Source organism: Tachysurus fulvidraco, chromosome 8 (genome assembly GCF_022655615.1).
Source record: "Tachysurus fulvidraco isolate hzauxx_2018 chromosome 8, HZAU_PFXX_2.0, whole genome shotgun sequence".
Lineage (NCBI taxonomy): Eukaryota > Metazoa > Chordata > Actinopteri > Siluriformes > Bagridae > Tachysurus > Tachysurus fulvidraco.
Window position 1 is genome coordinate 13,926,354 of NC_062525.1, and position 112,547 is coordinate 14,038,900.

Consider the following 112,547-nt stretch of genomic DNA (forward strand, 5'->3'; position numbering starts at 1 on the left):
CTTTTTACTGGATGAAGCGCCTCTTATGCCTACCGAAAATCACAGAAATTTTACTTTTTACTTTTACTGCAAATACTTAAGTACATTAAATATCAGAAAATTACTTTTGATACTTAAGTACAGTATATATCAGATACTTTAAGACTTTTACTTGAGTAATATTCTAAAAGGTAACTTTCACTTCTACCAAAGTCTTTTTCTAGTACGATACTTGTACTTTTACTCAAGTATTGCTTTCTAATACTTTATACAGCACTGATGGTATTGTATGGTATGGTAAGGTATTGTATAGTAATATATAGGTAGGTATTGTATGTTGGTAAATGAAGGTACTTACTGTACTTGTAATTGTATACAATGCAATCAAAATTAGTGTTTCAACATTGTATGTAAGTGTAATGACTTGAATATTAAAATGTATATGTATATCTTGCATACAGGAATGTATTTATTGCCCACAGTATAAAAGAGACATATTGACATCACATTTTCCACTCATTCTGATGTTTTTGTAGTGAACATTATCTGAGGCTTTTGATCTGCATGAGTTTATGCATTGTGCTGCAGCCATGTGATTGGCTGATTGGATCATTTTTACATCCAGGAATGCTCCTTTTAAAGCCTCATTCTGGCTGAATGTTTCATATAGTTCTGAGCGAAACACAATGTCCTGCACACCCACCTGTTAGGATATCATTCTGCTGTATATTTTTACAGTTACTAGCAAAATGAACTCTAATTACCATTATGGATGAAGGAACAACAGAGTTGAAAATAGATATATTCCACACATCCATGTGGACTGCACTGCTTTGTGAAAATAAATGTTCCAAAAAAAGCTGAAAACATATCAGAAAAGTATCTTAGGGGGAGGGAGAAATAAAAATGAGCGAATGTTATGACTGAATATGCGTCTGTAGGCTTGTGCGATATGTAACATATGGTTGCATGTGTTTTCAAAACGTCCTGACAGAAAACGGAGAATAAAAGAGCTGCTTTTCTTTTCGGCTTTCTCCCGGGTGTCTAAACATCATCTAGTCGTGACTTTAATATGTCAACGGAATATGAAGTGTATACGTGTCGTGCCAATACAAACACTGAGCTGTAATGCTAAATCTCGAGGGACATCTTTACACAGCGCTGCTTACAAAAGTGTATTTGTGATTTGTCTTCGGAGTGTTCTGAGGACTTAACTCCTGTACTTTCATACTCAATCTAGACAATACAGAACAATAATAAATAGCATTCCAAAAACACTCATCTTGATGGCTTGCGATCTTGCCAAATCTGTGGGTTTTTGGATTTTCTTTTTTTTTTTCTTTGTGGCCTGAACTACAAGAGCTGTTTACATTCTTCAGTTTGTCTTTTAACTCGCCATTTGGGGGAATGTGCTGTAATAAATTTAGTCAGCGTCGTCTCTGATATTATCATGAAGCAGTAAGCAGTGAGGGAGAGCAGAACTTTGCCCTGTGTAGGAATCTGAAGGTGACCGAATGAGAAGGTGGAAATAGGATCACACTCGATAAACGTCTTTCAGTAAGAAACATCTGACATGGAAATACTTCATTGTTTTTGGAAGCAAGACCACCAAGCAGGAAGATAGTTAAAAAAAATGCTTTCAGGTCAGTAGTTTAATGGCTGAGTTGTGGATGAGAGTAGAAGTGGTGTAACTAAATCATCTACGACTGGTTCATCATATTGCACTAAACTAAGAGTAGTCTAGGAAACTTAAATCGTTCTATAAACATATGCACCAATCTTTATCAACTTGATTTCATTTGTTATTTCACCTTTACATAAACAATTTAGTAAAATGAATCTGTATTTTAAATTGTTTAAATTCTAAGTTGAACTTGTTTATCATCTCCACAACCTTTAATCAGGTATTATAATTATTTATGTATGGGTGAGTCCACAATTTGGAAGCCATTGTAATTCTTAGAAATGATTATTTTTAAATTATTTTCCAGCATTGAATCCCGGAAAGCATACATTTATCTCCCTGTATTAATCCATCACATGCAACAGTCCCAGGAAATCAAATCAAATCAAAATGATTTGAGAATGAATTAAGACATTTTAACGCTTGAAATGTGTAAAAATGTTGAGATTGGTTTAATAATCTTATAACTGGTTTATTTTAAGCTTTTAATAAGGACATTTTAGATACATTTGACAATATTCAAGATAATTGTCACTTTTTTTAGAGTCTTTTATGACAGGAGCTTCAAGGATTTGAGAACTTCATTTTCTTCTTCTCATGATCTTCAGGAATTTTGGATAATGCAACTTCCTGATGAACGTGTGACTTGTGGAATATTCCTCTATTTCATAAGTATGTATTCAGGTAACAGTGTTGAGTGAATGGTTTTTTATTTATAACGTACACTTTCATTAACCTAAAATAGATGACTCATGGAAAACAATGCATGTATTTGTTTGTGTATTTGTAAATGCAGTATCAGTGAAACACAAATGGTGCTTAAGTCATGCAATTTCCTTTACACTTCTAGCTGTTCTATAATTATCTATAAGTAGCTCCAGGAGGAACAGAAAGCAATTCATTTCATTCAAGCGCCTTTATTTAGACACTCAACTCTTTCCATTAACATGGGTGTGAAAATGTGCAAGTGTGAAAAGGCAGACAACGGATCTGCTATAAGGTGAGGAAGTTTCTCACTGATACTCTCACTCTCTGTATCTCTCGTCACTGTCTCCTTTTCACAGCAACGCCTGTGGTGAGTGAGTGTGTGTGGAGTGTGACTTCGGTAGGAGAAACGCTGAAGGAAATGATCAATCACTGGGCGTAAGCTGTAAACAGGCGAATGACACGTGGCAATATAAAATGGAAAATTCAAATAAACAAGAGCAAGCCTGTTTAGAGGCAGGAGCGTTACAATAGCCCTGCAACGGGGCATCTAAGTAATCATTAAGAGCCATAACTCAGCGCCAGAGAACTTTAAATAAACAGTATACTTCTACAGGCATATACACTCGGCCCGAATTTACTTTACCCAAGTCACTGAGAAACTGGAGGGTAAAGGCCATGGACCAACTTAGAACAGTTGGTATCTCACCATCGAGGAATCCTTTAGCGGTGCTGTGTAGTGTTGTGTAGTGGTAAGACAGCTGATCTTACACACAGCATACTCTAGGAATGAATTATGCACTTTTGTACCTCGGCTTGGGGGTTCGATTCTCAACTTCACCCTGTGGGTAGAGATTTCATGTTCTCCCTGTGCTTCAAGTGTTTCCTCTGGGTAAATCAATTTCCAGTCCAAAGACATGTTTGTAGGTTGATTGGCATGTCTAATTTGTCCATAGTGTGTGAGTGTGTGCGATATTGCCTAGTGTGTGTGATTCCTAGTGACCCTATGCACTATACGTACTACAGACAACGGAAGTGGAATCAGATCTGGTAAAAATGTAAGATTTAAGAATAAAATATAAAATAATGTATAACACTACATCCATATCCATAATAAATATCACCATAATCCAGGCCTTTATGTGGGTTTGTCTATGTAAATCTATGTATTTCTTTTTCCATTTAATACGCATTAGTTAACAGCAGTAGTGAGTCTCTTGAGAAAGTGACTCATATCCATTCAGCTCATAGCTGTGGTCATCATTTCCAAACACTGTGGTTGGGTTACACTTTGTCAAATTGTCGGTGTCTTTCCTAACGCCATGTACGCACTGAGCTGGCATTATTTCACAGGATGTCATGCTGCTTTCTGGCAACATTACATACAAAAACTGAGTCATATCAGAAACTAAACAAAGAAAGAAAGAAAGAACATTTAATATTAAGGTGTTTTTCTGAAATATAAAATAAATAAAAAAAATCACATCTGTTGCAAATGATTTGTCAATACATTGTACATTAGATTAGAGAGTTTGTATTTTTATTCTATCCATATAGTGACAGGCCTGATATCCAACAACGATGAGATGGCCTACCTACAGGAGACTAAAAACCTGGAGAGATGGTGCCAGCAGAACAATCTTCTCCTGAACGTCAGCAAGACTAAGAAGTTGATAGTGGACTTCAGCATGAAGCAGGAGCGGTCATACCAACCGCTAACCATCAACGGGACCCCAGTGGAGAGAGTGTTCACATCACACAGGACCTGTCTTGGTCCTGTCACATCAACACCCTGGTGAAGAAGGCCCGGCAGTGTCTGTACAACCTGAGACGCTTAAGGGACTTCAAACTACCCTCTCAGGTGCTAAAGACTTTCTACACCTGCACCATTGAGAGCGTCCTGATGGGTAGCATCACTTCCTGGTTCGGGAACAGCACCATGCAGGACAGGCGAGCCCTCCAGAGGGTGGTGCGATCAGCTGAACCTACCATCCACACCGAGCTCTCCTGCAGGACATCTACAGCACGTGGTGCCGGACCAGGGACAAGAAGATTTTAAAGGACCTCAGCCATCCCAACAATGGACTCTTTTCTTTTTTGCGTTCAGAGAAATGCTTCTGATCCTTGAAAGCAAGCACAGAGAGAATGCGGAGAAGCTTCTTCCTGCAGGCCATTCGGAGTTTAAACCAGGAAACACCCAGGATCTGGATCTAGTACTGGACCTCTCCCTCCATCTTCACTTTTTTCTGCACAATTTTTTTGCACTACGACACTTTAACTCTGGACTATCACTTTAACTCTGGACTTGCACAGCACAGTGCCACTTTATACACACCATACTGCACATGGACAATAAATCCATACGCATTAATGTATATACATATATTTTTCACATATATTTTCATATTTTATATAGTTTTTATATAGTTTATACTTTATTTATCTACCTCCTTTGGTTTTATTTTTATCTCTAGTTCCATTCCTTTTTATGCTTGAATATCGGACAGACATAAAAAGCATTTCACTGTATGTCGTACTCTGTATGTATGTGTATGTGACAAACAAAATTTGATTTGATTTGAAATGATACATCAACAGCACTCTCTTAGGTCTTGTTGTGACATTATAGAAGTCATAGATAGTAGTGAACATGCTCGACAACACCTAGTGCACAACTATGTACAGCTATTAGTACACTATGCATTATCCGATACGTATAGTTATAAGTCTTTCACTGAGCCTTGCCCAGTACAAGCTGAGATTGCTGTTATAGATTCAGTATTCATTTCGGAAACCTTAAACTGGGACGGTTCCAGGAACATTTTCTGTGCTGACCTCATGGGCAAATTCCTTCCTTTAATTGAGCTCTAATTGAGGCTGATTACATGGCAGTAAGGGGGAGGTCAGGAAGTAAAAACATCAGGCTCATTGTTTCAAGTCCTCTTGATGGGTTAGGTAATACCGACATCAGTTACTCTCATCTATCACAGGTAAGGTGTCATGGCGAGTCGAAACCTGGCGGGACTGAAACTGGAGTCCACTTAAAGGTCTTCCAGAATTGAACCTCAGCATTCCCGGTGCTCCTTGACAAGAGGGTTGAGAGTTTCCTCACTTTGATATATTTCAGGATGCTTTACTTATTGGTTTTGGTGGCATTGATTTATGTACTTCCGTTTATTTCTAGAATATTTTTCACTTCAAAGGAGTTTTTCACTGTATTAATGTTCTTTTCATCATGTCTGATGTAAGGAATGAGGGCCTGAATAAAACCCTCTAGGTTAAATGTTTGCGTGTTTATGCGATGCACTAATGCTGAAAGTTTCGTACCGGTTGTCCGTACAGACACCGCAGACGCATTACTGGCCTCCGACTTAATCGAAAGAAATGAAATTGATTAAAATGTTAGTGATTGCCAAGATTGTTCATGTACTGTAAGTGCCAGCATCTTGTAAAACATTTCCTTACTGCCAGTTGGCACAAGCTGGCTATTCGTTCATAACAGGACTGGTGCTCGTTTAGAATCAAATAAAGTTCCTACAATGTTTTCTGCATTGACATAACGCTGAGGGAATTTGAAACATGGCTTGGTTCATTGTTACATATTCATTTCTAAAGGTTAATTGGTAAGATCGTGGTATCTCTGGTATCTTGAACTCCATGCTGTGACATTAAGATCTTAATCGCCTTTCCATGTTGTGCGTGTGCGCCACCGACTCTGACTGTTACTTCATGTCTTATATTTCAGACATAACTAGCCCAGGTGGAGCGCTGACCTCACCTTTGTAAACTATTAGTTTTTATATGTATTCATTCTTAGGCCTGCTGGTAAAATTCATTCTCTGCATTTATACTGATTAACAGGGCATTTACTGGAGTATTTTTCTAAATGTTATATGATGGCTGATGGAAAAAAAAGCTGAGCTTCATCCCTACAATCTATAATGCAGTATTTCCTTCAAGTTACATACTGAAAGAGAAACAGGGAAATCGATTTAAGAATCAAGAGGATTATAATTAGTGAAATGGATTTTAGTGTGAGTTAAATCTGTAAAGGCTTCCAATGGATCAGCAAATGTGTAAAGCAAATCTGTTATTCATGTCATATTGAGGGTCCCTAGACAGCCATTACTAACCCAATATCCTGTTTGAGAGTAAGCCCCCGCTCCAGCATGTTGGTCTTGGCCATTCACCAAAGCGTGAAAGTATGAAAATTGTCCAGTCATGGCCTGTAGCGCTCGAAAACCACCAATGTTCTGTGGCCTTGCACATGTGTTTCAAAGAGGCCTGTTAAGATAGCAGGCCACAACACTCGCAAATATTTGCCATGCTACATTTTTCGTCGGCCCAAGCAGCCATGCCAGGGTGCAGATAAACAGCCCTGACTTCCTCCAGGCATTTTATCAGCCGTTTCTTTTCTTTCCTTTTTTTAATCCAAACGTGTTGAGCCCCTGTGGGGGACGGCTAGGCCTGAAATAGCCCTGACATGTTGCAGCGCGGACGTGAACACAAAAGCCATGACGGCAGCTCTCACTCAGCAGGGGCCTGCGACGGGTCCAATATGTCCTCCGCTGAGAGAGACTTCCAGCCACACATTCTGACATCACAGCAAATAGTTCAACAAAAACAATGGCCAGAGTTCCCGTCTTTTTGTTCCTTTTTGAGCAGAAATCGAACACTTCTATTAGAGTTTAATTTACATCCTAATACATTTATACAGCAATTTTTATATCCAATACACAAGTCTAATAGCTAGGAGTTAGACATTACTTCACAAAATATTCTACACTCATTTAGAGTAACATAGGAAGAATTAAAATTGAGAGTTTGCTGTTTAAATAATAGTAATTGAAAAGATAATAACAGCATAAAGATATATGCAGATTTTAACAGGAACTGTTAAATAAATCATGTTCTTGATTACACGTGCCCTATGAAATTAGGTGATTTGACTTCAGCTTGGGTTAATTATACATGGCAAAAGTGTGTGTGTGTATGTGTGTGTTATTTATGCCTTGATTAAAGGTGAAAGTGTAAAGCAATGCCATTTAAACAGTGTACTAATGTACAAAACAATCGCTAGAGATTGTGTTCAATCAGTAAAATCATATTCATTTAATAGAATAAAAAGGTTAGTTCTTGCTTGAAGTGGGTGTTATGCTCACCAATATCAGCAATCACACTTGAACACTATGCTTCTCTGGTATAACATAACTTCTTCTTCATTAGTAGAGAGATCATAAAAGTAGAAAGTTTTATAAATGGGAAATGTGAATAGGATCAAATTCTTCCAAATTGCTAAATAACTGCATAAATGCATACACATCCAAGACTTGTATTCTTCAGCTATATAATTACTGTTGCTTTAGCTCCCTCCGTTGATTGTAGCTGGTAAATGGTCCTGGTCCTATTCCTACTGTTGTTCATGTGCAGTTTCTCCATTTTTCTCATTAAGTGGACGAGGCAGGTTATGTTCGGAATCAGATTTATTCAGCCACTTGCTTTAAAGCATCTGAGGGACTCATTCATACCATCGGACATCAGATTCCACAATGGTACTGTCTCTAGTATCTTCTACTCCACTCCCATAGCATTTGGCAGATGCCCTTATCCAGAAAGACTATCTATCTATCTATCTATCTATCTATCTATCTATCTATCTATCTATCTATCTATCTATCTATCTATCTATCTATCTATCTATCTATCTATCTATCTATCTATCTATCTATCTATCTATCATTTCCCCTACAGAAGATAAATAAAAGTACATCTCATCATCATTCCTGAAGCACAAATTGCTTAAAGGATAAATACCACACTGCATCGAATAACGAAACGACTTACAACTGTACACGGACAAAACAAATCTGGATTTAATTACTGTACAGCAACAGATGAATATGTATGTCGACATCTCATGATGTCAAGATGAAAACAAATATTATTATAATATTAGTGTGTCATGTATGCCAGTGGGTGCCTTTAATTTGTATTCAAAATATATTAGCCACATTCACGATCATACACAGTGCAGTGAAACGCTTTTTACGTATTATAAACATAGTCAAATGGAGTAAAAATAGACAGGAACAGAACAGGAAAAAAATGGCATTAAAACAAAAATCATATGGAATTTCAAAGAAAAATAATTAGCTGTACACAACAGTGGGAAAAAACATGCAGCATTTGAATACAACACAATGACTGATAATATGTATATTGTTCAAATCTAGTAAACGTGGTTGGATAATTCCTCAATGTCTTCAGTAAGTAATCTGGTGCAATTATATTTTGCACTGAGGTGGCACGGTGTTGTCTCCTCACAGCTTCATAACTCATAACCGGTTCAATATCATGGGCTCTGGCTACTGTCTGTGTATTCTGAGGAGTTCTGTGAACTTTCCTCATGTCTGTGTGGGTTACCAAACATATTCCCCAGTTTCCTCGCACCTCCCAAAAACATGCAGGTGGACTGTGTGTGTGTGTGTGTGTGTGTGTGTGTGTGTGTGTGTGTGTGTGTGTGTGTGTGTGTGTGTGTGTGTGTGTGTGTGTGTGTGTGTGTGTGACCCCAGAATTTTCCAATCAATATTCCCAGCTCCACGTCAACCTTGACCAGCCAGGAGAAACACTTACTGAAGATGAGTGAATGGAAATTCAATTAGTACAAAGGTTTGTCAAAATGAGACATTGTGAAGTCTACAGTGTAAACACCACCAGCTATAACATTAAAACCACCTGCCTAATATTGTTTAGGTCTCCACTGTGCCACAAACACAGCTCTGACCTGTCAAGGCATGTACTACACAAGATCTCTGAAGGTGTACTGTGGCATCTGGCTTTAAGATGATCTTTTAGGGTCTTGTGAGGTGTGAAGTGTGTCCTCGGGGGACCTGACTTATTTGTCCATCACATCCCACAGATGCTCGGTCTGATTGAGATATTAGAAATATGGAGGCCAAGTCAACACCTAGAACTCGTTGTCATGTTCCTCAAACCATTCCTGAACTATTTTTGCAGTTTTAGAAATGCTTTGATCTAGTCATCTAGACATCACGATCCGACAGTTGTCTATTCTTTCCTGCTTCCAACACATCAACTTTGAGGACCGACTGTTTACATGCTGCCTAATACATACGTGTATATCACACTCTTTGACAGGTGCCATTTTTAACAATAACAATATTTTATCCAATATTATTTACTTCACCTGCCATTGGGTTTGGCTTATCAGTGACCATTCCATTGTATTAGATTAGAAATGTCCTAAAATAATCAGTTTCTATTACATTGCAAAATAACAACCCAAAACTCTACAAGAAGTCACAATAAAAGCCTGCAAATCATCACACCACACAATGAAGATGATTCGAGGACATCCGGCCTCTTGCCTAGAGTGGAGCATTTCCGTTAATTTAAATGCTAATACACTATTGTTTCTTGTCATTTCCATTGAAGGTATGGAGCGTTGCAGTACAATAGAACAGAGGAGCAGATGTTTGGAGTGAGAGTAGAGTTCAGGGCTACAGCTGCCGACAAAAAAAAAAACAGAAGCGAGGTAGAACATGATGTTTGTAAAGCTGTGATCGAGCCCTGAGGAGCTGTCATATAGTAGGAAATGCATATAATGTTTTATGGAGGAACAAAATAACAAACACAATATCTTTCACCCTGCAGACTGCAATGCAGCAAGCAAGATCATCTTAATGACTGCTTTTGTTCTGTCATGTTATCTTCAAAGACTTCTCGGTTTGACTCTTATTCGTGGTGCTATCTGAGCTGGAACAAAAAAACAACAACAAAGAAACAGAAAGCATTTTGCGTTAGGCAACTGGGAATTTGATTTGTAAGCCAATTAAATGAACATGACACGTTTTCTTCTGCTGAATGTCTTATAAATGTTGCTCAGTGAAATGAAACGTGCTTTACATCGGCTTGAAGTTCTGCTGACAAGCGGGAAGTCAGAAAGTGAGGTAAAATCAGGAAGAAAATTAATGCAAATGTAAATTTTGTCTGTAACTTTATCAAAGTGCTGAGAAAAATGCTGTATGCACTTAGTGCCATCCACTGCCAGAACATAGCTACTACAGATGACATTGGCACTTTGTGTATTTATGTGTGTGTGAGGTTTTCACCAGTTTCTTCAAACCTCTCAAAACCATGCCACTGAGCATATATAACTATCAGGCCTGGTTTGAAGATGGATTGACCACCAAATTGTTCTCATATGAGTGTCTATGATTGCTACTGTCTGATTTGTCTTGAATTGACACTGCATTTGGATAGTTTTTTTTCTTTTGAAACATGCAGCTATTATTTACAGTTGGGGTTAGGTTTAGGTGTAACGTATCATTAATTTCCTGAATTAATAATTGTATCTGAAGGCTGTGAATCTGCCAAGCTGGCACTGCTGGAGCCACTGAGCAAGGCATTTAACCCTCAGTTGTATAGAAAAAAGTACTTCACAGGGACAATAAGACAAATGTTGATGTGTGAATGAATGCGTTTGAATGGGCTGGCAGGTCAACCAGAGAGCACAGGTCTTCACTATTAATCAGGATCATATTCCAGCATAACAATGACCAAGGTAAAGTACATTAATAAAGGTGCAGTATTTGATTTATTTATTTATTTTATTTCTTGCTTGTATAAACAACCTGAAGGTCCCTGGAGGATTACGGTGGATGGTGGTTAGGCTTCAATACTCTCACTACAGCAGCCTAGGATTGATTGCTAGCAGTGTAACTGACCCCAGCCTCTGGGGTTGTACAAGACAGTACACTCCTAGCGCTAATCCCAAGCCCGAATAAACTGGGCAGTGGAGGGTTGGGTTGTCAAATGAAATCTGCAGATTATTGACCCACTCTGGCAGCTGCAAGAATAACCTGCATAAATAAACTGGACGATATGTAGAATGCTCATTTTTGCTTGGATGAGACTGCTGTCAGTCACTGTATACAAATTATATAATCCATCTAAGATCCTGATGGTGTAGCCTCGTGAACATGGGCAGGAACTTGAATGTGGAACCCTACACCTGGTACATGCTGTAAAAATGCACTTAAAAAACCCTTCACAGTGGCTCTTGTGCTCCTTACATAATTCTTCCCACTGTACACCAATCAGTGAGTAATAAAGCCAAAAGACCACGAGATGGCTGAATAATTGCAGACAATAAAAAGGCTGGATTATTATTCAGGAACAAAAAAAGACTGTAAAACGGTAGAATAAATTGAATCTAATCAAAAGCCACAGACAAGTCATTCTTCACATTCTTTTAAAAGGTCCGGAGCTTCAGGCAATTTCATGTAGAGTTATAATTTTATTTTTATTGCAGCTGGATGTTTCTGGATGCTTAATCGACAACTGCAGTGCCAAATAAGAAAAGCATATTAACTTATACTTATAACAAAATTACTTCCTTATCTGTATGTCAGGGGCCCAATTTCTTAAAAGGCCTGTTTATTCAGCTTGCACACTGATGGAATAAACACAACGAATGGACACTTCAGCTGAGGAATGATGGTTTGTATAAAATATATGCGACCCTTTGCACCCCCTGTGGTTTCTGAATGCAAAAAAAATATTTTTAGGGTACATTTTTTTTAATGCCATTTAACTACAAATAAAAAAAATGCCATCCATACTTTTTCTGTAGTGCTTATCCTACAAAGGGACCTCAGGGCATGAGGAAACCAACCCATCACTGGGCATAATGGTAAATATACACACATTCAAACATTCCTTCAAAAACGGACAATTTGGAAATGCCATTCGGCTTACATCACATACCATTAGAGTGGGAATAAAGCCAAAATACCCAGAGGGAACCCCCAAAGCATGGGGAGAACATACTGTATAAACACCGCTGACAAAGGAGGGTTTCAGAGAAACCCCCAACCCCAGAGGTGCAAAGCAAACATGTTAAACTCTGACACCATGCCCACATGTTTTGCCTGACTATCTTGACTTTGCGTCTGAAGAAGTTGGAGTATTATATTTGGCAGAAATATCTGCATACTATACATACATGGTATACTATATAAACACAATAGAAAAGACTAAAGAGTTTCACTGAGTAGCAATTATAAAGGCAAAGAGCAGGACTAGAGTTGATCAGAAAACATGCATATCTTATTGAGAAAGTGAAAGGCAGACCTTTAAACTAATATTTACACTTTTATTTTTTACCTTTGCACTTATTTCTTAATAATTAGCTATTATTTAATCTTACTATTAATGCCACATATGCTGCTTGGCTGATGTTGGCTGATAATGTATGAGGCAACATCAATTCAATTTTATTTGAATAGCACTTTTAACAATGGCCAGAGCAGATTTACAGAACATAAGAAATATAATACAAAAAATGTAACATTATTCAAAGATTAATATTATACAAAAGTTCAAGATTAATATTAGACTTGTGTTTGGTTTTTTCCCTAATGAGCAAGTCTGAGGTGACTGTGGTGAAGAAAAACTCCCTGAGATGGAAGAGGAAGAAACCTTGAGAGGAACCAGACTAAAAAGTGAACCTCATCCTCATTTGGGTGGCACTGAAGGGTGTGATTATAAACTGTTATAAACACCGGAAAGTGATATTATGAATAATGTCCTTTCTACAGTCTGACAATTGTGTATTGATGAGTTTGTCCTCAGAAACCACATGGAGTTAGCATCTCCTCTTAGAATGTCTGAACACTTCATGAAGCAGAGTCTACTAGATGCCTCAGGATCCTCCCAGGGTTGGCGTCATCTCATTGAAGGGCCGAAATCTTCATGATATTAGAGCTGGATACTAGAACTAGAGACAAAACTAGAGCTGGTACATGATATACTGTATATTAGGATTATGATTTAGTTTTTTGAAAGCGGTTTAAACTTTAAGGTAGATACACTTCATCAGATCTGCTCAGGAATCAAATTTGGGACAGAGCCAGAGTTTTTAAACTCTGATCCGAGTTAAAATGTGACAAGAAGGTCAGTGAGTGAGCCCAGAGAGCAACACAGAGAGTAACTAAGTGATGTGTGCATCCACCTGTGAGAAGAATGAGCAGAAAGACTGGAGTGTCCCTGAGCAACAGGCTCATTAATGCAAACACTGGGTTACTATGGAGCCAAAAGGGGGCACAATGAGTTTGCATGGACTTCACACTATAATCACTGATCAGTGCAACAGCAAACATGGACGAGTCACCAGCTGCAGAGAAAAGATTCGAGTTTATAGAGGAATATGTGCTAAAAACACTAAAACTAAAAAAGGACCGCTGGCACAAATGCCTGGCTGTAGAGGAACACAAACAAGTCATCCAGGACTTCTTGGATAAACCAGACCACACGACGCTTGTTGTGTATCAGAATGTCACAGGACAACTTGTACCTACTAATGAATTTACAGGCACTTCGAAGACTAAAGCTGTTTATTTCTTTAAACACAGCCAAACTGCCGTGTCCTCTGACACGATAAAGGCGGACTTGATATACGGAGACATGTCCTTCTCGCCCCTGGAGCAGTTATCAGCCTTCGCAGAAGAGGTGAGGAAAGTTTTGAAGTGCGTACGTAGCGTCGCTGATACGCTTTGTACGTAATGTACGTAAGGTTAGGTGTGCTTCGTAGGGTATAAAAAAAGCATGATTTCACATGCTGTGCAGTGCACTTTGTATCCTGTCGTGTGGGATTGGGATTTAGCCATGTCGTATTAACGTTGTTGGAGCGACTTGCCTCTGAGAGAGAGTTTATTAAAATGTATGGCAACTTATGATCTGGTCATTTACTTTAAAGACACTTTGTTTGTTTCATATTTGTAATGTGTTATTTAATTAGTGCAACCTAATTAGTCCGGACTAGCTGATTACGGTTAAGACAAATAAAATAAAGTGTAATAAACAAACTAAAATTAAATTAAATTAAATACAATTTTGCTTAATATTTCTTTCTTTCTTTTTTTTATTTTTGCTGAATAATATTTCATTCATCTCTTGCAAGTTTCATTTCAGCTGAGATATTTGCAGGGCTCTCAAGTTTTGAAGACAGGCAAGCGTGACATTTTTCATTGGTTGTTGCGTTAAATCTTACCCAGATAGTGCTATTTTCTGATTGGCTATTGTGTAGAGGTTTTTTGATTGGCTGATAAGTGTCATTCCTGCCCGGTTCCATAGAGACAGCGGTGCGGACAGATACATTTTGGGCGCTCCGGCATATTAAATATTTGATAAATAGTCAAATATTTGTGAGAAAAGACCGAAATGAGTGACTGTCACTCTTAATGCGTGACACTTGACAGCCCAATATTTGATTAACAATCGTAATAGTAATTTAATAATGTCTAACATAATCTGTAGGTTTTGAACCTTGTTTATGAGGATGAGAATAAGCAGGTGAAATCAAACCGTAATCACGTGGTACGTTGTGTGACGTCAGTATTGTTTTAGTACAAATGCAAAGTATATTTTTGAGGTATTGTATAAGGTATGCAATTTACACTGGGGCGATAAAGCACTAATGATTATGTTTAAAAGAAGAAAAAAACACACTACTTTGTGTATTGGTATTAATATTTACTGCTTGAATCAATTAAATTGAATTTCCTATCTCTGTGAATGAGTTAAAGTTCTTTCGCTGCATATTTTTGTCTATTTTCACCTTTGTTTATCTATTAAGGTTGTGGTTCCAGTGTTGCTCAACAACGACAACCACTACCAGTGGCCTCAGGTCATGTCTCAGGACCTCATGCGTCATGTCCATGCTCTGAAATCCAGTGTGTTTGTGATGTCTGGACATATCAAAGGCAAAACTCTCCTTCCTCTTCCTGCAGGATCAGGGAGAATTGAACAAGCAGCGTTTGAAAGAGAAATGAGGTGCAAACTAAAGTATTTTTCTAAATATTCCAGAATTGCCACAGTTTTGACCTAACAGCTCAGTGTAGTATCATTGTGAAGTTTTTAATTAGTTTCCTTATGGTCATTCCTGCAGTGCATTGTTAATGGTTCACCTGTGGCCACTGACATTTCTTTATACACACCTTAGTGCAACATGACAGCAAGAAGCATCAAATATGACAGATCTTGGCTCAGCGAGAAACTCCCTTGAGGGCTAGCTGTGTACAATCATCAAGAAACAATCTTTCTTTTTGTTTTGCTCAGTGACTTCAGTATGGCTTGTACTGTTTGCACGGAAACTTTAAGAATGTCTGCTCAATTGAAGATGTCGTATCACGTAACGGCTATGGAAAGTAAAACTCCATTGTGCCTGTATTAAAAGTGCAATCGTTATCCGCCTTGAACGCTTTCTCGCTTGAGATACTTTCATTCTTTACCTGACTGAATACATAAAGTGAATGTCAATGTATAACGGCACTCGTATGCTGTACTGAAAGATCTTCGGTCTTGAGACGAAACACAAACAGTCCTCTTTTCTTTTCAATGCCTCAGGGGAGATCTGGTGGATAAGAGTATCATCCACTCCATTGAATCCGTAGTGATTGAGTGGAGTCATCAGATTCATGAGGTTCTCAAGAGAGACTCGTCTGAGCCCTTGCTGGAGGGTAAAAATCCGACGCCACATGTAGAGATGAACTTTTGGAAGAATCGGTCAGTACAGTTTGTCGTTATTACTTGAATCCAATATCTTCTAATCATCACAATCAAATTTTATATTTGTATTCTTTCTTTCAATTTGTCAATAGATACGCTGACCTCGAGGGTATCCACAATCAATTTAAGTCAACCAAAGTGACCAAAATGGCAGAGCTCTTGGATGCAATGGAGAGTAGTTACTATCCTGCATTTATGAACATGCTACAGCTTGTAAATGGAGGTAAAATTTAAATCATGGGTTTATATACTGTAATTGTCTAAAATTAAAAAAAAAATGCTCAATTTGTTTGTTAACAGCACAAATCATATAAATGTTTCTGCATTGTGTTTCTGTTTTAAAGCTTTGGAGGAAGCAAGGGACATCAATATCTTCCTCAAGCCTTTACAGCGACTTACAGAAGATATAGAGAACACAGATTTCAGCGAGGTGAAAGGACGACTTGCTCCCCTCATGCACACCGTGTGTTTAGTGTGGGCTAACTCCAAGTACTACAATACTCCAGCCAGAGTGATTGTGCTCCTTCAAGAGGTCTGCAACCTGCTCATGCAGCAGGTGTGTAATTAAATCTCCGAGTTGGTCAGTTGGACTAAAAACATTAAGTGTATGCTGTGATTTTTTCAAGAGGGTTCATTCCTGCTGTTAAACCTCTTTCCACTAGATGTTAGACTGTTATAATTTGCTGAACTGTACTTTTAATCTCTAATCTCTTGAGGTTCATAGATTTGATATATATGATACCTATTACGAGTTAGCATTTTATTAAGAACACCTAGCTTGCACTAAGATGATTTAAATGGGCATTTATGGGCTCTTTGGGCTCTGGGTGTTTTTCAAACATTTTGGGCTTTAGTGTTTGAAATTTTGTAACAGTGAAGCCTAGTGTAAGAATTTATTTTGGGTAATGCTTGTGTTGCTTTTCCATTTGCATATGTGTACTATATTTATGAATACAATATTTCATAAACACTAAGCTACCTGGTAGGCAGCAGTGCAGTCTAATTATGTTTAACTATCATAGAATAGCGGAAAACTATTAATTCACACACACACACACACACACACACACACACACACACACACACACACACACACACACACACACACACACACACCATGCGCGCACACACACACACACACATACACACACACGCACACACACGTGCACACACACACACACACACACACACACACACACACACACACACACACACACACACACACACACACTTCAACTCATGTAGCTGATAAAGTTTGTTGTTGAGAACCTCAAAAAAAATCATGGAATCATTGTTGTGTCCTTCTCTTTCCTGTCTTGTCACATTTGGCCTCCACTTTTATGTATTTATCTTTAAGTAATAAACTGCCAGGTTATTAAATAACAAATAAGGTACTTGTTTGTTTATGTTTTTAAATTTTATCAGGTTATCCAGTATGTACACCTGTCATATAGATGCAATCTTTAGGTATACAGTTACTGACTGGACCTAATACCTAATAAAATGGCCAATCAATATAAGAAGGGGGTACTGTAAATGGCAAGACACTCAATGTATTTTAGTCACTGTGCAGATTATGTAAGATAAATCTTCTTTTCTACTTCTTGGCACCTCGTGTGAAGGCTCGGAGCCATGTCAATCCAGAGGACATTCTGAAAAGTGATGTGGTAGAGAGTCTTTCACGTGTGGAAAGTACTCTGGATGTGCTTACACACTTCAAGGAAATCTTTAATGACAGAAGAAAGAACTTGAATCAGTACCAGAGAAACGGGATGGAAGTAAAGCCCTGGGATTTCACACCTGCTATGGTGTTCGCTGGACTGGATCGTTTCATAGAGAGATTAAATTTGATTGAGGTGAGTGAAGGGTTATTTACGAAGAGCCGTGCAATACGGACGAAATGGCGTTCCTTGAAGTTTTACTGCTTTTACTGCTTTTCTCCTTCCCATTATTAATTCTTTCCCAGAATTTACTGCTGACTGTGATCGATATGATGAAACTGGAGAAGGTGGAATTCGGAGGCGTTCGTGGACGAGCTCTTAGTCAGCTTGTTGTTCAGCTACACGAGGAGTTTTTAGAGAGATACAAAATGTTCACAGAGAAGTCTTATGACTGCCTCGATGTTTACAATATGGTATGTAGGCCAGATACAGTATATTACACTAAAACAGACTCAGATATTTGCTGGGAGCATGACTTACTAAACGAAGGTCTTTTCCAGGAGTTTGAGGCGGAATTAGCCGAGTTTGAATGTAAAGTGAAAGACACAGATCGACGTCTCGGTGCAATTTTATGTCAGGCGTTTGATGATGCTTCAGGTCTTGAGCATGCATTCAAGGTGAGTGTTGAGTACATGGCAGTTTTTGTAGCTCATATTACACACTAATTCTGTCTCCATTAGATTTTGGTGACTTTTATGAATTTTACATATCTACTTAATGAAACTGTAAGGAATTCAGCCTGAATGTCCTGTGTGATCGGTGAGAATGCAAAGCGATTTTTAGATGAAGCATCACGAGTTAATCAGTATCTGCTGCATGTCATGCATGTCTCTACTATGCAGGTCTTAGACATGTTTGGCAGTCTACTCGAACGTCCCCTTATTGCAGCTGATGCTCAGAAGAGATACCCTGTGCTGGTAAAAATGTTTGACAAGGAGCTCGACCGCTGCAATGAACTCTACATTAAACACACACAGGCTGAGGAGCAGCAGGGTGAGATGAAAGCAAAACAATTTATTTCCAGAACCAGATTATATATGATGTTAAATATTGAACTGTTGGTAAAAGCTTCTATGCATCCTGTATTCATAACACAGTTATAACACATTTCTGTATATTATATAGCATTAATAGTATGGTCAAGTGAATTTATATTTATCTTTTAACTTTTGGGTTATGTTCATTCTTTGGACCCTTTAGTACAATCTGGACATTATTGAGGTTTAAAAGTGCTAAAGAAATAAATAAAAAAATGCACAAGTCCTTTACACATATTGTGTTTATCTCAGTGAGTAGGTCTGCTAAGTCTTCTGAACAATGCATGATGTAATCTGATATTGTGAATTCATGCCCTTTTATAAGGTTGCTCGTGTAATTTTATTTCCTCATGATCTGTTAAATACAGCGTTCAGAGTGGATTAACGTGAAGTTTCGTACAGTATATGTTATTGTTTTGCCATGTTTGTAGGCCCCAATGCAGGATGGGAAATGGAGTGTGAAATGTAGGCAGACCTGACACTCAATATGTATTGTAGGGTACATCACAGTCAATAGGAACATGCCAGTGGTAGCAGGTGGATTGAAATGGTCCCAGCAATTACAGGAACGCATCCAGATCCTATATAACAACTTCTGGTTCATCAGCTATCCGTGAGTGTGTTTTGGATGTTTTGATGTTTTCCAGCTTGGTTTCCTGTCAGTCATCTATGATGCATTCAATACTTCTTACTGATGACATCATTGTTGTGCCTTATTACCTGAATTATACCTCACTTTTTAATGTAACCAGATGTTTGGAATCAGCGTATGGAGAAAAAGTGATGCGGAAATATGAAGAAATGATGCTGTTGCTTAAACGGTGAGTCAATAACATCCTTTGGACCAACATGAAAGGTCATTACGATGCAGCTTGCCTTGTCTGCTTATGTCTCAGGTTTTTCCCCCTTTTTTTTGCTTGACTTATCATTACTTACTGGATTTCCCCATCCCCCACCTCACCTTAATGTTTTGTCTGTTAATATTTTGTTTTGTCTACGTTTGAGGTAGACAACTCTTCTTTATTTTTTTATCCCTCACGTCCCAGTTTGCTGTGGCGGCTTCATGTTAGTAAGGTGGCCTTTACAGTTACAGTACATTTACAGAAAATGAACTCAAGGTAAACATGTGTTGTTTTGTAAAGGCCTGTAGCATATGTGCAACAATAAAAATACAGAGGAACCAGAGGCATTCGGTCCCTAGCGTGATTTATTTGCTCATTTGGAAAGCCAGTATTTACAGGTTATTACACAGCAGTCTCATTTTCTCATGCTCTCTCCATTCTCTCAGTCGTGCTGAAAGAACAATAGTTCTGTCAAGCGTTTTTAACAAATGTGTCTGGGTAGCACATAGCTGTTGTAGAGCTGTAGCACCAACATGTATGCGCTTTAGTATATACATTTGTTTTCATGCAGTGTGTGTGAGCATGTGTGTGTGAGGGTATCATCGCATGGATTAAAACCAAATGATGAATTACCCCACGGCACAGACCTGATGGTAATCGCAAGCATTACGCAAGCAATCTAGTTAGAGCTATTATGGGCATCTCTAGTTATTACTTCTTGACACAGCAGCTTATGATTTATGTGTAGCATGGAGCTATTTGATTTCTCGGGACTCTGTGCTGCAACCGCAATAAGACAATTAAGCCACCATGCACTGTGCAGAATTCCAATGAAGCCTAGAGTGCAAAGGCTCTCACAATAAGCTTATAAAAAGATTACTTTAGCAGTTCCTCTTTAGCAGCTCTGGTTTTTCCTCTTTCTTAGTCGTGATAAATGGATCTTGTTTTATGCTGCCTTTTTGTATTTTAACCACCCGAATCATTTTCGTAGCACTTAAATGTTTGTCAAGTGCTGAGCTGCTCATAGGGGAAGTGAAGTTCTTCAAGAGGATCTCTGAGGATATAATAAATGCAGCACGTGGGAATTTCACATTATTATTTTTTTGACTTGTTAAAATAAAATAGTAACACTTTCTATAAAGAACATATGCATAATGACCTATGAATTCATGAACAGCATAAAATATTTAGAATGTTAGAATTACTTCATACATTATAAATTGTTAACAGAATGCATTTTTATGTAGTGTTTGTAACACATTATTTAATACCAAAGAGCTAATAACAATGTCCCACGCTAATACCAAAGAGCCAGTATGAATTGCCATGATCTTTTTTTTGAGATGTATCTGAATGTATGTATTTTCATATATGAGTGTATGTTACCGACAGCTCAGGTTGGCTGTTTTGGGGACAATGACAGAAAGGCTAGACTGAGATGGTTTGGACATGTACAGAGGAGGGAGATGGTTATATTGGTAGACAGATGTTGGAGATGAAGCTGCCAGGTAAGAGGTCAAGAGGAAGGACAAAGAGGAGATATATAGATGTGTTAAATGAGGGCATGAAGGTAACTGGTGCGAGAGTAGAAGATGCAGAGGATAGAGTTAGGTGGAAACAGACAATTCGCTGTGGGTACCCCTAACGGTAAAAGCCGAAAGAAGAAGAAGAAGAAGTTTAGGTTACTGACAGACACTTGACTATATTGTATCTAAGTTGTATTTTTTGAGCTGCAAGTTTTCTAGTAACCTCTCTGGTATTATAAAGGAAAAAGGAGCAATGCTGGTCTATGTTGTCTCATATAATATGTTACAAACACTGCTTATAATGCTCCTTGTTATAGCCATATTTGGCTTATGGCGGTGTTATGTGGCAGTTGTAAATGTCTTTATAGTTCATAATAGATTATAGCCAACACAGACAGTAGATAAAGCACAATGCAGTTTTAACCAATACTGATAATAAAGGTTTAAGTATCAGCAAATCACGATGCACATCAAGTAATTTGTTTTCAATCAATCAAGCAATCAATAAAAGAAATAAAATAATACCTAAAATACATGGGTAGAAAAAAAAACAGCTTTTTTTTTATTCAGTTAACTTTTATGCGAAAATCATGATCGAAATAATGATCGAAATAATAATAATAATAATAATAATAATAATAATAATAATTCCTAAAAGATTTAAGTCTTTATTATTATTATTATTATTATTATTATTATTATTATTATTATTATTATTATTATTATTAAATAGTTAAACATTCGGCACAATGGCACAATGAACTGGTGTCATTGTGAATAAAATATGAACTAAAATAGTATTAATGAAATGCACCTTGTAGCAGTATCCACAATCTCCTCCGTTTTCCATGAGCTGTTCTCTTCATCTATGTATTTGCTTTTAGGTATTCCTCTAAGCTTTATAACAGATGGACTGAATCGGTGGCTGAAAAATCTCAATATAATCTCAACCAGCCCTTGATCTCCAGAGACCCAGCCTCTAAACTCATCACTGTCAACTTCAACCCACAGGTAATGCCTTGTGATAGTCATGTCTACATGCAGGATTTCAGAGCTGTACATTGAATACCAGAACTAATATACTGTTAAATAAATATGATAAAAATTTAGTTCACAGTTGTAGGAGCCAGCATTATAGGTGCCATCTAATAAACCCATACAGCATCGCCAAATACTTAGTATAGCCAATCCTTCAGCTGTTTGCTGGATACGAATATTTGCCTAATCGCTAATCACTACTTAAGGAAAATCCATATTAGGGATAATCCAGGTGTAGTACATCACTGTGCTCTGGCTTGAAATGGAATATCAGGAACAAGAGTAGTATAACCCCCCCTTTCCTTTTAGTTCATGTTCAGTCATCCACAACATAATACGCTGTTCTTACATCAACCTGTCGTACTGTTTTCCGTAGTTTTTTTTTTCCTTCTTTTTTCTCCTCTGGTCTTTCACAGTATAAAAAAGTTGTTGCTTTGCTTGCAGAATTTATTAGGCTATTTCATTGTAATACCAGAACGTGCCTATCATGACTTTTAACATTGGTTATAATACCAATTAAAGAAGTAAAAAAAAGGTAGACATGCAATGCATTTATTATCTTGTTATTATTATTATCTAATTATTATGTTATTATCTATTTGAGTCCAAAAATCGCAGTTACTAGGCTGAATGAAACATGGTAGAAGTTTAATGAATGTGCAATTTTTTTTGTTCAGTGAGTTTCATATCTGGCTTTTTCTTTAAATCTGTATGCTTGCTTACGCCCACAAACTTCATATATGTCTGCTTGCTTGCACCCACATGAAAGTGAAAATGCCCACGCCTGCTTGACTTTTCTGTCATATTGCACAGGATCCTGTTCCCTATCCCAACCTCTAGACTCCTCCAGATGCCATGTGAACCGTTCTGGCAAAAAAAGCAAAAAAAAAAACACATGCCTCCTAATTCTATCTAATTATGTATTTGTATCTGTTTAGAACTCAGTATTCGTTCAGGAACATTCTTCAGTACCGGAATTTGTGGCATATGATCATGTGACATACAAACCTTCTTTCTTTTTGCTTTGCATATATTATTCTGTAATGATGGTTTGTAAGTTTGACCAATAATGCCACTCTTTAACAAATCCACCTTTATCCTTAAACACGGACATTTTTATTTTATCCTGTAATGAAAGTTAAGATGTTTAGGACTCAATGGTTTATTACAACATTGTTATAGAATCAGTGCAGTGGTGGCTCAAGTTGTTAAGGAACATTTGGATTGTTGATCCACTGCTAAGCTGCCACTGTTTGGCCCATAAGCAAGTCCCTTAACTCTCTCTGCTCCAGGTATGCTGTACCATGGCCGGACCTGTGCTCTGACCTCAACCTAAGTTGGGATATGTGTAGAAAGACTTTCTGTCTGTAATGTATATGTGACAAATAAAGGCTTTTCTTCTTACTTGTCAATCTCTAGTTGGTGTCAGTGCTACGAGAGGTAAAGTATCTGGAGGCCATGCAAGACCAGGATATTCCAGATCTCGCTGCTGATATTTATTCCAAAAAGGAGCTGCTCTGGCAGTATATAGCTAACTTGGAACTCATGACCAGCTGGTACAACAAAGTGATGAGGACGGTGCTGGAGGTGGAATTCCCTCTGATCCAGAACCAGCTAAAAAACATTGACATTAAACTGAAGGATGCTGAAGACACCATTAACTGGACAAGCAAAGGTATAGAATATTAACCAATTTTAGGCTGATTGTCATCTGTAATTTGTCTGTAGCTTTTGAATAAGTGTGAGTGTGATTGTGCCCTTTGATTAGACTGGTATTCCGTCCAGGGTGTGCCCTGCTTTGTGCCCTTGGACGCAAACTTGGATAGGCTCTAGAGCTCATAATCATAAAGATTCTAAGAATGATCTCAGACACCTCCCAATTTAGCTTAAAACTAGGAATATTATCTTAAGAGTGATTCAGGACCAATCTAAGAGCAACTCTGAGCAAAGCAAAATACAAAAGCTTTTATCTTAGAGAGGAGATGGGGCTTAACCCTGTTACTAGGTATGACACATTCTTTTGAAGACTGTGATTGGTTGTTCACTAATAAAAAATGTAGTGCTTTTAAAATGTGGTCTATTATAAGCCCTACACGATCTAATCTGTATCATCATATTAACTCACTATCATTATTAAATATTGTATACAACACATTTCTTCTTCCTCTTCACCTTTTAGCTATTTTCTCCTCTGCTAAAAAAAACTCTTGAGCCTCTTAAAATCCTCCTCTCTAGTCCTAAGACTTTTTGACCTTATGAGCACTTTTAATGGTTAAGATGCTTAAAGAATATGACTTTTATCTTTATTACGATCTTCTCTTTAATTCTAAGGCAAACACCCACATTACTAAGAATTTTCTTAGAATTACGTCACTAGCAGCAAGTCTTTGCACTAGGCTGCACGATTTAGGGAAAATGTCATATTGCGATTATTGAGGTCAATATTGCAATTGTGATATGCGATTGCGATATAATAAACAAATGGTATCATGAGTCAATTTTTTTTTTTGAGCGGCGTGTGGACGAATTTTTTCTATGCACACACTATTTTATTTCTTGATAACAGACCGATGCTAACTATAACACACCGTTGCCATGAAAAACAGAGCGTTGGAATGGACACACAGGATTCTTACCATAGAGACGGAGCGCACTTTGTTCTTTAGCGGAAGCAATGCAATTGTTCAGCAGTTTCGTGTTGTAGCCACAGGCGTATGAGACCTGTAACGAGCAACAGCGCGAAGCCGCAAACTCGTTCTGAATATTTTAAAGGCATAACAGCTGATGAAAAAGCAGAGACAATTGTAGACGAAAATGAAGAGAGATTTTATCTTAGTTTTTATTTTATACAAAACATTTTCATCTCGTCTTTTTACGTCAACAATAATGCATGTTAATTTATCTTAGTCAGCGTTTTTGGACAGTGGTGCAGTCTTATCGTCTTGTCTTAGTCATGAAAAAAAAGGTTGTTGACGAACCTATTTCGTCTATTCTCGTCTGACGAAATTACCACTACATATAACAGAGGTAGCATTTTTTCTGGCCACCAGTTCAGTGTCCATCTTCACCCGTTCCACGCTGCACACCGGAAAAAGTCACATGACCATACACGCCACACGTGCCACTGCCTAAACTGAAACTCACTGGTCTTTTTTTTTAGCAGCTTTCAGAGAGAATGGGTTGTCATGTCCACACATGCATTTATTTATTATTTGTTTATTTCATGAAATCGCAGCATTTTGCGTCATATAATCGCACAGGCTTGATATCGCGATTGCGATTGCGATATGATTAATCGTGCAGCACAACTTTGCACTAAGAATATTCGGGGAATACGGCCCCGGTTTCCTGCCACCTAGTAGGATAAGCAGTATAAGGAATAGACAGATGAATGGATGGAGGTTTTCAAAGCAGCTCAGTCCTTGAAAATTCACAAGATCTATTAACTACTTTAACCTAAAATTCATAAGCAGGATATATTGTAACATAATAGCCCACAGTGCCATTGACTCTTTCTCATTCTTACGATGCAGCAATTAGTTATGTGCTTTAAAAATGACTTCAATTTGTGTACCCTGTGTCAATTTACACAACCGACCAAAAGTCATTAAAAGCCTAAAAGCTTAATCTGTTATATTAATAACTTCAGTCATGACCATAGCTCATGTGTTACTGCTAGAAATCTGGGCGTACATCCAAGATGTGCGTGAGGCAGTTCACGATCTTGAAATGCGACTTCAGAGGACAAAAGACAACGTGGAAGAGATCCAGAGCATCATGAAAAATTGGACTCATCCCATATTTGAGAGGAAGGACGGAAAGAAAGACACCCTGCTCAACTTGGACGACAAGCATGAGCGCTTGGAAAGAACCTATGGCCAGATCCGTAACTCTGGGTTGAAGCTCCATTTCTTACTGAAGGTCAGTGATGAAGTAATTTTAAAAGATAAGATAGGATGGTGAGTGTGTAGAATTTATAGATTTTTTTTTATTTAGGAGAACTTGAAACTGTTCCAAGTGGATCCATCATCAGCTGAATGGAGGTCTTATGTGGAATACATTGATGAAATGGTTATCGATGGCTTCTTCAACAGCATTGAAAGCTCCCTCCGATTCTTTTTGGATAACACTGGTATGAATTGTTTTTTTATGAGAATTTATACAATAATATGGTAAGCTTGCTTCTAGTGTTTGGCTCATAGACTGTAGAGTGGGAATCTCTTCTGCGGACGGTAATATGCTTCATTACTCCATCAGGTGAGACACTTGGCTTAGCTCCACTTTTTGAAGTCCATCTAAATCTTGAGGTTCCTGATATAGTTTTCCATCCATCCCTCGAGTTCGGGGCTGCCGACGGTTTCTATGAACTAGTGGAGGGTCTCATCAATGATGTTTACAGGATCTCCTCTCTGGTACCACGGTTGGCTGAGTGTAACAGTTTTCCTCATTACCAGGTACTGCCTTTCCTCTAATAATTCACTTCCACTGTCCTGTCGTACATTTTGTGGTAAGGAAGTGGGATAGAGAAGGTGTGACCGTACAGTCCGTACAGATGTACAGATGTGGAGCCATAAATACTTTTCAGCAGATCGAAATGAGCAGTCTAGAATTATAAGAAATAAAGAATCTATCAGCAGATAGAAAGCCATAGTTGCTGCTCAGCCATGTTTTCTAGACGTAGACCATCATGACATCTGTTAAAGCTAATTACATGCTTTTATGTAAATTATTTAGAGAAAAGCAGGAAAATTCTCTCGGGTCTACTTAGTGACATGATGACATGGTTCAACAATGAATGTTTTACAGAAGAGTATGTGTTTACACGCTGCTTCAAGTTTAAATAGATGTCATAGCTTTTCATAATGCTAGTCACATGAATCGGCATTATGCTAACATGCAGGGTGAAACGAAACATAAAAAGCTTAATCCTTTTTACCAGAGGCCAAAAAAATATATTTTTATTCAGCTTTGAATATCTCTGTCATGTCACACTCCACAGTGGTGGTTAATGACTCATATGAAAGCAGACACTTAGGGCTTTAAGGCCCATGAGCTAATCATGGAGGGATGTGGTAGCCTAGAGGTTAAGGTGTTGGACTTCTGATTGAAAGGTTGTGAGTTTGAATCTCATGTCCAATAAGCTGCTGCTGCTGGACCTCTGAGCAAGACCCTTGACCCTCAATTGTTTAGTTGTAAAAAATGAGATAAAAGTGTAATTCCCTCTGCTTAAGAGCATCTGCCAAATGCCATAAATGTCATTACATATGGTGAAAGAATTTTGTCTAGCTGGATCTTTGCAAATTTTAGTTGAATCTGCCCCAGCTATAGATCTAATCCAGGTTCTCAGTAATTCACTAGATTGTCTCTCTAAAACATGGACAATCATTTCTACAGGCTGATATGGAGGAGATGGCAGATCTTACAGACATGCGTCAGCTTCTGATGGACCGAGTGCAGAGGGTCATGGGAAAATGTTGTGAGCACCGAAATGCGTTTGAACGCTACGGTTACCTCTACATTGATGACCGGAAGGAGTTCATGCGTCAGTTCCTGCTCTACGGCCACGTCCTCACAAACGAGGAGATCGAGGCACACGCCGAGGACGGTGTCCCCGAAAACCCACCCACTCTGGAGCGCTTCCGTGAGCAAGTGAATTCCTATGAGGGTGTGTATGAAGAAGTGCAGAAGCTCGAGCCTGTGTGCGTGTTCGAAGGCTGGATGAAAGTGGATGCACGGGCCTTCAAAAGCGCTCTGCTCAATATTATCAAAAAGTGGAGCCTTATGTTCAAACAGCATCTTATCGACCATGTGACACAGAGGTAGCTTACTGTTTCTGAAAGAAACCTTTAAATAATTAAGATATAAACTGATGTAGGAGTAAATGTGCTAAAATGCCTGAAGGGGAAAAAAAGTGTTGTAATGATTGAATAACTTTTATTTCACTTTGGTGGCTTTTTTCTTCCCCTTTGCAGTTTGTCAGATCTGCAGGGGTTTATTAAGGTAACGGAGACTGGCTTTAACACGGAGGTGGAAGAAGGAGACTATGGCGGTCTGGTGGAGATTATGGGTCACTTAATGGCAGTGAAAGAGAGACAGAGTTCTACGGACGAAATGTTTGAACCTCTGCAGCACACCATTGATCTGCTGAAGACATATGATCAGGAACTTCCTGAAGTGGTGTATAAACAGCTCAAGGTAATTGTCTTCAAAATAGAGCCAAACGGTCAATACCACCACAATGGGCAGAAAGCTGTTACGGCTTTGGCGTTTCACTTTAGAGATATAGAGATAGTAAACTGTAAAATCTCCCATAAGCAGACACTTGCAGCTACACACCATAAAACACTACAGAACTTGATGAAGTACACCCGTGTTAAATGTGTTGATATGTCATAGGATCTGCCAGAGAAGTGGACTAACATAAAGAAGAAAGCTGTAGTGATGAAGCAACATGTGGCTCCACTGCAGGCTAATGAGGTGGCTAACCTGCGGCGAAAGTGCGCTACATTCGATGTAGAGCAATACATGTTCAGGGAGCAGTTCCGCACCAAAGGACCTTTCAGGTATAGCTTGCCAGGCTTAAATATTATCCTCTTATACAGCCATCAATTTCTGTAGTGCTGACCGAGTCAAACGTACTGCTGCCGAATGACGATCTTTCTGTCGTTGATGAAATCAAATGTGACTACCCTGTTTTTATATACTATTAGGTTTGACAGCTCAAACCCCTACCCCCTGCTAAACCTAGCACACAAACAGATTCAGGAGAAAGAATCAGTCATGACTGAACTCATCGAGTCAGCCAGCCTCTTTGAAGTCAACTTTCCTGACTACAAACAACTCAAGCAATGTCGCAAAGAAGTGTCCATCCTTAAAGAGCTGTGGGACATGATAATGGTCATGAGGTTCAGTCTTGACTACTGGCGCACCACACCATGGAAGGACATCAACGTGGATGACATGGAGATGGAGTGCAAACGCGTTTCCAAAGAGCTACGGGCTCTGGATAAGGAGGCACGAGCATGGGATGCTTTCGCTGGTCTGGAGGGCGTCGTGAGGAATACACTGACGTCTCTACAAGCCGTAGCCGAGCTACAGAACCCAGCCATCCGTCCCAGACACTGGGAACAGCTAATGATAGCCACGGGTGTGCAATTCACCATGGACCGCGACACCACACTGGCTGACCTGCTGAACCTAAATTTGCACTGCTTTGAGGATGAGGTGAGGGCCATCGTGGACCGGGCGGTGAAGGAAATGGGCATGGAGAAGGTCCTGAGTGAGCTGGATGCCACTTGGACGGCAATGGAATTTGGGTATGAGTCCCACTCTCGCACCAGTATCCCTCTTCTCAAGGCAGACGAGGAGCTGGTTGAAACACTGGAAGACAACCAGGTGCAGCTGCAGAACCTTATGACTTCCAAGTACATTGCTTTCTTTTTGGACGAGGTGTCATCTTGGCAGCGCCGGCTCTCGGCGGCCGACTCTGTGATCTCCATCTGGTTTGAAGTGCAGAGGACTTGGTCACACCTGGAGAGCATTTTCATCGGCTCAGAGGACATCCGCTCACAGTTACCTGAGGTTCGGGATGCAATTGTTATATATATTAATATATTTCTGCATGGTGTTGGTCACGATATGAGAATTATTAATTACGAACACGATTAATACACATATAATCACACCCCACAAATAAATACCATCAGTCCAAAAAGACAGTATGAATGTACCACAGAAAGTTATCTGTTATCAATGAGTGCACCAGATGCCTGTAATGAGGACTTGGCCTAGCTTAATGAGGTCATTACTGACTGGAGAATCATCTTGTCCTACCCACTGGCAGTGCATTCATTGATTTGGATCAGAGATAAAAATGTTTATCTTTGGAAAGCCATGCTTTTGGCTGAATATGTCTAGATAATTATCCTGGTATTCTAATAACCAGGAACACAGATGTTTGCTGGTAATGTTGGTTATTATTTTACCGCAGCAGTTTTCATGAATATCTTGCAGGATTCCAAGCGCTTTGAAGGCATTGATACAGATTTCAAAGAGCTGGCTTATGATGCTCATAAAACGCCCAACGTTGTGGAGGCCACCAATAAACGCGGGCTTTACAACAGGCTGGAGGACATTCAGAGCAGGTTCATCACTTGTTTTTATTTTGTTTTTGTTTTTTTTGTAGACTGTCTCACAATTTCACAGAAGTGCAGTATGGGAGGGACTGTAGCCTGACCATATCATCTATAACCCTCAGGCTGTATTTCAGTTGTCTATGAAAGTACAAGATACAAACACACCTTATCGGCATGGTCTTTCTTCCTGCAGGCTGGCACTCTGTGAAAAGGCTCTGGCTGAATATCTGGATACCAAGCGGCTGGCTTTCCCCAGGTTCTACTTCATCTCATCTGCTGATCTGCTGGACATTCTGTCAAATGGCACCAACCCTCAGCAGGTAGCACACACACACACACACACACACACACACACACACACACACACACACACACACACACACACACACACACACACACACACACACACACACACACACACACACACACACACACACACAGCTTTGTATACAGGTGTTTTTATGCTCATTGATTTCTGCGTGCTTATTTAACCTAGACTTATTCACAGACTTTGCTTGCAGCACCCAATATCACACTCTAGATGGCAGTGTTGATCACTGCTCATTCGCTTGCTTGACTTGAAGCACAGTCTGTTATGTTGTGATAGATGATGATGTAAACATTTCTAAGCAAACAGCATGCTTTTTAGTTGAGCTTTTTGTTCTCTGCCCTCAGGTTCAAAGGCATCTGCCAAAGTTGTTTGACAACATGGCAAAGATTAGGTTTGAAAATGATGCCGATGGCAACCCTGGAAAGTCAGGGTTGGGCATGTACAGCAAGGAGGATGAGTATGTTGCTTTCAGTGAGCCTTGTGACTGCAATGGCCAGGTATATACACCTAATAAATCCTTCTGTGCCCTGATCGTAATGACTGTTCCTTTATATAATATTATTCGGTTGGATTATTCATAGTTTTTTGTCTGTCCATCTTCTGCTCGTTTACGCATGGGTTTCATCTGGGTTCTACGGTTTTATCTTATCTCCTAAAAACATGCCAATAGAAAGACTGGTTTTGATAAATGCATGCAATGTGTGTGTGAATGTGTGTGTGATGGACTGCCATCCAATCCAAGGGGTGTCCTATCACATGCCAAGCGTTCCCCGGGTGTATGGTCCAGATCGAGAACACCACATTACACGCCTTGAAGCATTTAATCCTTAATGATTCTGACTTGTAGTAATAACGCTCAGGTGAAGTCCAGTACATTCTGCTTTGCAGGTTGAATTATGGCTGAATAGAGTTCTAGATACGATGCGTGCTACTGTACGACACGAAATGGCAGAGGCTGTTGTAGCGTATGAGGACAAACCGAGAGAACAGTGGCTGTTGGACTATCCTGCTCAGGTATACACCAGCATCCTTAAACAGAACCTTAAACATTCTCAAAGAAGAACAGTTTGTGAATGACAAGGAAATATATAGTGGAATTAATTGGAAAAAACCTGAATAAAAAAAGATTGAAACTATCTGTTTGCTTTTTTCTGAATCACACATTGTAATAAAAAATTTCATTCGGGGAATTCAAACATATTGGCAGCAGGGTTTCTATCTATTCTTTCTATCTCTTTGATTATATCGATAGATAGATACAGTAGATAGATAGATAGATAGATAGACAGACAGACAGACAGACAGACAGACAGATAGACAGACAGACAGACAGACAGACAGACAGACAGACAGACAGACAGACAGACAGACAGATAGATAGATAGATAGATAGATAGATAGATAGATAGATAGATAGACAGACAGACAGACAGACAGATAGACAGACAGACAGATAGCCCAACATGCTTTTTGCAACAAGATGTCCCAGACAAAATGTTTTAAAAATAATCATAGAACAAATCGATTTTAATGTCATTTTTTGGAAAGAATTCTACAGGCAGAAAAACACATATTTTTAACCAAGCTGCTGTGTAATACACGATTTTTTGATTGTGTGTTAGGTTGCGCTCACCTGCACTCAGATCTGGTGGACCACTGAAGTCGGTATGGCCTTCGCCCGGCTCGAGGAGGGCTCTGAGAATGCTATGAAGGAATATTATAAGAAACAAGTGAGCCAGTTGAACACGCTCATCACCATGCTGATTGGGAAGCTCAGCCCTGGAGACAGACAGAAGATCATGACCATCTGCACTATAGATGTCCATGCCAGAGACGTAGTGGCAAAGATCATTGCCCAGAAGGTACTGTACCACCATCAACCTTAACGTCACCCGTTACCTTATATATATATAGTGGGACGTCTGGAGACTCTGCAGAATCATTGAGTATTCTGTCACGCTCAGCACCCAGGGTGAAATTACAGAGAATTTACACACTGCATTAGCAGCGTTCAGAAAGGAAGCTTGGAGTACATATTTATTAAGAAATGTGCATACGAAATTATTTGGTGTGTAATTATATTATTATTCCGTATGATTATTTTAGCGCATGGCCTTACTTTTTGCTCCCTTAGGATTTCTCATTTTTTGGATTTACTTGAGTAATGACTGCTAAGTCAAACAGAAATCCTAATGAAAGCAAAGTGAAGAGAGTGGCTTAGCCTCTGGATAATTTCTCTTCACCGCTCAGGTGTTACATTCTCTCGTCTTTAATCCTCCGTAATCACCGTCCTTGCATGGTGCAGAGTATTAGCCGAGCACGGTCTGGCGCTCGCAAATTGGTTCTTACAGGCTAACGTGTATGAAAAGTTAAAAAATTGTTAGCTTTTCATGTATAAAAGACTTTCTACAACTTCTGTACGAGAACGGGGTTGTAGTCTGCGTCTGTGCTCCTTCCCTCTCAGGTGGAGAACTCGCAGGCGTTCATATGGCTGTCCCAACTGCGCCACCGTTGGGATGAGAGGGACAGACACTGCTTTGCTAACATCTGTGATGCCCAGTTTCTATACTCCTATGAGTACCTGGGCAACACGCCACGTCTCGTCATCACGCCGCTCACAGACAGGTGAGTCCAACAGAGGCTCTCGCCAGCTTGATGCGAATCTTTATGGAAATTTCAAGTTGAGAGTCTAAAGTTTAAAGTTATTGATAACTGTGTGAAGTGCTTCCTAATCAGAGCTGCACTTGAGCGGAGATAAAGTGCAAGGCAGCAATCGATCTGGCTCTATAACATCCACTAATTAGAATATTAACCCTTTTTTACCAGTACACTGGTGTTTCATTCCTCAGTATAAACAAACAAATTATTTCATTTGTCACCGCAAACCTGATATAAAGCGAGTCATTACACTGTTGGCTTTTTTGGATGTTTTCCCTCTGTTGAGATTTACACAAAACTTTAGAAGAACACATTTCCTTAGAGAGAAGAAGTGGGTTTTATATTAACATTTACTTTCAAGATAGAAACGAATCGTTTTTCTTTTTTAGTAATATCTTGCCCTTCATTGGTTAGATAAAACAGAAATACGCGCAATACCCGTGTATACTAGAAATGATCAGGTAAAATGATTCTACCTGTTAAAAATGATTCAGTAAAATGATTCCACCTGCTAAAAATGATTCAGTAAAATGATTCACAATAGGAAATGACTGTGATTATGAGTGTGAGGAACCTAAAGAAGTTTTGTGTTTTGTGAGGTGATTTAAAGGGTATAAAAAAAAATAAAATAAAATAAAAAAAAAAGAGTTCACCAAAACTTCTTACACTGTCACAGTAGATAGTGCTGCTGGGATTTCTGTCAGTATGGAATTTTGTATGTCCTGTTAAGGTTCCTTCCTGATTCAATTCTCCAGGTTCCTCCTACACCGAAATCCATGCCGGTAGTCAGTTTGAATATGTTTAGTGTGAATTTGTGTGTGCATCCTCGCCATGTCATGGACTCATATGTTATCCAAAGTGTATCATATTCCTACTTAACTCTCGGTGTTCCGGGAAGAAGCTCGGGTTCCATAATGATGCTGATCAGATAAAGATGAAATAATAAATAAATAATGAACTGCTTGACATGGAGATTCGGTTAAACCAATCAATTCAACAGCATAAAGACATTAAACACATTAAATGTCTCACCCTCTCCTTGGATATGCTTCAAACTTTTAAACATTCCCCCATACAATTCCTGTCTGTCTAATAACACGATACATTTGCATATTGCTTCACAATAACTACTTACAGTGCATGATGCAATATCATTTTCCTGTTGCAATATTTTCTCACAGCCTCCCACAGCAAAATCTTGCAATGACAGTTTTTTCTCTCTTTTTATTTTGACCAGTCTGCTCACTCAAACGAATTCCCATCCAAAAGTATTTGAAAAAGAAAAGAAAAAATTCATAATAAAATTCAATTCAATTTCATTCGTATAGCGCTTTTAACAATAGACAGCAATTGCCCCAACTCGGCTTTACACAAATCCTGATATAGATCTAGATCCATAATGAGCAAGTCAGAAGTGACAATGGTGAGGAAAATGTCAGTGAGATGACATGAGGAAGAAACGAGTGGTACCGCATTCAAAAAAGGAACCAGACCCTTGTGGGTGACACCAGATAGCGGGATTATGAATCATTACAGTATACAGGTGTAGAAGAGTAAAGGATAAACAGACTATGTGTGTTGAAAGGGTATTCAGCGTGAGCATATTGTGAATAAGAATCCTGGGATAAGCGCAGAACGGCATTTTTGATTACAGTTCTTACGTAGAAATCTACTGTCTCCAGGTACGTTTATCGTCTAAAGCAAGGGCGAGACTTGGGAATGAAAGTGTTTTCAGGAAGTGAGATTTCTAAACTTTATGCAAACTAAAGTTAAGTGTGACTTTACAGTTTAGGCAAATGCGTCATCTAGTGTGTGTACAGCAAGCAGATGTGGACAGGAAGACAGCACTTGAAACTTCCTTTTCAGGCTTGGTGATTTGAGTCTTCCCAACACACACATACAGTACATACTGTAGACACACACACACACACACACACACACACACACACACACACACACACACACACACACACACACAGGGAGAGAGCTCATCACAGTTGTAGCACAAGCTTCAGAGCCCAATAAAGAAAGAGAAAGAAAGTGTCCCATTAAAGACTTTCCTGTTAAAAGCAGATAGCAAGTTGCTGAAGCTCTTCAGCAAGCTGTTTATACTAAAAATGCCCCAAATGGATTCTGGATGTCTTTGAAACAACAACAAAGCGGAAAAGCGCGTCTTTGATGGAGAAATCAATGGTGCTGCGTCTTACCAAGCATATGGTAGTGGGGGTTGCGGTGCAGATGGCTCCATTATGCACTGGGCCTCTAAAGGTGTAAGAAAGGTGATTGCTTCCTATAATCATAAACTTGTCATTAGGGAAAATGTGTCTGGGAACTAATGGGCAGCATCTCCAGGCATTTACTTTGAGATGTAACTAAACTGTGTACGCTCTTGTTAATTAGAGTAGACAAAGGTAGGCTTCATTTTCCAAGAAGTATCTTCATTTCTGATTGTAATTTTGTCCGGATATGCTTGTGTGTGACTATCACAGATGCTACATTACACTGACCCAGTCCCTCCACCTGACCATGAGCGGAGCCCCGGCCGGTCCGGCAGGCACAGGGAAAACCGAGACCACCAAGGATCTGGGAAGAGCACTTGGCATCATGGTGTATGTCTTCAACTGCTCCGAGCAGATGGACTACAAGGTGAAAACCTCTGCCATGTGCCTGTATATCTGTTTTATACTTTTCTTCAACTTTTTTTCAAGCTGTTGAGGCTCTGAGTTGTTGATCAGAGGATCCACCGCCAAGCCACCACTGTTGGGCCCTTGACCAAGGCCCATAACCCTCTTTACTCCAGGGTGCTGTATCATGGCTGACCATGCGCTCAACCTGTATAGTTGGAATGTGCGAAGAAGAATTTCACTCTTCTGTAATAAAGGCTTCTTCTTCTTCTTCTTCTTCTTCTTCTTCTTCTTTCTGGCACTTCATTTTGCATTTGCATCTGCATTCACCTCCAGCACAACTCTTGGTGTGTTGTTTTAATTACGAGGAAATTAGGGTCGGAGAGTTCTCTCCAGGTTTGCTGAAGCGTGTGTTTTTCTTACGAACGCTTCTTCTACCCAGCACCACATGTCCCTCTTTCTCCTTTCTCTCTCTTTCTCTTTTCTCTCTCTTTCCCCTTTCTTACTTGTCTATCATCTCCTGAGCTGTGTATTAAAGCGAAGCAAAGCTGTCCTCTGCCAACATGGAGGCCAGCAGATTAGTAAAGCTCTGATGCCTAGGCTTATTTACCTCCTAAGCCATGTCACCTATCTCCTCAATATTCCGTCCTCGTTGCTGCTTGTTGCCGTATTCACTAGGCAGGAGAAAAAGCCATATAATATGACAGTCAATAGAGACGAAGCACTAATCTCTTTATCCACCTTGTACCTGACGAGGCTGCTGCATTACTGACCCTGGTTGTGCACTGCAGTATGATACTGGTCAAAGAGCAAGAATGAAATTATATACCGAGAGCTTCATAAGAAAAACAGAAAGGGGTGGGGCTTGAGGAACGCACATACCCACAATCAATCAACACTTATTTGATATTTAATAATACTGTGTCCACTGCACATAAAAAAAGCCCTGCTGCTCTGCTTAGGGTTATTGCACGATGCTTTTTGAATATGAATGAAACGCAAGCTTATTAGCAAACACTAGGGCACTGACGCGCATTTGCCGTGGACGGAGTGCAAATTATGCAGGCCTCTCATGACTCAGACCATAAAAAGGGAACGCCGAATCGTAGCTATGATTCGGTCATCGTACGCATCTGTTCACTATCAGCTGTTCTGAAGTGATTCAGCCGTAACTCACACCGTCGCCTTTTTTCTATCTTGTCTTTCTCATCCCATAGTCCTGTGGAAACATCTACAAAGGCCTGGCGCAGACAGGTGCCTGGGGCTGCTTTGACGAGTTTAACAGGATCTCCGTGGAGGTGCTGTCTGTGGTCGCGGTGCAGGTGAGATCTCACCTCACGTTAGCATCACGCTAGCCCTGGAAAAGAGTTAAACCATTTCAGCATTAATAGGAACATTCATAGGGACAGGTGTGATGATAATAAGAATAATAATAATAATAATAATAATAATAATAATAATAATAATAATAATAGCTGCACAGTCGGGACTGTTTAGTGGTATCAGCAATAGTGGAAACTAATTTTTAAGGTGATTCTGCAGGATTTTTGTAGGTGATTCCTTTCAGTATAATCCTTTTACAAGTCCAAAAATTATTTGAATGAGGTTTTTTTTTCCTTCACAAAGTGCAAAATGTAAGATTTAGTCTAGGTCAAACTGCTGAATATATTCAACTGATGTCAGCTATATATTTGTTTTCTATATGTATTACCTTTGACATGAAGCAAGAGTGCTGTATGAGTGCAGTCAAGAGCATGTGAGATGCTTCAAGACACCTGGGAAATCATTTCAAAGGAATCATTCTTTATCTCCTGTTTTATTGGCAAGAAAAAAGGCTTTTTTTGAGGATACTTGTATGACAGCTTGTACTAACGTATTTACTCCGATGTTAAATTCTACGTCGCCTATACAAAATCTGTAAAGGTGCGCAGGTTTTATAATACAATATAATCTAAGTAAATGTCACAGGATATTGTGCAGTGTAAAATTATGTTGAGATGATTAAATTCTTATAGCACAGAAGCGTATAATACTACAGGATATAAATCGGTAGCCCTGGTACTACGCTGACGGCAGTATTAGGTGGTTTTCACTCTGCACACGTTTTCTGTGGTGCGATTGTTCCAACAAGCGTTGGACTTGTTGGTTGGATGCAGTTCATCTTCCGTCATCACAAGCTCACATAACTCAACATCTTTTGGTGCTGTTATGTGCAGCAAGGCTCTATGTGATTTTTGTCACATATACAGTACATTACAGCACAGTGAACATGACAGCTCTCACATTACCAATTTTTCATGCAAAACAAAGCTCTGTTTCAGATTAAACTGCTTGTGTTAAAGCCTTTTTATTTTGGGCAACTGGTTCCTTTCTTGCTTTTCTCTTCACAATTTCACCTACTACATCATCATCATTCTCAGCAGCAGCATATCCAGTCTCAATTATTTCAATTTAGTTTAGTTCATTTTTAATCTGAGCTCTGGTTTATATTTATCTATATATACATACATGGCTGAAAATAAAGGCCAGCCATTCTAATTATTCAGTGTAAATCTGTGTTAGCGAGTAGAGCCGCAAAACTCAGAATCTGCCGAATGCTGGAAGAAAACCCATAAAGAACCAGCGTGTTAAATTTCCTTTAAACCTCTTTTAATTATCAGCTACAAAAGCCATTTTGCGTTACATTTGCTTTTAGGACCCGGCCCGGCAGGCTCATATGTGGCATATTCTTGAGAAATTACACGACAAGGTAAATCTTAATTACCCGTGCACAAATACCTGCCTGTAGACATCATCTACCCCTGAAGGTCTATCGTTTTTATAAATGTGTGAGTGACCCTGGTAGAGTGGCGCATTTTTCCAAGAAATGTGCTTCTCTAAACCAGAACCCGTTTAACGGCACATTTCAGGGGCTGGTGACTCAGAGATAGCTGAGAATAAAAGCAGCTCTGGACTTTCTTTAAGCGTCACTGCCACTGTCTGAATTCTTAAAATGTCAGAGAAATGAATGAGGGGTTTTTTTTGGCACTGTGATGAATAATGAATCCGTGTTTTGGTATTTATTTGGTGAAACAGTGACAAGTTTTGGAACATCAGAGTAGCTGCGTCGGGGGCGTTAACGTTCCCCGTCTTGTTCTTGTGTCTTCAGAACACATGAGCGGCTGTTTGAAAGAGAAGGACGATCGTTTGGTAATCCATTTTTATTTAAGCCCAACTGCAGACGTGAGAGAATACACAGAGTTTTGTACATGAGAACTGTCACATGGGTTAAAAAAAAAAAGCAAACAGAAGGAGGCCAGCAGACGCATCAGTATTGAGACAAATTAGTCCAGCTCAGCTTTTCACTATGGGAGGCACAGCACTGGTGGTAAATGGCCTCCTTAATATGGAACACTTTATTTTCCTCCTAAATGCTACAAGTCGAAAAGATGTGCCAGTTTAACTCCCCAAACTGGCTGTGATTTTTCACGGAAATTCAATTTCCTTTGAAGCAAAGCTTACTTTGATTTTTCTGCATTGTTCATTTGAGACTCACCTCTAAGATATAACGTCAATGTCATCGATGGAGACTTGTAGACTTGTAGATCCCACTCGAGGACACCAGAGCTATGATTAGGCTACATGACACTGGCATTATAACGGTCTACTGCCACTGTTTATCTGCTTCTGAAATACATCATCGAGTGCTGCGAGGGCGTTTAGTCGGAATCATTTGCATTTAGCAAACACCAAACTGCTTCCAGTAATCTGCTGCACAGGTGGAATATATTACAATATGATTTTCTGATGTGGGAAGCAATTGCTGGCATCCCCATTGAATATTTATCTGATGTACAGCGGAATTTGCTCCCTCTTGGCAATCAGACAGGATGAACCGGATGAGAGATATAGAATGAATAGGTAGTGAATATGGCTGTGTGATGTCTGCCTTGTATGTTAGGCATAACCGCACAACCTTGAGTTACACTCGAAGCAAAGCAAAATGCTGTGATTTCCCTCCATGATGAAAAGCATTCCAATCTTTGTGCTGCTTTAAGCACGACTTCTTGACTTGAAGTAGCTCTGCGCATGAATGGATACATCTAGGTCACCGATATCATTGCCGTCTAGGATGAGCATTACGACCTCCACAAATACTTCTGTAGAGAATTTTATTTATTTGATTTTAAGTCATTTCATCACGATTTTAGTAAAAATGGAAAATACGTCGGCGATAAAAGAGCCGCTAGAAAGGATGAAAACGATCCTTCCATCCTTAGCATCAGGTGTCTGTTATTATCAGGTGAAATGTATCCAAGATGCCATTCGGGACAAGAAGAAACGCTTTAACTTCATGGGCGAGGAAGTGAACCTGGTGCCCACTGTGGGGATCTTTATCACGATGAATCCAGGCTATGCCGGCAGGACGGAGCTGCCAGAGAATTTGAAAGCTCTCTTTCGGTAAGTGTGAGATATAAACTAAAAAAAATCTTTGCTGTTCAAGCTGTTAAAAAAAAGTTGTGTAAATTTAATATATGCATGATAGTGGTGCACTATTTTCTGTGTAAATACAATGCAGGTCTTGTAGAGCTTTTCTCTACAAGAGAGTATTATGTATTTTCACGGCTCTCCTGCAGACCCTGCGCTATGGTAGTACCGGACTTCGAGCTCATCTGTGAGATCATGCTGGTAGCAGAAGGCTTTATCGAGGCCAGGCTGTTGGCACGCAAGTTCATCACTCTCTACCAGCTCTGCAAGGAGCTTCTGTCCAAACAGGTAAAGAACATTCTAGCATTGACATGGTTTAAATACCTAGTCCAGAACATTTTCTTTGTATAAGGAGTAGGGCTGGGCGATATGGCTGAAAACTGTATCACGATATCAGTGTTTCATATCGTTCGATATCGATAATGATTGATATTTTTTATGACCCATTTAAAATAAGGACCAGGGGAAAAATATATTACATTTAAACATTTTTATTTTAAACTTGACCTTCCTCTGATCATAATCCCCTCAGTTATTAAGACAGAAATGTCAAGAAACAGGAAAACTCAAATAATTAAAATGTAAACATAAGTCTAAAGTCACAATGAACACTTAACAATTATCTCTTAACATTTAAGGTGCAAAATGAAAGAAAATGTAAGAAATGCTTAATAAAGTGTAATAAAATAGTGCAAAGTGTTAAATATAAACATAGAGAAACCTGAGAATTTAGTGCAAGTTTAGTGCTTGGAAGTTCACTAGCTGTTCACCTTCTGGTGACTACGGTCAGACTTATAAAATATAAAAAAACTGCCATACTGGCGAGCTGACTTTTCCTCTTTTATTTACAATTTCCTCGCTCGCTGCGGCTCATTTTCTGCTTATCTGTTGCTGGTTACTGAAGAGGAATCCAGCAGACAAGCACGAGACAAAGATATAGTGCAACCAAACATGATACTGTTGCATTGGCTGTTAGCGTGTCACTACGTTGCTAGGTTACCAGAGAGTGAGTGCCTGTGTGAGTTTTCCTCCGGCGAAGAATAAAAAATATCGAACGTTTTATCGAACATATTTTTTATTGATGTCGATCACCTGTCTATCGCGATACATCTCATTATCACTTTATTGCCCAGCCCTAATAAGGAGTTTCCCAGTCGGCTTTTCAGACTGCCTGTAATCCTGGATTATCGTCATTCCAAACCCCACTTTTTATCTAGTGGGTAGAGGAACAAGTTACAATTTCACACTTCAAATTTAGAAGTAGGATTATAATTTTTTGGGAGGTTTTATTTGGGCAAACTCTTTTTGCATTGTTGGTCACGGACCGGTGCAAAAAAAAATGTAGAAAGCTGTGAAAGATCCTGAAGACATGTTTTGTTCTTTTATTCTCACTGATGCTAAATAATGGGACAAGCCCTTATTTAAGCGGTCTATGATTTATTTATTCAGTCCTGGTTGGTGATAGCGAAAATATAGACAGGGTTTAAGAATGTACAGTGTGAAATGTCAGATTATAAAGATTATTTTGGGAGTCAAAAGCTCTTCTGTCTACTGTGTCAGTAGTGTGATTAAAGATGATTATTATAGATACGTTTGGCATGTGAAGCCAGACAAACTGCTGCTCAAAGGGAAACGTACCACACACGGAGTAAAGAACTTTCTACCCTCTTACGCATAGACAACCTCGCAGATGGCCGTGATTGGCCGGTGACACTGTGATATGATGTGACAGGAGAGAGAGAGAGAGAGAGAGAGAGAGAGAGAGAGAGAGAGAGAGAGAGAGAGCGTATGCTCCCTATTTCACCCAGTCAGCATGGCTCATTTTGCTTCCTTGGCTCTCAGCTACAGATGGCTGCAGCAGTGTCAGGCTCTGACCTAAGAAAGACAGGACAGTTTCCAGAGGGAATCATTTAGAGGTTAAGTGTTGCTACAACTAAACTCAACAGTGGCTCAGTTTCTCATTTTCTTAGGAAAATAACCAGAATTATTTTTACTATAATGGATGCATATGAAAATGAGAATAAGACATTCTCGAATTCAAACAACTTTATTTTTATTTAAAACATTTTCTTAACAAAATGTCTTCGGGTCTTTATTGTCAGATTGTTTCAAGTCAGTGGCTTTTATTGTTTTAAGCATGATTGCCATCTCATGTAGATGCCAATATATTTTTAAGAAAGCGCTGTTCCATCTAATTCTATTTCTCTCCATTTTCTATAAAGGCCACATTTTGACAGTTGCAGTTGCAGAACCATTTGACCTGGCAATTATAACCTACTGTGTTTGACTTCGGTATTTTAAAATGTCCAAATATTTTCCAGGCAAAAAGGTCACTACTTCTATATAGCAGGATAAATTGCTTTAATGATATTGTATAGGGAATAACAAAAAAGTTCTTCTTACTTTGTTAAGTCCAGTGGATTTAGTGCGGTGGTTTTGTCAATGCTTTCTTGTTGGTAGACTAAAACATAGAGCTGATCTGAGAATACATTCTACATAAATAGATGTACATAATTGATGTTTAGAATAAAATACACAAAACTGTACATGTTCCTGTAAAAGGTTCAATTGTATATTTTTGTAAATGGATTTATGGCAATTTTAACTTGGAGAGCATGGTATTCCTTGCACCTTTGGGGTTAGATTTTTATTCCCACCCCTGATCTGTGTGTTCCTTCAGGTACTCCAGTTTCATCCTCCAGTCCAAACACATGCATGCTAGGCTCCACAAGATCCTCTGAGGGATAGGTGGTTCAGAAAATGGACGGTTGGATGGATGGATGGATGGATGGATGGATGAATGGGAGGATGAAAGGGCAGATGAATGAATGGATGGATTGTTGGATGAATGGATGGATCGACAGATGGATGGGTGGATGGATGGATGGATGAATGGGCAGATGGATGCATGGATGGATTGTTGGATAAATGGATGGATAGACAGATGGATAGGTGGATGGGTGGATGGATGGATGGATGGATGGATGGATGAATGGGCAGATGAATAAATGGATGGATTGTTGGATGAATGGGCAGATGAATGGATTGTTGGATGAATGGGTGGATCAACAGATGGATGGGTGGATGGATAGGTGGATGGATGGATGTACGAATGGATGAATGGGCAGATGGATGGATGGATGAATGAATGGATTGTTGGATGAATGGATGTATTGACAGATGGATGGATGCATGGATGGGCAGATGAATGGATGGATGAATGGATGGATTGTTGGATAAATGGATGGATGGATTGTTGGATAAATGGATGGATAGACAGATGGATAGGTGGATGGATGTATGGATGGATGGATGAATGGGCAGATGATGGATGGATGAATGGATGGTTGGATGAATGGATGGATAGATGGATAGGTGGATGGATGAAGGGACTGATAGATAGACAGATAAGTGGATGGATGGATGGATGGATTGATAGATGAATAAAACTTTAACTTCAGTTCTTTTCCTTGTCATTGGCAACCATGCAGTCTGAGCAAAGAATATTAAAAATTCATATGTATTCCTATAATGATTGAATATTACCTTTCTCTCAAACCCGGCATTGTCCATATTTCCATGATGACTGAAACTTTTTGCTCTGTTTGCCTTGTTCTTCAAGCAAGTGGAAAAACAACATTAAAGATATTTAAATATTTAGTGTGCTACAAGCAAATCATTTTCAGAGAAAATAAATAATGTATTGATACAGTGTGGCTTTGTATCACGTATCATAAATTTTGTGTCCTCTGTCTCACTGGTGTATCACAGGACCACTACGACTGGGGACTGCGTGCCATCAAGTCTGTGCTGGTGGTGGCCGGCTCTCTGAAGAGAGGAGATCCAGAGCGACCCGAAGACCAAGTGCTAATGAGGGCTCTGAGAGACTTTAACGTGCCCAAGATAGTGACAGATGATATGCCCGTCTTTATGGGTCTCATTGGAGACCTGTTCCCCGCTCTGGATGTCCCCCGTAAAAGGGACCTGGACTTTGAGAAGTTTGTCAAACAGTCTGTACTGGACCTCAAGCTGCAGGCTGAAGACAACTTTGTGCTTAAGGTGAGTTAGATTTTTGTTTTTTCAATTAGCTGCGTTGTAGATAACACAGATTTCTATCAATAATATTGGTGTTAGAAATTGAGCTTGATCTCAGGTAACTGTCTGCGTGGACCTTCACATGTTCTCACTGTGCATGCGTAGGGTTTTTACCAGGTTCTTTACTTTCCTCCCACATCCCAAAATCATGCTATTAGAGAATGCCTACACTGAATTTCCCCATGGTGAGAATGTGTGTGTGCGTGTGTGTGCGTGTGTGTGTGTGTGTGTGTGTGTGTGTGTGTGTGTGTGTGTGTGTGTGATTGATTAGCATCCAGTCCAGTGTGTATCCAGTCCACCTTCTATCCAGGCTCTGTATTCTCTGTGACCCTGACCAAATAAAAAAGCTTTATAGAATTCACAAAAACAAGCTTTAGAACGTTGCCGTCTTTTTTATGAATACTTTATTAAGCTTTTTTTTTATTTGCTCATAAAATGAAATTAGGAGTTTAAAACAGGGTGAGTGGGTAGCAAGGTTTCACGATTCTTTCTGTCTGTCAAATGTTGTTTTTTTTTGTAGTGTTAATGTAAACACACAGACATTGACAGGTCTCTCACGTTTTGAAGACATTTCCAAGTGACATTTCCAACTGCCCAACACCCCCCCCCCCCAAAAAAAAGAAGAAAAAAAACCAACAAAAAACGTGTTTCACCAGGATCACTGACCGCATTTTAACCAAATACAAAGTATTTGTTCAATTTCCATTGTGTGTGTGTGTGAGAGAGAGAGGGAGAGAGAGAGAGAGAGAGAGAGAGAGAGAGAGAGAGAGAGAGAGAGAGAGAGAGAGATTATGACTGGTGGTGTTTAAGTAAGTGTTTGTTGCCTTTTTGGTTTTGCTCCCATTTAAAACAGTTCGGCTCAAGCCCAGCCATTTTTAGGGTCATGATTGAGGACAATGTCCCTTTCAGAGACAAGCTGTCTCATGTTGAGGTTTTGTTCAAAACGACCATCGAAAATACCCTCACTAATGAATGTTTTTTTTCATTGGTTGTTGCATTAAATCTTACCCATATACAATAGTGCTATTTTCTGGTTAGCCAATCTTTTTATGGTTGGCTGATAAGTGTCAGGCTCGACTAAGAACTCCAGGGGAGACGCGCCGGTTCCATAGAGACAGCGGTGCATACAGATACATTGTTGGGTGCTGTGGCATATGAAATATATGATAAATAGTCAAAAAGTTTTTCTTTTGAAATACGATGTGTGGCGGGAGAGCGTGAGAAAAGACCGAAATGCGTGACTGTCACTCTCAATGCGTGACGCTTGACAGTCCTGCATTAAATACAGTTCTCCTACATTCACAACTGGTGCTTGACCATTGGCCCACTGCCACAAGCTGTTACTGAATATGAATGAATGAATCAGTGAACCAATAAATCAGTGACTCAATAGCTTTAGATTAGATCCTAAAGGTAGATCTATCCCGGAACTTCATTATTCTCGAGCTGCTTGAGACACCAGTCTTGTTTAGAGGCACATGACAAGGACAGGCGTCAATACCAATTTCTTTCTGTCTGTCTGTCTGTCTGTCTCTCTCTCTCTCTCTCTCTCTCTCTCTCTCTCTCTCTCTCTCTCTCTCTCTCTCTCTATTACACTATTATCTTAGTCTCCTCCTCCCAGATATTCTCCACTGTCTCTCTTGCTCTCATTTACCTACTCTCAATCTTTCAGCAAGGTCATATATGGATGATATACTGTGTATACTAAATTACACCATTTCAGACTGACATGCACTTTTTCCAACAGTCAGACATTATATTTAACTAATTAAAAGAAGCAAATGATTCTTGGTGCTGTTACTCCGGCTTGGTGCAGCATAATAGGCTTCTAAATGAACCCATTACTCCTCAAAGAGCTGTCATTTCATATCAGCCAACAACTGACAGGTGTTACAGAGCATATCTCTGTAGTGAGAGGTTGGAGAAGAGCTCAAAATGTCAAGATGTCATCAGCAGAGAGCTAGGGAATCACCCAATCACTCTTTTTTTTCTTTTCTCCTTGCCAGCTCTGCTTTTTTTGCACCTTGCCTTCGGTTAAGAGCCATAAACCCGCCGGTATGTTTGTGCCAAATAGACATTAGCGTCAAAGGACTCTGAAACTGGATATATTGGTCAAATATAAGAAAACAGGAATTACAGTGTAATAGTGCCTCAGGTGCTGGAGCTGAGTTCTAATTTCCAGCATTAGGCCGAGTCTCCGGATATCAGCGGCGCCGGTCTCGCCAGAGCCAGGGGAAATAAGTGCAATCTTGAACAGGTCAAAGAGCCACCCAAACAGGATAACAGCACTCCATCAGTGGAGGCTGAGCTCAGAGTGAGGTGTTTAACCCCTGCCGTGGTGCAAGTGAAGATGCTCAGGTATCTGACTCGAGCTCAGCTCTGCCGTGGACTTTGATATACCTCTTGCTCTGTGATTTGCACAAGAAAGGGAGAGCGAAGACAAGGAGGGGGGCACAGAGTTAAGATTTTTTTCCCCAACCCTTAGCTTCTGTCCCTGACGAACCAGCCCACAGACATTGCTTCAAAGATGCAATCATTTATTCCTTTGAACCACAGAAACAGCTCTTAGGAGCCCAACAGGATACAACGTCAATGCCATTGATTAAACACGCCATCTCTCAATCACATTCCCTCTGTTTCTCTATGTCTATCTCATTGCTTGCTCTTTCTCTCTGTAGTCTTCATCTCTTTCTTGCTTTCTTGCTGTCTGTCTCTTTTCCACTCATCTCACACCCTGTCTCCCACTCACTCCTCTCTGAGGACTTCTCTCGTTTAATGCTTTTTGTTCTTATCACACTTCAGAAATGTCCCAATCGTTCAGCATTCAGCCAGATGGGTCTAGCTGAGCAGCCTGATCTTCATCAGAGATGTCATGTGTGAGCGACAAGCCCTGCCAGCACAATCCTACACCAGCTGATCCCGATTGTCAGGGCTCGCCTGCTTCTATTCCACCGCGATGTTGGATTCGGGAATGAATCTGTGCACCTAAAGCTTCTTGTGCTATACCTAAAAGTGAAATATGTCCTCTGCAGGTGGTTCAGTTAGAGGAGCTCTTGGCGGTTCGACACTCCGTGTTCGTGGTCGGCAACGCTGGAACGGGCAAATCACAAGTACTCAAGTCTCTCCATAAGACCTACCAGAACATGAAGCGCAAACCTGTATGGGCTGACCTTAACCCCAAAGCTGTCACGAATGATGAGCTTTTCGGCATCATAAACCCAGCCACAAGAGAGTGGAAAGACGGTGAGGGCTGGCTCTGTGTTTCCTGCCTTTCATTCGAAAAGACTTTCTTTTTTAATGATCCTGCCTGTTCCCCTGATTGCCTGTTGTTTTGTAGCATGACACTGAGAATAGGATTTCATTTCAGGGCTGTTTTCTAATATCATGCGTGAGTTGGCCAACATCAACCACGCCGGGCCCAAGTGGATTGTGCTGGACGGTGATATCGATCCGATGTGGATTGAGTCTTTGAACACAGTAATGGACGATAACAAGGTACAGCTCCGAGCTTTCACGTTTCGGCTCAGTGAACGCCGTTTCGACAGCTTGGCTTGCATCCTTGGCAATGCCTAAACATTTAAATGTATGTAATTAGTCAGCTATTTAGGTTCATGTGAGCAACACATGATGTTGCTGTGTATGTTTTAAACTGAATTGTGTGTATGTGTTGATGTGGAACTCTGTAGGTCCTGACGCTGGCCAGTAACGAGCGGATTCCTCTGAACCCTACGATGAGGCTGGTGTTCGAGATTAGCCATCTCCTCACTGCTACCCCTGCTACTGTCTCCAGAGCTGGTCCGAGTGCCTTCGATCACACTTTGCCTCTCAGTTCCAACATAGACACAATAATAAGCTTGATGGAAATTTAATAGATATTGTACTGATGTTGCTGTAGAACCAAATGCTTAATAGAGCTTGAATAGGGTCTGGTGAGTAAAAGAAAGAAAGCATGAAATTTTGGGTTTTCTTGCAGGTATATTGTACATCAATCCAGCAGATTTAGGATGGAATCCACCAGTGACCAGCTGGATTGACAGGAGAGAAATTCAGTCTGAGAAAGCCAATCTGACCATTTTGTTTGACAAGTACCTCCCAGCATGCCTCGATACACTCAGGACGAGGTAACATATTGTACTGTCAGATTCACTTCATCTTTTTTCTTCCAGATAAAAAAGCCTAGGATGAGGGCTAGATTTAGAATTACATCAGCAGTGTATGTTCTAAAGATTTATGCATAAATATTTGCAGGGAATCTTTTTATCATGATATTTTATCAGAATTGGTGTTCTATTATTCATGCATCGGGGTTTAACAGGTTTATTTTCAGGCGTGCTTTTAGGGTAGAAGGTTTTCAATCGCAGGTAGACCACTTTTAAGCAGGTAATAGAAAAAAAAATGGAAAGTGGCAATTGCAAAGCAATAAAACAAAAGTAATTAAAACCAAGAAGGTAAAGCTTTTAATCTAGTAGTAATGCACAGTCCTAGTGCTGCTTATCAGAAGAATTTGTGATTTCTTGGTTGAACAAAATGGGTTTTAATTTATGGCATTTGGTAGCAGTCTTTAGGGTTAAGGGGCCTTGCTTAAGGGCACAAGAGTGGCAGATTGCCCACAGAGTGCTGGGGCTTGAACCCCGATCCTCCAGTCAACCACCACAAGCCTTAACCACTTGAGCCTCCACTACTCTGATCATGCCATTACATTTTATCTCATTTTTTTTATACAACTGAGAAATTGAGGGATGGGGGTTGCCCAGGGGCCCGGTGGTGGTACCTTGGCAGGCTTGGGATTGGGGCTTGGGAACATCTTAGCCACTAGGCTACAACATCCCCCATATTTTTTAATATGCTGAAGTCAGGGATAACTTTTATTCAGGTCTGTTTTCAATTATTGCCAGTGTAGTAAATTCTGCATACGAATGAATTAATATGGCATTGTGATGCAAAATCACAGTTATGTGTGCAAATGCTTTGCTTTCTTCATACTCATCAGAGTCAATTTTCTAAAAAAAAAAAAAAAAAAAGAACAGAAAATAAGCCTAGAGTTAAGTGAATAAGCTGACGGAGCTTTTTTGGCATCAGGACTATCTCATAACTTATAATAATGAATTTCAAATGAGGTCCTTGAGAGAAGTCCTGTCTCTGATTGCATCTCTTTTGAGTGCCTGTATAAACTTGTACTCATAAAAATCTTTTCATGACCCCTTCAGGGCTTTGAAGTTTACTTATAACTCCATCAGTGGAGGCTGAGCTATATAAACAAATATATAATCTATACTGTCATATTTATGTGTTTAATACCACCCTGAAAAGGAATTGTATCTTTTAACTCGATTTAAAGTAAAGAGTACAATTAGTCATAATGTAATCTCCTGTAATTGTAAAAGTTTACTCACTGCCATCATATTCACGATGGTCATGTTGTCACAGCTGCCAGTGTTTTCCCTCCAGATTTAAAACAATCATCCCCATCCCAGAGCAGAGTATGGTCCAGATGCTGTGCCACCTCTTAGAATGTCTGCTGACCCCGGAGCACACCCCTCCAGACTGCCATAAAGAACTCTACGAGCTCTATTTTGTCTTCGCCGCCATCTGGGCTTTCGGTGGAGCTCTTTTTCAAGATCAGGTACATGAACGCTTTCGTACTGTTCACCAACTCGCTGCAAAAAATTGTGCAAGCTATTAAAGACAGTGCCACAGATGGTATTTAATTTCACTAATTTGTTTATTTTTCCATGCTGGCAGCTAAAGTATGACTGATATTCTAAGTGTGTGTGTGTGTGTGTGTGTGTGTGTGTGTGTGTGTGTGTGTGTGTGTTTTAATTATTAAGCATTTATCATTCAGTCGTATAAAATTAAGGGCAGCAATTTGAGATTTGTATGTGTCTCCACAGCTGGTTGATTACAGAGTGGAGTTCAGTAAGTGGTGGGTCTCTGAGTTCAAAACGATCAAGTTCCCGTCTCAAGGCACCGTGTTCGACTACTACATCGACCCGGAGACGAAGAAGTTCGAGCCGTGGTCAAAGATGGTGCCTAAGTTTAAAATGGACCCAGACATACCGCTACAAGTATTTTTTTTTAATTACTTCATTTCATTTACCTGTTTTTTTAAATGTTCCCCTTGAGGAAGTACAATAGTGAGTTTATGGAGTACGTGTCCTTGTGTTTAATGGCCTTTTCCTCTGTGTAGGCATGTCTTGTTCACACCACAGAGACCATTCGGGTGAGCTACTTTACAGATCGTCTTCTGGAAAGGAGACGGCCTGTCATGCTTGTAGGAAATGCCGGCACTGGAAAGTCTGTCCTCGTAGGCGACAAACTCGCCTCTTTAGACCCTGAAAAATACACCATAAAAAATGTCCCCTTTAACTACTACACCACATCAGCCATGCTGCAAGGTATGAGTATGGGAACAGAATTGTCCATCCATTTTATTAAAATTGCATTCATTTCTGGACTTTTTTTTTAACCAGAGATCTGGATTTTGGTGTCTATATTTTTTAGCATTGAATATCTCTTTCACGTCACACACTACAGTGACAACTAACATAAAACACATAAAACAAACAGGGAAAAGGTGCTAGTTGAAGTGTTTCAGAAAGAGGAAGGTCTTCACCTGTTGTCTGAAGACAGCCAGTGACTCAGCTGTTCAAACATCATGGGGAAGTTTATTCCACCACCTCGGTGCCAGAACAGAAAAGAGTCTTGCTGTATACCTACCATATCTTATACAGTACCTATACATATCTTACCCTGGGAGATGGTAGGACCAGTTGTGCAGTGATGGTGCATGGCAGTAGGAATTTGTACTATTTTCAATAACCATTGCTTTTAACAATGGACATTATCTCAAAGCAGCTTTACGGAATTTCAAGAATAATATTAGACTTATATTTAAATGTGTTTGCATTTATCCCTAATAAGCAAGCCTATTTAATTTTAGCCTTTTTAAACTAGCCTACTAGGGGCAATATATTCAGAGAAAAGTTCCAAAAAATCTCAAAACAGTTGAATGTATATGTTGATATCAAACCCATCTCTGCTCTCTGAGATGCTCCAAGCACTTGTTCATAAGCAGATACAATGTGAAGGCATTATCTTCAACAGCTAAAATTCTATCTAAGGTTCTCCCAAACAAACATTTCACACTGAAAGCCAACAGAGTCCTGACTCATTTTATGACTTGCAGCCATGAAAAAATACATTTGTTTATATCGAATAAATAAACTCGATTTGAACCAGCAGTCTACTGGTAAAAAAGAGTTAAACAGCGGCAAGGCGATTTCTCTGAGCGTCATCTGCTTCTTTTTTTTTTTTTGCGCACTTGTCCTCCCCTGCCTCTTCAATCTGCTGGGTTTGATATTCATCACTGCGTGGTGTGTGCAGCCATGTGTCCCTTCAGCTTCCAGCTTCCAGCTTCTTCAGCGCATCTCATCCACACCAGAGCTCACAAACCATGTTTTACTCTTCAAAAATAACAGACCTTCGTAAAAAAAAAGGCTAAAGGCACATGCGTCTGAAATGAATGATCTGATTTGCTTGTGTGGTAATCCTTTTATATTAATATTTTTCTGCTGCAATCTCATACTCACAAGAGAGCAGTCTGACGGTTCATTAGCTGTGTTGGTCTGGATTGCACAGGCTATAACACATAAAAAAATGTTCTGACTTAAAAAAATGCAATGCTGTATTTAGATGAAAAACAAGGCTGGATTAATTGTTACCTTTCACTACACTAGCCGTCTTGGAGAAACCTTTAGAGAAGAAAGCAGGAAGGAATTACGGCCCTCCAGGAAGCAAGAGACTCGTCTACTTTATCGACGACATGAACATGCCAGAGGTGGACACCTACGGCACGGTGCAACCTCACACGATAATCCGCCAACACATGGACTACAATCACTGGTACTCCAAACTTATCCACCTTTGCTTATTTAGCATTATCAAGATTAACAGGCTTAGGTCTGGATTGCCTTCATAAGCAGGGGATCTGAATTATTAACCAATGTGCTGGAGCTTAATTATAGACGCTCAAATAAACAAATTTGTGATTCAGTGCTGCTAAGAATATCTTTGCCCCAGAGCCTTGCCCGTGGGTGCGGATGTCAATTAGCGGGTAATTGCTATGATATACGCAATCAGGACGATATTCTGGCTGAGATAGTTAGAGTATGTGGTATTTGCTGAGTAAATTGTATTAGATTGAGCAAATGGTGACAAATATGGCAGATTTTATTAGCAGGAAAGGGTAAAGAGAGTGCAAGTTTGGTTTTGCAGTATGTCTGAGGTGTGTTAGATTTAAAATTGTGAGAAATAGCTGAGGTCAGTAAATATTCCAGTGGATCTGGGCAAAGGCAAGCTTTGCATGCTGAGCGAGTGTGTGTGTGTGTGTGTGTGTGTGTGTGTGTGTGTGTGTGTGTGTGTGTGTGTGTGTGTGTGTGTGTGTGTGTGTGTGTGTGTGTTTCCTCAGGTACGATAGAAGCAAGCTGCAGCTGAAGGAGATCCACAATGTGCAGTACGTGTCCTGCATGAACCCCACAGCGGGAAGCTTCACTATAAATCCACGTCTTCAGGTTGCAAGTTCACACACACATACACACATACACACAAACACCCCCCCCCCCCCACACACACACACACACTTACAGTAACTGGTTCTGCTGCTTGCAGCATTGCTTCTTGTATTCAATTAGTCATGTAATTTGTCCCGATCACTAATAATGTAGGTATTACTTTTGGATAACATCTTTGTCATGTTTCTTAGAAATGATTTGTATAATTTGATATCATTCAATCAAAAGAAACAAAAGTGAAGAGATGTTCAGGTAATATCTTTAGTGCGATATCATTATCAGCTTACATAAGTACAATACCTCTGGTTTTGTGCCTGAGGGTGAAATCTGCTCTAGTGTTGGGATCTGAGTCTGGTCCCAGGTCCTGTCTATACTGCACTGGCTCATTCTATACTGCCCCAAGATCTGTCTATACTGCCCTGACTCTGTCCATACTGGCTCAGGCTCTGTCCATCCTGCCCCCGACTCTGTTCAGACTCTGTCAATACTGTTCCAGGTTCTGTCTATACTGCCTCAGGCTCTGTCCATACTGTCCCAGGCTTCATCCATCCTGCCCCCAACTCTGTTCAGACTCTGTCAATATTGTTCCAGGTTCTGCCTCAAGTTCTGTCCATACTGTCCCAGGCTCCATCCATCCTGCCCCCGACTCTGTCCTGACTCTGTCAATACTGTTCCAGGTCCTGTCTATACTGTCTCAGGCTTTGTCCATAATGCCCCAGGTTCTGTCTAAACTGCCCTGACTTTGTCCATTCTGTCCCAGGCTTCGTCCATCCTGCCCCCGACTCTGTCCATACTTTCGCATACTCTGTCTCGACTATGTCCATACTACCTCAGGCTCTGTACATACTGTCTCATACTCTGTCTGGACTATGTCCCTACTACCTCAGGCTCTGTACATACTGTCTCATACTCTGTCCAGACTCTGTCCATACTACCTCAGGCTCTGTCCATACTGTCTTATACTCTGTCCAGACTCTGTTCATACTGCCTCAGGCTCTGTCCATACTGTCTTATACTCTGTCCAGACTCTGTTCATACTGCCTCAGGCTCTGTCCATACTGTCTTATACTCTGTCCAGACTCTGTTCATACTGCCTCAGGCTCTGTCCATACTGTCTTATACTCTGTCCAGACTCTGTTCATACTGCCTTGCAGGTAGATGATATAAACTACATATAGATATAGGACTAGTTGAGACTAAATCTACTTCTGGCTATCCTAGTGGCAATATTACATTTAGGTAAATAAAAAACCTTCTGGTTGAGGCCACACTTACACCGGATTCCAGTCCGAACACAGATGTTTGTATGTATACATGATAGATACAGACACAGATACAGATAGTGGCTTTGGAGAAAACTGTAGATCTTGCCCAAACTTCTTACACACTCATTCTCTAAACACTCCTACTGTCCACATTGTATACTACAATGATTGCTTTTTGCCCAGCACTGATAAATTAGTCAAGGCATACAAGCCACGGGGAATAAATAAATCCCACTAAACTGAGAGAAAATAGTTAAAAATTTATGCCAGTGACGAAATCCAAAATATGCATCTGTTTAGAAAAATGAACTGATTCTAGCATTCAAGCTTTACAGACTGGAACTTAATTTAATATCTGCTTATGTAATCCACTTCCTCAATTTCTTATTTAATTAGTGCACACATACCCAAACACACACACACACACACACACACACACACACACACACACACACACACACACACACACACACACACACACACACATGTGTGTGCATACATTTGAATATGTATGTATATATACATGTATGTATAATATAGGGGGTACAGACAGTATATATACATATATGTAATTATGTGCACACACACACACACACACACACACACACACACACACACACACACACACACACTCACGTATATATGTATATATTCTGTCTGTTCCTTTCTCTTTGGTGCAATGAAATGAAATTGTCTCATAATATTGACTTACCCCCAGACCCCAAGCACTCATGTCTGTGCTATTACGGAACAAACGAGCCAATTCACTGCACATTCAATTAGTCCAGTTTAGAAACTTGTTTTGTATTGTTTATCGGAAGTTCTTGACCCGTTCCTTCGCAGCGCCACTTCTCTGTGTTTGCGCTCTCATTCCCTGGAGTGGACGCTCTCAACACCATCTACTGCAGCATTCTGAGCCAGCACCTGAGTGGTGAGGGATTCAGTGCTGTGCTTCAAAAAAGCTGTTCCCAGCTCGTCCAGCTGGCTCTGGCATTTCATCAGCGAGTGAGTGCCACCTTCCTGCCCACCGCCATCAAATTCCACTACATCTTCAACCTGCGTGACCTCTCCAACATATTCCAGGTATATATTTATATATATGTATATATATTCAGACCTGGCTTGTCTCTACAGAGCTTGAATTATTCAGTGTCAGCCAACGCCGCCTCCCGGATGCCCTTGCCAGCCCTAAAGGTTACTCCAGAGTGTGTTTAAGATGTATTTAAAGTTCATTGAGCTTGATTATGACCAGGATTAGATTGATGGCATTGCTTTTATGAGCCTTTCATCTTTGAGAAGTAATTTCTCTTTTAAATGGCTATTGATTTAAAGCCAGAATTAATCAGAGAGAAGAGTTAAAGAAAAGGGTAATAGATCACATCTCACAGGTATTACGCTTTTAATGTATTTAAATGAACCAACTCAAATAAAAGATTTGGCTGAGGGTGATCCCTTGGCAAATATCTCTGTCACTGCTTTTTGACTTAAATAAATAATTAATTTTCATAATCCAATGAAAATTGTTTCATTTCAGACAAAAAAAAAACAAACAAGAAAATTGGCACTTTTGTTCTACAATGAAAAGACGTCTGAAGTCTCTCTCAGCGGTTCCTTGGGTCAACCCTTGGTTCCGTTTTCTTTTGTAGTCCGTGTTCTTGTACTTCCAAAATGCTTGTGTACTTTCAACAAAGAATAAGCGTAGCCTACTGGAAGCTCTGTGCCATTAACGACAGCTTAATGTATAAAGAAATAAGCGTCCCTTCCTATTAAGTGTGATTTTTTTCCTTCGACTTTTGCTATTGGGGCTGCTTTCAACAAGCCGGAACTGATGTGTAGTATTTAAAAAAACACGGGGATCTATTGGGCCTTATCCTTAGCATAGAGAAGATAAAAAAAGGAGTCTGGCCTCTTAAACCCCTGCACATTGTTTTCCCTGCAGTCAGAATAATGAAGCAGAATGAGAGAGTTGCAGAAGAGAGAGAGAGCACAGATGAGAGAGTTGCAGAAGAGAGAGAGAGCACAGATGAGAGAGTTGCAGAAGAGAGAGAGAGCACAGATGAGAGAGTTGCAGAAGAGAGAGAGAGCACAGATGAGAGAGGTGCAGAAGAGAGAGTCAGCTTTTACTAATTCAAGTGTTGTGTCCAAATAAACATTTAAATTTACTCTAGGATTCAAATTTACTGTTAACACACTAATACACACACATATTAACACACTAATAACATGATTATTATCTCCACATTAGCACAAAATGAAACACACGACTAACTTATTAACACGTGTTAGCGTACGATCACACTGTTAATATAAATTATGGTCAGCATATTAACACACCGTTAACATATTAACACACTATTAACATATTTATTGTCAAGGCATTAACACACTGTTGACCTATTTTGTCTCACTACATTAGCACACTGTTAACATAACACAGTATAATCATATTTTATCACTATTAACTTATTAACACTAACATTTTTACTGTCAAAATATGAACACACTATTAACATTTTAGCACACTTCAAGCATATTTACTGTCACCATTTTAACAGGCTATTAACTTATTACCACACTTTTAACAGATGTAGTTCCACCACATTAGCACACTTTTAACCTAACACACTATTAACTGTCTTTTTTCGTCAACACATTACCACGTTATTAATTACCATTTGCACATCATTAACATATTAGCACACCATTTAACATATTTGCTGTAACAACCTACTGTATTTCATCAGCACACCGATAGCTTTACCAGTTATTATTCACATATCAGCCCTTATAATATATTTGCTATTAACACTAACATGTTCATGCATGAACTGGTTCACTGTTGACATTAACAAATGAACACATTAACATATTTACTGTTATTATTAACGACACTTGTCTGCTGTTGAGAATCAGAGCTTAAATCAAGAATGGTACCAAGGTAAGAAAAATACCTCTGGAAAACGATCCGGTTACTTTTAACACACAAAAAAGAATCCTCATCCAAATAGTGCCACAAGGTTGGGTTTGTATTTGGACTTCTTAGACAGAACAAAAGTAATTCATTTATAGCCTGTGAATGTGGATGCTCAGATAATTAGGCTCCATTGAGTGCAAAAATCCATCAGCGACGATTGTGTAGGCTCTGCTGCGAGCTGACAACCTCATGTTTTTTGTAGGGTCTGCCATAACAGGGAGGCAGAGCTCTAGGCAATTTGCTGTGTGTCTGCGTGCGTGCATGTCATCTTAACCGACTTCTCTGAGCACGTTCTTGCCAAGGGAAAGCCGGGGACTGTGGAGCTCATCCAGATTGAACGGGCAATCAGTTTGATTTATTTGTTTATCAAACAAGGGCGCTTTACGAAACGTTGTCATGCCCCCTTTTCAAATTTTGATAGGCTTCTTTTCGGCATTTAGGACTATATTGTATCTGTACAGAGCAAAAATCCAGGTGAATTTGAAACATTTTTGCACAGATGGTGCTACGTGTGTCAGCAGTTGTAGTTTTTATTACCACTCTGTCTCAGTCCAGACTTGTAAACAGTGCAACGTCCTCTATTTACATCGTGTGCTCACTTCAGTTCACGCCGGACATAAAGGACAATTGTCGCTAACAGCAGCATGAATGTGATTGCTGATTCCATGCAGCAGTATGCAGGTACAGTACGTGATAGCAATGTACAACAAAAACTGCCAACCCGACTATGGTGGATATTCTACACTGTCAGAAATATGATTCATTGCCTTTTAATCGATCAATTAACAGATGGAAAGATCGGTTAAAACACAATATGGTGGATAAGTTAGTTTAAAGACTGCTAGATCATTACAATGTGCACAATTTAGTTACATTTGACAGCTTGTTGTGAATGTAAGCATCATTTAATAACCATCAATTAGGAGGTAATGGAGCTTAGTGCAAGTAGTGAAAACAACTAAAAGCTCTCGTAATGATCGAAGAGTCAGAATTCTGAGGGTCTGAAAATTGAAGGTAGGTTAAAATATGTAGCAGTTTATGTTTCTTGTGAGTAATCAGTGTCATGTTGAAACGCTGAAACAAGGCCAGCACTATGACACTATACAACTATACACTAAGGACTTCTTGATGCTGAATTTGAATTTCCAAAAGGCTAAGATTATTTTCAAAGATACATTTTACTCAAATGAAATTTTATTATTGTTGTTAATTGTCATTGGTGGTGTCATTTTTGTTGTTTCTGTTGTTGCTGCTGGTGTTGTTGTTGTGGTGGTACTTTATGTTCATGGTGTTGTTGTTTTTGGTGTAGTTGGTGCTGTTTTTGTATGTTTAATAATTTTATTGATTACAACGCAAGATCAAGAACAGTTAAACAAAAATATATAATGGTGGTGTTTTTGATGATGTTTTTGCTGGTGGTGCTGTTGTTGGTTGTTTTGGTTGTGGTGGTGTTGTTGGTGTTGTTGCTATTGGTGGTGGTTTGTTTGCTGTTGCTATTGGTGGTGGTTTTGTTTCTTTGGTGTTGTTTCTGTTGGTGGTGGTTTTGGTTGTGGTAATGTTTTTGGTGTTGTTGCTGTTAGTGGTGGTTTTGGTTGTGGTAATGTTTTTGGTGTTGTTTCTGTTGGTGGTGGTTTTGGTTGTGGTAATGTTTTTGGTGTAGTTGCTGTTGGTGGTGGTTTTGGTTGTGGTAATGTTTATGGTGTTGTTGCTCTTAGTGGTGGTTTTGATTGTGGTGGTGTTTTTGGTTGTGCTGTTGTCTTGATGGTGATGTTTTTTGTTGTTGTTATTGTTGCCAGTGATTATTTACTAAGATTCATTGTTATCGGGAAATGCACAGGTCATTCACAATACATTTTGGTTTCCATTGTCTACATTTTGTGCCTTAAAGAAAAGATAAAGTCAATCTCCTCATGTAATTAAGACAATGTGCACCATGGCATTTAATAATTTGTCTGTTATAATAAATTCCAGAAGCGTATTTAATCTTTTTGGAAGTCAGTTCTTTTATGAACTTGTTTTGACATGCAGTAAATGGTTTATTCCTGTCTCTGTTCAACCTGTCAGGCCCTCGTAAGCATGATGGTTTTTGTTCTCTCTGCATTTGGCCTGAATACAGAACGACTGTCCTCCAGGATGGTGCAGCTTTTCATTATGAACTCTTCATTACGCCTTTTGTACTTTTTCTCCACCGCATCTAATGAACAAATGAGAACTGAAAGACTTGTCCTCAGGGTTGTGCACAATGACTTTGCATATTTTCTCCATTTCAGGGCATTCTCTTCTGTAAAAGTCAGTGCATCAAGACACCACAGGACTTGGTGAAGATTTACCTCCACGAGTCCAATCGAGTTTATCGGGACAAGATGGTAGAAGACAAGGACTTTAACACTTTTGATAAGCTGCAGTCTGAAATAGTGGGAAAGTTTTATGAGGTGAGAGGCTCCGCTTTCGGTTTGACAGAGCGGCTCGTGGTCATTAGGGCATGAGTGTACGGTTTAGTGAGGCTGCTCTCATCTGGTCAGTCAGTACCGCCTCAGACAGACTAAGTTAATCAGAGCTAAAGGCCGTCAGCCTGCGCTGCCATCAGTCCAGCAAATTAGAGGAAAATTCGGAGGATAAAATAAATGATGTAATGGATGTTCTTTCCACTGCCCACTGACTCCCTCAGTTTATCACAGAGTGGTTATTCTAGTAGAAAGAAAGAAAAAACTGACAAGCCCTTCCTGCTATTCTTCTGTAAGGCAGCATTCTGTCACTTCATGACACACACACACACAGATACACGCTCACACACAAACACACACATTCTTAACTCTCCCCAGTCAAATCTGCCTAGTCCTGCTGCGCCAGTCTATCATGTCAGCCAAGAAAGGAAGCTGCCCAGTTCCAGTGTAGGCAGGAGCTCTGTGAAATAAGTAATTATGGATTGTGTTAATAGCATGATTTAAAACAAAAGAAAGGAATATTTTAGATGAATATTTTTCTCAGCGATTTGACAGATTTGGTCTACCCCCTCTCAAGACAGCAGCATGTTAGTGTGTGTATTCAATGTTTAATATTTGATAGTATGCTAAAGTGAGTTCATTTTCCCATCAGGACATGCAGGAGGCTCTGGCAGAGGCCAAGTTGATGAATATGTACTGCCATTTTGCCTCAGGCATTGGTGAGCCAAAATACATGCCTGTGCAGTCCTGGGAAAGCCTGAACAAAACCCTTCTGGAGGCTCTCGACAGCTACAACGAGGTCAACGCTGCACTCAATCTCGTTCTTTTCGAGGATGCCATGTGTCATATGTAAGCCCAAGATGAGTCCTGAACTCAATCAATATCAATGGATCATACAGTAGTATACCAGCGTATGAGGGAAAGTAATATAAAAGAGTTAGCCTGTTTATGATGGTGTTTGCAGTGCTGAGGAGAAGGAGGAAAGTGATGACAGTGATGATGATGATGATGATAATGCTGATAACAAACTGACAGCGACAAGTTCCGCAATAACAACTCTAATTCCCTTCCTCTTGCATTTTCACCCTTCTCATCTGCTTCAGCTGTCGCATCAACCGCATCCTGGAGTCTCCCAGGGGAAACGCCTTGCTGGTCGGGGTGGGCGGGAGCGGAAAGCAGAGCCTGACGAGACTGGCAGCCTTCATCAGCTCCCTTGAGGTCTTCCAAATTACTCTGAAGAAAGGATACAGCATTACAGATCTCAAGGTGCAACCTCTTGTAACGCAGACACGTATAACACAACTTCCTGAGCACTTTATTTAGGTTCTAAGTGACACGCTGATGAGATGAGATGAGATGTCATACTTTTTTTGTTTACTTTCTTGGAGTGCATATCAATCCTATACACTATATGAATAAAGCTTGTCCCTGCAAAAGCCAACATTTCCAATTTTTCAATATTTACCCAAGGGCCTTTTCAGCACTCTGTTTAGCATTATGCAGAATTGCAAAATCGCAATCTGACAGGAGTGTGTGTGTGTGTGTGTGTGTGTGTGTGTGTGTGTGTGTGTGTGTGTGTGTGTGTGTGTGTGTGTGTGTGTGTGTGTGTTTAGAGCGATTTAGCCACACTGTACATCAAAGCCGGCGTGAAGAATGTTGGCACGGTGTTCCTTATGACAGATGCCCAGGTTGCAGATGAGAAGTTCCTTGTGTTAGTCAATGATCTTTTGGCATCAGGTAAGCACTGACACGTATTAACTCACGGCTGGCTTTGAAGTCGGCTTTATTTCTCTGCCAGCAACGAAGGGCGGGTTAAAATACCATTCTGGTATCATTAGTGGTCTATTCATACAGTCCAATATTATTTTAAAGTAACACTATGGCAAGATAGCTTTAGTCATTTCATTTCGTCTATGCACTCGCTCTTGGCTGAGATAGTAAAAATGAAACAAGAACGTGGTGTGCTGCCGTTAACGTTTCTTAAATATTAAATCCTAATATTTACCAGACCTGACAGAATAATACTTCACAAGCCTAGAGTCGCTTAGCTGTCATCACCCTCAGCTTCTCACTGTCTGTATATTTGTTTCTCTTGCACACAGGTGAGATCCCGGACCTGTTCCCTGACGACGAGGTGGAGAACATCATTAACGCTGTGAGGAACGAGGTGCGTGGTCTGGGACTCCTGGACACCAGGGAGAACTGCTGGAAATTCTTCATCGACCGTGTCCGTCGGCAGCTCAAGGTGTGTGAGGATGAGTGATGAGTGGGAAAACCACATTGTTAGCAGCATTGCACAGTATATAATGTTGTAGAGTTCTTTCAGATGGGCTGAAATATGTTCTTACAATATTGTATGATAAATGATAGTCGCTACTGTAAGTCACTAATTTTTAACACTTTTTCCCAGAGACCAAAAAAATGGAACCTGTGTCCTTGTTCAGCATTGAATAACTTTGTTATGCCACACTTCACAGTGGTGGTTAATGGCTCATATAAAATTAGACCCTTAGTTCGTTAAGAAATTGTAGGGGCAATACATTAATAAAGATCATAAAAAATAATAATAATGTATTTGTTTAAACCACTAAAATTCTGGGTAAAGTTATTCCAACAGAGATAACAAACTATACTGATTGAAAATGGCCCATAAGATGACTCCCATTCTGCTGGTGGACTGGAGCACCAGTGTACTGGTAAAAAGGGTTGCAGTACTGTGTGTAAATAGGAAGGTCTCTGTAATGTGTTGATATATTCAGTCAGTTTGCGTTATGGTCGAGATGACAAATAATTCCTGTCCAATAGTTGAGGAATAGTAATAATATAATAATAATAATAAACAAATATAAAAAACAGAGAGTGCTCTGATCATCCATAACATCATCAATAACAAGGCGGTGTGATATTGTGGTTATTTCAAATGTGAACGACACACAGCAAGTCTTAACTAGTCTTAACTAGTCTTGGGGTATCCAATATTTGCAGGTGGCACTGTGCTTCTCCCCAGTGGGTAACAAGCTGAGGGTGCGCAGCAGGAAGTTCCCAGCTGTGGTGAATTGCACTGCTATCGACTGGTTCCACGAGTGGCCTCAGGAGGCGCTGGAGTCAGTCAGCATGAGGTTCCTCCAGGAAGTCGAGCACATTGAGGTACTGTAATAGAAACGCTCACAGTGTTGGGTCAGGGGTCAAACATCTCGTTACTCTGGGCTGTGAAGGGTTTCACAGAAAACAGGTGATATGTTATGATCTGATGTGATATGGCATAGGTGATTGCATCACGTACCTTTTTAATGCCGCATGAACCCAGATAGTATCCAAGTGCGAGCAACTCTTAGGTTGAGCTGTTAGCGGAATTTAATGCAGAGTCCTTTTTTTTTTTGCAAGACAAGATGCCTGGAGTCATGAAAGAAATAATTAGCCTTCACCGGGTGGTGTAAAGTCATACTCAGTGTCGTGTTTGGAAGGGAAATGAAATGATGATCAGAAATGAATGCACTGACACCTCTGGCAAGGTGCTGTTCTTTTATACTCAGATGGAAATTAGATTTCTTTTTTTTTCCCTCGTGTCTAGCCACAAGTGAAGGACTCTGTGAGTAAGTTTATGGCTTATGTCCACATCAGCGTCAACAAAACCTCGAAGGACTATTTGGTCAATGACAGACGATACAACTACACGACACCCAAGTCTTTCCTGGAGCAGATAAAACTGTACAGGAACCTGCTGGCTCTCAAAAGGAAGGACCTCAGCATGAAAATGGAGCGACTAGAAAATGGCCTGCAGAAGCTCAACAGCACTTCGGCTCAAGTAAGTCTTTCTTCCTTTCCATAACACTGTCAGTTAAGCGTGAAACATGGAGGTTTCACATGAAGTATTGGTAATGTGAAGGCTGTTGTATGGACTAGGAAGCGCACAGAGAACCCGAGACCACTCCTGATGCTCGTGTGCACTTCTTCAGATAGTAACCTGTGTGTGTCCACAACATGTGTAGTATGAGTGTCGGGACACAGAAGAGTTAGGTTATGTACCTTACTGTCCATAATAGCACCTTGCCATTTTAAATGATCAATATAACCAGCTTACATACTCAGCAATACAACAACAAACGGGTTAATCCAGCGAAATAGATTGTTTTTAAGCCTAGTAACATCAGAGCTCCAGATGGATCTTCTGCATCAGTCAGCAGTTTCCCAAATGAGAGCATGATCAGAAAACCTAAGCTGACATTGTGCATCACTGTAACCCACCAGATTTGATTCACTGCTTTGTGTTTTTTAGTTATACAGCAGCAGTCCACGGTTACTCAAATGAGCCATCGTGAAAATTAACATCAGCAGCTTCTTCCCGACAGAAGCCGTTGTATTTTCATATTACCACCTCCGTAGTTGTCTCTTTAAAAAGACACACTGGAATGAGCTTTAATTGGTTCTATTTGGAGGGCCATTACGGCTCTTTATTTTTTTTCCCCTTTCTGCCGTAAGTTCTCCCTGTAGATTTCAAGAAATAGAATGAATAGGTCATTCGGTGTCAATTCTTTGAACCCCACACACTGTGTGTGTTAAAAAAAAAATAGGTCAGGAAGGTCTACAGAATAAATTACTGCCCAGACATCGCCCGTGTCAAGCCAACATGTAATTCTGCATAATCTTGAGGTTAATAATGTTTAATGAATGGCTGCTAGAACTTTAAAACCATGTTATCTCCAGATATTATCCTCCCGACTTTGCCTTGCTTTTTGGCGCTGGTTCATTTTAAGCTGCTGTGTGTTATGAGTTGCACCGGGACTTCTCAAGGCAGCTCGTGTCAGGTTAGAAGCAGGTGGGTGTGAATCCCAGAGGTGCAGACCTGCTAAAGCTCGCATTTCATTCGCAAACTAATGGCTTTGGGGTGACATTTTTTTGGACCTGGCTACGCTTTGAATGCAGCAGCAATTGGAGATCTCATTTGCACGCATAAGTCACACTTCTCGAGAGGAAGGTGGGGAAACTGATTTGAAACACTCTATTGTGCAGAGACAGAGAGAGAGAGAGAGAGAGAGAGAGAGAGAGATTGACGCCCACTGGAGTGGTTTGTTTAGATTTGCGTCTGGGGAACAGATGATGAAGAAGAGGGAGTGGGAAAGATGGTCGGGTCAGGAGTGATAGCTGGCTGGCTATCAAAATAAGAAGTGGGTGTTAATGAGAGAGAAAGTTTATTGGTGTTGTAGCGCTCGGCTTTATTGAAGTGGGACCGCTGTAACATGTAATTAGCGAATATTGATGCAAACTAGCTGATACCTTCTCGCATTCTGGAGACTTTATATGGATTTTTGCCAGGTTATCCTTTATTAGATCCATTTATTAGATCCATTATTAGATTGTGTAAAATTGGCTTATTGCTTTAAGCACACTTTGAGACTTCAAAATCAGATTTTTTTTACCTTCTCACTGAAAACATCTAATATTTGGTTTCAATTCTGCTATAAAACTAGATAAGGCTGCTTTATTAACCATAAACACCTTTTTTTTCTCCCAAAACTCTTTATAATAATGTTTGCTGGTTCGTGTTCACACAGATATAGTTACGTTTAATCTTCGGTCTTCCTCTTGTCTTTGAGAGAAGCATGAAAAGCGTTTAACAGAGGTCATACCGGCCCCTTAAGCTTTGATGGAATCTTCAGCCTCGATGTGGTTCAGTCTCTGCTCCGAAGTCGCATGTAGTTCTCTGAGTACCTTTTCTTCTGCAGAAGTGGGGATCATTATAGCTGTTTCATGCAGCTTGGAGAGCGAACAGGGAGAAACTCGGATGAAGTGGGATTTAAGTGTGCTTTCTGACTGTGCTTTCGTGAGCAATTAGTACTCCATCATCTCTACCTCCTATTCATCTTTTTAATTACCCACACGATAGCAACTTGATTTTGTGTGTTTCGCCATTCCGCTACCAGGAAGGTGGTTTGTCCCAGACGTCTCATTTTCTTCTGACTAATCAGCTCATTTGGAAAAAAAGAAATCTCCTTTTGATTTCTCATGTACCTTGAGAAGTGTTGAGATTGCAAAGGAAGTTTTTGTTTCTTTTTTTATACTTTACTCATCTAACAATTTCTGCAGTCTCGTTCGTACATCATGCTGTTTTAGATTGTTACTGATGGCAGTTGTATAGCTAATTACTTCATTGCAATTCTCTCCTCTGATTGACTTTTCCCTCTCTGACAGTGCTCACTGGAAAATGGCCTTATCAAGCATTTTATAATTAGGAAAGACTTTGACTATTAAAGTAACTGCATCAATCATATCTACTGCAGCCTTCATTTCTGTATTGTTTTTTTTTTCTGTGTGTGCAGTATCAATTAAAAATAACAACACGCTCATTTCTCAGATAAAAATCATAAATACAGTTTTAATTCAACTCCAAAACAATAGCAAATAATCTGTTATTCATAAGCTCTAGAGATGCAATTAGATGATAATGACAAATTCATTAGTTTTTATATTTTAATGATTATGATGCTTGTGACAAATACAGCATACAGCAGATGCTGTATTCAATACCTTCTGTACACTCTACACATTCTAACAGATTTTTTAAAAGTGATGATGATGATGATGATGATGATGATGATGATGACGATGAAGATTTTTTAATGAATATTTTTATGATTATTGTTGTTATTGTTGTTGATATTGTTGTAGCTGCTGTTATTTTTGTTAGCAGTTTCAGTAGTAGTGCTGGTGCTGTTTTTGTTATTAGTAGTGGTAGCATTGTTGTTGTTGTTGTTGTTGTTGTTGTTGTTTGTTGTTAGGAGTAGTATTGTTGTTGTTGTTATTGCTATAGTTCTTGTTAGTAGTAGTAGTATTTTTGTTCTGTTGTTCTGTCTTTGCTGCTGTAATAGTAGTGTTGTTGTTGTTAGGGTTGGACAGAGTATGATGATGTTACTAGTGGTATTGTTGTTATAGTTGCTGTTGTTATTGCTTTTGTTGTTGTTGTTGCTGTAGTTATTAGTAGTATTAGTATTTTTGTTGTTGTTGTTGTTGCTGCTGCTGTTGTAGAAGTAGTAGTAATAATGTTGTTGTTGCTAATATTATTAGTAGTAGTGCTGTTGTTATTGCTGTTGTTGTTGCTATTATTAGCAGTAGCAGTATTGTTGTTGTTCCTGTTGTTGTTGTTATTGCTGTTGTTGTTGCTATTATTAGCAGTAGTAGTATTGTTGTTTCTGTTGTTGTTATTGTTGTTGGTGTTAGTAATAGTAGTAGTAGAAGAACTGTTGTTGTTGTATTGTTGTTGTTGCTATTATTATTATTAGAAGTAGTATTGTTGTTGTGGTTGTTGTTGTTGTAGTAGTAGTATTGTAGTAGTAGTAGTAGTCGTAGTAGCAGTAGCATTGTTGTTGTAGTAGTGTTGTTGTTGTATTGTTGTAGTAGTAGCATTGTTGTTGTATTGTTGTTGTAATAGTAGTAGTATTGTTGTTGTTGTTGTTGTTGTATTGTTGTAGTCTTTTTATTGTTGCTTTTTTAGTAGTAGTAGTAGTAGTAGTAGTAGTAGTAGTAGTAGTAGTAGTGTTATTGTTGTAGTAGAAGTATTGTTGTTGTTGTAGTGGTATTGTTGTTGTAATAGTATTGTTATTGTTGTAGTAGTAGTAGGATTGTTGTTGTTGTTGTTGCTATTATTAGTAGTAGTATTGTTGTTCTTGTTGTTGCTATTATTAGTAGTAGTAGTATTGTTGTTGCTGTTGTTGTTGTTGTCTTTTTATTGTTGCTTTTTTTAGTAGTAGTAGTAGTAGTAGTAGTAGTAGTAGTAGTAGTATTGTTTTTATTGTTGTAGTAGTAGTAGTATTGTTATTGTTGTTGTAGTAGTAGTAGGATTGTTGTTGTTGATATTATTATTAGTAGTAGTATTGTTGTTGTTGATGCTATTATTATTATTAGTAGTAGTAGTAGTAGTAGTAGTAGTAGTAGTAGTATTAGTATTGTTGTTGTCTTTTTAAATGATCATGAATCAAAATGAAATGCATTCACTTCATTACAGTCTTACTTGATGTCTGAAGTAAAAAAATGCAGATTCTACCTTTCTTGGTCTTAACTATCATGCATCTTATATCAATAATGCAGAAAATCTTAACTTAAAAACCATCTTGTTTACCACAAGTTAAAATAAGCCTAGCAAATATTTGCTTGGTGAATGCAATGTTGTTTTCCACAGTGACTAAAAATCTATAAAATCTGACATGCTAGCAGTAATAAACCCTGTTACTACTGCCACTTTAGTTACTATGAAACTATAAAATGTCTTCATGAAATGTATTGTTTATTGTTAATGAGCAGTTAAGACTTGATTTTTACACTTTCTATTTTTTTAAACATACAAAAAAGTGCTAGCTGGAATGTCTTTGTGTTGTAACAAAAATGGCTCCTCTGATGAGCGCATAAATAAACTTGGAGAATGGATGTTTACCTCCACTGTAGTTTTAGAGGAAGAAAATCAATAGAAGAAGAGCTGCATGTGTAACAAACATGATTAAAGTGGGAGGTTACATTGTGTACTGCTGAATTTAACACACATTGTTTTAAGTTGCATTGCACTGTTGCACTAATGCAAGTGAAATATTTTCTATTCAACATTTCATAAATATTATTATATATGCAAATATTATATGTGCGTATATGTGCCTTGTTTCAGTGTTTATTCCATCATCACTTTCCCCCAAACTTGTAACCTGGTTGGTTGAAAACACTCAACACTTTTTTTTTAAATATTTCAACTTTTCAAAGCACTCCACTGTGAGCAAAAAAAATAAAATAGTGAAAAAATGCTAGTGGCAGTGTTTTTGAAAAGTCATCCCATCTATCCCGCTTTGTGGTTGCTTCCCATAGGATTGCATGTAAAACATGCACAGGCATTAAAAAAAAAAAAAACAGAAAAAAGGCAAGTTTGAAAGAAACGCCAGTGAAGTTAAGCAGTGAATTGATCAAATACAAGAAAAATAAAACATTAAGAAAATGACTTGAATGGAATTGAACATAAAGTACGACACGATGAATAAGGAAGGTAGCAAATGAAAAAAAAATCTAAGTATTACAAATGTCTTTTCAGGAAAGAACTGGATGTGCTAGATGTGCAACTTTTTTCTCCCTCAAGCATTTTCAATCACCCCATGCCACTGCTGAAGATTATTGAAGATTCATATTAAAGATTAACAGCTGGATAAGAATCATAATAGAGTAGGCTTGGTCAATTAGTATCAGTATCACGTCTTAGTATCAGGGAGAGTCAGAATGCAGGACCACGGATCATCGGTGTGCGAAAATCGTTGAAAATAAACTTCAGTGCATTTTTCTTTCTTCTTTATTTTCACATCACTATAAAAATATATGTTATACACCTTCTCTAAAGCTTGTTTATCATTTCTCACAAATTGTTTTGTTTCATGCGGTAGGTGGATGACCTGAAGGCCAAGTTGGCTGCTCAGGAGGTGGAATTAAAGCAGAAGAACGAGGACGCAGACAAACTGATTCAGGTGGTGGGGGTAGAGACGGAGAAGGTGAGTCGGGAAAAGGCTATGGCCGACGAAGAGGAGCAAAAGGTCGCCAGCATAGCAGAAGTTGTGGGCAGAAAGCAGAGGGACTGCGAGACAGATCTGGCCAAGGCTGAGCCTGCTCTTATAGCAGCCCAGGAAGCTCTCAACACACTCAACAAGGTCAAACACACTACCCAGCATATCTTCTTAAAAACTCTCGGTGCTCTGTGGTGCTGCTACTGTATATAGGGGCATGATTTTATTATAGGGATTGTGCTATTAAGATAAAATACAGGACACAGTATAGTGAAGTCGAAATTTATCAAAGTGTACCTAAGTGTTTATTTTTGTCACCTATACATTACAGCACAGTGAAATTCTTTCTTGGCATATCCCAACTGTGGAACTTGGGGTCAAAGTGCAGGGTCAGAACTCATACTGCGCCCCCAGAGCAGAGAGGGTTAAGGGCCTTGCTCAAGGGCCCATCAGTGGCAGCTTGGCAGTGCTGGGGCTGCAGCTTGAACCACGATCATCCAATCAACAACCTAGAGCCTTAAGAATTTGAAAAATAATTTAGAATTAATAAATGATTTAGCATACGTTTATTACAAATCTACGGTATAAACACTCTAATTACTGTTAATAAGTACAAATTGTCACAGCCTAAAGCTACATATGCTCCACAGCCTGAAACTACATACTTCGGCTTGTTAGTTCTGTCTTTCCACCCCTTGTGAACTGTCCATTGCTTTTTCATTCTCTCTGCACTCCGGGTTGCTGTTTATTCTGTCAGCCCTTTCCTTTCAGGCTCTCTATATGTTGCCAGGTTTGGCCACAAGGTGAGAACATATAAGCTGTACAGGAATGACAAGTGGCATCTAGCTCTGATGTAAACAAGTGGTAATGAAATGAAAGCTCAAGGGGGCACATGACATGACTAAATTAATACAGGTTTGCTTTAGGATGAGCAGCTCGCTTACGTCATCCACAGGTGTCAGCAGGGTTCGTTTGCAGATTGCAGACCACAGAAGTGTGTCCTTATGTTAATATATGGAAATGTATGTTCATGTGCTATTAAGTGCATATGGAAATAAGAGCAGCTCTGAACATGACTTTAAGATCACTAAAAACCATATGGAAGTCTTCGAGTAGGTAACTAAATGCCATGTTCATCATTGGTAACTAGCTGGCTTGTGTATTTTTCACAGATTGGGCTAACATGAGATAACCTGACAGGAATAATGAAAGGATATTAATTTATATCTATAGCCTGAAAGCTAGACTGCTAGCTAACAGAAGGCACACTGAGGCAATCTTATAAATCATGTTTAACTGCTAAAAACAGCTAAGCTAACCTGACAGCATTCTGGATTTTTTTTTTAATTATGCTTGTTATTTTATGATATTTAATGCTAATTAAATATCATAAAGAATATATCCATGTGACAAATACTAATGTTTGTCACATGGATAACCCCAGTGACAGAATATCTTAGAGGGGTGTTAGTGTTTTTGTTAAATAATTATTAAATGGTTATAAGCATTTAACCACCCATTCCTGCTAGCTTGCTAACATAGGATAACTCTGAAAGGATTTCTGAAAATATTTGTTCATGTTTGTATATTCACCGCTAATTGTAAAAAAAAGTTAATTAAACTACTGTTTGAAAGCTCTCTCTCTCTCTCTCTCTCTCTCTCTCTCTCTCTCTCTCTCTCTCTCTCTCTGTCACACTCTCTCTCTCTCTTGTTCATTTGCTAATTGGCAAGACACCAATGCAATGTAATTTTTCCTCACTGTAGCGTTTTGCAGCTTCAGACAACAATATTTATTCAGTAGCTCACTGTAGTCAGTCGTGTGCTACCTGCTAAATTGTTCCCCAAAAACTGTTATGTCAGTTAATCATGGGAGACTGCGTGAAGGGAACTTTTGATTAAATGTAATCTGCTTATCACATGGTGTGAGTTTGGAGATTAAATAAATCATTAGCCGTCTTACAACACTGAAAGTTACACATTGTGCAAAAGGGTGACGGATGAAGCTGATGAAAACACACCATGACATCTTCCAAGTTAGCAAATTAACCATCTGAGAGATTGTTGAGATATAAATTGCAAACGTTCTGCTGACATTTGTAAGCTATCAGGGTATACACACCCACTGATCTGCAGATTGTAGATAGACCCTTCTTACCAAAATAGCTGGCGAAAGTTGCCAGTAAAGTTACTAACTGTCAATTCACATAAAATCACAAACGCTTCACCCCAGGCAACAATCACGGCTACCGGACTGTATGAACACCGTGGTTTTGCTCTGGTCCATGATGTTTCTAAGCCTCTTTGTATGTCTGTTTTTTTCCCTGTTGACCTTTGTCTGTTTTTGACACAGGTTTAAATATTTTATTGTGGCTATTTATTTATTTATTTATTTATTTATTTATTTATTTATTTATTTTGCTAGCCTATGCCAATATTTTTGCTCTGCTCCTTTTTTCCTTTAAACTATTTTGTTACTTTTGAACAATGAGAGTGAGTGTTTGTTTATGCTATGTAGTATGAGCTGATATTTAATAGTTTGTATTTCTTCTCTAGAACAATCTGACCGAGTTGAGGTCCTTTGGTGCTCCTGTGACTGCTGTTACCAACGTGACCGCTGCCGTCATGGTCCTAATGGCTCCTAGGGGCAAAGTTCCCAAAGATCGCAGCTGGAAAGCAGCTAAAGTCATGATGGCTAAAGTTGACACCTTCCTTGATGCTTTGATAAACTTTGACAAGGAGAACATCAATGAGAACTGCCTGAAAGCCATCCAGCCGTACCTGCAGGACCCAGAGTTCAAACCGGAGCTGGTGGCAGCAAAGTCCTACGCTGCGGCAGGCCTCTGCTCCTGGGTTATTAACATTGTAAAGTTCTATGAGGTTTACTGTGAAGTGGAGCCCAAGAGACAAGCCCTGAGCAAAGCCAATGCAGAGCTAGCATCTGCTCAGGAGAAACTCTCAGTCATTAAAGCAAAAATCAATGTGAGTCAGTTGTACTTGGCGTGCTTTTCTCCTCCAACAACATGACAATGTTCAGAAGCATTGTTATGTGCGCATAATATCTCTTCTCAGAAATGGTACAGGTTGAAATCACTTCTCAAAAAATGTTTTGGTCTTGTAGTTCAAAGTGATAAAGCTGTGTTTTCAGCTGCTAATTGTTTTTGTCCTCGGGTTACTATCACTGCAGTAAGAATTCATTGTTGAGCTAACTCTTTGTTAACTTTTCAAGGCTACAAAGAGTATAAACAAATACCTTGTTTATAGTCTTATATGAATAGCATTTAGACATTCATTTATGTCTCTCTCTCTCTCTCTCTCTCTCTCTCTCTCTCTCTCTCTCTCTCTCTCTCTCTCTCTCTCCCTTAACAACTTCTATTCCTCCTCTCCCCCTGACAGCTCCTTAATGAGAACTTGGCAAAACTGACGGCAAAATTTGAGAAAGCCACAGCAGACAAGCTGAAGTGCCAACAAGAGGCCGAGACCACAGCACGCACAATCTCTCTTGCCAACCGCCTGGTGAGAACCCTCCCTTCCAAACACACACACACATGCACACACACCAGTATATGATTTCTGGCAGTATTGCTTTGCTCTCCTCTGGAAGCCAGTACATTTCTATGAAGATCATGATGATCTGAAAAAATTCCATTCAGGTAATTTTGGCAGCTTAGGTCTTAATTACACAATAAACAAAGCAGACAGTTAGACAGATCTGTCAGTTAGAGCCCCAGGAGCAAAAGCTGTCATCATTACTCTTTCCTAATATGAGCCAATCATAAGATAAGTTAAAACGCTGCTTCCAAAACAATTTGGATGAACTGTTATCAATGGTCGTAACTAGATGATTCATATTCATGCTAGTGAATCATTCCCTCTTCTCAGGTTGGAGGTTTGGCGTCTGAGAACGTGCGCTGGGCCGAGGCAGTGGCTAACTTCAAGCATCAGGAGAGGACTCTGTGTGGGGATGTTCTTCTCATCACTGCCTTTGTTTCTTATCTGGGCTACTTCACCAAGCGCTATCGCCACGAACTGATGGATAATACCTGGAGACCTTATATTAGCCAGCTTAAAGTGAGTTTATTTCCATGCCTGTTAAATCCTAGAATGTTTACTCTGCAAACTCTTTGCCAGAACTGCTCTTATACAGTACACCGCCAGACAACATCAGCAGCTTTCCTGTAATCTCGGTACCTTTATTAGAACACTCACTCTCACTGTTTGTTCACTCGAGTGAGTTTTCTAACATTGTTTACTCTTAGATCTAAAACCCAAAGCGAGTTTGGTGAATTGCTCATGTCTTCTTGTTCTCTATCAGGTGCCTATCCCGGTCACACCAGGTCTGGACCCTCTCACTATGCTGATGGACGATGCAGATGTTGCCACCTGGCAAAACGAAGGACTTCCGGCTGATCGAATGTCCACTGAGAATGCTACCATCTTAACCAGCTGTGAGCGCTGGCCACTTATGGTGGATCCTCAACTTCAGGGGATAAAATGGATCAAGAACAAATATGGAGATAACCTTCGGGTTATTAGGATTGGGCAGAGAGGGTAAACGTCAATAGAGGCTATACTAGATTTCAGTATATTTTCAGTAATACATTCGGCTGTCTTTATATATATTATTTTCTTATATATTTGTCTGTCTGTTATTTGTTTGTAGATATTTAGACTTAATTGAGAGAGCCTTATCTGCAGGTGAAGTTGTCCTTATTGAAAATCTGGAGGAGACGGTTGATCCGGTGCTTGGGCCCCTACTGGGTCGAGAAACAATAAAGAAAGGACGGTAGGTTTTATGAAAACTAGGTAGAATCACCAAGATAAAAACACCTCTTAAACTGACATTTCTGCATTTAAAGAATATCAATAACACAAAGTCCTGTATACACAAGTTGTTGGCACCCTTCATTTAAAGAGAGAAATACCTACAATGTCACTGAAATACCGTGAAACTGACAAAGTATTAATAATAATAAAATGTATTGAAAACACAATAAGACTGGACAAAAATTATGGTACCCCTAGTAGATATTGAAAATAACTTGACCATAGGGACATGAATTAAACTAAAGTGTGTAGAAGTCTACAATGAAATCTCAAGACTATCAAGGTATTCTGGGGTGAAATGTGCTGCCCGGTGTCAGAAAGCTTGGTCTCAGTCGCAGGTCATGGGTCCTCCAACAGGATAATAAACACACAGCTAAAAACAAAGAATGGCCGAGAACAAAACATCTGACTATCCTAAAGCTGTTGAACCACAATTCAAAGCAATGTCTGATTTTCATCACTCAATTTTTAGTAATTTTTTTAGTTCTTATTACTTTTGTCAGTTTCACAATATTTCAGTGACCATTGTGGGTTTTTCTTTCTTTACTGGAAGGGTACCAACACTTTTTGTCCATGTGTGTATATCCCCCTCCATAATATTAACAATGTGCATCTTACATTGCTTACAGTTGTTCAGAAAACAAGTATACATGCATTTAACCTTTATAAGCATAGCATAAATGCTTCATATACTGTAGCAATTCTGGTGGATGTATGAGTCACTCAAGAGTTTTATTGTGAATTTATTGTAGCAGCAACTGTAAAACAGTTTTATCAAGTAAAACTCTACTGCTTTACTCCAGTTACATAAAGATCGGCGACAAGGAATGTGAGTACAACCCTAGTTTCCGGCTCATCCTCCACACTAAGCTGGCTAACCCCCACTACCAGCCTGAGCTGCAGGCTCAGTGTACGCTGGTCAACTTCACAGTAACACGGGATGGCCTAGAAGACCAGCTCCTGGCTGCTGTGGTCAGCATGGAGAGACCTGACCTGGAGGAGCTCAAGGTGAGATTCTTTTCTGCTTATCTCAGGCATCTCACTATTATGCTAATGGGTTAATATGATGTTTTTCACCAAGTCTTTCCTGAAGATCATCACCACGGATTATTTTAACAGCAGGAAGACGGCTCTTTGATATGAGCTTATCCTCTTACGGTTTTGTGTGGAGGAATTAAGCACATGGCAGCTAATTGGAGGGGAAAACTTTGTGGGGGTTTTTTGGTAACTTAATTGGCTTTCTTGTTTGGGTTTTGTAGTTAGGGTAAATGCAGGGATAATTGGTCATGTTACAATAGTAGCCATCAGCATTTCAAGTACTCTTTGTAATCACGAGATGTTTAGTTTTGCACGGCCTTCAGTATTCCACAACTTTCAGTATTTCACAACTTTCAGTATTTCATGACCCTTAGTATTCCACAACTTTTAGTATTTTACAGCTTTCAGTATTCCTTGACCTTCAGTATTCCACAACCTTAAGTATTCCACAACTTTCAGTATTTCACAACTCCTTCAGTTCTCATAGTCTACGTTCAAGTAAGGTTTTAGGGTTTGGCTGTGTTTGATATACACTTCTGGCTGGCCTTGGTGTTTGACTCCTCTAAAAACGTCACGTAAATCAAAGCAAGCGTACGAAATCAATCATCAGCCTCAGACACAAATGCGTGCTGCCTTCCAGAATCTACCTCCATCAGCCACACTATCAGAGCTGATGCTCTCCAGGATTCCCCTTTCCTCTCATTATCTCAGGCAGGAAGCTACTTTTTCACAGGATTTATTATTATTTTTTTTCAAAAACATTTTTGCTAACATTCACTGAATCTTGTGAGACAGCAAAGATGCTCTTTTATCTCTTATGCTTTTTCTTGCTTACGTACTTTATCCCCCAAATTGCACACTTAATCCAAACCGGGAGATGTTCATTAGGGTAACTAAAAAAAATCATAATAAAATTGTGATTTGCTGAACTGCATGTCCCTTAAGTGAAATCTGCTGTGAACTTTAATGGAGTTCAGTTAATCAAAAATGAACAGAGATACTACAGAGAAACTATATTATTACCTCGATTAATTTTCAACGTGGTAAAAACCCACATAATTATTTCATGCTGCTGCTTTATAAAGTGAGCAGCGCTAACTGATTGCCAGTCGTACATTACCTTTTTGTGAAAAGCCTACTGCAGTTTATTACTTACAGTACATCGCACAAACTTTTTTTTTTTCAAGATTCGTTGGGCTTCATTGCAAAATTCTCCAGCATTATCTTTATTTAAAGGCGTTCTGTTATGAAAATGTATATATTAATCCCGGAATAGGCCTTAAACTGCGTTCATGCTGAGGATCAATGAAAGGATTAGACGCTGTGTAAATGTTGGCTGAGCGTCTGTAGGCTTCTGGCTTTTTCTTTAACAAAGAAAGACAAAAGTACCTTTATTTTAAATGAATTTAATCCAACTACCTCATTATTTGCCTGAAATTATGAATCCATTGTCTCTATATAATCTTAATGAAACATGCTGACTGGTTAAATGTTTGTTTTTGCCACGTCTAGGGAAATTACACATACTATACCAGACCTGGTTAAGTAGTTTCTGACTCATTATGGAAGATAAGAGCTTCTTTCACATTTAGAGCGAAAGGTTACTATATGTGTAAGGTCAAGGTCATTGACATTTGAATGTTGGTGATTTCTAATAGAAAGCTAAGAAAGCCTGGGATAGATATATAGCATTATTATCTGCACCTCGCACCCTCAGAGCTACCAGCACTGCTCGGCTGGTCCCAGCATCTCTCAGGGTAAGATGTACAGTATTTGTTTATTGGCAAAAAGATCAATATATGGATTTTTATTTTTAATAATAAGATCTACTTGTTTTATGTGTTTGTGTATGCAAGTTTTTTCTCTGTGTGTGTGTGTGTAAGGTGTTTTTGTATGCAAGTTTTTTCTCTGTGTGTGTGTATGAGTGTGTGTGTCTGTGTGTGAGTGAGTGTAAGGTGTTTGTGTATGCAAGTTTTTTCTGTGTGAGCGTGTGTGTCTGTGTGTGTGTGTGTGTGTGTGTGTGTGTGTGTGTGTGTGTGTGTGTGTGTGTGTGTGTGTGTGTGTGTGTGTGTGTGTGTGAGTGAGTGTAAGGTGTTTGTGTATGCAAGTTTTTTCTTTGTGTGTGTAAGGTGTTTGTGTATGCAAGTTTTTTCTGTGTGAGCGTGTGTGTGTGTGTGTGTGTGTGTGTGTGTGTGAGTGAGTGTAAGATGTTTGTGTATGTAAGTTTTTTCTGTGTGAGAGTGTGTGTGAGCGTGTATGAGCGTGTGTGTGTGTGTGTGTGTGTGTGTGTGTGTGTGTGTGTGTGTGTGTGTGTGTGTGTGTGTCTGTGTGTGTATGAGTGTGTGTGTGTGTGAGTGAGTGTAGTGTTTGTGTATGTAAGTTTTTTCTCTGTGTTTGTGTGTGTGTCTGTGTGTGAGTGAGTGTAAGGTAAGTTTTTTTTCTGTGTTAGCGTGTGTGTGTGTCTGTGTGTGGGTGTAAGGTGTTTGAGTATGCATGTTTTTTCTGTGTGTGAGTGTGTGTTTCTGTTTCTGTGTGGTTGTGTGCTTAACATATTGTGTAGTTGTGTGTAAGGTTTTCTCTGCATGTGTTTGCGTGCACTACAGTACTTTGTGTGGTTGTGTGTGTAAGGTTTTCTGTGTGTTTGTGTGTAACATTGTGAGTGGTTGTGTGTAAGATTTCTGTGTGTGTTTGTGTGTAGCATTGTGTGTGGTTGTGTGTGTAAGGTTTTCTGTGTGTTTGTGTGTAAAATTGTGTGTGGTTGTGTGTAAGATTTCTGTGTGTGTTTGTGTGTAGCATTGTGTGTGGTTGTGTGTGTAAGGTTTTCTGTGTGTGTGTGTGTAACATTGTGTGTGGTTGTGTGTGTAAGGTTTTCTGTGTGTATGTATGTGTGTACAGACATCACAGCTTTGTGTATGGATCTCTCCTGTCACAGCAGAGTCTACAAAGTCTACATGGAGTTTACTGCATGTGATGCCAAAGGGAACAAACACTAATCCACTCAGTCCCCTTTTTTCTATCTGCTACTTGCAGATGCAGTATGTATCGATTACTGTCGTCTTTGAGCCGTTTGACACACACGGCCCATCCAACCTGCTCTTCTTGGCCTCACTTACTTTTCACACAGGTCAGTGGTTTAATCGCTGCCTTATTTTCTAGCTGTTTTTTCTTTTCTTTTTTCAGTCGAACCTCACAAAGCAGCAGAACGGCTTCAAGATCACTTTAAAAACCCTGGAAGACAACCTCCTCTCACGCCTGTCTTCAGCTTCTGGAAATTTCCTGGGAGACACAGAGCTGGTTGAGAACTTGGAGATAACCAAACGCACGGCTGCTGAGATTGAAGAGAAGGTTGTTCAGTTCACTCAGTATGACTTTAATTGTAAAGGAGGATGTTGTCAATAACGTGCGGGAAAGTGCTGCATTAAAGGCAACGTCTTCTCTGCAACACCTTCCATATGTACAGAGTGAAATATTTGTGATGTACAGAAGTCAGATTTGTCGGTTGAGACAAAAGCTTCTTTTCTTGCTCACGGTTTTCCAGTGACAATAACATGTGTGTGTGTGTGTGTGTGTGTGTGTGTGTGTGTGTGTGTGTGTGTGTGTGTGTGTGTGTGTGTGTGTGTGTGTGTGTGTGTGTGAGACATTTGCGAGTAGATCCCAATATTGTGTTCTGTATAATATATTGCAGAGGTGACACAAGTCTCAAGTCATGAATGTCAAGACAAAGTCAAGTCAAATCATTTTTTAATATTTGTCAAGTAAGTCTCAAATTTGCGACTCAAGTCTGACATATGACTTGACTCGAGTCCCCCATCTCTGATATATTGTGTGTATTGTTTGTGAGTAGAACCTCTCATTGTTTGTGTTTTATATAATACGTGTGTGTGTGTGTGTGTGTGTGTGTGTGTGTGTGTGTGTGTGTGTGTGTGTGTGTGTGTGTGTGTGTGTGTGTGTGTGATTTCAGGTGAAGGAGGCAAAAGTGACAGAGACTAAAATCAACGAGGCGAGAGAGCACTACCGTCCGGCGGCCGCCCGTGCCTCTCTCCTCTACTTCATCATGAACGACCTCAATAAAATCCACCCCATGTACCAGTTTGCTCTCAAGGTATCCGTCAGCATTGAACCCTGAACTCTCTGTGCACTCTCTTCTCGCACGCACGTCACCATCTCCGTGCTTCCTCTGCCTCCGCTTCTGCCGGAATGCGCCGTCTCGCGCTTTCAGCTGTTGCAGCATGGCATTTAATACACTGCTCTGTCAGCATCCGCAAACAATCACGAGCTTGCTGTAATGAAACGGGACGTTGGATTCTGACAAGGCTTCAGCTTTCAGACGAGAAGTTTCGCGAGCATTAGTGGAAGAGAGATTAAAAACACTTAATTAAGTTGCTCGTTGCCTTTGTTCGGTGACATTCTCATATTTTGAGACAGTCACCATGCTGTGACAAAATACAATCTTCAGCTATCACAAAATAATTGCTTTGGTCTTTTCGAGAAATTTATGCAAGGGGAAATGAGCACGAGGATGAGCGTGTACAAACTTCCATAAAAGCTGCTTTCTAAAATGGTTCATTTAATGCTGAGGTAAAATGGCCCAGTGATTAATTGCTTAGTAATGCAAATATATGGCTGGTTTTTGATCTAGGCTTTTGTCTCCTTGCTTTCTTGCTTGCATGTGTGTGTACTGTCAGGCCTTCAGCGTGGTTTTCCAGAAAGCCATATCGAAGGCTGCCCCAGACGAGGTGCTGAAGCAGAGGGTTTTAAATCTAATAGACAGCATCACGTTCTCGGTGTTTCAATACACAACCCGCGGCCTTTTCGAATGCGACAAACTCACATACATGGCGCAGCTGGCATTTCAGGTAAGGTATTTCCCTCATTAGATCTGTCAATGTCTTCATAAAAATCTTTTGCCCAAACTTTTTTTGTTTCCATCATCAGTCTCACACACAGTCTCTCTTTCATCTCTGTAGATTTTAGTTATGAATAAGGAAATCAACACTAACGAGCTGGATTTTCTGCTGCGGTATCCCGTCCAGCCTGGCGTAACATCCCCCGTCGACTTCCTGTCTCATCATTCGTGGGGAGGAATCAAGGTAAAACATCAACATGTCATTTACTTCTGATTTGTTTCACACGCAACTCCACAAATTATGTACATTTGCACCGTTACATCACACACACTCAAGTTTGTGAAGGAACCTGAGAGAGAGAGAGAGAGAGAGAGAGAGAGAGAGAGAGAGAGAGAGAGAGAGAGAGAGAGAGAGAAGTATTCTTCATGCATGACTCAACCCAGCTGTCCTGGACGTTTTCCTTTTCAACCGTTTTCAGGATCTCAGCTGCACACGACACACAGAATAGCATTAGTACTGAACATCTCCAAGGACGATGCAGAGCAAAAGTTTACTCACTTGTCTGATCTGATAAGCAGTCAGCCGAATCGTAATGGCATGCACATCACTTATGCTTTCAAAGAGTGTTAATATTTCATTCCAATCCTTATATATAAACCTACATCATGTTAGAAGTGAGAGATAAAGGATGAAGACATATAAAAAAGAGACATCATACGAGACGTCTAAAATGACTGGTGAAATGAACTGTCGAGTCCATCAGCTGCAATACACAACCAATCTAATGCCCGACGGAGCCATTTAGCTCTTTGGAATATATGTACTGTATTAAATAACATCGTGTGTCTATTTGAGAACATTCTACTGTCTGTTTAAGATAATAGAATGAAGGGAAAGTTAGCACATGCTGTATAACTGTCTCATAGGCTAGAACAGACATTTGAGGATGAACGGATTCATGCAGCATGAGCCAAGAAAAAACTAACATTGTTTTTAATATGATACATGAACATGGTCAATATGACAAATTTATTTACATTTATATAGGGACTTAGAAATAGGGTAGAGTCTTAAATGTTAACATAAGATATTAAATATTTACTTTTAGTTTTTTTTTTTTTTAATGGTTTAATATAAATATTTATTTCTTAAACTTTTTTAAAACCTTATTTTCATTCCCAAATTTAAATAAACAAACAAACAAACAAATAAATAAATAAATAACTTGTACATTCAACTAAATACATATGGGTTATTTAATATGTAAATAATAGTTAGATTTAAAAATGTAAATATTTGAAACAAAAAATTGATTTATGAATAAAAAGGTTATTTACTTTGTAAACAATTGTATATTTAAAAATTGGAATAATTAAAAGAAAGAAATTAAATGTTATAGAACATTATATGCATACACACATAGATAGATAGATAGATAGATAGATAGATAGATAGATAGATAGATAGATAGATAGATAGATAGATAGATAGATAGATAGATAGATAGATAGATGGATGGATGCATACACACACACACATACATACACACACACACACACACATATATATATATATATATATATATATATATACATATGCTAACACGCACATGCACACAAAAAACACACACACACTTTTCTGTCCTTCACCATCCTCCACTCAGTGTGCATAAAGCCCCAACTCCTGGCAAACTTCCAGCTGTTTCAGATGTAAAACTCATTGTGCTTAAAGCTATTTTATCTGCTGGTGTCTTTTTAAAGCCATTATCTGATTAGTTCAGATATGAAATATTATCTATCTGCTTTTTTGTGGTAGACTTTGATTTTTCATATGGCAAAGGATAATAAATGGATTTTACAAGTCTGTAGCCTCGTGTTTAAAGCTCAGAGGAACAGGGCGTGAGTAACACAGGACTGATTAAGAGCAAATACATTTTCGAAAATAACAAATTGTTTTTGATTATCGAAAATATTCAGCATAGGAGCGGCAACTATTTTGGAACATTTATTTCTAAAGAGAAAATATTAAGAAGTTTCTCCTGTTGTTCGAGTGATTGAAATGCATTCTTGTGTGTTGCTCATTTTCTTAACGTTGCTTACCAATAATTCTGAAGCCCAGTGTGAATAAGAAAGAGTTTCACAATACCAAGGCTTTCCTTCTGCAGTATCAGCACTTTGCAACTCTTCATTGTGAAGAAACTTGCTAATGTTTGCTCAGCAATTTAAACAGCATAAAAACAATTTGCTTTGCCATTATATTAAATTAACACCCAAACACCCACCCCCAAACCTCCCTGGGACTTCTTATGTTGCCAGCATTTTTTTCTTTAGCAGTTCGACATGGCTCATTCAGCAATTATGGCACCTGCGTGCATGTAATATACAATGCACGCCAAGTATTACAAAGCTAATACAGTGTATAATGTGCTTTAATCTGTTATTAAGACCGGTGAAATTTCAATTGACTTGTAGGTGCCCTGTAATGCACACTCTGTTCATCTATCTATCCACTCATGACCAAAAGAAAACAAAAACAAACAGCCATAATAATTAAAAAAATTCTAGCAAAAGGACACACGTGAGAAAGCTCATGCTTCCCAGTGATGTATCTCAGCATTGCCCTTTTTTTTCTTTTGATTGAAGGTTTTTTATGAATAAAAGCTCACGTCTGAATCTGCACAAGTTTATAATGGAAATAATTACATGTCCTTAACTTAATATCAGAGTTAAGCTTTGACTAGCTTCTGACCTGTCAGTGTTGCAGTTTACATTTACAGCATTTGGCAGACAGCCTTATCTCTGGTGTCTACATTACATTACATTTTTATCTCGTTTTATACAAACGAAGGTTAAGGGTTAGCTGCCGAGCACAGTCAGCTTGGTGGACCTGGGATTCAAACTTACAACTTTCCGATCAGCGGCTCAGCACCTTAATCACTAAGCTAGTCGATCCCCAGCGCTGTTGATATGTGTATTGCTTTAAATAAAGCAAGTATAATATGTATTGATACAATTGCATACTGTTATGATGAGATAAATAAGAGAATTACCAGCAACAAGACTTTTCACATGATACATCAATCATGTAGTGCAGATTCCTGGTGGCCCGGTGGCAGGATCCTGCACTCTCAATACTGCAGCCCGGGTTTGATACCTGGACAAAAAAAAACAGAAAAAAGGAAGAGTTGCTTTGGGAAGGGCATCTGGCATAAAACCTCTGCCAAATCAAATATGCAGACCTGAACAAGGCCCTTAACTCTGAATTGCTCAGTTGTTGGATAAGCACATCTGACAGAAGCCATAAAGGAATATAACTTTTTAATTGCCTTCAACCTCTTTGTCAATCCTTTGACACTTTAACCAGGTGGCTTATGTTTTGTCTCAGGCACTTTGTACAATGGATGAATTCCGTAACCTGGACCGGGACATTGAGGGCTCTGCAAAGCGCTGGAAGAAGTTTGTGGAGTCGGAGTGTCCGGAGAAAGAGAAATTCCCTCAGGAGTGGAAGAACAAAAGCTCGCTGCAGAGGCTGTGCATGATGCGAGCTCTACGACCCGACAGAATGACCAATGCCATCAGGTCAGTTCTCACGCCGATCGAATACATCATCAACAAGCTGATCAGTCAGTAAGGTGTTAATTATTAAACAGTTTTTATTAGGAATATGTCATCAGCATAGATTTCCACTTTGGAGGAATAATGGCTTAGTGGTTAGAAGGTTTGTCTCACACCTTCAGGGTTGGAGGTTTGATGCTTGCTTCTGTCCTTTGTGTGTGGACTTTGCATGTTCTCCCCATAATTCAGGGTTTCCTTCAGGGTTTCTGGTTTCCTCTCAAGTCCAACAAGGCTGATTGGCATCTCTAAATAATCTAAGGCATCTGAATGGATGTGTGAGTGCGTTCCCTACAATGTGTTGGCACCCAGTCCAGGATGCCAAGGTGTCATCTGTCTTGTGTCCAGAGTCCCTTGGAATAGACTCCAGGTTCTCCTTGAGTGTATGTAGAATAAGCGATACAGAAAATTGATAGGTGGAAGGATGGATATTCCATTTCACATCCATGACTCCAGTTATCACAGGCTAGAGAGGTCTAATTAGCTGGATTGAGTCTGTAGAACAATCTGTGGCTATACAATCATGCCCTTTGATGAAATTCCATGCATGCATACACAGTAAAAGCAAATGTCTTGAAAATCTTTTTCTATTCAGTTTCATACCTTTTCACACTTTTATTTTTATCTATACACGTTTCATCTCAAATGTGCTTCAGCTTGAAGGGGTTATAGTACATTATCAGTGCATTCTGAATGAACAAACATGCATTCTCTTTCTCTGGGCAGAGATTTTGTGGAGGAAAAGCTGGGCAGCAAGTACGTGATGAGCCGATCAGTAGATTTTGCCGTCTCCTTTGAAGAATCCGGAGCTGCCACACCCATATTCTTCATTCTTTCACCTGGAGTCGATCCACTAAAGGATGTGGAGAAACATGGTACAGTTTCTTTGTTTTTTTTTTGTTTGTTTGTTTGTTTGTTTTCTTAAACTTGACAGTTTTCAGGCAAAAACTTTTTAATGGCCTCATGTTCAATTCCATGGTGGCTGATTGACTGCTGTTTTGGGAGGTATTTCAGAAACAGACGGAAAAATACCAGTTTTCGTCGAAAACAACAACAAACAAATAGACGTCTTGTATCAAGGGGGCCAGCGCTGTCTGTCCATGCATCATGTAATTTGAAAGGGTACATCTTATAAGGCTTCGGGAGGAGTGTGGAGATCGATTAGGCATGGCTGTGTGTGCGAGTGTGACTAATCGACTCGTAGCCAGAGTGCACTGCAATCAATTAGTGAATGCTTGCCTAAAGAGAGATCCTCTGACAGTTGTAATTATACTGAGTGTGCATTTATACAGTATGAACATGTGTAAAGACGGTGTAAATGAATTCGTTGCTGTGAACGTTTTAAAGTATAGTACATGTAAAAATGTCTTTGCAGGTCGAAAGCTGGGCTACACATTTGACAATAGAAACTTCCACAACGTGTCTCTTGGCCAGGGCCAGGAAGTGGTGGCTGAAAAAGCTTTGGATCTAGCTGCACACGAAGGACACTGGGTGATATTACAGGTAAAGACAGACGGGTTGGTCTTTCAGCCTTTTTTTTCCACACATAAATCGTCCACTTCTTGATGCCCTTTTTTTAATAGCAGTTAACCTGCATTTAGCTGATCTGCAGTAACCTCTCCATGGGAATTCAGTTCCGAGTTGTAAGTATGCTAATGTCTTGGTCAGCACTGTGTGTCTCACCCAGTTGCCCAGGCTTCCTCTCTTGTGATTAATGATTCGTTTGGTGTGCCAGAATAGTGGGGGAGAGGAATGTGTCCTCCAAGCCTGCGTGATGGCCCAACCCCAGGGAGAGAGACGCACTCCACTAATGAGTCTATTAGGTTGCTTCTACTCCATCCAAATGTCAGTGTGAAAACACTCTCACTCGCTCTCTTGCCCAGCTGCGTATTACGGGTATTAGTTTGGAATACATCCAACCCCTATTGAAAAATGACATATTTGCCAAATGCATATGATTTGACAGACAAAGGATCAGTATGCTAAGAAAATGCTGTTTTGAATACGGGTAATTTCCTGGGTTTGGATAAATACCACAGTAACGGCAACAAAAACAGAATGTATCCACACAGATGGATTACATTGCCATATCTCTTCGCAACAGGACTGCATTTTTACTTTCTAAAGAAACACCGGCACAGAATCCTAATGGCAATTATTGGCAGTTGGCAATGGCAGCAGTAGGAAGAATGTGAGCGTTCTTTCTTTCTTTAAATCCCTGAGCTTCTCTACAGCATATCACCTAGTTGGGGGACTGCAGGCGAGGAGACCAGTGGTTGTTTAATTACTTTTGCATAACAATGCAGATCAATGCATTTCCAGGAACTTTTTCCTCCCTCCTTCCCCCATAAGAAAGATTCTACCAGGCCTCTTCCTCCGTTTAACTGCCCGCTCCAACATCCACAAAAGTTCAGGGAAGCTCAGCGGGTCAATGCAAAGTTCCCCTCCATTGAAGGTTAATTATATTGCAGCACACGGAGCCCAGTCGACCAAAATGCAGAAATCCACTTGCTGTGGAGAGGCAATCAATAGCAAAGATTGGAAGAGAAAATCCACAGTCTTGGGAATCAAGTGACCTAAACTGACTGAACCTGGTTCCCTCCCCTGCCTCGTGTACTGAAATGTACTCTTAAAGGCCTACAATGAGCTGTGTATAGGCGAGCATCAGAAAGGAACAAGGTGAGAAACCTGAGGACAGGAGAAAAGCATTACTGGAGAAAAGACAGCTGTGGCATCCAAAGCATTCAACTTTTAATGCGTTTTTGAGGAAAAAGCAACACGCGCAGGACGGTTTAGCTCACGCTGACATTCCGGTGCCATTTTGATGCCGTCAGAGTCTCATCAACGTAGCGAATTCTGCCGTTAGTGGAAGCTGTCATTTTTCATAGACGCTCAAGTTCTGTTCTGACGGCACTTTTTTTCTGATTATTTAATTATGTTGTTAACAGGTTATGCCTAATGAATCAGACACTGTAATTGTATAATCACTTCATACAGCTCCAAAGCCGCTGATTGCAAACTCAGACACATCTCCTCTTCCATGAATGCAGACACCACAGATGTAGCGTCTCCCTGCTGGGCGAGTGCTTGATAAGCCAACGTGTTTAGCCAAGGGAAGGCAAAAAAAAGGACACACTCTGCATGCTGGCAAGCCACAAAAACGCGCAATAACAGCAAGTATGCGTTGTTAACAGCAATCAAAACACCTCTTCTCCGACAGCGCAGATAACTTTCTCTCATCTTTAAGTGCTGCGAACATTCAGGGTCGGCACTTTTCTTTCACAAGAAATTCATTTGCTGTCTGTCACTCTGTGCCCTTTAGGAACAATGGTTTAATTTGTGCTGATGACTTGGAAATTGTTTTGTGCTCTACAGCCGTGCGGATCCTTTTTTCACCCCATTGTGACCAGTAATGCGGACTATCTTCTGTTTAAAAATGCCCAACTGTTCTGTAGGAGCTTTTACCAAAAAACAACATGAGCAAAAACAATATTTTGGTCAGTGCATATCAGAAATGAAAAGAAGTCCTTGTTGGTGGGTCTGTATTCAGTTCACACCTCAGAACATCTAAGCTGAGACCATGCTCATTTTTATTCCAAAGCAAAAGTACTTCAGGTGGATTCATTTACAGTAGGATCCATTTATTGAGGCTTGTCATGTCTGTAAACAAACTATCTGGTTGTCAACTCGAAGTTTTCCAGATCACACATGATCATGATAATGGGCTTCATATGTACAGTATACTCTAGTTATTTAGCATTATTGTCTAGTCAAACTTACATTACGATACCAAGACCGTAATCCTGGCGAAATTATCATTTATCTTTTGAACCCAGAACATCCACCTGGTGGCCAAGTGGCTGGGTACTCTGGAGAAAAAGCTGGAGCAGCACAGCGACACCAGCCACCAGGACTTCAGAGTGTTCATGAGTGCCGAGCCTTCCTCTTCTCCCGAGGGTCACATCATCCCACAGGGTATTCTCGAGAACTCCATCAAAATCACCAACGAGCCACCTCTGGGGATGCACGCCAACCTGCACAAAGCCTTGGACAACTTCAACCAGGTACGCCAAGACAAGTAACATATGGTACTTGGTATGTGAAACATATGGAGTGGCCATTTTCTATCTGTCATATTACAAGCTAGATGTTTCAGACACATTTAGACAAAAATGCAATTACAGATGTTTGTTTTATGCGTGTATCTGAGAGAGAATCAAATAACCGACAGCCTCAGAAATAGCTTTGTCTCTCTTTCTGGACTACCGTGCTTATCGTTGTGGTAATCACAGTCCACTAAATGATTTGGGATATTGTCATAGCTAATGATGATTAAAATTCTGCAGGTCCTATCAATGAAACCCAAACCATGCCATAACCACAGAGCTTGCTCTGAGCTCATTTTGTGCTTACAGACCTGATGGTTATCTATCATATCAATGCTACAGTAACATGCTGTCTTTGTAGCTTTTCTCCATTAAACGGCTTCAGCTTCTGTCATGTACGCAGCTTGAAAGCAAATCTATGCTACAGTAAAGGAAACGTGACCTAAGTGTCTCACCATCTCTAGGAAGCTGCAATAATATCCATAAGATGACAGCTGCTTTTGTATCGTACCTTTTCAGCAGCCGGAGCAACCTGAAAGAATCGCTTCCTTAGCATCGATGTATTGATGGATATCAGTGGTGTACACTGCTCAAACCATCTGACGCTACACATAATGAAACTATTCTACTGAAATATTAACAGCAGGGAGATTTGGGTGCCATTTATATTGTGCTAGAATGTTCTAGTAATACATTATTATTGTCACTATAGACAATATGAACACTAATGGTAAAATTACTGACATTTCTTATTAGGTTTCTCTCTCTCTCTCTCTTTCTCTATCTCTCTCTGTCTGTCTCTCTCTCTCTTTCTTCATCTCTCTCTGTCTGTCTGTCTCTCTCTCTCTCTTTCTCTCTGTCTCTCTCTCTTTCTTCATCTCTCTCTGTCTGTCTGTCTCTCTCTCTTTATTCATCTCTGTCTCTCTTTCTCTTTCTTCATCTCTCTCTTTCTTCATCTCTGTCTCTCTTTCTCTTTCTTCATCTCTCTCTGTCTGTCTGTCTCTCTCTCTTTCTCTCTGTCTCTCTCTTTCTTCATATCTCTCTGTGTCTGTCTCTCTTTTTCTCTCTCTTTCTCTCTCTCTTTCTTCATCTCTGTCTGTCTGTCTTGTCTCTCTCTCTCTCTCTCTCTCTCTCTCTCTCTCTCTCTCTCCCTCTCTCTCTCTCTCTCCATCAAACTATACTGTATCTACTTCACAATTTGCATATGTCTTTCATGTGCAAGGATGAGAAAGCCAGCAATGAGATATGCAAGAAAGCAATATTCTATTCCTTAATAACTGTTCTTTTACATATGATATGATGGTTTATTTGTTTTTTATTCAACATCTACTAATCAAAAGAAGTCAAATCAAGGAGATGGACAGGTATATCGATAGATGTTTCCTTTCCCAAACAACACATGCGTTTGTGGCTAATAAATAAATAATAAATAATAATAAATAAATAATTACATTTCATTGATAAATTAGTATGGATTAAGGTTATGTATGTATGTATGTATACACATACATGCATAAAACATTTTTTTTACCCTAATTTATCAATTCCATTCATGAGAAGCGGTATGTTATTATGCTGTTTGAATATTTTCTTATTCTCTTTGGATATTCATATTCAATTAACATTTTTTTTTAAAATACCCTGTGCCCCAGGAAAACGTGCTCATTTTCCTTGAGCCTCTCAGTTGTGCAGTAGTGGAGGAATGCAGCGCTTTCAGCAGTATTCACCCCAGTGATGCTGTGTTTGGAATCTTAATGCGTCCTGCGTCTGAATCAGAAGCTCCATAACTCCGCCTTTAGTTCAGCTCTCGTGTTCAACATACTAAGTTTCCTATAGCCTTCGCTGCATGAAGTCTAAAGGCAGTTTAAGCGTTGCTGGCTTGTCTGTTTAAGACACTTTCCAGTGAGACCAGATGCCATTTATTTCTTTTAGGCCCCCACCTCATCACTGTTGTGCTCATCTTTAATCATGAGCCAGGGGAAAAGCAGCATTGCTTAAGCACACTGATAGGTGATAACAATTAAAAATCTCTGAATTTATTGAATCCGGACCAGTCTTTTTTTCTGGACTAATGAGTGAAGCTCTGGTGGGTGCTTCAGTGGAAAATGGAGAGTTCAGTATTAATCATCATCATCATCATCACCACCGACAATAATATTAGTTTGGTGTATATAAGGATGCTTGTATATCTTTCTTATAATTCAACTTAAATATATGAAGCAGAAGACTTTAAAGTGAATAGTTAATAAAATACATACAGAAAGTAATAAAAAATATAAATTATTCAATCTTTGATATGCATTAAAAATTATAAATGGAAACATAAATTGATAAATACATGGATGGATAAAGAAATAAATGAATCTCTTTAATATAAATAAATAAGTCAAATTGTGCTAAAACAAACTTAATAAAAAAACAACAAGGTTGAAAAGAAAACCTCAGATAATAAAAAGAAAGTTAAGGGGGGGGGGGGTGTTAGGGTATATTGTATATTGTTATAATTTGCTAACCGAAGACATCATGTCTTGTGAGACAGTTACATTTTGGAAGAATAGACATTCAGCTTCTTTTATAAATGTTATAAACTTATTTTTACTCTTATAATCCTGTGCTCTTTGACAGGACACGCTGGAGATGTGCTCACGTGAAAACGAGTTTAAAGGCATCCTGTTTGCCTTGTGCTACTTCCATGCTGTGGTGGCAGAGAGGCGAAAGTTTGGACCTCAAGGTTGGAACAGGAGCTATCCGTTCAACACCGGCGACCTCACCATCTCAGTCAACGTCCTTTATAACTATCTGGAGGCCAACAGCAAGGTGAGGAGCAGCTGTGGCTGTCAGAGCTGCAATAAAGGGATTTGAGGATGGAATAAAGAGTGAAAAAGTGAAAGAAAGAGTGAAAATAAGAGAGGGTAAAAACAAGGCTTGTTGACATATGCCCTGCCTGCAGTAAAGCGAGTCAGGCTCTTGCTGAAGCTGGTGAAATTACCCTTCTCTACCCACGCTCCTTCCCACTCCAAATCGAAAAGCTTTGCCCTTTACCACACACATTTCAGAGGTTGCTTATATGTGCTAAAAGCACAATAGAAAGAAGTCTTCCTGCATTTCCATGTACCGCACTCAATATTGTAGTCTTCTGAGAGCTTTACACAATGATACGGTTGGATTTAAAGACATGAAAAGGAAAGCAGTCTTTAAGATTTTACACTTGTAATTAGTAAATGATTTGTGTGTTTGCAAGCAGGTGAGGTGATGTATTAAACCTAGTATCCACTATTGCACTTCCAAGCAGATTGGAGTGAGTCAGATTGGCATACAGCCTGATTGGTCCTCACCTGCTTCATCTTCCACGGTCACACAGCTGACATTATACACCTCTTACTTGGGAAAGCACTTTACCTGTCAGCTGGATACCGGACACTACATATTAGTCTAATCACATTACACTTAGCTACGGCTCACGGAGGAGCTACAGAGACATGGGTCACTGCTAGAGAAGCCCCAGAGGCAGTCATTTTAACAGGCAGTAAAATGTAGCTCAGAAACTAAAAGCAATTAAAATGAAATATTTAATATACATTAGAAATTGAAAAAGAAAAGAAAGAAAGAAAGAAAGAAAGAAAGAAAGAAAGAAAGAAAGAAAGAAAGAAAGAAAGATATGTAGGAAATTATTATATTTCAATACCTCTATCATATATCAGACAGACAGACAGACAGACAGACAGACAGACAGACAGATAGATAGATAGATAGATAGATAGATAGATAGATAGATAGATAGATAGATAGATAGATAGATAGATAGATAGATACACACACATATTATTATATATTATATATGTATATAAGCTAAAATATTATAGATATCTGCAGAAGAATAGAAGTATAATATTTTAGCTTATACATTGTAATATATATATATATCCCTGGCAGAAGTATAAAAATGTAATATTTTGCTTAGTTGATAGACTAAAATCTGCAACAAATGCCATTTTCTGTAACACTTACGCGGCATGTCAAATACATAGCCGCCATTAATTCATAGCTAATAAATTTGCATCTGATTCATTAATACTGTAGTTATTTTGCAACATCAGCATCTTATTTGTGCTTACATAGTGTTTCATGTCCATACCTATGTATATTCTAAGTGTTGCCTGGTTCTCTTTAGTAACTGTGTAATATAGACTAATGTTCACTAAGGCACATTTTCAGGAACCATTTTAATTGAAATCTATTGGAATGTCCTCTTTACAAGGTTTTCAGCCTTATTTTTATTAAGCTCTGTTATTTAAAATCTGCAGTTTTTTCCGCTACAAAATTACATCGATATTTAAAGAAAAGCAAGTGACAGGATATGAAGCCGCTTAAGTCGATTTAAGTCGATCCAGCCTGTAAGGATTATTAAAATCACCTGCATGTAGTTTATGTCTCTGAGATTTTATTAAAGAAGTCATGCAGACTCTGCATGTAGTGTATATGCAGCCTATAGTGTGTTTTTATCCTTTCAAATGGTGTCTAATCATATAAAGGCAAGAGCAACACCCTTATTATTCAGGAGCTTCTAAAATAGCACTTGATACAACACCTCCATCATTTTCATAATCATCTGTCAGTTCATTGGGTGAATTTAACCATGAGATACCAAATAGTGGTTACGAAATACGTGTGCAGGACGATTTTATTATTTATTTATTTTATCACACTATTAATAATACTGTTTTTTATTATTCATTTAGCATGTTCTCTTGTGTAAGAACACAACAGATTACATCATTAATAATCATGGTTAACATTTTAAAATTAGCCTCAAGTGCCATTTCACAGGGATTTGTGGGTATGTGTGCGTGTGTGTGTGTGCCTTTGTGTTTGTTTGTAAGTGTAAGTGTATGTGTGTATATATGCGTGTGTGTATGTGTGAGTGTGTGTTTGTAAGCATGTGTGTATATTTGTGTGCGTGCGTTTGTGTGTGTTTATATGTGTGTCCGTGTGCGTGTGTGTATGTATGTGTGTTTGTGTGTGAGCGTGCACATGCGTGTGATTGTGCGTGTGTTTGATTGTGCATGTGTGTGTATGTATGTGTGCATGTGTGTATGTGTGTGAGCGCGCACGTGTGTGTGTGTGTGTGTGTGTGTGTGTATGTGTGCATGTATGTATGTGTGCATGTGTGTATGTGTGAGCACGCACGTGTGTGTGATTGTGTGTGTGTGTGTGTGTGTGTGTGTGTGTGCGTGTGTGTGTGTGCGTGTGTGTTTAAACCCCAAAACATTAATGAAACATTGTGCTTCTATCATGCTGTTAAACAGTGGTGCTGGGTTTAATAACACATTGCACTGTGAGATGGAGGTCAGTCTGAACATAAAGCATATCATTATAAAAACAACAGACATCTAGGTTAATTATCTATTAAATCATTTTGTGTTGATACAATGGATTGAGAGCACAATTAGAGTTACAGTCATTGTACTAATCAGTAAAGAGCTGCACAGAATACTGGAGAAGCAGGTAACACCTATAATACTAAAACTAAAGAATACAACACTATATTAAACATGCAAGTGATGGCCAATTAAATGAGGAATAAAACATGACCTCATTATTGGCAACCAATAATATTATAAAATGTTCATGTTATAGCAGCTATGAACAGTCTTTTACTTGTTATTCTGTTTTATTTCAGTGTAACGGCTATATTGATGACCCGATGTAGAATTCAGTAGCAATTAATGTTTTTTATCTTCTTCTGCTTTCGGCTTTCTCGTTAGGGGTCGCCACAGCAAATCGTCTGTTTCCACCTAACTCTCTTCTATCGCACCATCTTTTACCATCATGTCCTCATTTAACACATCCATATATCTCCTCTTTGTCCTTCCTCTTGACCTCTTACCTGGCAGCTCCATCTCCAACATTCTTCTACCAATATAACCATCTCCCTCCTCTGTACATGTCCAAACCATCTCAATCTATCCTCTCTGTCCTTCTCCCCATAACAGCCAACCTGAGCTGTCCCTCTGATGTGCCCGTTCCTAATCCTGTCCATCCTCGTCACTCACAAAGAGAACCTCAACATCCTCATCTCTGCTACCTCCATCTCTCCTCATGTCTTTTCCTCACTGCTATAGTCTCTAACCCATACAGCAGAGCTGCTCTCACTACTGTTATCACTCACTACTAATTAAGTTCTTTTATATAGGTTGAATTGGTTAAATCTGCTTTCAGTTAAAAAGCAGCCCACATTTTCACTTCTGTTAGTGCACTATGACACAAGCACATTCAGGGAAAAAATATCATTTGATTAAATGTATTGTTTTTTGTAACAGATGGTAGTGGAGTTTGATATTTGAACTCTATCGTATACAGGTTATGATGTGCAATATAGCATTATTTACTGCTTAGAAGATCAGAAATGAGCTCAGAGATGCACTGCGGTCTCCAGAGTGGAAATTTAATAGCAAGCGCTTTTCGTTTTGTTCAGGTGCCGTACGACGACCTTCGCTACCTCTTTGGAGAGATAATGTACGGTGGCCACATCACTGATGACTGGGACCGCAGGCTGTGCCGTACCTACCTGGAGGAGTTCATCAAGCCTGAGATGATGGAAGGGGAGCTGTACCTTGCCCCAGGCTTCCCGTTGCCTGGAAACATGGATTATAATGGCTATCACCAGGTAAATTCACCTCCTGCCACCAGTCTTTCTGGCCGAAACAGAATGAAAAGGGGAAATCCCTGTGTGTACCTGGAGTTATTTTTACAAAGAGAAATGACTGTAGGGAAAATGGCATCCAGGCTGGCCAGTAACTTTACAGTGCTTAGGTTATAGGCTTCACCAAAAAAAAAAAAAAAACAGCCTTTTCTCACGTTTTTCATGAAATGTACTGTATGTGATTTATGTTCAATAGTCTTAATTAGATATTAGAACATGAATGGTACTTAATTCACACTTAAGCCATAGCTCTCTACATGACGTCCTAATCTTTGGCCATTATTTTAACAGGCTACACTGCATTTCTAAAAAATATTATTAATAATAGATTAAAAGATTTGATAATGCATGTCCAATAAATGTCAGAGATTTTTTTAAAGTACATTAAGTACATTTTATTTTAACATAACTCATTTTTATTGCATTAATTTCTTGCATTTTTTTTGTATTTTTTTTTAAGTTAATCATAAGTTCATTGTTTTATTTTATGTCTATGTTTAAGTGTTGAAACAGGAATTTGCTGCAATCATGACTGATATTTTAGGACCTTCAACTTTATTTATTAAAAAACAATTTGTTGGCAGTTTTTGAGACTCATTAAGAAGAATGTCCTAAAAACATTGGCCTCGATATCGAAATCTTTCTCGTCCAAGAATCTTTTCCTGCTAGACATTTTGGAAAACAACAGTATATATATTTAGATTTTGTCTCCAGTATATTTTATTAAACCAGACCACTGCCTGATTTATTGATACATTCACAAGTTCAACGTAAATGGTAAAGAAAGCTTTCTATGCATTTCTACTTCCCAGATTTTCCTAAAATGATGAATGCTAGTAACATTTTAATGCGGTTATGTTTAGTGTGATTTTGAGCTTAACTGCATTATGCTGAAGCTGTGCTGAGATGAAGTGCTCAAGCACATGGCGTTTTTCCAAAATCACACAAATACCTGAGGCTTTTATAAAACACCATTATAATGTTTGTATATGTAAAACCCCATATCCCTACAGCAGCTTTTTAAATCCTTAGCAGGGAAAATGACTTACCTGGGGGTAAGGGGGCATTTTGCTGCATAGTATCAGATAAAATGACTGACAGACTCGGGCGTCGTTTCACTCATTAGAGTTGCACTTATTCCTCTTTTAGTTAATAACAAAACAACTGTACGCTGAGATGTCTTTTTTCTCAGCAGCAGCTCTTTTTCCTTTGTAGCTACAGTATACACATCACTCTCAATAGATTTTGCCAATCAAGATCACAGTTTCTTTTTATCCAGCTGATCATCGTTACAGACTCATTTTCCCACACACTTTTTCTGTGTGGTATCAACACTTACTGCTATGTTTGAGTTGCTATTTAATTATCAATACTTCTCTCAGACCACCCACAGTGCTCTGTTCCTGTGGAATATTAGTTGTAGTCTAAGTACATCATCTTATTTATGGCAACTTAAATGCAAAAGTTGCTTTAATATTTACAGTGCCAAAAAACAAAACAAAAAAAACTTGCTTGGATACTTCTAGAATCTAGGATTTTTGTCACTGTATGAATAGTACTAGCTGTAATGATCACATTAATCACTGCAAATTTAGTTTATTTTAACAGAATGGCTTCCACCCTCAGTGATCCAGCATGTCTAGCATGTTGTTACAGTATTCTTTTATGAGAAACTAAATACGAATTGTTGATTTAACAAAACAAGGTAAAATTTATCCATATAAATTTGGCACATATGATTAAGATGCTGTTTCTTCAAAAAAAAAAAAAAACTGTGAATGTTGAAGGGATTAAAATGTATATGCATACATACATCTCAGGATATTGCTGTTACATCAAAAACCTAGACAGTGATGCTGGACTTCACACTGCTCCTAACTTCATTCAAAATCTTGCTTAAAGGCAGGGTCTCCAATTTTTGAAAGCCAATGTCGACATTTGAAATTACCAAAACAAACACACCTCTAACCCAAATGGGTCCCACCCTGTATTTATATATAATGGAAAATAATGGAAAGAAATGTGTCTTTATCATAGCTGAAGGGAAGAACAATACGATTGCAGACAAACAAGTAAAAATGACACACAAGCATGATCATGCAAAGGACGACATATATTAGTTCTGTGAAACAAAGCAAAACCATTACTCACCTATCGAGAAGGAAAAAAGTAAAGTTGAATTTCCGGAGTCAATAACTCCTGAGCTAAACACTGTTACTACAGTAAACGTGGTTGTAGCTGCCTTTCTACATTACTACGATAGTAAAGATATGTTATTTGTGTAGTAACAGCATTCAGCTCAGAGGTTATTGACTCGGGAAACTCCAACCTGTGAATATGCGACCAACTTCCTGCTCCTTCAGTTCTCTCCAGCGCTGGAAAAGTGATCCTATATTAACACGGGTCCTGCTTCTTGCCTTACTGTAAGCCTTTCTTCGCTTTCTTTCTTTGTTTTTATCCTCCATGTCAATGTTAAAACCGCGTTCTGCTAGTGTCACACATGCATACTGAACACTCTCTCCACCCATATTGACAAGCCCTGCCTCTTTCTGCTCATTGGCTACACGTTTGTTTTGATTTTTGTTTTGATTTTTGTTTATTGTCGGCCGGACTCAGTTTTCTGAAGCATTTCTCAAAAATCGGAGACCCTGCCTTTAAGTGCAAAGTCAGATTTGTGTGTAACTGAGACACACCTTTGGGTGCTTAACTCTTACACAACCAGGTTTATGTACCACATGATCAAGCTTGGTATTAATTCCTCAGTCGAAATGCGTAACTCAACTCTGATTGCAGCCATTGGATTTTAAGCCTTGGAATAAATATGTACACAGTGCTGGATAAAGGTGTTATAAAAGTGGTAAGGGATTTAGAGAAATGTGCAACTGTCTCATTCTCTCTTTCTCTGCTTCCATCCAAACCTCTCTATCAGAAATTTCTGTCAGAAGTCTACATCATATAAACCCTCAGGCTACCGGCAAAGTGCTCATTTGCTTAAGCCATTGTCTGTGGGCTGACTCCATTTATAAAGTGTCTTTCTGTATCGCCTTCCTAAAGGTGAAATTGCCTAGATTTGTGATAACAATCTTGCTCGGTTATTATAATCCCTGATTTTTTTTCCCTCAGTACATTGATGAAGCACTACCCGCAGAGTCACCTTATCTGTACGGCCTACACCCCAACGCTGAGATCGGTTTCTTGACTCAGACGTCAGAGAAGCTTTTCCGTACCGTTCTCGAGATGCAACCCAGAGACGGAGGCTCTGGAGAAGGCAGTGGCACGTCACGAGATGAGAAGGTGAAGATACATCAATTCAGGTTTCCAACCAAACACAAAGAAACCAAACTTATCCTCATGTCCACCTCATGGATATGCCTATTGCAATCTGGAGCCATTATTAGCCATTAGTCACAGTACTGTATCTCCTCATGACTGTATGTCATAGCCTCTATTTATCCCCATTACTGTCATCAGTTAAAAAAAGAGATGTGATCCTATTCACTATATTGTCTCTGACTAGGGTCATCTAACCTTAAAAAGGGTCAGCTTCATTACCCCTTCATGTTGATACCGATTTTATTCCAAAGACAGGATCCACACTTCTGTCTGAAGAGGTTAAGTAGAGCTAATTCCCAAGAAATGGGCTCGGTTCCGTTAGCTCTGACATTTACTAGATTAGATATGGGTGCTGTGGAAGTGTGTCTGGATGCATTATGACAGCTGACCTTTTTAAGTTAAGAGATTGGGATTTGTAAGCAATCACCATTTTGCATTAAACAGGTCACACAAGTGACAGAGACAAATAGGTCTTTTTTTGACAAGATATTGATTATGTTATCCACTTCCTCTGTGGAGTTCATATTAGTGTGATGTTCAAGGGAGATTTTAGAACAGACGAACTATTCCAGTGGATACAGTAGATCAGAATTGTTCTTCACTTCCTCACTGAAATGTTTCCATGTTAAAGGTGAAAAGCATCCTGGATGAGATCCTTGAGAAGCTTCCGGAAGAGTTTAACATGACGGAGCTGATAGGGAAGGTGGAGGAGAGGAGCCCGTATGTTGTAGTGGCCCTGCAAGAGTGTGAGCGTATGAACATCCTGACACAGGAGATCAAACGCTCGCTCAAGGAGCTAAATCTCGGCCTGAAGGTATCTTACAGCGCTGATGTACACACCTCATGTTCACACATTGCCATGAACTACAATGTATGAATATTGATTTTCCTAGTATGTGTGCTATTAGGATGCGGTTGTCTCTTTGGTCTCTCGGCCAATCTGATACCGTGACATTTCAAATGTGCTCTGAGTGCTCCATTACAGGTCATTCAGGATAAATGAAATTTAAGCACCGGGGTGCCACAAATCGATTGCGCTGCTCATTCAAAAGCTATTTTAAGTGCATTATATCACTGAATGTCGTTACACTCTTGATTAAAGAGAAGTGTGGGCCATTTGAATCTTGCCAAAGAGTAATCTGATTTAGTAGAGATTCCTAAGATTCTCATCAGGAATAAAACAGTGCTACAATGTTTATGATTATGCTTGTCTCTATCTCCAAGAAAAACTTGGAATAGCATCTAGTACACTAGTCAGATTATAGGAATGTCTTTGTACTGGATCACTATGGACAAATTATGTCAGTTATTCATGAACCTTTTTCTCTGTCAGGGTGAACTCACAATGACCAGCGACATGGAGAACCTCCAGAATGCCATCTACCTGGAGCAGGTTCCAGACTCTTGGATTAAACGTGCATATGCGTCTACATGTGGCCTGACGCTCTGGTTCACTGATCTGCTGTGTCGAATTCGTGAGCTGGAGAGCTGGACTTCAGACTTCAACCTACCCTCTGCAGTTTGGCTTGCCGGCTTCTTCAACCCTCAGTCCTTCCTTACAGCTATCATGCAGTCCACGGCACGGCGCAACGAGTGGCCACTTGACAAGATGAGCCTGCAGTGTGATGTCACCAAGAAGAGCCGTGAAGAGTTCAGCTCTCCGCCTCGTGAGGGCGCCTACGTTCATGGTCTCTTCATGGAGGGAGCACGATGGGATACACAGGTAAGAGGCAGTGAGGTTTGTTAGGTTAGCTCACATTGATCCAAAATGATGACAAATTTGTTGGCCATTGGTTCAAACTCAAACCAGATTGATGTTGGTTTTTGGCCCTAAGCTTCAAAGGTGTTAGGATGTTTTAACGTCCCTGTCCTTCCGGTTCATCTATATGCTAACTCCTATCTGTGACTATTATTAGCCATTAATTACAACACATTTTTATGTCTCTACACTAAACAGGACGATTACATGTGACTATACATTACCTGAGTGCATTCTTGGGAATACCTATTCTGTTCATTTGTGCAATTATCTGCTCAACTAAGCATATGGCAGCAGCACAACACATACAGTACAGCCAGACACAAACAAGAGCTTTAGTTAATATTCACATCAAACTTCAGAATGGGGAAAAGTTGGATCTCGGTGGCTTTTACTGTGGCATGGTTGTTGGTGCCAGATGGGTTGGTTTAAGCGACTGATCTCCTGGGATTTTTACACACAACAGAGACCAGAGTCAGATGTCACAAAAAACATCCAGCAAGTGGCAGTTGTTTGAATAAAAATGTATTGTTGATGAGAGAGGAACTGGAAGGCCTGACTGGAAGGGCACGGTAACTCAAACAGCCACACTTTCCAACCACGGTAAGCAGAAAAGCACCTCAGACTGAACATTAAAGCAAATGGGTTGTAGAAGACCACACCATGTTCCACTCCTGTCAGCCTAGAACAAGGAACTGAGCAGACAGAAAGCACAGAACTACTGCTCACTGGATGTTTTTGTACCATTTTGTGTAAACTGTAGAGACTGTTGTGTGTGAAAATCCCAGCAGATCAGCAGTTTCTGAAATCCAATCTGTCGTGCACAAACAACCAAGTCACTCAGATTACTTTTTTCCCCCCTTATTCTTTTTGATCTGTATAAAGCTCTTGACCTGTACAGTATCTACCTGCCTTTTATGCATTGTACCACTTCTACATGATTAGCTGATTGGAAAATCGCACGAATGAAAACTAGAACTTAAAAACTGTTCCTAATATAGTGGCTGGTGTTTGTAGACAGACTTAAAATGACCTACATTGCAGACAGTCATGTTGTAAGTCAGAGATCAGCACATGGAAGTAGGAGGCAGAGGGATGAGGTGGTAGTGTGGGTTTGTAGACTGATTTAATTGAGTCTTCTCTGAGAACTCAAAATGAAACATTTCTCTGAAAATAATTTTTTAGGTGTGAGTCTGTGTTAAATTCAGTGAACTTAGGTCATTGGCATGCCATGGGTGCATCAATAAACTATATTTAAATTTAAAGGCGAAGAATTTATTTTAAAAAAAAAGCTAAGATTAGACCACGAGTCTGAGATGTTCATTTCTCATCAAAGAAAAAGTGCAAGATCTGCCAAGAGCTGGAAGAAACATCCAGCAATACGTTCACACACACACACACACACACACACACACACACACACACACACACACACACACCTTGAGAGCCATGCATACGTCTAACGTTCCTTAAGTTTCACAATCCACTAATTTGAAACGGAGTATCGCTCCAACAGAGTCTGTTAATGACACCAGCTGGATATTAAATGCTATTGTAAAACTAATCAACCAGTTGATTTGGATGCAGTAGCTAAATTACTTTCCAAAATGAATCAAATAACAACGAATGTGATATTTGCAGGTTAATAAGAAATTTGTGTGGTCACAGCTTTAGGGTCCATGCAGTAGACGACTGTAGAACAACTTACACTGGGGCCTTTACAGGACTGTGTAAATGTATGCTGCTTTTTCAGGTCTCTAAAGGCAGGTTTTAATTACAGCATGTGAAAACCGTGCATGGATTCATTTTAATTGGTACCCCAGCTCGGCTGTTTTTTCCCTATACCTTAAATCGACTTAGACAGAGAGCCAGGTTTGCCTCTGTGCCCCGAGGGAAAACCCACTCTGCAGCTCTCCAGCTGTAAAAGCATAAATAAGCCCAGATGCCTCTGAAACAGCATGACTGAAACAATTCAAAGTTTCGGCATAATTTGGATGGCAGATATTTTTTTCTAGATGATTAAAACGACATATCGTTTTTTAAATCATTCACCTGCACTATTTTAAATGTCCGATATTCTGAAAGTGCAGAACTCACCGTCGTGGAGATTGTTAGTGAAAATGTGCTTGAGGGAACTTGGACTGTTTTGGGGTTGTTGTTTTTTTTGCACTAGACAGCCAGGTCCTCAGTGAAGAGTCTCAAGTAGGAGATGTTGAACGCTACAGTGGAGACGGACAGGCAGTGGGTGAGAAAGAGAGAGATGGTAACTTAAAGAGAGAAAGTTACCTAGGAAGTGGGTGGAGCTTCATGCGTGGTCTTTCTTCAGTTATTTCATAACACCATATTCTTGATTTGATCTGTGGTTTTAATAGCTGTGAGTGGGCCATCAGGTAAAAAGGCAGCTTTCGGTGCAGAGGTGATTTTAGCACAAAACAACCGACCACGCATGTCTCAGAAATGTGGAGAAATGTGATTTATGTGACTACCTTTGAGATAAAAATAATGCTTCAGCCTTAAAAGTTGTGTTGATTTGAATTCAAAAAGAAAGATATTGTTATGGTTTGTGATGCGAATAGAGCTCTAATTAAACAGTGGAGACGAGGAACTGTGTCCCACTATCAACACAGAACAAGGTCCAGCATTGACCCCATATTACTGATCAGTGCATCAAATAATAATAAACCATTCCCTTTTCATGATGTCTGAACAGCGCAACGCTAGCCACAAAATCATTTCAATTTCAAACACATTAACTTTCTCTTGTTCAAAGGGACCCTGGGATTAATGCTGAAATTTTTCCCGAAATAAGGAAAAAAAAACCTTTATACCAAGATTAATTGGTCGCACTTTAAAGAACTTGTCAGGAATTCATTTCACTTAAATGGATTTACAAAGTCAGATGACTCAGCAATTTTCTTTGGAACTATTTCCGCCGCATGACATTGACTAATATCACACGATAAAGGTTTTTACAGCAGAAAGTGTTCTGTGTGTTGTGTCTTGCAGGCTGGTGTGATCGTCGACGCTCGGCTGAAAGAACTCACCCCGGCCATGCCGGTCATCTTCATCAGGGCCGTCCCTGTAGACAAGCAAGAGACGAGGAACGTCTACCAATGTCCCGTCTACAAGACCAAACAGAGAGGACCTACATATGTGTGGACTTTTAACCTGAAAACCAAAGAGAATCCGTCCAAATGGACCTTGGCAGGCGTGGCACTGCTTTTGCAGATATAAAGTATGTAGCTAATATAGCTAATCTTTGCAATAACTATAATCGATTGGATTAATGCACTTTTTTAGAGTCTTTTGTAGAAACTTAATGTGTTTAGGAGGTTGAGTGGACAGGACAGGTTACATAAGTTCTTTGCTGTAGCTCGATGCCAAATACACACTAGTAACTGTGATTTCATGACTATCTTCTGCTTATTACATATAAATATCATTGCCATTTTACACCATGTCAGCATCAAGTGCTCAATTCTGATCGCCGCAAAAGCTCCAGCTACATGATGTATGTCAGTATGTTCTAATATATTATTGTTTCTATGGTAACAACTCATTCAGTTGTTGAGACTTTTATGGCAAACATGCCACAAACATTTTTGAACATGCAGAGTTTTTCTTAAAAGTAAGGATGATGTTCTGACGGGATGTTTATTTATCATTTTAGGAAGGAGTCTTCAGTGACGCCACTTTCTAAACTAAAAAAAATATATACAGTCTCTGAAAAAAAAAAGTTCTGCAAAAGCAAGAAAATCATGACAGGATTTTCCTACTAACAGTGAAGTTGCATTGTTTTGTCATTCACAAAAGAGAGACAAGAGAGGCTGGTGAAGGAGTAACGTAAGCAATATGTAATGTGAGTGACAACAGGATATACAACAGTAAACGTATGTACTGTAGGAAAGAATAATAATAAGGAAATCTAATTGTTTATGTGTTAGTGTTGATCAATTGCTGTGTTTTTATAAGAGGAAAAACCTTTCAGGAAATGATGTTATAGGAAGATAATCAACTTCAGAGTGGTAAGATTGGGACTCGTTGCATCATCCCATCCTTTTCCTTTTCCTTTATACAGTACAACGTTCCCTGCTGTGTTTTTCTCCTCTATTCAGAATCATCCTATAGCGCCTTCACACACCTCATATCCCTTTGTTCTGTGAACCCCCTTTTTTATATTGAAGTCATTTGTCTGTTCTCTCTCCAGGAGACTTTATCCTCTGAGTCTTACTGCTTGGACTCTCAATATCAGATATCCCACTGAGCTAAAACCATAACAGTCGCTCTAACCTTTCTCCGTTAAAACCCGAAGCTGCTGCTTCAGATCCGACCATGTCCTGAGACTGGGGTGGAAGGGGGACTAGAGTAAAAACTGCTCCCCTGAAGATATTGCAATCCTTGCACGGTATTTTTCTGTGAATCGTCTCGCACAGCGATGGGCCTCGAGGGAACTTTATATCTGTTATTGAGAAAACCTAACTGCACATTCAGACGCTAAGGTATGATACAGAGCCAAGCGGAAAGGGAATACAGGAAATGCAATAAATATAGCTGGAATCCAATTATAATGATCTAGCAAGAGTAGTTTTAGATAACATAAAGAATTTCTTCTTCTGTATCTTCAAAATCCCATGACGAGAAGTTTAGTTCACTACAAAAAATATATATATACCAAAGATTGCCTTTTAGATGCTGAGGTTAGGTTTAACGTCAGGAGCAGAATTAATTAGCTGCATTAATAATTATGCCAAATGAAGTTCCTCAGTAGAGAACCTTCTCTTCTTTGGGAGACAAAGATGTGTGTGGGTGTGTTTATGTGCTTGCTGCGTACAGTAGATACAGTACATCTGCTAATATCTGCTCAGGAAGACTTTCCTTCAATGTTATATCTCTCATAGATAAACCATTATTTTAAAAAAAATCTAACAATCCTGTAATGTAACCCTGTTTGCTTATTAAATTGTACTACATTGATTTTTTTCCACACTAAGCGGTTATATTTAATAAATTACTGAATCAAAAAAAGTTTTAATAAGCATCTAGCAATATTCAAAAGTGCATTGAAGCTCATGCTTTGCCACCAAAACTCCTCCACTACTGATGTTGCACTGGCATGTTGGCATCTGTCCATGATTAAATGTATGGTGCATTGATTAAAGTAATTAATCAGATAATGAATGCAGATTATACAGCATTAAGAATGGTCAGACCAAGGGCAGAGAAAGTGTGAGAGAGAGAGAGAGAGAGAGAGAGAGAGAGAGAGAGAGAGAGAGAGAGAGAGAGAGAGAGACTGTTATTGTTGCACATTGTTTTGTAATTCTACAGATGCAGGAATTTTCATGTCGGAAAAAAAGAATACATTTCTCATTTCCCCCCTGAATCTTCTGCTTGTTTGCGATAGGGGAATTTCTAGTCTATAGTCTAAAGTCACACACGCATATATATGATATTATTTTCTAGTTATTTTATTCACTTGCTGTTGCTAAGGGTGACCCCACATTCACTACCTACTGTAACGTTTACACACCATGAGGACAGCTGAGGATGTTCTTCTTTGTTCTAACACTAGGACTGCAGTTGCATAGAGCACAACGCCAGTTAGATTTAATATAACCTTTAAGATAAAACTAGAATGAATTTAGAACTGACTCTTAGTACTTTTTGACTATATAGCAGACAGTTAGAAAAAGGAGATTTATAATCAGGATGAGTTCCCTACTGAATCTGGTTCCTCGCACGCTTCCCTTGTTTCTCGTGTCGTCTCAGGGAGCTTTTCTTTGCTGTCGGTGCCTCTGGCTTGCTCATTAGTGTCAAATCTATCTATTTCAATTTATATCCAGAACATTTCTATTAATCTGCTTTGTGAAAGTGTCCATTGTACTCTATACAGTGCAAGTAAAATTGAATTGAATGTTGTAGTACACATGTTAGCAGATAAATGGGCATTAACCCAAATCTTCTATTGGACTCTGGTCATTTCTGCAGTGAATATATTCTCCTAAAAACAACTGAATATTAAACTGAATATTAACTGAAATCTTCAGAATTTTATTTGCCAAGTGTGCTCACACTCACACACACACACTCTCTCACACACACACACACACACACACACACACACACACAGGAATCTGTTGTGGTTATAGGAGCTCTCCTGTACAATGTGTATATATATAGACTAAATGTTGAAAAGATAAAAATATAAATTATATACAAGTCTCAGTAAGTACTATGTATTTCAATTGTGAATACTATCTATATATATATATACACACACCCATCGAAAAATCTAATATGTATTTATGTATTTACATGGATTCTAGTAAATGATATTGCACTGACCACACCAAGAAAGCCATCTGTGGCGCTATCTTGGATTGAAGTTTTTCAACGGACTCTTCGGTGCATTCAGTACTGAATATATTGTCCTATAAACAACACATGGTTTACTGGTGGCTCAGAGGTTCTGGGTTGTTGATCGGGGCCCCAGAACTGCCCCAGAACTGCAGAGCTACCCTTAACCCTTGGGCCCTGCACTCTGACCCAAGGTTGGGATATGTGAAGAAAGAATTTCACTGTGCTGTAATGTAGATGTGACAAATTAAGGGTTTCTAATCTAATGCAGCTTGTTTTGAACATCTGACATTAATGCAGCATTTTTAGGAAACATTTTATTTTAGAATGACACTTGGATGGAACGATGACATGAGGTGATTTTTTTATGCTAAACAAATATCCTAATTAACGCTATAAAATATTATAAAACATCAGAGAGATGTCTTGCCACAAAGTAAGACATCACCAGCTTTATTTTATCACAACATCTGTGAACTAACAGTAATCACTTTGTTTTTCATCGCCTGTCATTTGCGCAGTAAAAGATTAAATTATCACCTGCTACACTATAAATTTTGTTTGACGTTATACATTTGTTTATCCATAAATTTCAAATGGAAATGTGTTCAGCAGATTATTCTACAGCCAACCTTGACCTAAAGCTTTGCTGTTAATTAGGAGCCGTGTCATATTTTACAACATGATGCAGTAAAAAGATGATCTAGAGAAGATGATATCAGGGAGCTGATATAGTCAGAGAGAGATGAAATAGAGGGAATCTCTCATTGCTGTGGCTTTGAGGTGAATATAGTAGAGCAGGAATGAAAGCCCATCTGCCATAACACCCTCTGCTCTAATTTTTTCCTGTAACCTGAAGAAATGCTTTACGCCTCCGCCAGGACCAAGCTGACATTTCAGAGCAAACAGATGGATGTTGAATTTAATATTTTATGGTCAAACTAGTACAATCATTCATGCACTTTCTGTAACCACTTCATACTGGTCATCTAAAGGACACAGGGTGCAAGGTGGAAAAAATTCACCCTGATTTGGACACCCGTCTTAGGGGCTAATTAGAGTAACCATTCCGCTCTAAATGGCCAAATGATTTTGGGCACCTGACCATCAAACCCTGTGGTACTTTAAGAGACTTTAGCCATGAAGTTGGACGCAGACAGTTGGAATTTTGTATGTTGCATTGCATTACAGTTTCCAGTCAGTGGAGCTAAGAGGCTCAAACCTGTTCCAGCATGACATGATGTCCCTGTGCACAATGTGAGCTCTTGAGTGAACGACTTGTGTATCCTGCAAGAGCCCTGAACCTACTGAACACATTTAGGATGAAGTCAAGATTTCCTCATTCAACTTTTTTTTTCATGCATATACATATAAATACATTAAAATAAATCAAAATGTATGAGATTCTTTTTGAAAGCAGCTTCAGTTAAGGAACCGAGAGAGATATATCATTTCTCTTACAGCAAACATAATAATCACATTTCCTCTAAAAAGAAAATGCTCTAAATTCTGCGTTTTCTTTATGATTCTGTCTAACACACAGCTTTAAACATTCCACCAAATATTTCTGAAGAAATTCAGCTCCTCTCCACTAGCTACTCCTAAGTTTACACTCTTTCATCACTTATTATAGTGGCATTTATTTTATGCACAGAGACTGCCATTCAAGTTTTTAAAAGGCCACATACAGACTGACAATTAATTTTTCATATTGCATGGGGCATGTTTGCGCTGCGGGGAATACACACTGGTGGAGAAGTGTCAGTCTACGTAGAGAAAGGTACAAAGGCTTGTGGCTCAGAATGAGAAAGAAGGTGGCTTTAATCATTTTCTAAGGGAAATGGTAGTTGCTAGGTTACAGGTCAGTGTTGAGAAATGGCTAATGCAAAAAACCAGTGAGAGCACACTATATGTAATTATGGCTGTGCTTCAGTATATCAGGACTCGAACTAGAGCACTTATATAACGTATAGATTTCTTGCTTCCAATGCTAACATGTCCTGAAGTGTTATTACGTGACATCAGGGACACTATAATTGGATGTGTGTGCTTGAAGGAACACTTCAGCAGTACAGCAGTGTAAAACTGGCAAGAATTTTTCACACCTAATTATATTAAGTCAAACAGCAAAAATTGAAATGACCCATTACTGTTAAAATTACAGTTTTCAATTTCTGCACAAATTTTATTCTCTATTATGTTGCTGCCTCAGAAGACCAACAGTTACGTTTATAATGTGATATTTCTATCCATTTTTCCCCCCACCATTGTTATGTCACCTGACGGTAACAACTAACAATCGAAACAGTTCGCTGTACATTTAGTTGAACGTTATTGATTGTATAAGATTTTATAGCAAACTAAATGATGTTAAACATGGAGGAATTTAGATAAAGTACATATACTTTCACACTAATTTCATTAATTTGCCCTTTTTACCATGGAAATCCTATGCCATTTTCAATCTGTCTAAACAAAGGAATTATTTTATCATTTGATGTAATAGGTTCATATAAAATAAGTCAGGACACTGTTGGCTTTCGAGATTTGAGATGCATTTCCCTCTGTTGGGAAAACATACACAGAATTCTAGTGGTTGAACATAATGGCTTCAGATTTTAGAGGCTTATAAACAAGCACTCTGGAGCGTCTCAGAAACAGTTTGATATCACCGTTTGCGTTGAAGATTTTTTATGAACATATTGTCCCTAGGTAGTATATAGGTAAAAAAATATATACATATGAAAAACTACAAATTTATAAAGCCCTAATTGTCTACATTTATAGGTCACTATCCACTACTGTGGAGTTAGACATGACCAGGATATTCAATATTGAACACGGACACAACAAAGCAGGTTTTTTTGGCCTCTGGGAAAATGATTTAAACATTAGATATAAAGGTTTTAGAGACTAAAGTATTTTTACCAGTAGTCATTTTTCATTTAGATTAAGTCTTTAAACACGATCCTATATTTGCATTGTTATGAACAATGATAATAAGCACTTTTTGGCATGTCCCTCAGGTTCATTTCAACCCTGTTACAACTGGTCTCATGATACATCTCTGTTTTGTACAATGACATTATATTCTGAAAAAGACATCATTATTTTTAGTGGAACAACAAGCCAAGAGGCTGGGCGAGTAACCTTACTTGTTACTGTCTACTTGTCTAGCTCATGCACCTGAATGTCCACTCTCTTATAATACACTGTGTTTTCTCACAAGATTTTACAACGATAAATTTTCAATTTGTTATTTATATCCTGTATTAGTCATAACGTTAATAAGTTAACTTCTATGGGATTTGTGACAATTTGCATCCGGTATCCTTTATTCCACATTGTTCAGTAAATAGAACATTTAGTTTTATTAATAAATATATTTACATATATTTATATTATTTACAAAAGTTCACATAATGAATGTTTTCTCATTTCGATTGTTTGTGATTGGATATGTCCATAGTCAGGACGCTCTCTACCTAAATATTCTTCTTTGTACAGTAAATAAATATTGTAATTATGGCCTCTAACAAATTAATAAAACAAGATGTGAATTCTCACGAGATGTTTTTTTTTTCTTTGCTAAAAGTTTTGCTAAATAAAAGTACATTTGAAAGTTACATTTTTACAGACTTCACAATTCTGTAATGCACGTCTATGTCCTGTATTCTAAATTAAAAATTCAAATGCAAAGATGATGTACTTTAACTGAACAAGACACTGCTTTCAAAGGCAGAGCTGGTGAAAGCTTTTTATTATTTTATAGAGGCTCTGTCTTGGCCTAGAGCCATTTTGCACAGTGTTTCAGTACAGCATCTTTCGTCAACCTGCTTTCCAATCTCAGTTTCATTTAAGTGTTATATTTTCATCTGCATGCTGATGGGCTAGATTCAGGGGCCTGTAATGTAATGTTTGCCATTACACCTGTATGTGTGGAGAGCAGTACTGCAAATATCTGAGCCTTTGTGGGGTGTGAGAACTGCATTTGCTTTCTAGGTTGCCAATGAATTTAAAGAAGGCTTTGTGCTATTTGGTATGCAAGGGGCAGGTATTAATTGTAATGTGAAAAAAAGTGTGGTTCAGCAGATGGTATATTCTGGATATTGATGGTAGATGGGTATGGTTTGGAGAACTCAGTGACTTGCAACATAGCACTAACCAATTTTTTCACCCAAAGCTGCCCAAGTGATCTTTTATTTTACATATAACTACAGTATATTGATATAAATGTATTTCAATGTCTAGGGCCATCATGGAATTTCACTTTAGAGCTAGTAAAGTCACCATTTTGTGATTCAAACCCAGACCCCACATGGGTAATGTACAACAGATCACTACAATATCACATTGTGTCATTTCCAGTCATATCCAAGTGACCATAGTGTATGTAATCATCTGTTCTATTTACTTATATGCCAGATCACCACAGCAGTTTCAGAAAGACATTATGGTTCCTACCATTGTGTACTTTATTGAGGAGGAGAATCATTCACTACAGGTTGCAACAAAGCAGGATTCAGTCTATAAAATATGGTCAAGGCAAAAAAAATTTTCAACAAACATTTATGACAACTCTATTACTGCAGCCCATGATCTAGCCAAAGTATGTGTCAAATGACATTTAAATGTAGAAAATGCATCTTGTGTTCAATCACTTTACCTAAAGAGTTTACCTGTCTTCAACAAGCTAATGACAGCTTCCACATAGAGTTTTAGTCCAATCCTAAACAATCTGGACATATTATATCTATCATTCAACTCCATCAGGACCTGGTATAATAAACAGAAAGTCATCTTTCCATCAAATACCACAAACTTTTTTGGCCAACCTGGGTTCATGTTCAGAAAGTAATGACTATTAACACCTGGCATGCACATGGATAAGCTCATTTAGTTTAGTAGGAAACTGCACAGGTGGTCCAGAATATAAGAAAGCAGAACTACAAGGAACAGCAGTTGAACGTCAAAGTGAAAGAACCAGATCACAGGCTTGTGAATTAGCAGATATAAATGATCCGGTGAAGGATATTAAAGCACTACTAATTACCAGCCAGCTTCCTAAATCAATATTAAATGAATGTTTCTAAGGACCAATCTTGGCAATCGTCACCAAGATGACTGTAATATTTTTCCCGCTGTTTATATGGTATTTATATCAAAATGAATTGTGTTTTCATCAGTTGAGGTAGTGATACAATGCAATGAAGCTGAGCTAAAAGTATTTACTGCACTATAATTATATTACAAATGTTGATACCACCTTTAATACTTTTTTAGCCCTGGTCTACAAGTTCTGTTACTTAAATATTAATAGTGAAGAAGCATTTGATAGCCACAATCATTTGACATTATATTCCTTTATAGCACTGGTATAAATTTGACAACAATGACACAAGGGCCTTCTTCAGACTGTTGCGACAAAGTCGGAACACATTTGAATAGCAAATGTATAGCTGTGGTACAATTATCCTTCAATGGCACCTAAATGGCGATAGTAAACATCGGTCCATCATGACAATGCCATGGAGGTTCGTGATTTGCCAAGGCTAGCATTAAAAAAAAAATCAAGTACCTTGACACAGAACCTTGCTCAGTGTGTGACCTGACTAATTCTTCTGCGGTTTAAATGAGCAAATTCCCACAGCTATGTAAATATAATGGAACAGAAGAATGGAGGTTATTATAACAGGAAAGCAGGGACTACAGTAAATCTGGAACAGGATGTTCAAAATGCACATATGGATGTAATGGTCAGGTATCCACAACTTTTTGGTCATAAAGTGTAATTAGAACTATAATTGTTTGTATGACATTTAATAATCAGCTACAATTTCCTGATTATGACAGCTCAAGTCAGTAATGAACTGATTTGCATTGATTAGCATGGCATAAAGATGGCCAATTTGGGAGTTGTGATGGTATAAACACTTTTTCTTTAAATATTAATCACACTTCACTGTCTGGTAGTTAATAAGTGACATGTCTGGTTGTATCACTTAGAAGGTAAGGTGGAGGAGGATTTAATAGTGGTTAGCACCCCATTATTTTGCAACGAGCGTTAATGTGAATACAATTTCCCCAGATATTTATTACATCCACCAAATACTGTCTGTTAAATATAATATTGAAAAAGTTCTGCATATGTATGAACTCAAAGACACTTTTACTTTCTCTGAAGAATCTTGTCAAAATACCAGTGGATTTGCATAAGCAGTGAAGCTTATGAACATTTAGAAATGTTCCTTTAGCAATCAATTCGGGTTAGCTCATGTGCTGTATGTAAATGTATGTATGTGTATGTGAATATCTGAATATAAATTATAATAATTCCTTCCTCCTCCTTTAAGAATTCTATGTGAACTTTAAGGCTGCATTCAGATCACAACATTGTAGTGAAACAATGCAGATGGGTTTTTTCAGGATTTTGTGGAATCAAGTCGCTGCTCTTTTTTTTATCAGATAGGCCACATTATTATCAGGTCCTAGTTTGGATATATAGCTGATTTGTTAAAATTCAACATATACAAGAATGCTAAGTTTGGAATTGTGTCAGTTTTCTCCAATGGGTATATGCATATAATAACAGTCGTTGTTCTCCACTAGATGTTGCTAACATTAGAAGATGACAGAAATCCCAGTTGGAAAATTGGTGATTTACCTGGAGGAGTTGTTTCAAACAACATTGTAATAAAAAATACTGATACCTAGTAGTGCAATAAAACACTTGCCCAAGGAACTAAGGGGAAGTTTTTGGTGA

At 39.1% G+C, this 112,547-nt stretch overlaps 1 protein-coding gene across 1 annotated transcript; it reads left to right on the plus strand.

Moving 5' to 3' along the window:
- Positions 1-13,449: 13,449 nt before the first annotated feature.
- dnah9 (dynein, axonemal, heavy chain 9) lies at positions 13,450-105,562 on the plus strand. The gene is made up of 69 exons (XM_027177708.2): positions 13,450-13,900; positions 15,027-15,223; positions 15,797-15,955; positions 16,051-16,181; positions 16,303-16,514; positions 17,581-17,814; positions 17,925-18,092; positions 18,180-18,296; positions 18,522-18,672; positions 19,215-19,329; positions 19,469-19,537; positions 21,969-22,095; positions 23,542-23,797; positions 25,802-26,043; positions 26,119-26,254; positions 26,380-26,576; positions 27,517-27,941; positions 28,095-28,317; positions 28,519-28,685; positions 28,833-29,703; positions 30,136-30,266; positions 30,451-30,577; positions 30,933-31,085; positions 31,477-31,602; positions 32,211-32,450; positions 33,053-33,213; positions 35,736-35,892; positions 37,088-37,192; positions 40,153-40,310; positions 40,487-40,625; positions 44,109-44,396; positions 47,465-47,675; positions 47,800-47,927; positions 48,119-48,227; positions 48,406-48,553; positions 49,881-50,055; positions 50,324-50,497; positions 50,620-50,827; positions 52,169-52,334; positions 52,900-53,002; positions 55,111-55,350; positions 59,512-59,673; positions 60,338-60,534; positions 60,789-60,951; positions 61,299-61,422; positions 61,788-61,930; positions 62,671-62,832; positions 63,257-63,490; positions 69,093-69,353; positions 71,763-72,188; positions 72,603-72,722; positions 73,089-73,277; positions 73,522-73,757; positions 73,870-73,992; positions 74,837-75,041; positions 78,252-78,416; positions 79,033-79,173; positions 79,757-79,927; positions 80,039-80,161; positions 83,303-83,496; positions 84,256-84,404; positions 84,905-85,032; positions 87,366-87,593; positions 90,261-90,452; positions 94,111-94,302; positions 97,462-97,632; positions 98,303-98,485; positions 99,005-99,394; positions 102,437-105,562. Exons 1-69 carry the CDS (start codon positions 13,550-13,552, stop codon positions 102,662-102,664), a joined length of 13,395 nt encoding a protein of 4,464 aa, XP_027033509.2. The 5' UTR covers positions 13,450-13,549; the 3' UTR covers positions 102,665-105,562.
- Positions 105,563-112,547: the final 6,985 nt, after the last annotated feature.

Coding starts and splice junctions, on each gene's coding strand:
- dnah9 (XM_027177708.2), top strand. CDS start 13,550: ATGGACGAGTCACCAGCTGCAGAGAAAAGATTCGAGTTTATAGAGGAA. Junction 47,928..48,118: donor CAGTAATGGACGATAACAAG/GTACAGCTCCGA, acceptor GGAACTCTGTAG/GTCCTGACGCTGGCCAGTAA. Junction 62,833..63,256: donor AGGAAGTCGAGCACATTGAG/GTACTGTAATAG, acceptor CCTCGTGTCTAG/CCACAAGTGAAGGACTCTGT.